The sequence below is a fragment of the Gymnoscopelus microlampas genome (genome assembly GCF_963454915.1).
Source record: "Gymnoscopelus microlampas genome assembly, chromosome: 8".
NCBI classification, from domain to species: domain Eukaryota; kingdom Metazoa; phylum Chordata; class Actinopteri; order Myctophiformes; family Myctophidae; genus Gymnoscopelus; species Gymnoscopelus microlampas.
The window spans coordinates 23,557,865-23,702,043 of record NC_139945.1 but is presented as its reverse complement, the minus strand read 5'-3'; the positions used below and the strand labels follow the sequence as shown (position 1 = coordinate 23,702,043).

The following is a 144,179-nucleotide window of genomic DNA, read 5'->3' as shown; positions in this document are numbered from 1 at the left end:
AGCATTTTTTTCTATACTAGAATTCTTAAAATTAGAAACAAAGTCTAACCACTGAAAGAGCATACTGGTGCTTAAAACTAGACAAAAATGCCTACATCTAAAGCAAGTTCTGCTTAATACAAGCAATGAATACTTTGTTATTTAAGAAAGATATGCTTAAATGTGGTATTTTTGTTCTCTTTATTAAGCCGATTCTGAGGATTTTTTCCTTAAATCTGAGAATAATAATAAGCCCCAAAACTCTTACAATAAGAAGCAATTCCTTCAAATAATAGAATGAAAAGTCTTAAATTAAGACACCAGAAGAATTCTTATTTTCAGCATTTATTTTCTTTTATAAAGCAGCTCAGGCCCACATGCTATAAAATAGTGGTTCTCAAAGTGGGGACCCCCAGGAGTCCATGAAAGGATTTGAGGAGGTCCTGCTGAACATTTGTTGACATAGCCTCAATGTCAGTTTTACTACTTTAACCCATGATATAATTTTAACAACCCAAATTGTGTATGGGGAGGCCCAGCGGCACAGATTATTTTCAGATGGGGGTCCAAAGCCAAATATTAATTTGGGGATCCTGGACTGGAATAAGTTTGAGAACCACTGCAAAGTTGGGCAGGGGGAGGACTTCACACTTTACACAGCAGACACTCAAGTCTGGACACTCAACTGGAAACATTCAATTCTAAAAACATTTGAAACAAAATACAAATATTTGACAAAATGTCATGTATATAAGTGCACTTTGAATGATCCGTGTATGTCCATTTTCAATTAAGACCCCAAAAAAGAATCCATTTTAAACAAAAGACCTCAAACTGGAATCCAGCGTGACAATACAACGTATATATAAAGTGCTTTGAAGGAGAGGCATAACTGATCCTTACTTCACAGGGTCCATCAGTTGAAGAATAATTGTTACCAAGACGTCTTGGCGGTAATAAAGCAGTACCAAGCTCTGTTGGTGACTAACCTGAGTAATCAACTAACCGTATTACAGCAACATCAAGGAACTGAACTGGTGGCGTTTGGTCTTTTTCTATGAGTCATGTTCCACTTGGGGTATGTGAGGTGAACGGTGTAATCACTCGCCATGAGATACATCATGCTGGCATAGGTGTCCTCTTTTGGGGGGAGCACGGTGGCGCAGTTGGTAGTGCTGTCGCCTCACAGCTAGAAGGTCCTGGGTTCGATTCCCGCAGTTGATGCTGTGGGCGTGTCCTCTCCTCCGAGTCATCAGTGCCCACCCCCTAGGTGGGGTTGGCGAAGGGGCCTTTCTGTGTGGAGTTTGCATTTTCTCCCCGTGTCTCCTAGGGTAGGTACCCTCAAAAAACATGTAGTAATCCTGGTCACAATACTGCCTCCCCCTGGATAAAAAAGGTGTCCTCTTTTGGGAAGGTCAATACAGGCATGGCTCCAATGGCATGTGCAGATGGTTTCACAGACGGCAGGGCTGAGTGGAGTGGTCTTGCCTGAAGAAAGGTGTTGGGGTCTTCTGCAGACTGACACAAACACAAACAGAAAAAACAAAAAAATATCACAAAAAATGTATGCGTTGCATTCTGAATCTTATAGTCAAATATGAAAATTGCCATATATGCACATCTTACCTCAAGGATGTGAGCAGAGCATGTATGTCCTAACTTCATGTGGTGGAGACATGTCAGGCGGGCTGCAAAGTTAAAAACATTAATTTACAGCAGCCAGTTATTTAAACAAGCGTATACTTTCATGAGATACTCCGTCAGAAACAGTAATTACTGTACCTTTGTCCAGCTGCTTAAGGTCCCACAGCGGATCACTTTGGGTACAAAGTAGGAGTTCCGTCAATCGAGGATTCGTCAGAGTTCATCCTATGACACAGACAGATAAAGAGAGAGAGCAGGTCAGTTCACATTCCTCCAACAAGGATCTACCGGTGTTCATCCATAACTAGAGAGAGATCACAGAGAGACAACATTTTTGTGCCATCAGGATACAAAAAAATCACAAAAACATAACATAAATACAAAATACATACAAACTGGAAAAGGCCACCAGTCATGATTCAAGAGGCATCACATTACATTGTATGCACAGAACTGAGATGGGGCCTGTTTGTTCAGGAGTCCTATAGGGACAAATGATCTTGAAGCCCTAGCCTGCAACATTGGCACTGTGTACCGTCGTCCTGATGGTAAAAGGTGGTATTGACTGTATAACGGGTGCGTTCTATCCCAAGCAATAGCTCTCCCCTTCCTAAGCACCCGGGTCTCATACATTGCTGCTATACTCTCATGTCGTACCCCAGCTATCTTGCTGGATACATTGATGATTTTATGGAGTTTGTTCTTATTAACCAATGATAGTGAGCCATACCAGGAAACAAAACAGAAAGTCAGTGCACTCTCCACGAAGGATCGATGGAAGAGCACCATTACACTTTTTTGCACATTATACTGTCTCAGTCTGTGCATAAAATGCAGCCTCTGCTGACCTTTCTTATAGATGGCATCAGTGTAGGAATTCCATGTCAGCTTGGAATCAATCGTTGTACCCAAATACTTGTATTCGTCAACAGTCGCCACCCCATCCCCATCAATAACTATTTGCTGGTGTGCATCATGAGCACTAGTCCTACAATAAAATATACTTAGTGTTCTTAATATTCAACTGACTGAAGGAAGCACATGCAGGCCTACTTCAAAGGAATACATTTGCTTACATGTTCCAGTTCTCTGAAGCAGGGGTCAATGAGTCAATGAAGGCCCATCTGGGTTGTTATTCAAGGTCCAAGACCTGGGAAACATCCTTCTTGTTGGGTCTGGTCTTAGGCTCTCAGTTGACTCTGCCAGACTGCCAGAAAACATAACAAAAATAAACAATTACAATTTAAAAGTGTAACCTGGCATTACGTTTCTAATAGCAGAAACTGAAGTGTGTCAGATGTTTGTCATTTGTCTGCCAGGTATCAGTGGTGTGTTAACATGAGTAGTAGCTTACTCACTTAGCTCCACTGGCTGCATATCTGTCCTGCAACATTGTAGTGCTCTATGAGGTAAGGGATAAAAGGATAATATACATTAGAAACAATGTTTGGTAATGTCTAGACGCCAATTAGAAATAACTAAGTAATAGTAAAAAAAGGAATTAAACAAATAACCACTGGCAACCACTGGCATAAATGAGGCTAGACAAGACAGTAGCAAAGGGCCTTGCAGTCAAGACAAACAGCCAAATATACAAACAACATAAGCCACAATCTAATAATAATAATACAAATTACTACTACTACTACTAATAATAGTCTGTTTTCAACCTGGTGTCCCTATTTTGGACAACATTCTCAATAATGGCCAGCCTACACCCTCACAACGTGACACTGTCTAACCCTACCGCATTAATTGTTGGTACAATGATAATTCGGGACCCCCAGGGAGGTCCCCACATGATTTTTGTTTTGGGGGGGGTCCCCCCGATGACAGTGAAGTGACAATTTAAGGACTTTTAGACATTTTTATTGCCTCAAAAGGAAAGAAAAAGACCATTACTGAATCAAAGGTAAACAACAAACTACACTATAAAAACTGGTCAAACATTGGCCAAATTGTCAAATGATATAAGAAAGAGGCAACAATTGTGAAAATAGAGATCATCCAAATTTCCAATTTGAGACTCTTCCTCATGTTCCTCTTGGCCAAAATCTGTACGGTCATCGGCCTCATCTTGTTGCACATCTTGATCAGAATTTTGAGGTGCAATCACTGCAATGTGCATGGCAATTTCAGGCTTCAAATGCTTCTCACTGGGAAGGCTATGTTCTTTACATTTATGAGCATTAAATGATGAGTAGTTATTATACTCAACAGTGCAGTTTTGATATGGACACTTAACCGTTTCATGATTTCTAAGATGCTGGCGCAAATGGGAGAAAAAAATGTGCTCTGTGCAGGGTTCTTCAAAATTGCAATGAGGGCAATGGAATATCACACGGATTTCATCAGCTCCACTCATCTGTCTCTCTTCATGGTGATGTCTTGATAAATGTACTTTCAGGGCATTAAATGACTTAAATGTGCACAGACAATCTGTGTGAAGGCAGGGAATTGGCGTGGTTCTGGCATAGCTTCCATGTTTCAAGCGATAGTGCTTAAATAATTGAGCCCTCTTTTCTGAAGAAAAAAGCAGTACTTACACTTCCAGTGCATTTCTATGCTGTCTCAAAAGATCCACACCTAAAAAAGAAAGAAGACACGTTGATAGTTAGTGAAAACATAAATAACTCATAGTCAAGATGAATATGTAAAAGCTAAATATGTTTTAACTTGGTAACCTAGGCCATTGGTTCTCAAAGTGGGGTCCGGGGACCCCCAGGGCCAGGGGTCCTCGAGGGAGATCCAGGGGGTACCGAGCTAAATGATGGATAGTTAGGAACCAAATTGACCCTTATGGCTTATGGTTAAATTAACATAGATTTTACAATATAAATTGGGGTCCCGGAGATAGAAATGCCATTAAATCGGGGTCCGTAGCCTAATGCATGTCAAACTGGGGGTCCTTGAAATTAAAAGAATCACTGCTAGAGACGTAAAAATCTTCTCTTATGGGACTCCCTAGCTGGCATATCTTTTCAAATGGGGGTCCGCGGGCTTGTGAAAATAGCAGATCTACAAGCTCACAATCGCGAGGCGTTGTGATGTGAGCTTGTAGATCTTCTATTTTCACAATGTGCGCCTATTTCTTAGGTAATATTTGACAATGTGGCCAATGTTTGACCATGTTTTGTAGTATTGTTTGTTGTGTGTCCATTTATATTTTAGAGCAGTGGTTTTCAACCTTTTTCGCATCAAGGACCCCCAAATTGACAAATATTAGCCCTGGGACCCCCATTTGAAAATATATGCCAGGGACTCAACCATTTAGATTTTTTAGGGGGTCCCAATCTACACTGTATCACCATCATCAGTGTTCATTTAACTCTGAGAGTGTACAAATGGAACCAAATGGACCCTAACGGGTCCATTTGGTTCCATTTGTACACTCAGAGTTACAGACATATAAGGGTCAATTTGGTTGCTAACTATTCATTTGCCTGGGGACCCCCTGGAACCCCCTCAAGGACCACTGGTGGTCCCCGGACCACTGGTTGAAAGCCCCTGTTTTAGAGGCATTAAAAAGGTCTTATAAGTCCTTAAGTTGTCTCTTTATAAATGTGCAGATACCCTGTATAGTGTATGCACTTACACTGTATGTTGGTTTGTTTACTGTTGAGTGAGAAAAACATTAAGATAATCTTCTTGGGACCCCCCTGGGGGTCCCGACCCCCAGTTTGGTAACCACTGCCCTAGGCCAGTTTAGCTTTTCTAACCCACAGGGGTGCAACATTTAATTGAATACATTTATTATAAATAATATTCTTATAAAAGCGATTTTCTGAACATCTACAAGATCACAAAGCATGTTGTCAGCTTGTAGATGAACATTTTTTAAACATTTTTTAAACAACACAGTTGTATGACAAACATAAAATATGGCTAAAGTAAAGTAGTAAATAGATGCTTTAAACCAGAGGTCTTCAACGTTTTCCAAAGACCCCTAGCTGAGAGAGAGATGGAGCAGGGACCCCCTCTATATTGTATAAAATTGTATTTCAGATTAAACTTTTTTTTCAACTTGGTCTGCTCTTTTTACCCCTAGACCAAACCTTTTTGCAAAAAATAGCAGATCTACAAGCTCACTGTGAGCTTGTAGATCTGCTATTTTTCTAGATCTGCTATTTTTGGTTACCCTCAGAAAAGGGATGCTAGGGTTCAAGTGGTTAATGTAAAAAATAAATATATAACACACACACAGATTTGGCGGCCCCTGGGTAGTAACTCTGAGGACCCCCTGTTGAAGACCCCTGCTTTAAACATCACTTGGATACAATAATATTGTAATTGTGTGTAAATACGTTTGTACCGAACACTAGTTTCAACATATTTTGCTCATGCTGCCTGAAAATATGTTCTCCACAACCAGAGCTAATCTGCTGAAATCTACCCAGCAACATACTACTGTAGGTTGATTATTACGTGGATAAGGGATTATCACATCTAACATATGTGCTCAATTCATCTTTCAGGCTGCTTCTCCGTTTTAATAGTGCTTTAAAACATGGCCCTGAAACTCACTTTGTTGGCGGAGTCCAGCGGGCCGTGTCTCTGGGGTAAACAAAGAAGGACGAGAGTCCCTCGCTAACTTCGCTAAATAAATCGATGACATAAACTTAAGCAACAAAAGTATGAGGAATATGACAAAAGACAACGTTTGCTAAATATATAGTATATACAGTGAACGTTAACTTACCTTAGCATAACAACTCTGAATGAATGAACGGAGCAGACTAGAGCTGCAGAAAAACAACACCGTTCTTCTCTTCCTGTTTCTTACGCACGCTTCTCCAGTGATCAACTGCGCATGTGTAGTGCGGTCAGTGTTGCCAGATTCTGTGAGAGAAACAAGCAACCAGGTCTAGGAAAACCAGCCCAAAACCAGCCCAAAAGAAGCGACTATGGGCAACATGAGCACTTTAACACATACATCAGCTATTTTCAAATAAAATCTTGCAGGGAAATTATAATGAGCAGATCTGGCAACCCTGAGTGCGGTTCTAGGTTTGGGCGGATACGGAAACGGTGCATGGTATACGCCCCGTGTACCATTCAAAGCCCTTTGAATTGTATACAGGATACAGTCATAGAGTTAGGAGGATGCAGTAGACAGACCCTACATCTGACCCTACATCGACTGAACAGGAGCGAGGCTTTCCCCATTGATTATAATGAAAATTCAGACAATACAGCCTTACTTAGCAGGACCAAAAGCACACACACAAAACGTGATGTTAGAATACACTTGTGTAAAGTGATGTCCAAAAATAAATACACTTAAAAGGGATATTTCACTTTCAAAAAAACTTTCTGTCATTTTATCATCTACTCAGGCCTTTGTGAACCACCCAGACAGTTTTTAAGTTGCTTGATTCATTATTTAGATATTTGATATTCATTTTATCAGACACGCCCCTTTCCTATACAAACCCATTGTAACTTCAAACTCCATTTTAACCATGTTAGATTAATCAAAAACACTCGTCCTTGGTTCTGGTGACTCATCCTGCCCTCTTAATGCGTGAGGGGGCCGTGTTTTTCCGATTACTTTTTTCATTTATTTTATTTAAATGTTTTATTGTACTTTATTTTTTTAATTTTCAAAAAAAATATTAAAAATACATACCGTATGTCCCTGTGTGAGGAAAGTTATATGGGCGCGTCCGGGCTGAAGAGCTGATAAATAATCTGTTGTCCGATTGTGTCAGCGCCCCCTAGTGGCCAAAGTATTCAAGAAGCCCAATAACCCTAATTTTCAGAACCACATGTTTGTGTGTGAGGAAAGTTATATGGACGCGTCCGGGGTGAAGAGCTGATCAATAATACGTTGTCCGTTTGTTTCAGCGCCCCCTAGGGGCCGAGATAATAGTGAAAACCTGTTTGAAAGGAGTAAAAACAAAATTGGACACCTGTTTCTGGGTCAGTGCGTCGCCCCGAACGCGCCCATATAACTCTCCTCGGACACGGCCTTACCATTCTCCTTAATTGGCTAGGGTCAAATGTCAAGTTATTACGCGCAATAAAGCGATATATCTCGAAATCGATGCATTTTTAGAATTCACCTTTCGGATATGTTGTACAGCTCGCCAAGGCGCACGTGTGGATGTCTTGTTTGTCCCCGTACGACACTCCTAAGTTGACCTCCTACACTTTCAGAAGGCACATAGAGTCTTATATCTTAAGACCATATCAAAGGACAAAGTCAGAAATAGAAATGTGTCGTAACGGGACAAACAAGACATCCAAGTGTGCGTCTCAGCCAGCTCTACAACATATCCAAAAAGTGGACCCTAAGTCCTTATCGTATTCGAGATATTGAGCGAGATAGCGAAGCCGTAACCATAGCCAATTAAGGGATAATTAAATCATGATTTGATATTAGGGTTTGATTATTTCAAATTTTAGCATTATTTTACGTGTAGATTTGGAAAAAAAATATTTCGGAGAAATCACAGGCTTGGAACACCCTAAAACCAACCAGGAAGTGGCCTTTTAAGGCACTTCCTGTTGTCCGAGAAAAAAGAAACTTGCATATTTGGAATCAGCGCCATCACATTAGTCTAAAGCCAGAGTCTCGAAGAAAAATACAATTTCTAAAAATTTAACGAGGGTTGACCTTTGCAGTCTTTTCGCTGACCTTTGAGCTTTATCAGTGTCAGAAAAAATCAGGGCCGGTGCCAAAAAATCCGGCTTACTCTCAATATGGATTGAGAGAAGTTTCGGATTTTAAAAAAATATCTGGAGCGATTAGTTACAGATTTTGTGCTCAACAAAATCAGTTTTTTATACAAAAGTCAACGTCCAATCTTTTTGGTGACCGTTTGTATTTCCCAAGGTCCTAGAAAATCGAGACCTATCCCATTCAATTCAGCGTCTTTTTTTGAGTCTGAAAAGGTGTTTTTTAATTTAAAAATAAAATATTTTTAAAGAATGTGAAAAAAGCTAAACTTTGAACTATTTCAAAAATCTATAACTTCTTATTAAACAATTCTAGACTATTGATGTAACCTACCATTCGACTCAATATCATATAAATAAGAGGGTGGAAGGGTCAAAATAAAATAATAATATGTTTGTGAAAAAAGCTTCAAGTTTACTAAACTTTAACGCTTGTTTAAAACACTTTCTAAGGGTCATACAAAATCGAGACCTAGCCCATTCGATTCAGCGTCCTCTTCTGAGTCTGAAAACGTGTTTTTTAATTTAAAAAAAATATTTTTGAAAATTGTGAGAAAAGCTTAACTTTGAACTATTTCAAAAATCTATAACTTCTTATTGAAAAGTTGTAGACTATTGATGTAACCCACCATTCGACATAACCAGGGTTGACCTTTGCAGTCTTTTTGCTGACCTTTGAGCTTTATCAGTGTCACATGTACACATATACGTATATGTTATATTATGCATATAAATAGATAAATACAAACACCAAAATTATCCTCACTTATAATGTTAAGTAAGGATTACTGAAAAAACATTAGTTTAATACAAATCCTCCTCACTTATAATGTTTAGTAAGGATTACTGAAAAGACATACGTTTAATAAAACACTAAAAGTCATCCTCACTTATAATGTTAAGTAAAGATTACTGAAAAGACATTAGTTTACTTACAAATCCTCCTCACTTTATAATGTTAAGTAAGGGTTACTGAAAAGACGAAGTTTAATTACTTTCCTCACCAGAAAGTTGACTCTATTAGATTTCATCTAGTAGAGTCAACAAATGTAGCCGAAATGAGTAAAGAGTACTCTTTCTTTTAAGTAAGGTCTACCATTACATGAAATCAGATTTTACAGTGTGGGGTCATAGGATGTTTCGGGTCTCGCAACATACACCCTCGCCCAGGTGATCCAGCCAGGGTTGATGAAGCCCCGACTTACGTCCCAGGTAGCTACCCACGGTCAGTCCTAAATAGGGAAAGACAGGGCCACTTAATACACTTGTCCGAAACTACTCTGCCAGAGAGGAGATACTCTGGCACGTGGAGGGACTAGGCTCTGTGGATGGCCTCGTGGCCGGGCTCCTCCTCCGTCTCACGAGGTCCAGGACCTGTGCGTTGCACCAGACTACCCCGCTCCAAACATTTTGTAGTGTGTCAAGTTGAAGCCTACAGAGCGTGCTTGATATCACTTACATTTTTTTGTTTTATATTCTTTTTTCTTTTGTCCAATAAGTACCTATATAACATTATGCATAAAACTACACAGCGTTACTGCAGAGTTTAGACTGGTTTTATAGTTCCCAGATTGTAAAGTGTAGCGTGCACTTTTACCAATGTGCACTGTTTGTTAAATGGTTTGAACGATCTGAAACATGGTCTTTATCTGTGATGTCAGATTGTTGAATTAAATTAATGTACTGGGGGTGGGAATGAAACTGTAGTGTGCATGTGACCAGTTGAACCCTAACACCCAAACTTCTATTTTTTGTTTTATATCACTTTTTATTTTTATCTCATCTGAAAGTAACATGCATGCACAGCGTTGCCGAGTTTTGTTAAGATGTGATAATGAAATGTTTTATAGTTCCCAGATTTTAAAGTGTAGCTTGCACTTTTACCAAAGCCAATGTGCACTTTGTTAAATGGTTGGTTTGATCTGAAACATGTTTGTTTGATCTGAAACATGTTATTTCTATGTGATGAAGTCGCATTAGATTGACAGTTGAATTAAATAAAACAATTCTTAAATTGAGAAGCTGTTCCAACTGGTCTTACTCTTAAAATAAGGAAAAATAATCTTGTGCCTCCGCTGGGATATGATGCAAACCACTGTTGTAGCTTGTTACTGGTTAAGTATTGCTCAAAAATGGATTAAATTCCCTATTAAGAAAATGCAAGTTACATTTCCCTAAAATGAGAAAATAAAATCTTGTTTGAAACATGTTTGACAAGCAAAAATGTTCTTTGACAAGCACATTTTTTCTTTTTGGACAAAATATAAGACTAATATGCTAGGATCGAGGATTTTTTTACTTTCTTAAAATCCATTTTTTGCAGTGTGTGTGTGGGAAAGGCTGCTGCGGGTGCACGTTACGAGTGCGAGCATTGACGTGCACACCCTCCCTTCACAGGCAGTCAGGGTGCATGGATGCGCGTGCACATTACCAGCGTGGAATGTGATGTGCACACGCTTCCCCAACGAACCTGGCCATGCTGCTTTGTTGATTACTGCAGCCAGCTGAGGCAGAGAGAGAGAGAGCGATCGCTCGGATTCAACTTTAGGTTTGGGAGCCTGATCACTGCTTTAGATGATGTTTTGTGTGATCACATGTTCAGATGTTTTTATTTTATTACATTACGAGTGCGAGCATTGACGTGCACACCCTCCCTTCCCCCATAGAGCCAGCTGCTGATATTCAGTGATTACAGGCAGTCAGAGTGCATGGATGCGCGTGCACATTACCAGCGTGGAATGTGATGTGCACACGCTTCCACAACGAACCTGCCATGCGGCTTTGTTGATTACTGCAGCGCAGAGAGAGAGAGAGAGAGATCGCTGGGATTAAACTTTAGGTTTGGGAGCCTGATCACTGCTTTAGATGATGTTTTGTGTGATCACATGTTCAGATTTTTTTTTTTTTTACTTCTACGTAATTTTTATGTAAGAGATTAACCAACAAAGTGCCTGAGGGGTTAATCTAATGTAAACCATTAAAAAGACCTTGGCCCGTAGGACTACGGGCTTGGCACTTAACGGTTGGATTTAACGGCCCGTAGGACTACGGGCTTGGCAGTCAATGTGTTAAGAAGTCATCTGTCTTAATTCTATGGGCTAATGGAGGGCCAAGCTATTAAGGGAATGAAGCAAGAAGTGCCTGTTCTTATTAATGTCACAGCTTGTCCAAGTTATCTCAGCTAACACAGGAGGACATCTGTCCCTTCCTTCCCTATGACACCCTGGCCATCTCTCCAGGTGTCCTAAACTCTTCTCCCTCCTGGCTCCCAAGCTGTGGAATGACCTCTGACCTCCCCCTCAGTGAGGATTGCAGATTAAAGCCCAAACTCAGCACAAGCTCCTTCCGACGTCCGTACTTTTCTTCGTAAAGGGAGGTGATATAACTACAATTTGATATGTCATTCCGAACTTCTGATGGGCTGTCTCAGATCTTTTTCTCAGAGCGCGTGCACCTCGCCCATCATTTGTTTGGAAGTGTCCCTGAGCAAGACACTTAACACCTAACAGCTCCCCGCAAGTGCTCATCATGTCCCTCTGAGCAGCCATCAGCTTCTGTAACTGGAAACTGCCCCCCCCGCATGACCGATATTGGTCTAGCTTAATGAAGGCTAGCTAGGGTCTAGCCAGGACAATGAACTTGATCAGATAAGGATGGTAATTTAAGTGATGAAGCAGAGATTTGTTCGTAGATTATAGAGTAGCATCAGTCACTGTCACAGGGAACACTGATTAGTGAGAGAAGTGACAAGTGTCAGACAACTTCACTCAACAGAGGTGGAAACTGTTAACTGGTAACTAAGTACATTTACTTATGTTTGAGGTATTTTTTTACTTTACTGGAGTATTTCCAATTTTCAATACTTTATACAAATTGTGCTTTTAACTCCACGACAATTATTTGAAAACTTTAGTTACTAGTTACTTTGTAGATTTTGATTATTATTACAAAACATACATTAACCACTTTGGGCCCATATATACTTACGCTATTTGAAAATAGCTTATCTACAAGCTCAAGTTGTGAGTTAGTAGATCGGCTATTTTCAAAGATTTATATTAAGGTTTATACATTTGGAAAACATGTGAAATGGGACATTCCTGCGAAATGAGTACTTTTACTTTTGGTACTTTAAGTACATTTTGATGCCAATACTGTTGTACTTGTATTCAAGTAAATTGTGAAAAACGCACTTTTACTTGTAACTTGTAAAGTATTTCTGCATGTACATCTGCTTTTTACTTAAGTAAAACATATGAGTACTTTTTCCATCACTGGTCACATATCAGGTGCAATCAAGACCTAAGACAATACAGTATATATACCCCACCCCAGTTCCTTAATGCACAACACTACAGCACAACACAGCTACAGGCATAGAGAGCAGCAGACACTACTTTACAGAAACATCTCAATGTAGAATGCTCAAAAAAACACGTTTTATTCACCTTTCCCAATACAGCCCTTTTAATTCTACTTTTCCATCCTTTATATATTTTATTACAGTGTTGGCGGGGGTGATTTAGGAAAAATGGAAACCAACACTATACGTCAGGGGCATAGAGAATAATGATAATGATGCATTAATGTTTGTTGATGCTGTTTGAGTTGGTAAGCTGGTATAGCAGCAGGTAGCCAGAGATATCCAGAAATCAATATGATGAATATTCAACAGGCACATACATATTCCAGCAGTTGTTATGACACTGACTGTTCAATTTTTTCACAGGATTACTGGCTGCCTTTGTTGAAATTGCCCAGATGGTTGTTCGTGAGCATGAGCTGCCATCATATGCAGATTATTACAGTGGAGTCAAGAAGATGAATCTTTGAGTTGTGCTTAAATATGTTCTGAACTGAACTGCTGCCCTTAAATCAAGGCAAACAGCATATTAATGAGCTGCAGAGATTCAATCCAAACCATAACATGGTGGTGGTGGAAAGTGTATAATAATACAAAAAATACAGCTCCAGGTTGTGTGGCTTACCTTTGAGTGAAAGGTTTTCCACGTGTATTTTATTCCTGAGCTGCATTCATTTGTTGCCACTGTGAATGGACTTGTAAATTACATCTAAAATGTTTTGCAACTTCATTTGTTTTTAGCCCCACTAGCAGCGGGGCTCTAGGGTGGTGATGTTATTTGGTCTGTCTATAATTACGGGGCCAGGCTTCCAGCATGGACCCGTATTGTTATTGGCATTATTCCGTTTCTTCTTCTTCTGCCACTTTTGGCAGTTCTGGCTGAACCATGCAGTCGCTTTTTATGAAACTCGGCCATATGAAAGATGGTCATGAAAAACGATCAAGAAATAATTCTCACAATCTTTCGTCAAAAGGTGGCGCTATAGCACTCAATTGAAAAATGCCAACTTTGAACAGGTACAACTCATGCCCTGTTTGACCTACAGCCATGAAACTTCAATGCACACATGCGTCTCCTCATGCTGAACAACTTTCATACTCTGACTTTTGACCTCTGACCTTTAGATTTCCCACCATTTTGAATTATATGAAAAACAGTTAAAATCTATCTCCTCCTGGGATTTTTGAGTAATCTGCACGAAACTTTTTACACATGAACTTTGGACATATGCCAAAAAACGTTTGCAAAATATTTTCCATAAGTGAAAAAATGAAGCTTTAATGAGCCAATGAATATTGCAGTTTTATGACAATTATTCATCTGCCCCTAACACATACATGCAGACTTACCATTCTTTGAAACTTTGCAGAAATGTAAAGGGCCATTCCAAATATCACTGAAACCAATCTTACTCCAATTGGTCAAACGGGGGCGCTATAGCAATTTTTAGAAAATTGAAACTTTAAACAGGCATTACATTACATTACAGTCATTTAGCAGACGCTTTTATCCAAAGCGACTTACAATAAGTGTATTCAACATAGGTAGGGAACGAAAACTACTAATCACCAGAAGTCTTAAGTACATTTCCTGCAAAAACAAGCAACCAAGAGTATACCTAGCGCTAAGGTAAAAGTTAAAAAAATATATCAGCTACCTACTTTCTTAAACAGATGAGACAAAAATGGCAAAATCAAATGAGCACGAGCTAAAACAAATAAGTGTATCGACTAAACAAGATCCAATAAAACAATACAAAAATAAAACAAGAGTTCGTACAACTAGTTAACAACAAGTAGGCCAGGCAAAGAGGAAGGATAGTGTTTCCTGAAGAGGTGGGTTTTCAGCCTGCGGCGAAAGATGGGCAGTGACTCTGCTGTCCTGACATCAGTGGGAAGTTCATTCCACCACTGTGGGGCCAGAACAGAAAAAAGTCGTGACCGTGTCGATCGACCAGAGGGACCGTTGAGTGGCGAGGGAGTCAGTCGCCCCGAGGTGGCAGACCGGAGTGGTCGGGCAGGGGTGTGGGCATTGACCAAAACCCGGAGGTAAGAAGGAGCTGTTCCTTTCACTGCTCTATAGGCTAGCACCAGGGTTTTAAACTGAATGCGAGCTGCTACGGGGAGCCAGTGCAAAAGTCATGCCTCGTTTGGCCGACAGCCATTAGACCTGCTTACACATGTGCCTTTACTAATGAGGAACACATCTATCACGTTGACCAGTAAGCACCGCCCTTAGATTGTCCGCAATCTTGAGCAGTTTGAAAAACACTTAAACCCAGGATTTTTCAGCTATTTGCGTGAAACTGTATGATCAGTGTGATCTCTTTTTTCAGAGGTATGTCTGTTGGTCCAATAGCGTCCCGCTTAAGTGTATGTCTCACAACCTCAAGGTCACAGGTTCAAGCCTCACTTGGTGCAGACTTCATCTAAGTTGCATTTCACACAACATGACTATCAATGAATACATTTGCAATTGTTAAAGATAACATGAAATACTTAATTGAGTGTTTTTTACATACTTCATTGTGAAAATAGCTGATCTACAATCTCACAACTTTTCAGATAGCAATGAGAGTATGTTTTTTCAATGTATAACATACTTCATTGTGAAAATAGCCGATGTACAATCTGACAACTTTTAATGGTTTGTGAGCTTGTAGATCGGCTACTTTCACTAGTTTTGGTTCTGAGGAGATGTACAATTTCTTCATTGGTCAATGGTTTGTGAACGAATGATCTTTGTGTTAGTGAAACAGGGGCTTGGGTCATGACAGAAGGCAAGAGTTTGTGATCCTCAACAGACAATATCAGCCTGGACAAAGCTATAGCACTATAGGTAGTGTTGCAGCTACCTAAGAATGCCTCACGATCGCAAGGTTGCCGGTTCAAGCCTCACTTGATGCAGACTCATTTAAGTTGAATTGCAAAAAACATGACTCAATCTATTCCGTTTCCATGGCTCTCTCTCTCTCTTCAATCTATTCCGTTTCTATCTTCAATCTATTCCGTTTCCATGTCTCTGTCTCTTCAATCTATTCCGTTTCTATCTTCAATCTATTCCGTTTCCATGTCTCTCTCTCTGTCTCTTCAATCTATTCCGTCTCTCTCTCTCTCTCTCTCTCTCTCTCTCTCTCTCTCTCTCTCTCTTCAATCTATTCCGTTTCTATCTTCAATCTATTCCGTTTCCATGTCTCTCTCTCTGTCTCTTCAATCTATTCCGTTTCCATCTTCAATCTATTCCGTTTCAACTTTTAATGGTTTGTGAGCTTGTAGATCGGCTACTTTCACTAGTTTTGGTTCTGAGGAGATGTACAATTTCTTCATTGGTAAATGGTTTGTGAACGAGTGATCTTAGTGTTAGTGAAACAGGGGCTTGGGTCATGACAGAAGGCAAGAGTTTGTGATCCTCAACAGACAATATCAGCCTGGACAAAGCTATAGCACTATAGGTAGTGTTGCAGCTACCTAAGAGTGCCTCACGACCGCAAGGTTGCCGGTTCAAGCCTCACTTGATGCAGACTCATTTAAGTTGAATTGCAAAAAACATGACTCAATCTATTCCGTTTCCATGGCTCTCTCTCTCTCTCTCTTCAATCTATTCCGTTTCCATGTCTTTCTCTTCAATCTATTCCGTTTCCATGTCTCTCTGTCTCTTCAATCTATTCCGTTTCTATCTTCAATCTATTCCGTTTCTCTCTCTCTCTCTCTCTTAACTCTTAACCCCTAATTGCTCACAGGCCCTCATTGGAAACAAGACCGCAAGGACTTCCATGAACTGACCTGTTAAAGGAATTATCATTTCTCTTTCTCTCTCCTGGCCCCGTATTATCGCTGCTTGCAGCTATATTATTTATCTTGAAATCTACTTGCTGGATTGTCATGAAATGTTCTGTGCACCGCCATGCTCCCCAAAGATTGAACCCTACTAATTGTCTCCGCCAGGCCGAAAGGCATGGCGAGAGAGTATGTTTTCCACCCCGTCCGTCCGTCCGTCCGTCCGTGTGTGTGTGTGTGTGTGTGTGTGTCCGTCCGTCCTGTCTGTGTGTTACCAGCTAATCTCTGGCACCGTTGGCCCGTTCGCTCCCAAACTGTGCACACACACTCCCTGGATGCCAATTCAGAACCTCTGCCCCAATTTTTTCACATGGGCCTGTTATAGCGCCACCAGGAGGCCGATTTGTGCAAAACACATTTTTTTACATTACTCCTACAGATTTTATCCAAACGTCATGCAAATCGGTACACAGTATCTCTATAGTCATGTGATCAACACGGATCTGTCCGATTTCCCATATTCCATCCTCATTGCCTATGGTTGGCTTCCAAAGTTTGCAGGATTGGTCCGTTTTGAACAAAAAGCCTCAAACTATGCATGCAGCTTGTGATTTCCGTGGAATTTCACACGCACATTCCCACTAGGCCGAGGAAGAAATGCCACCCTTTTCACATTGGCCTGTTATAGCGCCACCAGCAGGTCTAATTTAGCAAAACACATTTTTGGAACAAAATGCCTCAAATCATGAATGCAGTGTCTGATTGCCGTGAAAGACCTAAGAATAAATGGCACCCTTTTCACATAAGCCTATTATAGCGCCACCAGAAGGCCAGAATAACGTACCTGACCTGGCGGAGACCTGTGCTCCGAGGAGCACTTTTTCTAGTTTTGTATTAAAATACCCCCCCCCCCCCCCAAACACACACACGCACGCACGCACGCACGCACGCACGCACGCACGCACGCACACACACACACACACACACACACACACACACACACACACACACACACACACACACACACACACACACACACACACACACACACACACACACACACACACACTAATTGAAAATATACGGCCCCTTCACGCATTAGAAGGACAATATCAGTCACCAGGAAAGTGTGTTTTCAATGAGTCGAACATGGTTAAATGGAGTTTGAAGTTCAATGGTTTTATATAGTAGGGCGATTTGACAATGAGACAGCCCTTAAGCCCTCATGTACTTCACATAAACGCTTGTCAGTGAGTCTCTAAGGGGGGACATTGGAACTGGGCCTTTACCGTCCTTGCCATCGTCTCTGAAGCAGCCCAGCAGGGGGCAGGATGAGGAGGAGATAAACAAAAAGCGGCGCAATTAGGCCGCAGAAGAGAAAGGGGGGAAATAACCTTGTAACCTTGCAGCGGCAAACAGAAGATTGTTTTAAAAGGCGATCTAAAAGAACTAGAGTGGCAGCCGGCCTGCAGTTTATATAATATAAATATAAATATAATTATTTATTTATTTATTTTGTTGCTTCATCGCCTTGATATAACCGCGCTAGTGTGTGTGTGTGTTCTCATAGCAAACATCCCTGTCAAACATTCGGTCACTCGCGAGTCGACGAATTAATGGAAACAGTGTTTGGATTCCAGGGGCGCGTCCTCTGACTAGTTTGCGATGGCATTTGAAATCACGCGGAGGAGACAGGATGAGGAGGAGACAGGATGATGAGGAGACAGGATGAAGGATGATGATGATGGAACAGGGCTGATAATTGTCAAGCTTTAGAAAAAAAAAGATGATGGAAAGAGTGTCCTTCTTTTGTTTCTTTCTGTCTCTCCATCCCATACTTTTGGTCTTCTAAATGCCCTTTGCCCCCATTAGTGTCATAGTGTGCTAAGGTAATCCCTCAGTATCAGTACTTCACTATTTTAATTTCTGTGACTGCAATTGTTTAGTTTGAATCCAAGTATTGATTTGAGGAATAGCGTTTTCAATCAGAGCGCCTGCTGCTTATTTCAAACTTCAGTCAAATCAATACAAAGGATCGATGCAATAAAGATGTGCCATTTGGGTATTAATTATATCGAGACAATGGCTGTTTAATGTGCATGCGTGCCGCGGGTCTGTGATTGTGTTTGCGTGCATGTACTATTTCTGTCTTTGTGAGTTAGATTTTACTAATTTTGAGGCAAAAGACATGATATGGTGTGAGAACACTGTATAATGCATAGAACTTTTAATACCTTCAAATACACATTCATTTACAGCATTTTTCTCCCTAGGCACACAAACACCAAAAAGGCTTAAAACATGCAGACTACTTGGCAACAACTCTTCCTCAGGCAGAATTGAATTAAATTGAAGCAATGAGTCATTGCTGCCTGAAGAAGAGTTTTGTGAATCGCATTGCCAAGTAGTCTGCATGTTTTAAGCCTTTGTCTGTTTGTGTGCTTAGACAAACTCTGTAAAGGATGTACATTTGAAGGTAGGCCTGCTAAAGGTTTGTTGCATTATGAAGTGGTCTCCAACATAATCATTTCTGATAGTGACATTGAGAGAGACAGAGAAAGTTGGACTTGATCACGGGTCATCTGTGGAAAGGACTAAAGCCTTATTTATGTGGTATATGCGCTCCTACCAGGGTGTCTTATGGTGACAGGTGTTTTTTTACCCACACCCACCAGGCCTGTTATGGTAACAATGTTACGGAGATGTCCTTATATGGGCATGTCCTTCAGAGGAATATATGAATGATGTATGATGCAGTCACGCCTGGGGGCTGCCCTATGGTGAATACTAAATTACCAATACTAGACCATACCCGTGGGGGGATATGTGCACATGATCTGGCAACCCGGGAGCCAGCGAACACAAAAACGCTAATAAACAGCTGAGATTTATTGTAATCGGAAAACGGGCTTCGCTGCTAGGTGCACATGGTAAGGGTCAATGTCTGTGTGCAAATTCAGATCAATTGCTCCAGCCACTGAGGAGAACCGGGCAGAACAATTTTGGCCTCACCACTACACCACGCACCCACGCACTACAGAGGTTTGTCAAATTATAGGAGGATAGATAGGCCAGTCGAACATGGTAGAGTTGTGTTCCGTAATAATCTGTGATAAACATTTATGTTGATAATTAAGATAGGACTGAGCACTTGGAATGCAGTGAATACACTGACAAATTGTTCTGTGTGCATGCGTCTCCCTGTTTGCGTGGGTTTCCTCCCACACCAAAAGACATTTATGCTAAGTATACTCCTGACACTGCCCTTGAGCAAAGTACTGGCATTACAACTGGAGTTGGTCCCCGGGCCTTGCACCGTGGCTGCTCTCTGCTCCTAAGTAGTTAGGATGGATCAAACACAGAGGACACATTCCCACAAGGGGCTAATAAAGTATATTGCACAACATAACAAGTGTGGAGGTACAAGTGTGTGTGTGTGTGTGTGTGTGTGTGTGTGTGTGTGTGTGTGTGTGTGTGTGTGTGTGTGTGTGTGTGTGTGTGTGTGTGTGTGTGTGTGTGTGTGTGTGTGTGTGTGTGTGTGTGTGTGTGTGTGTGTGTGTGTGTTCAGTATAATTAGTGTCTAATTAGACAGAGTAGTTAATTATGGGTGAATAGAGAACATCTCAGATTGAAGAGCTATCCTGAGGGGTAGAGACACAAGCCTACTTACTCACTGCTGTCTACACACTGGCCCAGAGAGAGACGCACAGCAAGCCCCCTATCTCTCTCTCTCTCTTTCTCTCTCTCTCTCTCTCTCTCTCACACACACACACACACACACACACACACACACACACACACACACACACACACACACACACACACACACACACACACACACACACACACACACACACACACACACACACACACACACACACACACACTCGCACACTCACACACACGCACAGTCACTCACAGTCACTCACACACACATTTAGATGACTCCAGTCTGTCCGTCCGTCAACCAGTCAACCAGCCAGCCAGTCAGTCAGTCAGGCAGCCAGCCAGCCAGTCAGTCAGTCAGTCAGTCAGTCAGTCTAAACAATGGAGTGGATCACCTACATCAACCACAGAGTTGAGTGGGAGATCTCATTGTTGAGTTAATGAGAATATTAATGGGGACACATTGATACCAAGAGCCATCAACAATTGGACCATCAACAGGGAGCTAATTGTCTTCCAAATTGGAGGTGTGAACATCAGAACTGTGGATATGCTAACTGGGTTCAAAGACTGTATCTTTTTAGCATCTATCCCTTGGTTATAAAATATAGTGTAAACACATCTTTAAATGGACGAATCGGCTGGTCGTCGCGGGCACTCGCGCCTGGAGGCGCTCGGGCGTGACTCCTCAGCCTCAAGGTCTGCTGAGTCGGCGCGCCTCCGTCATGGTCCAAAACTATACTTTATCGGCTTTATAATTATAAATTATAGTGTAAACACATCTTTAAATGGAATTAAGAAATAGTTTTAATCCGAGGGTATGCGGTTACCTTAACTCAGAGATTAGACGCCTCTGCCCTGCACAGTCTGAGAGAAATCACAAAACCTTAATAACAGAAATAGTCTAGATAAGCGTAATTAATTGCAAAACATGACACCCCTTATTCAAAACAGATGGCGAATGCATTCTTCTCTTTATAGGACCTACACAGGTAATAAAATGACCTGTGAGACCTTTATGAATTGAACCTCACAGTCAGCAGTCAGTCAGTCAGTCAGTCAGTAGAGTGGATCAGATTCAAGCAGAGTGATGAGAATAACAAGTAGCAGGATGACTGTGTGAAATCCTTGACTGTATCACCTCACCAGCTCCTTTACACACATGCACTTAACATGGAGTGTGTGTGTGTGTGTGTGTGTGTGTGTGTGTGTGTGTGTGTGTGTGTGTGTGTGTGTGTGTGTGTGTGTGTGTGTGTGTGTGTGTGTGTGTGTGTGTGTGTGTGTTTTTGTGTGCGTGCGTGTGTTTTTGTGTGCGTGCGTGCGTGCGTGCGTGCGCGCGCGTGTGTGTGTGTGAAGAGGAGACTGAGACAGACAGAGAGCTGACATTTATAGGCAATATGCTGGCTCATAAAACATCTGAATATGAATGGTGTCGTTCTGCTTTGGTTTCCTCTTTCTTCCATTCATTTGCCTTTTCCGTCCCCTCAACTCACCTCTGATTTTATAAATGATGGTTAACCCCTATAAAACCTATAATAAAAATCACTTCAACTCAACAGCACTCAGCACAGCCTCCTGTAATTATATGCTTCTGAATGTCCTTCCTACGTAATTTGTGAAACATATGATCCCCATTTCATTGTCCTGAAGCAGACCTGGTATCCTGATGTTTTACTCTGTGTAGCGTATAGTTATTATCTGCATAAACAGACACAAACTCTTCATATCCACATGGTTGCCAGCCAACATTAATGGTTTTCATGAAACGTGTTAACCTCTACTCTAATCCCTTTATGTCCACACCATGCACTCACTAACTGAAAATCTATTCTGTCAAAATACTCAAATTTTGACTTTTTAGTTTCCATAATCAACACTGTAATAGTTAGTGACATTAGAGCTTGATAAATGACACAGTGTTCTATCTAATACTTCATTTAAACAAATATTCTTCCCAATTTGGACATTATGCCCGTCACTGCCAACCCTGTTGGTTCTGGGGATGGTGTAGAGTAGAGAAGCACATGTCTCCTACGATAAACATGCAGCCACCAGCTGCTTCCTTTCAACTGACAGTGAGGAGTTTTACCTGGAGAACATAATGCACGAGGAGGAAGACAATGGGCGCTATTCCCCGCCAGCTCCTCCAGCCTAAACCCTACCCTAAACCTGTTAAATACGGATAATGGAGCTGCCCTGTCCCATAATGTTATTGTAGCACCTGCTCTACCCGTCACCCATTATGCCGACGCCGTTATTTGCGTGTGGAGGCGTGCCCGTGGGCGTGTTGTTGCTATATCCCCCACATTGCCATTCTGCACACACACATGGGTACGGCTTTGGGAGGGGGGACAGTGGGTTCTAAAAGCACCCGCCAAGTGCACACAGACACTGCAATGGCTTTGTGGAGACGACGCAAAGTGCGCACCTCTCTCTACTAGGCTATTATTGTCAACAAATCTCTGTGATTCTAACCGACCCAAAGCCCGACACATTTGGACCCGGCCCAGCCGGTGCCGACGGGCCGGGTCGGGTCCCGTTGGGTTTGGGCTAAAATCTTAAGCACTTACATTTTTTATAAAATTGTTCAATAAAAAGCATTTTAATCCCATCGCCAGCCATTTTTTTTTGTAATGTATCAGAGTGCAATACACCTCCCAACCATTAGTGTAGCATGGTTGATTGGAGACAATTTGGAGAAAATGGCCGGCGATCGGATTAAAATGCTTTTTATTGAACAATACGGGAGATACGGGTACTTATCGCGGTCCGGATCGCCTTGTAACATCCGTGGCTTCGGGGTAAGCACTTTATATTTGAAATCTGAACGTTTATGTGAGAGTTTAGCCTGGTAAACCCTCCCTCCGGAAATCTCATTTCCATTTGATTTCAGGAGTGAGTCTGGCCTGAACCGCCTTTCTGCAATATTCGCTGTGGGCTGGAGTTGGGCGGGAGTAATACCGTTGACTGACAACCCCTTCAACCAATGATCGTTTTTCCCCTTCAGCCAATCAGCAGTTCATTTTGACGACCTCCAGACTATGTGACGCAACGGGACTTTTGGGACGGTCATGCCCAAAATAGGTTGCCTTATTGGGATACATGCGTGTCACTCCCCGCCCCTGCCGGTTCTCTAAATTTATATTTTTAAATAGGCTCTGTCATGATTAATTGACCAAATATATGAAGTTAAACAACTAAATTCTATCCAAACGATATCTTAATAGTAAATTCCGTGCCTCAAAAAAGAAGTTTGAGACGGCTGCCGTTCGTCTTTTGTCGGCCCCAGTCAGGCTGCACTCGGCTTCATTCGGGCTCACTCGAACTCGCCACCTGATTGGCCAACTGTCGCTGTCAATCACAGAACGATGTGCGACGACGCTGATAGGCTCGTCAGTTCGGCGTACAGAGCGAATATTGCAGAAAGGCGGGTCAGGCCAGACTCACTCCTGAAATCAAATGGAAATGAGATTTCCGGAGGGAGGGTTTACCAGGCTAGTGAGAGTTGGCAATGTACCAAAAATCGAACACTGCTATAAACCAGGGGGACTCGGCACCATGACGCTTGTATACAAGCGTCATGTGAACCATGGCTAACGGCTAACGCAGTCTTCTCTTAAAGGCAATGGCTTCTGGCACGGTGATTGGTTTTATCATTGTAACGCCCAAACCACACCTATGCATAATGTAAGGGGTAGCTCAGGTGTTTGGCGGGTGAGGGGGGTGCCACAGAATAGCTAAGTTTGCGGGGAAACGCCTCTTGCCTATAGTCCTAAATCATATTAGTGTGAATAGCCATTTGGGCCGTGAATGGGGCGGTACATCTCCCGCCCCAGTTCCACTCCCTGCAGAACAGGTGCCCCGACCCAACCTGTAGGAGTCACTATTGCAGCGACAGAGATCGTCCTCCCCTGCCAGCATCCCACCTGTGAACATGACCACTTGTGTTAGTAGTAGCACCCGGCAAAGCCAGAGGCTCTTGAACCCCAGTCTCCAACCGTGGTGGGGGCAACCTGGACCAGTCAACCGTGATGTGGTTGTTCAGCAAAGTAAAACATTCTGCTTCATCCTCCTGTCAGAGGTTGTCTACTGCAGGCTGGCTTCTTCCAAGTCCACAGACCTGTTTCTCCTCAAGCGTGTCTCCCTGCTGTACATGAATGGCAGCACACAGGGCTCAGAGAATGACAGTATACAGACCACGGCAGACAACCGTCAGACTAGCTCTCTCTCTCGCACGCACGCACGCACGCACGCACGCACGCACGCACACAAACACACACACACACACACACACACACTCAACTCGTACAGTATACTTTTAAAGTAAATCAGCCCCTTATCTCTGTACTCTCAGTTTATTGACTGAACAGAGTCATTGTCACCAAGCTTCTCCCAGCAGAACATTACTCTATTTGTTCCTGCTAAATCATATTGCTGATAAAATACTGCAGAGTGTTGGCTGGCCTGTTTCATCGCTTCTCTACCCTTTCCATTCAGTATCCTAAGAAAATATCAACATTATACGGAGGAGGGGGAGACCTCCATTATGCAATGTATGCTGGTGGTTTGTCCACAACAAACCACCAGCTTGTTTGTTTGTCCAGTCAGATATAATATCACACTGTAGGGATGGATTCTTATAAATTAATGCTACTCGCTCTGTTTCACTTTCAGCAGTTGCTCTCTCCAGACTAAACATGGGAGAATCCCGTCATTCAATCTCTCTCTTTATGCTGTAATTGCCAGATGCTTGATTTCCCCCTGAACAGCATGGAGGATGTGACACTTAATTAAAGAGATGGATCATGTGTAAGCCCCTGCGATGGATGAAGGTCTTGTCCAGGGTGAGAGCTTCTTCACACCACGGAAACAGGACATTCTCTCCAGCCCTCCACTAAAGGCTTAGACTCAGACGGCTTATACGCTAAGGCAGGACTTAATGGGGTTACATTTACATTTTAGGATGTGGAAAGAATTTCCCTGAGTGACAATTACATTATTTTTCCAGTTGATCTTTAAACAGGGCTGATTACATTATAGGTATAGATAAGCGCATGATACAGTATGTACAGTATGTACTTGTTGAGTTACAGAACAAAAATAATCTACGATTCAGAATGTTATGATTTCTGATGTAAATGAATGTCACTTACCTGTTCCATGCACAGGACAATTCTGCCCTATGCGATGTGAAGTGTTGTTGGCTTGTAGATCTGTTCTTTTTAACGAGAGACACCGTCATACTTTTTGAGTGTAATGCTTTCCTCCTGCACTTGCACACACAAACCAAGGCTGTACACACCCTTTCGTGAATCCTATGGCCATGTTAGCTCTGCACAAGCCTAACTGGAGATTCAATGATCATAAAAGATGATCCTCTAAAAATCATTTCACTCTCTTAATGCAAGTTTCAAGAGCTTCAGAAATGTATTGCTGCAGCATTTTGGTATGCAAATTATGCATGAATTTGGGCCTTATTCAGGTGAAAGCTGCAGTATTATGTTAAAATAGAAAAAGGAGTATGGCCCTCTCCTAAGCACATAGTCAGATAAATACGTACTGTGTAGACACACATCCACACACAGTTTGCACGTGGATGCGTCCACACTCACTCACAGAACACACACACTCACACACACACACACACACACACACACACACACACACACACACACACACACACACACACACACACACACACACACACACACACACACACACACACACACACACACACACACACACACACACACACTGTGTAAACATAACTGTACACAGTCAATCTTTCTGCTGCTTCGCTCTATTTCACCAGTTATTGGTTTCATTTAGAGGAACAGTTGTTGGTGCTGGATAAAGCCTCCATTCTGCCTTCTAGCTGCCAAACCTATTTTAGCCACATTAGCCCCACTGGTATCACCGGCTACTTATGCAAACCTATACAATACAGCCCATATACATGCTACTCACGCTACTATACATGCTACTCATTAACCTTCCAGGCTAGACCAAGCCTATTCATCTCTACCCGCTTTCATCCCCGGGCTGGGATACTCCATGCTACCATTCATAATTCAGCCATACAGTCCAGTAGGTCAAAGAAATGAATGTCTATTTAATAACTTAGCCGTGATGTTTAGTTTATGATTTGACCTTTCTGTGCGTGCAGTGGATGTAACCTTGCAGAGAATGACTTCTTCTGTGAACATGGAGCTAATTAATTAGTAATTTAATTAGTAATGAAACCTATTAGGACTTGTCCAACAAAAGGCCCTGTGGAGAGTTCCACCATCTAAGCAGGCCTTTATCTAACACCTTTATCAAAGATATCGCCATCAGCATGTATACTGTCCACAGAGAATACATGGAAGGGGAGAGACTGGGGAAGCGATCGAGCAAACATAAGAAAGAGTGTTGGGGAGGGGGATGCTTAGAATAGATGGAGGAATATAGAGGGGTCCATTCAGTTGATCTTTGGCTTTCCTATCCTGAAGATGTTCTCCTCCCAACAGTGGCTCACTAGCACCATAGTGACACCTGTTGGACAGTCAGGGACCTGAATGATCACAGCAAAACTATGATAGAATGATAATGAGGCGAAAACTAGAGTGCAGGGACTGCAAAATAAGTGTATAGAAACACAAGAGTGCATTAGATTTTCATCTGCCTCATTATACATGATTTAGATGATTGATGATTATTATACTTTATTGATCCCTTGGGGGAAATTCAAGCATTACAACTGTAAGACGATACAAAAGTGCACACTAAAACAGGATGATACAAAAGGTGTATGGGTGCACACTGAAAAAGGATAATATAAAATGTGAATTGGTGCATGCCAGAACAAGATATAATGATCTGGTTGTCACTCACAATGAATTGAAGTCTTATGAAACACCTGCTGACATCAAACTTGACACATCACACAGCTTGTGGCTCTGGCACTAATAAGATGTTCTCTGAGTCGTAAATTTGTCACATTTACTGCCAGGAGGAGTGGTCTGTGGGTTTGTTTATGCCCACTTACTGCACTGTTAAATCCCGAGGTGTCACATTTCAAGTCAAGTTAATTGTATTTGTGTAGCACATTTCATGGACATGTCAAAGAACTTCACCTTAAAATACAGCAGTGATAGCAAAATGCACCAAAGTAGCAAGAATATACAGTGAACACCCTAACCTCCCACTCACATATGTACAGAAAGCTTTTAAAACCACATTCATCCACATTCACATACAGCATTAATGACCCCCACCACCCCTTTGTTGATCATTTAAAGATCCCTCTCACCTTCTCTAATCACACTCATTCTATTTATTGCTGTTTGTGAGCAGTATGGAGCCTTCCCTATCTTTTCAGCCATGGCGAAATGACTAAATTACCTCACGGTAGCACATCACTGTCAATTCTGCCACATCCAGCTGCAATTGAACAGCCAATTAGCTTTCTTTCACTCATGGTGAAGTGCATGTTGATGTCAAGTACTAATCAGGGGCCCGTTCCACGAAACCTGGATTAGGGATAAGCCGGGTTTAACCCGGGTTTAATCGGCTATCCTGGCTTAAATTATCCAGGAAGCGGTTTCACGAAAGCTGAGTTAGCTTGGCAGATTAACTTAGCCAGTAAACCTGGATATGTTTATCCATGATCCAGTTTCACGAAAGAAAATTGAAGCAATCCTGCCTTAGTTACCATGGCAATTTAGCTGTGAAGTTAGCCTGGTCCGGACCAGGCTAACAGCCAAGCTTTATTAATCCAGTGCCTTGTTCTTCAGTTTTTTGTGAAATAGCTGTTAGTCCAATGACTCCAATTGTAAACCAATGAGTTTTTCCACACTTATTCAATTCTTATGCGAAAATCGAAGATCTACAAGCTCGGAAAAAAATTGTCTTATGGCGGCCGGGGGTCCACGGGGGTCCCCGTGGTGGCCCCGTGGACCCCCGGCCACCATGGGGCCCCCCGTGTACCCCTGGCCCCCCGTCGGGGGTCAACGGGGGTCCGGGAGTACACGGGGGGCCGGGTACTCCCGAACTCCCGTTGACCCCCGGCCCCGTGTACCCCTGGACCCCCGTTGACCCCCGTTGACCCCCGTTGACCGGGGACCCCCGGCCGCCAAAAGGGAAGCTTTTCACTTGTAGATCTTCGATTTTAGAAATTAAAAATTAGAAAATTATTCTAAGTGTTTATAATTATAATTCCAATATTTACATAAACTCCTCATGTTTAAGCCTAACTGAATTATATATTTATTGACGTGTATATAAATTAGTTGCATATTTTTGGACAACTTTTGCATTTAATTTGCTAATTCGCTTTCTCTGGATCTATATTTATTGCGGCCGTGTTTCCTTTCTTGCTTATTATACATTTTAATTCCTTGTATGATTCCATGAGCTGCTGCAGTGCTGCTGTTCAGCCACAGAGAAGAACGCCACTCTGGTTTTGGGCTCCATGATTGGTCAAGTTCAAGGACTCTGCTATCGACTTTCATGGTCTTTTATAGGTATAGGTGAACTCACATTCAGCCTGGTTTAACGATCCTGGCTTGACAAAGTCACTCCTTCTCAGCCAGGCTTGGCGTTCGTGGAACTGAATAAACCAGGCTGAACAGCGCAGGCTTGTCAAACCTGGATTTTCCTTTTAAACCAGGATAATTTAATTCCGCTTTCGTGGAATAGACCCCTGGTTGGCCCTGCTTAGTACGTTGTCTAGTACGTTGAAATTGTATGAATGTATTTATCATTGTTTATATTTTTCTGGATGTCTCTGCCAACACATGGCACTCGGTTTACACACACATGCACTCAAATAAGGACCACAATGGAAATAAGCTCTAAAGATTGTTTGTGTTTTATCCTTTTGACATACACAATACAGTATATGGCCATGTATTTTTGTCAATACAATAATCAATCAATCAAAAAGTTGACTTTGTGCTTATTTGGCTGTTAAATTCAGTTTTCTGCTATCTCAACTCATGACTCCCAATATACATTGTATAGGACTTCTATTATGACTGTGTGTAGTGTGGTTCATATTATCCTCAGATTGACTGTGGTATAATCCCGATCCCTGCCTGAAGGGGTGCTGTAACCTCCTCGTCAACCGGTATTCTCTCGTGTTAGTGTTGGCTGCACGGAAAAAACGATGCGATGCAATGGTGTGGACTGGCTAACACCAGCCCGGCACTCCTGAATCGCTGCCCTCCACACCCTCCAGTCTAGCATCAGAGTCTTAAGATCTGTCGCGCCACAGTGTCAGCGTTGGTGGTGTACATCAGTGGTTCCCAAACTTTGTCCTGTCAATGACCCCCAAATTGACTATTAGCCAGTGGTGGAAAAAGTACTCAAATTCTTTACTCAATTAAAAGTACCAATGCTGCAGTATAGAAATACTATGTTACAAGTAAAAGTCCAGAATTTAAAATGTACTTGAATAAAAGTACAAAAGTATTGGCATCAAAATGTACTTTAAGTACCAAAAGTAAAAGTAGTAAAATGTTTGAAAATAGCAGATCTACAAGCTCACGATCTTGTATCGGCTATTTTCAAATAGCCTATGTATAAATTAGGGCTAAAGTGGTTAATGTATGTTTCATAATATCATAATTTATATCTGAAAAGTAACTAGTAACTAAAGTTTTCAAATAATTGTAGTGGAGTAAAAGTACTATATTTTTCTCTGAGATGTAGTGCAGTACAAGTAAAAGTACTGAAAATGGGAAATACTCGAGTAAAGTGAAAATTCCTTAAAATTATACCTAAGTAAATGTACTTAGTTACTTTACACCACTGCTACTAGCCCTCGGACCCCCATTTGAAAAGATATGTCAGGGACTCCCCTCCCCCCTCCAAGAGAAGATTTTCTGGAACCCAGTTTTATATGCATACACGGACCCCCATTTGATACCATTTATCTCTGGGACCCACAACCTACAAATTATTAGTGTTGATTTAACTCTGAGAGTGTAACAAATGGAACCAAATGGACCCTGGAACTCCTTCAAGGATCCCTGGAGGTCCCCGGACCCCACTTTGTGAACCTCTGGTGTACATCTTCCCCTCCATGACTGTGCCTTGGGTTGTCTCCCACAGTGTCAGTTTGCTTGCCACCAGTTCCGGGTGCCTGACGCAGCAGTGCCAGTGTTGATTTCGTCGACTAAAACTATGGCGAAAAATGTTCGTTGACTACCTTTTTTCACTGACGAAAACAAAATAAAAAAACAAAATAAAACAAAGCTACGATGACTAAACCTAAGACTAAATATTGTAAATGAAATGAACATTAGTTCATAACAATGCATACAATGCAGCAATAGCACTCGAAGGGTTAAGCCTTTTTTCTTTTTCTTTTTACAAGCGCTGTACTGCATCCAACAGTTTCTGGTTGATAGTGGGCAGTATTGAACCTTTTTTGTGGAAATTATAAGAAAACATGCTCAAATCCTTTTTTAACATGGGCGTCAATGGGAAATTGTGACATCACCTATTTAAGCATTTTGACATTTTGTAGTGTGATATTGTGCGCCCATAATTTAATTGAGTTGTTTGATCAGTACTTGATCAGTTGTGTGATTATGTGATCATAATAAATTCTTGTCACTGATATTCTGTATCCTTGTTTTAGCAAAACAAGGATACAGAATATCAGTGACAAGAAGGAACAAATACAGCATAGTCAAATCTAGCAGAAAGGGCCAAAAAGCGTTTTTGGTATAGGGTCATACTTACAGGTCATTTTCAAAACTTTCCCTTCATACAATTCCTTGCGACTTTTTTTCTGTGATTCAGGACATATTGAGGATGCAAAATCAGCTGAGTTTGGTTTTGTTGCAATTAGTGGGAGGTTGACCCCCATTTTTGCTTAAAATGCCTGGACTAATTGCACGGAGTGCCATTCCGTGCATAGACAACTGGAAAACCCGAAAATCCGTACATAGCCGCCTCGCATCTCCCCCATTGACAAAACCATTTCAGAGGCGTGCAGTCTCAAGCGAACTGGAGCCACGTGAGGGGCCACCGAGTGAGCTAAAGCGAACGAGTTGCCGTCCCGAACGTTGCGACGTTCGCTTGAGCCTACTCAGCGCCGTGTGAGTTATGTAACGATAGGCACAGAATCGTACATTTTGTTGTGGGGACTGCTCTGCTTCCGGGTTGCAACCGGTTACGCCCACCGTGGGACTCGCCGTACATATGCACGGAATTTCGGGTTTTCTAGGCGACTATGGTACCTATGCACGGAATGACGTGCACTGGGTCCGTGGAATGTATACTAAATTGTGTGAGATCAGGCTGGTATTTCCACTCTCTCCTCGTCCCATGCATGTAGACCTCGACTACCTCATGCAACGTCCGGGTGGCAATGGTTTTGTCCTCTATTAAATGTCATTTCCCGCACTCCATTTTCACTCCCAATAGACAGTAGTAGTTCTCTTCCTTTCTCTGCCGTCAAAGACTAAGGCAATGTCATCTGCATAGTCGAGGTCGGTAATCCACAGAGAAACACTTAATGTCTCAGCATGCATCCAGCTTGCAGATAAACACATACATAATATTTGAGTGCATCAGCAAATGTAGGCACACGCTCACTGATATAGATACTCCCATACATTATTTGTGTTACGATTTATGCCATAATATTTATCAGTGGATGCATTTCATGTCCAGTGCTGTGTTGAAGTTTCATAGATATCAAGGGTGCTTTGGTCATGATTCATAGATATTCAGTTTTACAGGGGAGTGTGTGTGTGTGTGTGTGTGTGTGTGTGTGTGTGTGTGTGTGTGTGTGTGTGTGTGTGTGTGTGTGTGTGTGTGTGTGTGTGTGTGCGTGCGTGCGTGCGTGCGTGCGTGCGTGCGTGCGTGCGTGCGTGCGTGCGTGCGTGCGTGCGTGCGTGTATGTGTGTGTTTGCATTCTCTGCAGGGTTACCATTTACCCACAAAAGTACACCCATCCATTCATCCATCCATCCCTCCATCATCCTTCCATCCATGGATAATTTTATTGAACCTCCTACATTACAATGTCCTTTTGTCTCAGGTGCACATTCTTTGTTGTCTTTTACTTTGGTCATACATGACAAACTAGACAATGTGCCTTAATGCACTTTTTGCCTACCTGCCTATTTGAATGTTGATGAGCTGTGTACATTCATACTGTATACATCTATGTTGTGTCTGTCTTCCTCAGGTGGGCCTTCACATTAATCATCATCCACCATGACCTTCTTACAGGTCTCAAAGCACATCATATACATGTACATACATACTTACAGAAGATAGTCTCTCATGACAGACTGTTACCATTTTCAAATGCTTCTGCCTAACAGTCTGTATTTGAAGTGTTGAATAAATAAAAGTAAATAAAGAGAATGCCACCCCCAAATCTTGTTTCTTCTTTGCAGTTCTGTAGCTAAGCCCTACTCTAAATTAAATTAATCAAAGCCCATCCAGCTAGCTGCTTAGCAGAAATGGAAATTCAACTACATATTTTAAAGATAATTCAAAATGTTGTGTTTTTTTGTGAACACAGCGTCGTTACTAGTCGAATACACCTCTGGTCTCTGACATCTTCCTCTTGGTTACTTTTACAAGTCGTAGTTACAGATTCTCTGTAGCATTTGAAGATTGTGGAAGAGTTGTCTGGCTTGAGAGACTACAGATGACACACACACACACACACACACACACACACACACACACACACACACACACACACACACACACACACACACACACACACACACACACACACACACACACACACACACACACACACACACACACACACACACACACACACACACACACACTCACTACACAGGTTGACCTCAGAAGTGTCCTCAATCAATAGTCTGTCAGTGATGTTATCGTCCTTGTCACCTTCCCATCCTGCCTGCTGTCCTCCAGCAGTCACAAGTTTTATGGGTTTCCTGTCTGTTCCTCAGCACTGCTGTTCAATATCCTCCTTACCCTTTAGGCTGACAGGCCTCTGCCCCTGTCCGAACTCAGATTAACACACCTTCTTCCTCACTAGCGCCCCTAGATTTGACCTTTGTATATCAGAGAGAGACAGACAGAGTTCACCTGAGTGAGGGACAAAGACGATTTAAAGGAAAGGAGAAACAGACCCCGGGTGTTGTGGTAGACAGCAGAGGTAAAGCAATGAATGCGACTAGTTAGGTGAAGATTTTATTCTGGAGTCACACACAAACAAATCAAAGTGTGATGAAAAGATTTGCATTCAACTCCAGTGCAGCCATTAAACAGACTGACAATAAATCCATCAGTCACAAAGATGACAGAGAAAAACAAACAATGAAATTCAATCTCCTGAATATTGGAATAGAAGTCGCTCGAGGCGACAAACTGCTTTGTTTACTGTTTTGTGGCTGTGTTCCTGTGTAGCACTTTACAATATGTGTAGCACTGTATTACTGTCCCTATATAGTATGTATAGTACTAGACTGATCGTGCTTTGCAGAACTCCCGCTACCAGACCTACCGGCGCATATGGAACTTCATGAATTCCAAGCAGCTCAGCGTGATTGTGAAGAGCACACACATACCATAACTATGCATACCTGCTGGAGAGCACCATGAAGCACTATTTCACTTTATGAAGCAGCATGAAGTGCATACGTTGAAAAATGTGCAATTCAAGTGATTTCCATGTGAACAGTGACAGCCAAGCATGTTATCAGCGAACATGTTGTGGTTACCGCTGGTAATGCAATAGAGCAGGGGTTTTCGACTGATTTTGACCCAGGGACTACCATCCTGACTAAGAGCATCCTGGGGACCACCACTATTGTGTCGGGTGGGTCCATCATAGACCCACCCCACACAATAGTGGTGGGGGGTTCAAGCACCATTCCATGGGTTAAGATTAGGTTTTTTCTTACTTGTTACTCACTAATCACGCTATCACAGGCTACATTCAGGTGCTGGACAAAAAAATACTTTTCAAAGCATTTTATTTTCAGTAGCCTATAGAGCAGGGATATCATGTGGCAAGAACATTTTTGTTGGATGATGAGCTTTTTCCTGATAGACAGGGGTGCACTGGTCGTTTCACACGACACCACAGCGTGGGGGCATTATTATTTTCATGGGCACGCGCAGGTACGATACGGTACGGTGTGGTACGGATGTGCACACGTGTCCAAACTAAAGTATCATTTATAGTCGGACGTAGGGAGACGTAACGAGCGCCGACGCTCCTTAGGTTGTTTGTTTTGTCTCCCCCTCCGTTACCTGCGGCTCCAGTATTTCCTTCCATGCAATCAACATTCACCGTCAGGCCTACGTGTACGTTGCCTGTAGTACCATTGGCGCCCGTTGGCAGTATAAGGAAAAAAAAGTTTTCCTCAGGCCCGCTTTCTCCAAAAAAAGACCCACGTTGGTGGAAGTACTTGAGTAAATGTACTTAACTAGAAGTTCGGGCCGCTACGCGGCCCGAACGTCTAGCGTGACGCGTCGTTCACTTTGCAGTGCCACCTTACAGGCACCTCACAGTGTGAGAGAGAGTTTTGTGCTCTCCTAAATCCACGGCAGGCTTTGAAAGTACCCACTTCAGAAAGAGGTGACGTGCATCACCTCTCCAATGACCAAAACCCACTATGGAAGCCGTCGAACTGGTGCGATCTGACGGCATCCTAGAATTTATAGGTAGGATGTGATGTCATGTGATGTCATGCTGTCGTGAGATTACGTCACACTGGCGTTGTCATCGTGATGTCAGATTACGTCACACCGTCACACTGGCGTCGCATACGGACAACCGACATGGCGCAGGATTCAAATTGTATATATATATAGATTACTTAGACCAATACCCGACCCGTCGATCCATGGTCCGTGACAAAACGAACCCAGCCATTCCCTAAACACACACACACACACAAATAATGTCACCATTACTTACACCCCTGTTGATAGAAGATGGGAGCTTGCGGTGGATGTTTTGTTGTTCTCTACTCTACAATCGAAATTCTAAGCGGCTGCATTGCAGACAGTCTCTGGAGTGTTGGGAGGGAGATTGTGGTAGAGGCTTGAGAGGCTGAGGGGGTATTGAAAGGAGAGCTCTGGGATGTTTTGTTAACCTCACGCAAGAGATTTAGGTAGAAACTCCAAGGCAGTGTGAAGGAAGATACTACACTAGGATGCCAACCTGCTAGACAGGGGCATAAACATTCTTTTTGGTATTAAAAAGGGGGGCGTTAACAATATTTTCCACAGATTATTTTCTGATAGAAAATTGAGGAATTCAATATAATGAATGTACTGTACTTTTGAGTAGAAGGCACTTGTGAACACCCTATGTACCGTACCATCATGAATTTGACCTTTTTTATCTCTGTCACCAGCATGGTCAATGTATCATGATGAGTTTGATCTTTTTGACCTCTGTGACCTGCAGGGTCAGTGTATCATGATGAGTTTGATCCGGCCACTCAGCTTCAGGAGGACCATTTTTTTACAGTCTTCTAAGTGATATTCGTAACACCAAAGAAAAAAACTGTTTTAAAAGGAAACTTTGACTGTACACTCAAAACATACAGTACAGTAACATCTTGCTTACATACCAGATTGATGGTGCTACTTTTGAATCTGTTGGTATCTCTTTTTATGTGATACTTGACTTTTGTAAGATGTTTTTGTTTTGTAATTTATGTGTGGTACACTGTGATTGTAATATTTTCTATCGTTGCTAATTTATATTAATAGTTAACGTTAAGGCGTCAGATAATGGGGATCCATATAAATAAACAAAAAACAATAAACAACCGACTGGAGATCCTCCGTGAAGTGGCATGTATCCAAAGGAGGAGGACAATCGTGCCAAAAATGTGTTTTCACTTCACTTCTTATCTGTCAGACGTTAAACTCACATCTTGCCTACTCTGTTGACCACTTCACTGACAAGACCTTTTTAATCTTCTTAACCCCATGAAAGAAAGAAAAGATAAACAAGGACGTTCACGTGTTTCTCGAGGTCTTATCGCAGGAGAAAACAAATATGGCTGCTCGCTCTGCAGCGCTTGAATCCTCCCTCAACAGAAAGCTTACTTTATATTGAGTTTTTCAAAGTAACTGAAATACTTTACTTTTGTACAGAGGGCAGGCACATAATTACATTTTCAATATCTTGGAAACATTGAGAACAGACGTGTTCCACTTTGGGTCTGCATGACTTTAACTAGCGACATCTTTCAATTTCAAGTTCATGGTCACAGTTCACAATTCACAATTTTGGATTTTTAGGCATTCTGCCAATGTGATGTCTGTTCAGGTCCTGATAGAATGTTTTGTATTTCATCTATCCAGTTTTTTGTATAGCTTTCTTTTAGGTGAATTTCAAATGTTTTAATTGCTGATAGAGGAAGGTGTATGTTTATGCTGATAGTGTTGTTATCTTCAGTGAAGCTCGAAGCTAATTGCTCCTATAGGGATGGACCTCTGGGGCATGATGCTGTTTTTGTTGAGGAAAGCTGTATGTATATGAAAAGTTATTTATGCCTGATTTAAACATAGTCAAACTTTAACTGTTCTTTTTATAATTGAAATGTCGACAGGGTACAGAATATACCCAGCTCTGGACTGCAGGTGTTGCTCGGGGAATTATGATTCACTTCTAATATTGTGTTGCACATAACTAATAGTAATTATCCAGGAAAGGTTATATCTCAAATATTGTAACTCGGTATTGAAGCAGTGCCCCATATTTCACATATAGCATTATTTCATATAATGCCGCCGGGCACGGCCAAAGACCAGAGACTATGTTTTCCCCCTGTCCATCCATCCGTGTGTCTGTGTGTCTGTGTGTCTGTGTGTGTGTGTGTGTGTGTGTGTGTGTGTGTGTGTGTGTGTGTGTGTGTGTGTGTGTGTGTGTGTGTGTGTGTGTGTGTGTGTGTGCGTGTGTGTCTGCAAACAGCTAATCCCACACCGTTTTGTGTGGAGGCCAGAGCAGAACCTCTTCTCTAAGTTTTTCACATCGGCCTGTTATAGCACCTGCTTTTGCTACTACTTACCGATTTAGTAGAAACCTCACCCAAATTGGTACACCTTATCTCTGTAGTCATGTGATCTGTCAGATTACATTCTGATTGACTATGATTGGCTTGGAATGACATGCCACAAGCACCGCTAGACCGATTGCCTGGAATTGTCCTTGGCAAAATAAAATAATCCCACTGTATTTAATTTGCAGATTTCTTCAAAAGAAGCATTTAGGTATGTAGCCGTTTGGCTGAATGTTATAAAGGCACTCGTGAGGAATATTAAGGCACTCGCTGCACCCGATGCTAACTTATTAAAGACAAAACATTTGCAGTGGTGCTAAATCATGCAGAGTTGGAATAAGATTGCCAATTACACTGAAGCTAGAATCAGAACTTAAACAAATCCACTCCAACATGGCAGTCCCACCAGGGAAGTTGGCAGGGTATGGACACCATTTTTTCCATATGCTTTATTAGCCCCGTTTGGAACCTCACTCTCCACGATAGCTCTAAGTTGAGGTCCCACTTAGTAGTAGTCACGGCAGAGACACGGCAGTAAAGTCAGGTGCGCCGCCAGAAGTGAACTTACACCCGATGAGGCACGCCTGAGCAAGGCACTAGCTGAGCGAATGCCCGTGACGAGTGGTAGTACGACCTGGGTGTGAGAATGCATTGATCAGGCTGGTACTCGGTGCTCCTTTGTGCCTCCTAGGGTTTGTTGATTGAACACCATCTAACACCTCATTCCAGTGTCTGGTTTATGGTTCTGCCAGCGGCTGTCTCTGCACTCTCCATCCACTGCAGCATTGGAGTTGACAGGTTTTACAGCACCACACCGCCTGTATGTCACTGTGCACACGCAAACTATCCACGTGTCTATGTAACACCACACACACGCACACACACGCATACACACACTCACACACACACTCACATTCATCACTATGTCAGTGTTACCGTATGTCCGGTTCATTTCATCATTCTGCCTCTGGTCCTCCTAGTCCATAAATAAAACTCGCTATCTGCTGCAGCCCAGCAGCTGTTGGATTTATGGAACCCATGATGAGTGCTGAGTGTCTGCAGAGCTGCGTGAAAATATATTTCCTTGCTCAAGTGCAGCCAATTGGAGCCTAACAGCTCCAGCAATGTGCCGCAAGTTATGGTGATTCTGCTGCAACGGTATTAGAATGTGTGCTGGGTCGTATGTGCATGTCATGCTCCAGGCTCACATGCATGCAGTCATGATCAACTATAAGGTTTTGTTCAGACTGCAGTAAAAAACAATTTGTTTCTCAAATATGATCTTTGTATGACTGTCTACACTGTCCAAATGCCATCAAAATCAGTAGTTCTCACACTTTCAAGATTTTTCAAAACATTTTGAAAATAGCAGATGTACAAGCTCGCAGCGTTTGCGAGCTTGTATCTGCTATTTTTGAATAGTCAACGCTAAAATCTAAAATGACACAGATGCTTACCCGGTTCTGATTTTATTTTATTTTAATTTTATTTTATTAAAGAGGTGGTGCCACGGTTTTGCACTTTTCTGTTTTTCATGTGTCTATGAGGTTGATAGAACTTCATTAACTTAATTATGTTTTTATGGTGTTTTATGTCTTCTCTGATCATTTTGAGTTTCTTCCTGGAGGCTGAAACCTTGAGGGTCAAACGTGCCAATAGAAAAACAGCACTTTAAAATTAAAGTGCTGTTTTTTCACAGTAAAATTATACCCTCCCCCTCATTATCATAACACAACAGGTGGGCATGAGGAGGAGGAGGGACTAGGACAGGTGGGTGGTGCTAAGGTGGTGGAGGAGGCGCTAAGGTGAGAACCAGGTATACTTAATGAACTGGAGGCATGTCCACATAAAAACATAATTTTAACACTTTCTGTACACTTTTTTGAAAAAAAATCTTCCTCCTAGTATAACCATAATACCTGATGATTATGTTTTAGGGGGGGGGGGGGGGGGATCACTGAAAATCACGGCACCCCGTCTTTAAGGATCCCCATTAGCTGGTGCCATAGCAACCAGCTAGTCTTCCTGGGGTCCACATAAAAAACATACAAACAAATGAATACAGTTGCAAATACAAAATTATTAAACGTCAGTACTCAACACACAATGACACTAACACATAAGATAGCTGAAATGACATGTGAGAAAAGAAACAAAATTAAAAAACAAACAAAAAATACTTTACAGTGTTAAATAAAATGTAAGATTATTTTTAAAAAGTTAATTTACTGTCAATGCAGAGGTTTCAAGGCAGGTTATCAAAGAGACAATGATCTATAAATAAAATATCAACTTAAAGCATTGGTTTTTGGACAAGCTTTTTCAAGGTTTTAATGGGATATAGGCCTACACTGTCGAACAGCCATCGCTGTGCAACGTGTTTTGAGCTTGTAGATACTCCCCTATAGAAATAAATGAGAAAGCAGAGAAAATGTTCCCTTACACATGCTACAGTGTCAATGCCTTAAATCCCCAAAGTAATGAAAAAGTATTGGCTCGCCGCCAGTCAGATTTTTAAATACAGAACAGGGGTTTTCACTAATAACAATTAATTAATTTGATTTTCATTACATTTGCACTGTCATGTCACACGTGTATGATATATGACAGATTGATGCAGATTTTTTTAAGCCACTCATTGCATCTGCCATTAACCTCTGTATGGTTTCAGAGGTTTTATAATTGCAATTATTCAACCAATTCATTCCACAAAGTTGCCACCGTTGCCTTTCTTTGTGCAGTACAGGACAGTCATCAGTTTGCTCAAGGTTAAAGGTTTGTATGAATAATTCAACCCCATAACATCCATTAATAAGGAATTGGCTTCATGGATGGGACATAGCATCCAATAATTACAAATTATTCTAAATTCTAAAGACTGAGATTTTCTATTGATTTCCTGGTGAATTCATGCAAATGTCCTATTGTTGTGTGCTTGAAGAGAAGGTATTGAAAGTGCTGTAATTGCCAGCAAGGTAAGATGCTGTCAAGGCCTGTCTGCGACCTTTTGTTCCCAGACAGTTGAACATAATGACCAAAATGCCTTCACATTGTTTGTCTTTCAGAGAAATAAAATAGAGCTTCATTTACTCTGTTTCGTTCCCTTGCTATTCATTCCTACCTTGATCGATGGCCCTCAGATTGCTTCCCTTGTCTGTCTGCATGAGTGTGTGTGTGTGTGTGTGTGTGTGTGTGTGTGTGTGTGTGTGTGTGTGCGTGTGCGTGCGTGCGTGCGTGCGTGCGTGCGTGCGTGCGTGCGTGCGTGCGTGCGAGCGTGCGAGCGTGGGAGAGAGAGAAATACAGAGATAGAGATAAATACAGAGAGAAAGAGTGATGACACCGAGGGCATGTGTCACAACACACGATACGCACATTAGACACACACACACACACACACACACACACACACACACACACACACACACACACACACACACACACACACACACACACACACACACACACACACACACACACACACACACACACACACACACACACACACACACACACACACACGCGGGCCACATACTGTATGCCTCCATGGTAAAACAGCACGGGCATTTTGATTGATTATCTGGAGGTTGTTTCATGGCATCGTTAACACCTCAGGTCAGGTGGATTTCAGGACCAGAACACAGTGTTCAGGAGAGAGATGAGATAACACTCAGCTTTTGTGAGAACTGATACATCATCCTCAGACAAAAGCTGGTCTAGTTTTCTCTACATCGACCAGGTTAATCAGAATTTCTTAACAAAATATATATTTTACTAGTCACACTAGTATATTATCTCATGGTATCACAACACCACCAAGGCCTTAAAAACAAGGCTCCCAAACATCCCAAAACAAACTAGTAAGGCTACTTCTTGGCCTCAATCACAAAACCCATCTAACGCCTGCTCATTTTGCTAGGATTGGATGGCTCAGGGTTGAGGACAGAGTACAGCAACTTGCAATGGGCCTGGTCTTTAAGATACACCACAACATTGGCATCCCCCTGTATTTGTCAAAATACTCCAAAACGTTAACGAAGTCCACGATCATAACACCAGAGGCAGCTCCACGAATCATGTTCAACCCAGATCTCAACAAAGGGAATGAAGTCGTTCTCATGCTATTCAACAAAAATGTGGAATGCCCTACCAAAAGGAGTAAAGGAGTGTAAAACCCTACTCACTTTCAAATCTGCCCTAAAGAATACACCTTCAGGAGGCTGCAATTCGAAAATGGCCCGTCTAAGTCTTAACCTACCCCCCCAACCCCCCCTCCCCATTTTTTTCTTCTCTTGTACATATTTTTCACTCTTCATACCAGTAACCTGTAAGCTGATTGTATGACGTTATGTATAGTAGTGTGCATATCTGTCTGTCTCTTATATGTCATCATGATTTGTGTGCATGGGGATCTCATCTTAAACAAGCTCAGTGCTTAATGAGTCTTCCAGTTTAGTAGACCTTGTATTGTGAATTTGTACTTCATGTACTGTTGTTCTCATGTCTTACTAAATAGTTCATCAATCAATCAATCAATCACACAAATCCAAATGATTTCAAAGGAAGTCTCATTCTATTTTCAAATTAACCCTCGAAAATAAGATGTTACAACTCAAGAGGCTATCCTTTCAATTAAATCTGAAATCTGAAAAATTGCCTCGTGGGTGGACGGTGGGTGGACAGTGGACGTCACAAACTTAACATGCCCATACAGTATATGGAGACCATTTTAAACTAAATTTGAAGGCAGCCTGAAAATCTAGTAATAACAAAACAACAGAAAGATGTTCTATTGGCTTTTTTTTAAACAACAAAATCACCACTTCTATCCTATAAGAAAATACATAACGCATTATTAGAGACCTGGATATAAATGCTGCTACTCAAAGTAGCACCAGTTCATTCTTATTTACTATTTACACCATCAATGTCCTTTGATGGTTTCCCTGTGTGACACTAAAAACTAAAGTTAAACAGAACCCATTGGTTTTAATTGTATTTCTAATTGCTTCATTAGAAGAAAAGTGTCCAACTGAACCACCCTGATCACCATTAAATTATAATTCAACAGACACGTCTCCATTCAAAAGGGCAGAAACTCCTCAACCCATTCTGCGTTACTGTGTTAGTTGCAGGTGATTAAAGCACAGAATTGTCTTAATCCTCAAGTAAACGACTCATTACCTCAGAGATGAGAGGCTATAAAAAATATATCACTAAAGTCCATGAAAAAGACCCACATACGAGAGGCTTGGAAGCTCAACCTGTTTATCTGTCCTCCCATGGGGGACATTAGGTTTAATGTATGCTGGTCATATTTCCTGGACTGTTGGTGATACTGCGCCTCATAATGAGAGACATTAATATGTTTTGGCACTTTTTAGGATATCTTGTTCAATTATTCATTCATCACAGTAGTGGTGGTGAATGACTGCTTCAGGCCAACAATGTTCCATTATAACTATGGACTATTTCTTGATGATGGAGCTATTTTCACCTTTTTCCACCTTGCTGGTGGTCATATTTGACTTCAGTCTACTCAGCATGTGCAGTACAATATATTGTATATGCAGTTCAGGAGAGGTAGATATAGTAGGCTGTCATTTTGAACTGCTTTTACTGTTGTGTCATGATTGACAGTCTTATGCACATTGCTCACTGGCCTAAATGTTAATTTACACCCCATAACTGCAATATTAACATGTATTTGATACACTAGAAATCTGAAATTGAGGAGCAAATTATCAACTGTTTAAAATAACTTATGTATGGTACTGTATGTAAAACCACTTATCATTAAGATTAAATAACGTCCAGTCTTTCGCATTACCAAGAATACTCATTTACTACATCTACTGGACAATACACAACATTACAGGCCACATGCATTGCATATACATCAGATGACTGAATTCCTTGTGCATTTGGATAGACAGGTAAATTGATGATATATTCCTCTGTTGGCTATAAGGAATTTCGAGTTGTGTATTGACACAGTCAGCAGCAGACCATATTTCAAATGAAACACGGTGGTACAGTCGCACAATCATAAGAGCTGTATACACAGATGTCTAGTCTAGTGTGTTCCTACACTGATAAGGTAAGGTGTGCTATCGTTTAGATCAGTGGTTCCCAAACTTTTCAGCTAAAGACCCAAAAGAGAGATTTCCCTGGGACCCAGACTTACAAAACTACATTATGAATTAACAACTTATTAAGCCCTATTTCAGAAAATAGAGGAAATATCAGATCTACAAGCTCACAACACGTCACATGTGACGTGTTGATTTCCAGACCAAGAAATGGGTCCCACAACTGGCCCACTGTTTGGGAAACACTGGTTTAGATGTCTAGTGTGTTGAGGGTGAATTCCGCAAGCAGGTCCTTGTATTGTTGGTGGATGGACGTTCCCTGGTCCTCCCATCCCTGACCAATAACAGACAGCTGAGACGTCAGACTGTCCAGGGTGTCCTGAAGAAAACATCAATAGAGACAAAACCTCTGTTAGATTCTGAGGAGAACTTTTTAAAGGAAAACTTTGATAAAGTTAACCCTTATTTCCATGTATTAGTCATAGCATGTCTATAATGTCCATAACAGCATTATTACCAATGTTCTCTGTAGCAGCGTAGTGCACTATTGCCACCCAGTGCGTGGTAGAAGAACCACAGGTAGAGTTTCAACTGTATGTGGCTGTAGAGCAATTTGGATTCCTTCGGTTTCCTTCAACTTGCTTCGCATTTGTTCTGCGTTCTGCAGCTACAGTACGTACTGTATGTCTTTGACTGTGAATATCATCGCAGTCGGGCAGAAACCTTGTATGTCCAAAATCTTTACTTTTCAGGGATTAGAAAAAAGAACCTGCTGTCTTCTATTGGATCCATTGAAGTTATTATTTAGTCACAAAGTCTTGGTAATAGCTTTCACTGGTTAAATATGTATAAAAAGAAAACACAAACAACCTCAACCTCTTTCAACCTGGGCATTATTGGGCATGACATTTTGGCACACATTTTCATTTTTTATTTTAAAGAAGATGAGGACCTACCTCATGGCCATTCTGGTATATCAAAGCACTGTTGGTAAAGGTATCTCTGATTGACCATCAGTGTTGTTGCTTCAATGATTCTACACTACACTGACCATGATGCACATCCACAAAAACTGACTAAGTTATCCTTTAACCACTTCAACCCTATATACTTAGTTGAGTCTCCCAGGGCTCCGCTCCTTTTTCTCTCTAATCTCTTGTAGCTGAGCTGAGCTTGTAGATCTGCTATTTTCCCTGAATGTTCTCCCCCGGAATAAGGACGCTATAAGGTTCATGTGGTTTAAGGCAGTGGTTCCCAAACTGGGGGTCGGGGTCCCCAGATGATTAGCTTAATGTGTAATATTGTTTTCTCACTCAACAGTAAACAAACTAACATACAGTATAAGTGTATACAAGGATCTGCACATTTCAAAATTAATTTAATGACCTTTTCAATACCAAATTGGCCACATATTACGTAAGAAAGAAAGAACAATGTATCTGTGGAACCGAGTCAAACAAAATGTAATGCCTACAATTCTAAGTGCTTGTCAGGGTGTGGGGTCCCCAGTTCACTTCAAATATGATTATTTTGGGGGGTCGCCTGAAATGTTTGGGAACCCTTGGTGTAAGGAAGACTCTTGTCAACCACATCTCCATATGTGTCCTCACTAATGCTCACTCTCAGTACTTGGACTTTCATTCCTCTTCTCTCCGGTGCATACCTCCACCTTTCCAGACTCAGGACCTATTCCCTCCTCTCACTACATATTACAATGTCACCTGGTGAACACCATAGTCCACGTAGTTCTACCACCTCAACACTGTCACACTACCCTCATATATATCCTCTCACCACTCTGACATATTCCTTGCCTCTGCCACTCCTGACTTCCTCATATAATCCATTCAAACCAGGAATGCATATGTGTAACCACTTTAACCATTAATTCTATACTTTGGCTATTCAAAAATAGCATATCTACAAGCTCATAGCGCATCACTTCGTGCTGCACTACGAGCTTGTAGATCTGGTATTTTTGAAAAATCTTGAAAATGTGTACAAATCTTTGAATATATATAGGCCTATATATTTTTAAGCAAGCATTTTTAACTCACATTTGCTTCTAGGGGTCCCTGGAACAAAATATTTTAAGATGAGGGTCAGCGGCCAAATACATATAATTTTGGGGGTCCTTTGAGAACCACTGATATCATAGCAACCAGAGTTTTTCAGAAAACTGTTAGGATTTAGAAGACATTTGTAGAATCCCCAGAAGCAAAGATTTGAGTTATAAAACTTTTCGCTTAAAAAAATATACATATATTCAAAGATTTGCACACATTTTCAAAAAAAGAATGCAGATCTACAAGCTCATAGCGCGGCACTGCGTGCCGGAAATCTAAAATGACACAGATACGTTCCCGGATGGCTTAATATCACACCTCCTCTCTCGGCTATTATGGTTTCTATAGGTCCACAAAGACACAATGTTACTCTTTCTGAACATCTCTAAATTGTCATCAACACTCTCAGGTCTACACGAACACAATTGGCCGTGTTCGGGGGAGAGAAGCCAGGTGGGGAGCTAGGGCAATCTTTTTTTGCGGTACCTGTCTGCGGGGGGTGTTGAACAGGAGGAGTAGGACACAGGTGCTACACCCTCCCGATGGCGGCTTCTCACTGGCAGGTGAGCCAGTATATTCCATGGGCCAGATCGGATAACGGTACCATTTGAGTGGGCAAAACCTTACCTATATTAAATTGCTTATACGGTCAATACAAGTAAATGAATAGCCTACCCACAGGAGTAGCTTTTCATATTTATTGGACATTTTGTTATTTCCCCCTATTTGCGTATTCATAATGTTTCCAGAAAAGCACACAAACTGTCAATATCATATCTAATCTTGAACCTAAGGCAACTAAAACATTTATAAAGGTAATAAAAGCAACGTGTTTGAATCTTCTTACACATTGTGTTGTTTTTAAGTAAATAAAACATTAAAGACAGTCATCTGCGTGTTTAACCAGGCATTACGTCACAGAAATAGGATGACAAAAACACTGTCATTGGGATTTGAAATGATTCAAAGATGCAGGGTTGACCTGAGGTTTTCACCTGAGAAAATTGTAAAGAATTATGAAAGGGAGCTAAGCCATTAGCCATGGAACTGTCTTTAAAGATCTATAAAGATCTGTCTATAAAGATCTATAAAGGTCCATTTGGTTACCGAGTCTCCGTCATTTAGCTGGGGACCATCTGGAACCCCCCCAAGGACCACTGGTGGAGAACTTCTGGTATATACAGTAGAGGGAATTTAACACTAGTTTTGTTTTTGTATTGTCACTTACATGCAGGATTTTCTCATAGTCAGTCTCCATGTGTTCAAGTTTGTGTTTGAGGCCACTGATTATGTCATCTTTCTCTTGTTCCGACTGCTCACGTTCTGCTTTCTCTTTCTTCAGTTCTTCCTGACACAGGGCTGAGCACACACATGCACGCACACAAAGGTTATTGTATAACTAAAACTAAACTTAAAACTGAAGCTGTGAGAAAAAAAAGTTAATCGATATGAAAAATAAAAACTTTTAGAAGGGAAAAAAATGTAACTAACTGAAAGGATATTGTGTAGCTACTAAATAAAATAGAAATATACAGACTAGTTTTAGTCTTTGTCAGTGTGGTCAAATGTGTCAACATGCAACGTGCATAATGTATTAAAAAGAAGAGAAAAGTTCTATGATCATTTTGCGACGCGGTTGAGCTTGTAGATTGGATATTTTCACTACTTTTGCACGACACTATTAAATATAAAATAGGGCTTTCATATATATATATTTAAAAAAAAAACATTACAAGGTTTCTGCCTGACAACGATGACTTCTCCAACCTGATGAGGACCTCATGGCCATGGGCAATGCATTTTGGTATATCAAAGCACTGTTGGTAAAGGTATCTCTGATTCACCATCAGTATAGTGTTATTGCTTCAATGCTTCTACACTACACTGACCATGATGCACATCCACAAAAACTGACTAAGTTATCCTTTAACCACTTAAGCCCTACAACTAAACTAAAACTAAACGTTCTATTACAATAGCATTTACACTGCAACAAGCAAACCCACCTAGGAAGCTAACTGAAGCTAAACTGAATTGAACTAAAATTACAAACTACAAAAATGCAAAACTATAATAACTCTGACACACACATACAGTAGATGTTTAACTCTATACACACAGTACTGTACAAGTTGCATTGCCTAAAATGTGTAACTGTATGTGTAACTAGAGACTTTAGGAGCCGGATTGTCGTACAATGTAACAGGATATTCATACCTAGCTGCTGCCGTAGCTGATTGACCTCCTGGTCCAGTCTGTTGACCTTGATAGTCAGCTCTGTCTGCATGGTCTTGTACTGGCGGCCCAGATCTGTACAGTGACATTTAGTGGCTTGTTTATAGACATGCACCAAACTACAGTACACATTTAGTCCTTGAATTAATGATTAATGACTCCTGCTCACTCTTCTTGGCACTTTTGCTCATGGACTACTGGGATGTACACTGGTGTCATAATCAGAGGCCTGCTTAGACCCAATCCATACTTTGTTGTACGGCAGAGCTGTACAACACCCCCGCAACCTTCCAAAGACTAATGCAGCAATGCTTGAGTCAGGTGACAGAATCTTTATTAGTGTACCTTGATGACATTATCGTATATTCACCTGACTTCTCCTCCCATCTGCAGCACCTTGACCAGGTCTTCCAGCGGTTGTGGAGGCACGGATTGAAGTTGCGTTTGGACAAATGCAAGCTCCTTCAACAGGTTCTTAGGCCACGTAGTAGACAAACAGGGAGTGTGACCGGACCCTGAAAAGGTGGCTGCGGTGCGGGACTGGGCACCACCCTCGACTGTCCGGGAGGTCCGCGCTTTTCTGGGTTTGGCCGGTTATTATCGTCGCTTCGTGTCCTCATTTGCCGCCATAGCGAGGCCACTAAATAGTTTGTTAATCGGAATCCCAAATGAAGTCCCACCAGTGTAAAATAGTATGGTCTCCTGAGTGCCAAACCTTGTTCGATGCTTTAAAAACTGCCCTTACGCAGGCTCCGGTACTGGCCTATGCAGATTTTGAACAGCCGTTCGTGGTCTATACTGATGCGAGTGGCCGTGGGCTGGGAGCGGTCCTAGCCCAGGTCCAGGATGGCCAAGAACGGGTGATTGCTATGCAAGCCGCAGTCTACACCCGACTGAACAAAACGATGCAAATTATAGTTCATTCAAGTTAGAGCTCTTGGCTCTTAAATGGGCCGTGACAGAAGAATGTAAAGATTATTTAACCGGTGCCCAGTTTACCATATACACAGACAATAACCCTGTCGCGCATCTTCAGACAGATCGATTGGGCGCTGTGAAACAGCGTTGGGCGGCCCAGTTAGCATCATTCACTTATGAAATCAAATATCGACCCGGGAAAAATAATGCCAATGCAGATGCCCTGTCCAGATTCCCAGTTCAGCCTGCAGTCGAGACGGCGGTGGAGTTGACGTCGGCGGCTAGGGAGGACGGGTGGGCAGGGGATAAGTGGCGAGAGGCACAGGATCGGGACCCCGACATCGAGGTGGTGAGGAGTTGCGTGGTGAGGGGGAGGCCTCCTAACATGACGGAGAGGCGAGGTTGATATCAGCAAGTCAAATGTGATACACTGGCCCTGGTCACACTTCCACCACTGACTGAGTACCACTTGTCAACCAGTAATGGTCCTACCAGACCATGATTTAAATTTCTCAATAGAAGAGCAGGGAGACCAAATATAGCCACCGCAGTTGTGTACAGTATGTCACATTATATTAACAAACAGATTGGTCAAAATAAAATTTGATTGAGTTTTACACAATCATATACAGTAGGATGTATGTTTGTCTTGATCACCCTGTCTCCCTTTTCTCATTAATTTTAGAGTTGATGTTGGTGTTTTTGTTACGATATGCCACAATAAAAAGACTTATTCCTAAAAGCCACTGTGGCTTTTCATGGCAACTTCAAGCGAGCATACACTGGGTCGGTACAATGTATAGACCCATAAGTTATGAACAGAGACATGCTGTACCTGTAGATAATAAGGTTTATCTTATCTTAATACCCAAGCTAACATCCTTGTGTTGTTGTCTCTCATGCTGAAGTTTCTGGTCCAGGTCTCTCATGTGACTCCTCAGGTCAGCGCTGGCTGCTTGAGCTTTCCCTGCATCACCGCAATGTATTGCTAACACACACACACGCACGCACGCACGCACGCACGCACGCACGCACGCACGCACGCACGCACGCACGCACGCACACACACACACACACACACACACACACACACACACACACACACACACACACACGTGTATATGTATATATGATTCTAACAAGTTTAACATTTACATAGAGCAATGAATCTCACATTTTTGATAAACAAGAGACACGACTGTCCTCTTGAGCTGTCCCGGTTTCTCATGCATGTAGTTTTTTTGTCACACAAAATGAACAACTTCAACCCAAACAAACATGCTCACCCAGATGATCCTTCAGAATGGCCACATCCAGAACACTGCACTGATACTTTGTTTCCAGTTCACTTTCACCTGCTGTGTACAACAACAGAATGATATAATTAACTGTAACCAGTGGTGGAAAAAGTACTATATTTTTTTTACCTAAGTAAAAGTCAATACTGCAAGTCCGGAATTCAAAATGTACTTTTAAAAAAAGTACAAAAGTATTGGTATCAACATGTACTTAAAGTCCCAAATTCAGAAAGTACTCATTATGCAGAATGTCCTATTTCAGACATTTTAAAAATCTTTTGAAAATAGCAGATCTACAAGCTCACAAGCGTGGCATTGCGATGCATTGTGAGCTTGTAGATCGGCTATTTTCAAATGGCTGAAATATATGTAGGGCTGAAGTGGCTAATGTATGTTTTGTAATAATAATCCAAATCTACAAGTAATAACTAGTAACTACAGTTTTCAAATAATTATAGTGGAGTAAAAGCATAATATTTGTCTAAAAGTATTGAACATTGCACATTGGAAATACTCCAGTAAAGTAAAAAATACATCAAAATTGTACTTCAGTACAGTATTTAGTAAATACAAGTTACTTTACACCACTGACTGTAACAAAATATATTAATCAAAAAAATGCACACAAAATCACTGGTAAAACATAATTACTCTTTTCTGCGTCTTTCTTTATAGGCCTAATGGTCTTCTTTAAATTCTTCCCCTTTTTCTTTGGAGGCATAATGTTTTGCAGGTCAGTCAGTTACACACTAGCTGAAAAACACCACGAAAATGAGCACAGTACACAACATACACATACACCGGCCTACAGGTGGTGGTGGTGTGTTGTTATTTTGGTTGCTAAGGGCTGCCTATCCCACGCTGATCAATACTTGACTGACACCTTTAACAACCAATCACAACTTTACTGGCGCACGTTTTTTTTTAATTCACACTGACAGATACGCAAAAACGGTCCTTGTTGTCATGGCGACCAAAATACACGAGCCCACCACCACACCACCATCAATGAATCAATCCATTCCATCCATCCATCTTGGCTTTCATTCATTAATATCCGACCCTTCCGGGACGTTTTATGAATGCTGCTGCAAAAAAACGTGCACGTTCATGCGCAGACACGGACATACGCGTACCTCATCGTCCGTCCGCGCGCGCGCACCGATGTGGCGCAGAAGCAGTATTATTGTATTTTATTTACTCCACTGCGCCCTCTACAGATCTGGTCAATGGTAATTTATGTTGACCAGATCTGTAGAGGGCGCAGTGAAATAAATTAAATAATTTTCGTCTGGTAGACATATTTTATTTTTTGCCCAAAAAGTGTATTATACAGAGAAGGTGGGGTGCTGAGAGGCTTCCCACCCTGGAGAATAGACTTTCAACAACACAAAACTGCATTTGTTTCGGTGAGTAGCGAAATAGTTTTGTTTAGTTTTACTAAAGTTGGAGACCTCGCACGGTAGTGGAATGTCTGGTCTATGATCAGAGCAGTGCGGCTGGCAGAGCGTTAAAGTGAACTCACTATTCTAACCTAACGCACTGGACCATGGCTAGTGGAGGAGGAGGAGGGTCTCTGGAGGAGGGCGAGGCAAACGGAAGGGGACGTCACTCTCACACAGGAAAAGCAAAGAAAGAAGGGGCCGCCGCGCCGCGCGTACACGTCACGGCAGAGAGAGAGGGACAGGCCAGCAAGCACGTTCAATGTTCAATTTATACAACTATTATTTATTATTCGTCCCCCAAGACAGCGAACAGCAGCAGGAGGCGTCCGCTGATCATTCATCTGTCCTCCGCATGCAAGACGCCGAGCGCCTCTGGACTCTCCGCACAGACAGCAGCAGCAGCAGCAGCAGCAGCAGCAGCAGTAGGACCACTGACCAGAGGCTCGGTTCGGCTGTGTGTGTGTGTGTGTGTGTGTGTGTGTGTGTGTGTGTGTGTGTGTGTGTGTGTGTGTGTGTGTGTGTGTGTGTGTGTGTGTGTGAGGCTGTGAGGCTGACAGAACCGAAACAGAACCAGTCAGACACCAGACCAGTCTCCAACAACAACCCGTCAAAGATTGTGAACCCAGGCGAGAAGAGAAGAGCCAGCCAGCATCTGATCTGAGACAGACAAGAAAGGGGAACGACATTGTTGAAGGGTTGGAGGGGGTGCTTACTGCTTATTATCAGTCCACTGAGGAGGAGGAGGAGGAGGACGACGACGACGACACAGTGCAGGAGGTCTCTTCTCTGCAAGCAGAGACATGGTGTCATTGTCCTCGAACTGAGTGAGGAGGACAAGAGACACTATAGGTCTGCCAGCCTCGGTCCCTGTGAGGCTGCAGGCTGCACCACAGCGACCCGGAGCCGGGAGGAGCGTGCAGGGTGTGAGACCAGGGCATACCGGGTGACAGCCTCACTGCTGATGGGATCACCGCTCCGGTAGATCTCCGGTCCCTCAGGAGGAGAGGAGGGTTTAGGACTTTCACCCCACGGATCATCAGACACTCGGGACAGGGGGAGGGGGGCTGGATTGGGTCGTGGGGGTGAGGGTCCCTCCTTGTGGCCCCTGTAGCAGCAGCACCCCTGCTGCTGCCCCAGTCGGGCCCTATAGTCCGGTGGTCCCCGGCCCGGTGGCACCCTGCCTGACCCAGACATCATGGCAGGGAACCTGAAGAAAGGTGGGGGTCTGATCGGGATGATGAAGGACGCGTTCCAGCCCCATCACCACCACCTCCACGCTCACCACCAGCCTGGGGCCGTGGACAAGAAGACGGTGGAGAAGTGCTGGAAGCTGATGGACAAGGTTGGTGTGGGATGATGGATGTATGTGCTAACGTGATGCTAGCAGTGGTGGAAAGTAACTAGTACATTTACTCAAGTACTGTACTTAAGTACAATTTTTAGTTGTTTTTTTTACTTTACTGGAGACTGGAGTATTGCCAAGTTTCAATACTTTTACTTCTACTATTGCCCCCCCCACGCGCGCGTGGGGGGGGGGGGGGGGGGGGGGGGGGGGCATCATTACAGATTCTGATATGCCCAGTCAATAGGGGTGTGCCGATACACTAATTTCACGAAACGATACGATACGATATTTGGCTCACAACTTCGATACGATTTCGATACGATACGATACGCACTTTTTTTATTATGAAAATAAATAGGGGAGAAAAAAAGGAAATGCAAACAAATAATTCTGTTTTTGCATTATTCAGACATGCAAACTTGTAGCTTTTCAGCCGTTTTGAATCCAAATAGGGCAATAGTGTGACACCTGACCCGAAAAAAAACAACATGTTGTCACCCTTTTCACCTCGGGGCTGTTTACATGCTTGATTATTTTGATTGGTAAAAAAAAAAAAAAAAAAAAAATTTTTTTTTTTTTTTTTCAAAACGATATTTTTTCCCCCCAAAACGATACATATCGTCGCGAAAACGTATCGCGATATATCGCGGGACGATATATCGGCACACCCCTACCAGTCAACATTATCAAGCAGGCATCATGTTTTCATGCACTGTACTATTCTCAAAGGCAAATATTGTACTTTTACTCCACTATAATTATTTGAAAACTTCAGTTAGTTACTTTGTAGATTTTGATTAATATTACAAAACCAATTCAGGCCCATATACTGTATATTTTGCCTATTTGCTTGTGATGCATTGTGAGTTTGTAGATCTGCTATTTTTTATACATTTGAAAACTTGTGAAATTCTGCATAATGAGTACTTTCTACTTTTGGTACTTTAATTACATTTTGATACCAATACCTTTGTTCTTTTACTCAAGTACAGTAATATTTTGAATACCGAACTTGTACTTGTAACGGAGTGTTTCTACAATAGGGTATTGATACTTTTACTTAAGTAAAACATGAGTACTTCTTCCATCACTGAATGCTAGCAGCTCGTATGCTGGGGCAGTGGGCGCTATGCTAACAGCCAAGCTAACTAGCAGCTAGTTAGCTTGGCTGTTAGCATACATAAAGCTGCAATCTGGCTGCCTGGGTGTCGCTTGCCGAAAAGGACTAGATCTACAAGCTGACAACGTTATCAGCTTGTAGAGCTGTCCTTTTCGGCAAGCGTCGCCATGGCACGACGGATTATAATAATAAGCTTGACTGACTGGCTCATGTGTTTCATGTCATTGTTGTCATTATGTTTTGTGCAAAAATATATTGTCGCCTTTTCCATTTAAAGGCCAAATCAGTGATGCAAAAAAAAATGTAAACAAACTTTGACCAGACAAAGAATAGCAATGGTGAAGATGTTGTATTCCTTTTAGTCACTGGTTTTCAAAGTGGGTTCCATGGGGTCCCCAGCCAAAACCAGGAACAGTTTAATTTCACTATCACGTTTGATTGAATACTTTAGTTTATTAACAGTTTGCAAAAACAAGGGATGGTGGCACAGATTTATACAAAGGAATGCTAAAAGCATAACCCAGATAAGCCCTCAGGGCTTGTTTCCATTAAGGTCCTGTGTATTCAATTTCATCAGATAGATATTAGAAGTGTGTGAGAGAAGGGTGACATCATATGTTTCACACTCTAAACTTTTATCTCTCCACCTACAGTTTAGACTGGACAGTTGTAGAATTCCGGACTAAATCAAATCTAACAACTGAAATCTTATGTTATATTGGGGGGTCCCAGGAAAAAGATATTTTCAAATGAGGGTCTGTGGCCTAATGCAGTGCGTATCAATTTAGGGGTCCTTGACATGAAAACGTTTTAGAAACTACTGCCCTAGGAGGTGATGACTGAGCTCTTGATAATAGGAGGCCTTCTATCAGCTATTGACAACGGATAAATAATACTTGAGCTGTACTTGCTGTATTTTGGGGGGCTTTTAATAATAGGTTAGGTTCCATTGGTAATGTTTGTAAACGTGGGAGTAAAACAGACGTATATTTTGATTCATAAAGGGGTACGACAGTTCCAAATATATTTTTCCATCTGCAAATCACACTCTTTAAGAATGTATGTATGTGACTATAAACCTATTTTATATGTACAATCAAAACAATCCCAGATTGTTTCCTTTCTTTAACAAATAATGTCAAGATTAAGTGGAGCGGGTGTGACCAACATGCCGTAAATCTAGTGCTCGGGTGGTGCAGTGGTAAAGTAGGTGCCTGCCCACCACCGTGGAGGTTGTGGGTTTGAATCCACCGTGGTGCATCTAGCTTTGTCGAGCATCAATCTATACAAACACAATTGGCCCGTGCTCGGGGGAGGAAAGCCGTGCGGGGAGGGTGATATTCGTCATTGCGCATATACCTACGTGCTGGGGCGGCACCTGTCAGCAGGGATTGTTGGGCGGGAGGAGTAGGACGAAGGCTCTACGTCCTCCCGGTGGGGGCTCCTCAATGGCAGATGAGTCGGTAGGATATAACTGCAGAGGTATTAGCTGAAGTACTGCATTATTGAAATAACCATCAGAAATTAGACTTCCGTTGAAAACTACAGTAGAGCATTGTCAAAAAGAAGGCGGAAATGTGATCATTTAACAAGGCCTATTTGGGCCTTGTCGACACAGGAGGCTCATTACACTGCCTCACTTCTCGGAAAAAAAACGCTGTGGCTGCTTGACCTCCAGCTTCCTGTGAGATTCACACAGCGTTATCGAAGTGACTGCGAGGACAACACGCTCTATTGTGTGTGTGTGTGTCTTCTGTTCCTCATTGAGGCACCACAGAGCTTAAGAGACCACGTCTCTCTTCTTTACAACGCTATCATTCGTTAGAATCCACATTCCATGTGTATTTTTTGCACCATTAGCATCTGCGGTAGGTTGGTCAAGGCTTTCGTCACATCTGCAGTATGACATGTCATGCAAACTAAGTAAATGCAAGAACAGAGAAGTTACACTGCATGATCAGTTCTCTTTTTGACAGGGTGAACTTCAATATCCAACGCTTGTGTAAGGTGTCGGGTCACAGGGGAGATGTGTGTGTGTGTGTGTGTGTGTGTGTGTGTGCGTGCATATTAAAGAGCAATACTGGATGATATACCCCCCCTCCAAAAACAAACAAACATTTTAATTGTCATATAGCCTGAAAATTCTGATATAGCGAACATGCACAATGCATTTTGAGCTTGTAGATAGGATATTTTCTGTATTTGTTGTACAACGAACGAAGTACACAGTGCTTATGTGGTTAAAGACTTACAAGGGCAAGATGCTCAGGGCCAAAGTTCCCACATTTCCTGTTGCTACTAAAGGGGTTTTAAAAAGGGTTAGTGTTTATCGTAAGTCGTAACATATTCCTAAACTTTTTAACCTTATTTCTAATGCATCTTAGATTATTTTTTCATTTCATTATAGTCCTGTATTATTCTTATTATTATCTTGTGCATTTTGTATAGCTGTTGTTGCACAGTCTTGCAGACCATGTCACGGCAACATTTCGCTGCTTGTACCTGTATGAGTGAGTGACAAATAAATCCCTCTTGATTCAAAGTAGACTATTGTTTCTCAGACATTTTAAAATGGAAGTGAAAGTTACGCCCAGAGTTGAAAGGAAAACCACAGCGCAGCATAGGTCACTACCTGTAGTAATGGATCTAAACATCGCCCACGCAAGTTAAACGTTCGGTCTCGGTAGATTACAGAACAAGGGCCTCACTAATTCCCCTCTCAAAAGAAACCTACTGCCCCTAATTTGGCAATGGTTTGGTACGCCTACATCTGTGTTCGGTTACTTCAGTAAAATTTAAAATAGAACTGGTGGTGTTGAGTTAGTTTACAACCACATACGTGATGCTCTTACTCAAGCTTCGTTAACAATTCCACTGCCTAAGGCTGCTTGAAGTTTAAACATTAGTTTAAAAGTATTATGTCGCCATGGATGGACCCCAAGCATGAGGCTGGTTTGTAATGCAGCAATCAAAGCCCTGTTCCCATAATGCCACAGTGACATCACACAGTATGTTTATACCCCATTTGTATTGAATTCTGATCAAACAAAGATTATTATTAGCAAGTCGGTTTCTGGTTTTCCCTTCACTGATTAATCGTTATAAGCAGTCAGAGTAATCCTGACTTAAAAGTGGCCTTATGTTTCAAGTCAGAACACAGTACCGTAGTAGCATATACAGAAATAGGCTATATTTGCTATTCGTCGTAAGTATCTAGTGCTTATGAAAACACATTTTTACTGTCAAAAGTTGTATGTTTGGCTGCAATCTACCTTTTGACGCCATGTTATTATTAGGGCTGGGACTCAATTAAAAACAAAATCTAATTCATTAGAGGCTTTGTAATTAATTAATCGCAATTACTCGCATTTTAATCGCATATCAATATTTGACCTGAGAACAGTGAAAAGCATTTTTTTCAAATGGATTTTGGCATACGTCTTTAAGTACATGTACTCAAGAACTGTACTTAAGTACAATTTTGAGTATTTCCAATTTCTAATACTTTTACTTCTACTCCAGTAACTCCACTATATCTCAGTGGCAAATATTGTACTTTTTACTCCACTACAATTATTTGAAAACTTTAGTTACTAGTTACTTTGTAGATTTCGATTATTATTATAAAACATACCATGCAACCATGTGAAAATAGTAGATCTACAAGCGCAAGGCAATGTGAGCTTGTAGATCTGCTATTTTCCACCACTGGAGGCTGGTAGAGTGTGTTGTTGTTACTGATGTTTTATAGTAGTTTAATTAATTATTAATAAAAATCGCATGCATGTGACCCGCATTGCACCCCCCCCCCCCCCCCCCCCCCCAGTGCACCGCTGCCCCCTCCCTCTAAAGGGGACAAACGCGCGCGTGGGGGGGGCATCATTACAGATTCTGATTTGCCCAGTCAACATTATCAAGCAGGCATCATGTTTTCATGCACTGTGCTGGCTGCAGTTAACTTTGTTGTTGCCATAGAGGTATAATATAACTAGAGGGCGGATAGCCCCGCCCCCAGCTATCATTTCAATGAATGTGCTCAGTGGCGTTTTGAAGCACCCGGAAGCCTGCCGGAAGTAGAATTATTGACTCGTTTTTGGACACACCATAGAGTTATGAGCATGCGCACTAGTGTCCTTTTTGCGTCCTACGGCAGCCCGGTTGCCAAGGAATGAACGCGAGGTATTTATTAAATACACTCGAGATGCATATTTATATGTAAATGCATATGTATTTATGTATAATATGTTTACATATTTATATATATAGATATCTCTCAGTATGTTTTGCTCGTGCATGTATTTCTCCCCGCCTGCAGTTCCAGCTTTGGCCACTGGGGTGGCGGCTTCAATGTTTCTCAGCAACTCTGGGGGCTTGGTTGTTGCGCACCAACGTCGGTTGGTGCGCTGGTATGATCGGTCCGTCTGAAACTCGTCCACGTTCCGAGGTGCAAAAATATGTGCGATTAAAATGCGTAAAAAAAAAATGTAATGCGATAATTTTTCTGTGATTGATCGAAATTAACGCGATAAAGTCCCGACCCTAGTTATTATGCAATAATGTTATTAACGTACGGCATACAAATATTTAGTCTAGGTTTGTGTGCTCATTTTCCCCATTTTGATTGTGCAGAGAGCTGATTAAAACTGAAGTCAGAAACGAGGAAGCACAACACTCTAATTGGCCGTTTGGAACCAATGAGCCGGTGGTTAACATGTTTTGCAACAAAAAACTATCTGTCATCATTTCACTAGCTGAGTTTTCTTCGGTTGCTGGGCTCCATAGATTATGAATAGAAGCTTCCGACAGCAATATTTCTTGTGAGCCCATGCACACAGTTAGGGTTTTTATTTCAGCATCAGTGGAATGGAGTTGGTTGAGGTTGAATGTGACTCTGTAGTATGTTTCTGTTAAGCCCTTAGGTTAGAGAAAGAGAAGGTTAGGGAGAGAAAAGCAATGGAATGCAGCTTAGCTTGGAGGCCATCGTCATTTTACCCTTAGACAAGCTGTCGCAGCCTTGATTGACCTGTGCATGCATGTTTGTCAGAGAAATTAACATGATTGCAGATACCGAAGTTTCAAATAAGTGAAATAATGGCCGATATAACGGTTTGGCCATCTCTCTGAAAGACGGTTAGAGGAAGGTGTATAATGTTTGTGTAAGTGTGAGAGTTTGAGAGAGCAGTTGTTGCAACTGAGGTGATGTACAAAGCTTGCTTCCTGATCCTTCTAGTGGTATAGCCCTTGGCAACTTGTTATCTAGTCTCTAACAACGCTGGTAGACCTGGGCTTTGGAGGTCTGGGAAAGGAGTGGGGGATGATGATGATGGAGTAGTCATGTGATACTGTATGGTTGCTGTATTGTTGTAGGTAGGTTGAAGTGTAGTCCTATCTGTGACCTCGCCCTTCACTGTAGCTCCGGGACTCGGTCACATAGCATTGTTCATCCAGCATTGTGGGGATCAGGCTGAATGGTAACATTTTGGTTCCATGGTTCAATGTTAAAGAGAAATAAACTTTATTAGGTAAAAAATAAAGGGAATCTTGTCTATGTGTAAAAACAGTGAAGACGAGTAGTGGGTTAGCTGAGGAATGCAATTCTGAAGAGTTGGGTGGTTTATTTTTAAGGCGGTTTTGAAGTATGGGAGGGTGGGGCCCTCTTTGATGTGGTTCCGTTTACATTTTTGAAAAAGACAACACCACAGTAACAAAGTCAACACTTATGCATTGTTAGTAAAATGTACGGTATAAGGCTATATAATTGTGAAACATGCAACTTATGTCAAACATTTTGTTTGGTCATTCTGTTGCACCTTGACTTAGACTTCTCACATCACACAACTTTGTACATCCCATCACCACATCCATCAGACTCACAGACTTGACACACAATGATATCATAGAGGCCGTTATTACATTGCATTTGACATGACACCACAATGAGCAATAAAGGCATTAGACATGCGATGCAATCATCTTTTTAACAAAAAGATCATCAATAATTGTAATTTATAATCGTGATTAAAATATTCCATAAGAGAGGCGAGGTTGAGATGGTTTGGACATGTGCGGAGGGGTGATGATGTCTATTTTGGGAAGAAGGATGCTGAAGATGGAGCTGCCAGGCAAGAGGAAAAAGAGGAAGGTCAAATAGGAGGTTTACGGATGCGGTGAAAGAGGACATACAGGTGGCTGGTGTGACCGAGGAAGATGCGGAGGACAGGAACAGATGGAAACAAGATGACCCGTTGTGTTGACCCGTAACAGGAATTAGCCTGGGAAAAAAGAAGAACATTACAATATTGAAATTGGCATGCACGTAAATCTACTATATCATCTCTTTCTTATGCGTCACACTATAGTATAGGATTACGATGAACTTGCCTGGTAGAAGAATTAACCAGCATGCTTTTCCTCACGTTTTCAGTCCAACACACCCATACAACAGGTTGTCTTCGTTGCCGTGTCAGAAGTCAGTCGCCTGGATTCCACTGGGTGTGGTAGCACTGAATTCCAGCCATGACGCTGCAGCTGATAGCGGTCCGGCCACCTGAGACAATGCTTGTGATCCACCAGACATGTTTCATATTGTTGCTGTCGGCCACAAACCTCTTATCTCCATATTTTAACGTTTCGTGTTTTTTTTGTAAATTAACGCCCTACTTGATCACACTATAGCGGCACTCAAAAGTAGCAGATCTGCAAGCTTGAAGCGCGGCCGCCGGCCTGAAGCAGCGCTTTTCTAGCTGGTCGATCTTCTACTTTTGCTGTTTTTGAATTTATAGTTTTCCACCCGACAGAGACGATATGCATCACAAAAGTGGTTCTCCTCTTCACACTTCATTCTTGTAGACTTGTCTCTCGGCTATTGTGGTTGAGCCTCCAAGATAGCACGTGACCATCCAAGATAAATATCTAAACATGTTTGATAATTATCGGGCTGTCTCTGAGCAGATCGGGACGTTTAAAGGTTGGGCAACAAATAAGGGACAACTTCAGATATTTACATAATTGTCCATATCTAAACAACAATATCAGTTTAGTTTTTCATATAATTCTATGGAAATTACTGTAAAAGGTGACTCTACATGTAGCAAAATGGAATTGTACAGTGATTACATCATGAGTGGAGGAAGATACCAGTTGTACTGTACATACTGTTTAATTATACAGTATGTCTACAAGACAAAACCAGATATATTTGCAATGCTCTGGAAGCCTGTCTACTGTAAAAGGCATTCACCTTCTCTCTAGTATTTCATGGAAGGGACACATTCCCTGATTAATTTCGCCTCTTCATTGTGTCATACCTTTTATTGGCATTAGCATGCATCACATGTTATTTTTGGTGAGTCACCAAACATAGAAAAGGGAAAGGGCAACTTAGAGCGGCGCATAGTTGAGCCACGTGACTCATCGCTGACCCTCAAATTACAGCAGTTCGATATTGAGTTGGAGAACTCATGGATTAAAGTTCTCAGTCGCCAGTCCTCACGACTGATTTCAGTCATTTGGATTCCATAGAAGTCAGCATGTCTTCTATGGAAGCATGTTGCACAGCGAAAACAGCCAATCGCAGACGCATGGAGAGCTTGTAGATAGGCTGTTTTCGGTTATTATTTTCAGCATTTGTCGTGGTCAAGCTAGCAATATGTTCAGAAGTATTGTCTGTAAAATCTTAATAGTCTCGGATATTTCATACTTTTGTATAAAAGCAAAGGTTAAAGCCTCATTCTGTGACTTCTTCACCTGGTTTGCAGCAGTGTTGTAGAACAGCAGGAACAACTGTTACTAAAACATCATCATGTTACATATTGTGTTAATTGTTTAGGAATCCACGCTAGTGTGTGTGTGTGTGTGGGGGGCTCCTTTTCATACAGTTTCACAATGCACATTGCACATTGTCCGACTTGTTCATACTAACATTTTTAGTTGTGAGATTTAATTTTGCTTTAACCCATGAGATCTACTGAAGTTTCATGGTGTTGTGATGACGCAGTGACATGACATTAAGAGGTCTTAACCATCAGCCAGTATTAGACATTAGGATATGACAAAAGGTTTGTTGGCATTTCACATCAGATAATGTTGCATTGATTTACCAAGCGTATCGATGGTTTCCAAAAAAGGAGAGGCAAGGAACTATAACCACTTTTAACCTAGCATCCCTGTTTTGAGCATTATAGACAAAACGTATTTAAAAAATGTGCACATGAGATGAGGACACAAACCTAGACTAAATGTTTGTATATCCTACACAGTTAATAACATTATAGCATAATAACATGGCATTCAAAGGTTGATTGCAGCCAAATAAACTTTCTACAGTGCAGAATTTCCACTCAAGCACTACATACTAGATACTTCAAAGTACAGCGAATAGCTAAAAGCTTTTCTACAAGCTCACAGCATGTCGCGATGTAATGCGTTCTGTGAGTTTGTAGATTGGCTATTTTTTGGGGTAAAAGTGTAAAGTATAAAATGGGCTTAAGTGGTGGTTATGTCCTGTCCTATATTCTCCTAATGTCCTTCCTGTTATATTAAACTCTGGCACACAATTGGACTGTAGTTGACTTGGCCTAAAAGAATGTGACATGTTTGTTCGCTTGAAAGACTTTCTAAGTACCGGGGAGTTTTAGAGAAACACTTATTCAAGAGAGGACATGGGAGTCAGATTAGGTAGCTGAATTGAATTTGAGTTTTATGTCATTGTTACTGCATTGCTCCCGATTTGGCTGTAAGTCAATCATGTGTGTTCTGGGCTGTGTTCTGGTATCATTTTTAATGGTCAACTGGTCAGCTCAGGCAAAAGAAGTGGCAGTTAAGGCCAGATGGGTCAGGAGGAGTAGTACTGGTTGGTCATTACTGAAGATGGGCCAGAAATATTACACACACACACACACACACACACACACACACACACACACACACACACACACACACACACACACACACACACACACACACACACACACACACACTCTGAACAATTACACATAAAGTAGATCTCTGTCTCTGTTGGCTTTAATTCAAGCACGTAGTTGGTTTATAGAAAACACCCAATTTCCCAGACCCAGGCAGTATCACAGCATTGGTATTGGCTGCTCTGACTTTGCATGTGTTAATCTGATGAAATGTCAGTATGTTCATTCATTACAGTGGTGTTGATCATTGACACAAGTCAGGCTAGTTTTATGCTCTGTGAGTTTAAGAGGTCATGGAGTCTGTTGTCTGTTTTGTATAGCTAAGCACACTTTTTTTTCTCTATTTCTGTTCAGTGCATTTGAACCAGGTGCGTAAGCACTTAAGCCCTATATACATTATCGTTAGGGGTGTGCCGATATATCGTCCCGCGATATATCGCGATACGTTTTCGCGACGATATGTATCGTTTTGGGGGAAAAAAATATCGTTTTGAAAAAAAAAAAAAAAAATTTTTTTTTTTTTTTTTTTTTTACCAATCAAAATAATCAAGCATGTAAACAGCCCCGAGGTGAAAAGGGTGACAACATGTTGTTTTTTTTCGGGTCAGGTGTCACACTATTGCCCTATTTGGATTCAAAACGGCTGAAAAGCTACAAGTTTGCATGTCTGAATAATGCAAAAACAGAATTATTTGTTTGCATTTCCTTTTTTTCTCCCCTATTTATTTTCATAATAAAAAAAGTGCGTATCGTATCGTATCGAAATCGTATCGAAGTTGTGAGCCAAATATCGTATCGTATCGTTTCGTGAAATTAGTGTATCGGCACACCCCTAATTATCGTATGACAAATATAAACTATAGCAACAGCAGTGGGAGGAATTAATTGGCATAACGACTACATTGGGGAGAAATAAGGGGTATTTGGCTAAACAATTTGCCGATCTACAGCGTAATGCAAGGTCACAAAGCGCCACTTTGCGACACGTTGAGAGCTTAAAGATATATTGCCTTAATTTGGCTATTTTGGATATTTTCAAAAATGAAAAAGATATTCACTTATAATGACATGCCCAAATTTATATTTAAAGGTGCCTACAGACAGTTTCACAGTCAGATTTGACGTACACCCTTCAGTAAAAAGGGTCTCTGTTTAAGACAGAAGCAGTGGTTTTGAGCTCTTTCCAGGAGATTTAAATAAGGAAGTTGAAACATTCTATATAAACACACTCCACAAAACAAAATGTGACCTAATAAATAAGGAAACGATTCCTGCTGTCAACATTCTTGTGTGCAGTTATGAACAGATACAATGGATACAATAAGTGAATTAAGACAAAGACAAGAGATGACTGACAGCCTGGAAATGAATAGAACTGTAGAGGGGATGCAGTTATTCCTCTGTGTTCATCCCCCTTTCAGCTTGTGTTTATGTCAGGGAATTGTGTGTGTGTGGGGGCGGTGAGGCAGTCCATAAGAAAACCATCGCTAGGTCTTTTGAACAGATGTGAACCCAATGTATTTAGTCACTGTTAAGTGTTCTGGCCAGAACCAGAAAAGGCCACAAGCCACTGTCTTAAAAGTGGCTATAAGGTCAGCATAATTGTATTTCTTTTTGCCGTAGCATGGAACACATCTAGTGTCGGTCGGTCTGTCAGTCTGTCCACAATTTTGCAAACTAAGAGGTGGTTGCATCTTATCACGGGTTACGTGCAAGTTTTTACGAACACCGAAACCTCAATTTCGGGAAGACACTTTAGGGACTTTCATAAACCACTTCATAAAAGTTGTTTGAGGAATCAATGTAATACCCGTGTTCCAGCAATACAATGCTACACCCATGTTCAGGAATAAATGCAAAGGTTCAGTTCTTCTTAGCAATGAAATACATTGACCAAAGCAACAGTGTGGCTCTGTGACTTAACATTCTTGGACAACTATACCATCCTATGGTATGATTTCAAGATATGTACTATACCAGGTGTTGGCTTGACGGACTACTTGTTAGTAGGAACTAGGAAGATTGTAGGGTTTGGTCTTTTCATTGGCTATGTTGAGTTGTTGACAAAAATAAAATGTTACCGTATCCTTTTATCTAGTGATGCACAATATTATCGGACCGGTAGCATATCGATATCGGTATCAAAACAATGTAAAAAAAAAAACAGCAATGACCTCAATATAAATATAATATATCGGTCGGTATCTGTATCGTTATCGGCTGATTTGACCCTGCATATATTATTGAATATCGGATATTGGCCAAAATTTAAATATCTAAACCTATAGACTTAAGACCTGAGGCCGATTCTACAAATGCCTTCTAAATCAGTAGTTCTCACACTTTCAAAATTTTCCGAAAATGTTCGCGGCACGAAGCGACGCACTGAGAGCTTGTAGATCTGCTAAAATGACATGGATGCTTTCCTGGTTTTAATGTTAATTGACTGGAGTCCTCCAAGGGTCTAATGCTAGGCCCACTCCACTCCACTTCCCTTTAGTCTACACCAAATCTCTTAGCAGAATTAGCCAATATCTACAAGCTCACAATGCGTCACATTGTAATGGGTATTGAGCTTGTAGATCTGCTATTTTCACCAAATGTTCCCCCAGAAAAGGTATGCTAGGTTTAATGTGTTTTTTAAGAGCCTTGTCCAAGCCTTTCCTTCATGCAGGTCCTCTCTCTATAGCTCTATTGACTACATTGAGCACTAAAGATAAGTGCTGTGGTATAGAAAAAAGCTGTGTTTCACCAGACACTCCACTCCGCCTGACATAAATTATGCCTCGACTGATGCCCCAGACAGAAATGTATAGTGACAAACCAGTGGGTCCTTTCTCTTTCCATACTCTCCCACTTTAACAAACCACCCCCTCCACGCACCCACAGATATATATATACACACACTCTTTAGTGTCTAGTGTCTTTATTAGAGGTGTGTCCGTAGTGGAGTGGGTAGAGAGGGCGTCTGGGAATCGGAAGATAGCCAGATCGACCCCGGGCTCGCCCATTATGTGTCAAAGGGTCCCTGAGCAAGGCACTAAACCCCCCCCCTCCCACGTGCGCTCATCACAGCCATCTAAGCAGTCATCACTCTGGGTAAAGCTGTAAATGCAATTTCCCCTCCAACGGGGACCAGAAAATACTCCCCTTTCCACTTTCCCTTTATCGCTCTCTTCCAGATGCTTTTGATTTCCTCTTACCTCCACCTCTCTCTAATCTAATCCTAATGTTCTCGCTCTGCTGCAGGTGGTGCGTCTATGCCAGAACCCCAAACTGGCGTTGAAGAACAGTCCCCCGTACATCCTGGACCTGCTGCCGGACACCTACCAGCACCTCCGCACCATCCTGTCCCGCTACGAGGGCAAGATGGAGACGCTGGGTGACAACGAGTACTTCCGGGTCTTCATGGAGAACCTGACCAAGAAGACTAAACAGACCATCAGCCTGTTCAAGGAGGGCAAGGAACGCATGTATGAAGAGAACTCACAGCCCAGGTGCGTAGTTAGTTAGTAGAGATCAAATGTGTATTAAAGAAATATGACTCTGTCCACTGACGTCGACACTCTGGATGTATACCGTGACAGTAGTACGTTGAATTTGTATGCAGACTATGAAGTAAACCAATTGAATGTAGATGCGCAAGACATGGTATGCTCTTGATACCATTTTTATGAAGAGAAAAAAAATACACAATGACAACCTTAGAAAAAAGTGTGATTTAGGAAATATTATGCTACTGTATGATGGTATTATTTAGGATGGTTAACAGCATGTATTTCCATCTAACAGAATCGTCTGTAGCTAAACAATACTGGTTAGGTGGCAAGCTAACAGCCATGTGGTCATTTAAATTATTTTCGGAATCAGATTTTGATAACAGGGCTAGAGATCTGAGGTTAGTGGTTCTACCCTTAAACTAACTAGAATCAGTTACGACCATAAAAGTTGATGCGGTTGTGAATGGGACGATAAGATATAGAAACATTTCTGTTTAGTTTCTCTAGAGATTTAAAGATACCCTACCCCCACACGTCTCCCCATTTCTTCTGTAGTGACAATAACCGCAGATATTAAATGTATTATCTACTGCTTTTCTTCTCTTTATCAGTACTCAGTGTGTGAACTGTGGTTCACATCATCCCTCCTTGCTTTTGTAAAGGAGCTCGAGTGCAAGCTGTGATGTGACATTCGTGTCTAAATAAGTGTGACACGTTACACAAACGGCCCCCATCCCCCCCGCACGCTGGGAACAGCAGGGGGGGTTCAGACATATCAGGCTGAGCAGCAAGGTGGTGTTGTGGTTTGGAACATGTGAGAGAGCGTCTGTGGTCTGCATGGAGCTTCAAACTGACAACTGCCTGCCTGGCTGTCACCTCCTTTCTGCATGCCTCTCGTTATCTCCTAACCCATCTACCCTCGTTGTGACATCTCTGTCTTTGTCTCGCGGTCGCTCTTTAACACCTTGTCGTAGATCTCTTCTCTCTTTTGTTCCTTCGCCGGCTTTTTGTCTCTATCTTAGGACCCCTCGCTTCACTATCCCTCTTCTTGTTTTTCTCTACCTCCTTGTCTATCTAGTTCTCTAGACAGAGGCGCGTGTCTAGACGACAGCCGTAAATAATCGTGCATCTGTGTTTTTTGGTCTTGATGTGCCAAAAGCTCCCAGGGGGGAACATGAGGAATGAAGAAGTTTTGCTCTTGTTTTCCATATTTGTGTGAGGAATTCTTGATGTTACTCATGTTCTTTAATCTTTATTGCTCAAACATATGTGACAAATGTGAGGTACAACACAGCTAATAATTACACCAAGCCTTCAGTCTTGCCTGCTAAATGCTTGATCAGGGGTGTTCAGCTACATTACGCAGGGGACCACAATTGTACAAAATGCCTTGTTATTGTTTGGATTGCGTGGATTTTGGACCGGCGGCTGCCAGTTGAATATCACTGTGCTAGATGAAGTGTTTCCTTACCCAGTGCTGTTAGTCATGTTGTTTTCGTGTGACTCACCACCAGATAACCGTGGGAGGTGAGTGTGGTTTAGAAGGATGGGTAGAAATTATTGTTGTCATGCTGATCAGGTGTCGGGGGGGATAAATAGCAGGAAGTCGCCAAAAATGTACTTTCACGCCAATTCATGTGAGGGGGGGAAAAAGTAATGTGTAATTTGAATAGGGACAGATGGGAGTGAAATATCATCATCGCCAATTACACCCACTAGACAAAGCTATTAGAAACACTTAACTCTTCCGCTCTGTGAAAAGTTGCTGCAGGGTTCAGGTGTTGGAGAAGCAGGCTTGAGAATGAGAACGGCCTCAAGGTCAGATCAGTTTTTAATGCCTTGATCATCTGAGAAAATCTGGGCAAGGTACATGACAGAATAATGCTCCACTTAAAGGCTCATGAAATTTGTAGTATGTTTTCCAGTTCAGGTTAAAAACTACAGTACTGCACGGTAAAAAAAATAACATGATACTTATACAACAGCAGCAGCTAATGAAATTGATAGTGTCAATATACATTAACAATACTGTTGATTACTTTCTATGCTTGCACATTGCCAAACCCATGGCTCTGCTGGCCACAGCTTACTCTATCACACCCATTATTAATTTGATTAGCTGCAGCTGCGTTGCTTACTATCCAGTAGCCTGACATTTGATCTGCTGTAGTTTTTAACCTGAACAAGAAAAAAAAAAAAAAAACCAGCCTAGGGATTCATGTCCCTTTAAGCCCCCATATGCGGTGTGCCGTGTTGTGGCCTAGCCTTGCATAGTATCTGCAATTTTTTGAAAATTGACATTTGTTGTTTTGCCTATAGACCAATTATTTGTTTACTAACATTGAGACTGGATGCACAGGTGATTGTTTCATGCAATCAATTCTCAACCTGTTGTTTTAACCCCTCTTGTGTGTTGGCTAGTGAGGTGTTTGCTAGTGAGGTGTTGGCTAGTGAGGCGCATCCTAGCGAGACCTGACAGAATGGGTTTCATTTGGAGCCAGCATGACGTTTGGAGCCAGTGTGACGTCTGTTAAGGGGTCTATTATGACATGCCTAAAATAGAGATGCCAGCAGGTTGAAAGTGGTTAACTACCAGGGAGGTGCCCTTGATCAAGGATAAAACCCCCCAGTGGGGTTGCTCTTATTGGCCCTCTAGTAGAACGCTAGTAGAACCTGACAGCTTCCAGGTGTTGGACTATCAACATGATGGAGTGCAGAGCTGCAAGAGAACATCCACACTCAGCAAATCTAGCCCAGATAAATGAAGGTAGAGAACTACTGACTGAATGAAGAGGAAACTTGGAACATGTATTCAGTAACAGTACATGCACAACATGTGGCACTGAGCGAACACACACACATTTGCACTCAAAGGAGGACCACAATGTTAATAACCTCGAGGCTTTTGGTGTTTTATCCTTTTGACAGATAATGTACAAATATAAGTCCCTACGCATATGTGTCAATAAAAATGTCAAATGTAAAAAATAAAACCTGATTGGGACCTAAAAAGGTTTAAGTGTAAATTATTTATGTGCAGGTTACGTAGGTTTTGGTTTCAATTTCATATTCTACTCCAACGTTTAAGAACTTGTGTGCTAACAGCAAAGTAATAGCATAGTAAACAGTTGCTATTTGTAATTTTGTATTCAGAATGACGAAGAGTGGTTTGCTCTAGCCTGGTTCCAGACGAATCTGCCTTTGCAAAATTGCATGCACTTTAGCCCTCGGCAGATTAGGTCTGGCCCCCCTCCATAGAGATTTCAATTCTCTCCCTCCGCAGTTGTGCGGAACCAACCAGGGCCCAGTATCCAAATGTGGGCGGGCTTATCACCTTAATTGGAGCAATGACGTACAAGGAAGCACTGCTCTGATTGGTTCGTTCAAGGAAGCACTGCTCTGATTGGTTTAGGTCTAACCAATAGAGTCCGTTTGGATCTTTTTGTAACCGCCCCTTGGAAGAAAATCTACCGTTGATAGGGACCAGACTAATATCCACGCAGTGTGTCGTGTGATATTGTCTGGCTACGCGAGGCTAGGTTTGCTCTTGAATCGATTGGCTATTCTGTTGTTAAGCTGTTTTTGTAAAACTTTTCTCCAGCAAAGAGAAGGAAGAGACTCAATCATAGGGTTAATTCTAGTAACCTCTGTAGTGGTGAGTACGTGAGTGAGTACGTGAGTGAAGATACCCGGTTCTCCTCACTGGCTGGACCAATTGCTCTGATTTTGCACACAGCCATTGACCATTACCATCTGAACGCAACTGTGAAGCCCGTTTTTCAATTTCATCAAATCTCAGCTTCTTATTAGCGTTTTTGTGTCAAACACTGTCGCCATGGTTACGGGGCTGCCCAGCTATGGGACGAACTGCCTCCCGGGTTGCCAGATCATGTGCGCATATCCCCCCACGGATGCGCTGCGCCGACTGGGTATGGTCTAGTAGGGTTAATTAATTCAGCCTCTGTCGATATCCCAGGTTGTCACGTTAGTGTGTCTGTGTGTCTACACTGCTGTATGTTGTTCTTGGGTTGATGATCCACCATGACAAGGTGGTAGGAGGTGAACGTCAAGCTGATGACGGGCCTCACTGAGAATGGACAACGTTAACATGGCTGGCTCGACAGTACCGACTACAGAGGTCTGCTCTGACTTGCTTTAACCACATGAACCCTAGCGCCACTATGCTGAGGTGAACATTCTCTGAAAAAAGCCTATCCAACAGTCCAAGCTGTTGCGACGCATTTTGGAGCTTGTAGATCAACAGTTTTCAGCCAAGAGATTTGGTGTAGAGGTATAGAGCCCTGGCGGACCCTGTTCAACTAAGTAAATAGGGTTTATGTGCAACCTTTGTGGACCTGGAAATGAATGAATCCATTGTGCAATACACATGGACAAAGCTTGTACCTTACTATTCTTGACAAACCATATTTGTCTGAATTGCTATTTCCCATACTTTCATAAAAAAAAATTGCTTTACATATTTAAGTATTGTCAGTGGATACATTATATTTCCCCAACCCTGAACGAACGTACTGGTGGTAGAGGTGTTTTTTTTAAATACATCCTCATATCATAGCTCAGTTCCTCAGAGAGGCTGCTGTTCTCTGTCATCTGCTGTGGCAATAATGCGAGCCAAGAGGAAGCCAGCGTCCTTCCTCCTAGTTTAATTATCATGAGTCGGAGGAGCCATTTGAGCCGTCTTAACCCGTTCTCTGTGAAATTAATTTCTGCCATCACTTCATTACAACCGTGGGGGCTGTGGCGGAAGAAATTCCTGGTTAGTGTAGTAGAGGAAGCACACACACACACACACACACACACACACACACACACACACACACACACACACACACACACACACACACACACACGGAGCAGCCAAGCGTCACACACAAAGACGACTATTGTGTGTCTCTGGAGAAGGCAGTGGCACTAACCAATGAGTATCAGCCCACCGTTGAACGCTAGTAGAGCCACCGGCAGAGTGGTTAGAGTGAAACGACAGAGACCGTTTGACTATCTATAAAGATGCACATGTCATGTTACTGGTCTATATACTGTACATGATGACAGTGGCTTTACATCACACTGGCCCCAGAAATGAATTCATGTTCACTCTTCTGTCCAGTCAGTGTCAGGCCATTTATAAGTCACTCCTTCATTGACTCACTTTCAACCTGGCGTACCTATTTTGAGCATGTCATTACAGGAGGAAATTATCCAATTAAAAAAGCAAAACATTTACAAGCTAATTATTTTCGCCACGCTACACTGATGGAAAGATGGAATATAAAATATCGCTGAAGTGCTTTTTAAAAAATGTATCCCACGATTTTGCAACCCTTTTTCACCCGGTGCCAATTGTCTAAGTGATCCTGGGCGCTACATTCCCCCGCCAGCCTAGGGAGCCCAGAGCCGATCTCATGCCTCCTTCAATGCATGAGACTCCCCTTTAAAGCCTGGGTCCAATAATGGCGTGACTTCACATATTTGGGCAAGATTTCAGACCACCTTTAATTTCCTTATGATGACTTGGCTCTGAAAAGGTTTAGCCGATGACGCCAAATTTGGGCAATGCAAGCCCCACTGACTTCCATTATAAAATGCGAAGAAAGGGCATAAAAGTTAAATAATTCATAAAGTATAGAACATAATTTGAATAGACATGGAGGGATTCTACCTTAGGCCTGGTGGCAGTGTACACTCCAGACAGGCAGACAGACCCTCTGTGTCGGGCGTCTGTGTCTTTTTAGAGCCCATGCTGTAAGAAGTAGTTTTACGCAGCAGCATTAGTGCAGCAAGTTGAGTGATATTTGATAGGTATTGACAAAGTGGTGATGAATGGGACTCCACCACGTCTGCTGCATGCATAGCTGCTGCTCTCAGGACACGCTGAAGGCTCCCAGTGTGTCTACTCTGCACAGAGCGCAGTGTGGGCGGATATGCTGTGTCCTGATGCCCTCCAGATTTCCTCCACAATGGAGTCCCCAGAGATCCACAGCCTCTATTTATCTAAAAAACATCACCCCCTCACTGTAGAGCAGCACACATTCCTCCAGTGACACCGCGACACATTAGCTTCTGACGAGATCAAATGAAAACAGGACAGGTTTGGTTGTTAGTTCAGTGCACTGAATGACATGATCTTGACTGCGGTTAAATTAATCATTTGTTTTTTGTATAACATTTTTGGGCCTTTTCTGCCTTTATTCAGATAGTACAGTAGAGTGTGACAGGAAACGGGGAGAGAGAGACGAGGAGTGACACGCAGCAAAGGCGGTCGGGTGCGGGAATCAAACCCACGACACGCTATAAGAGAGCCTATATGTGGCACAGTATGTTCCTTAACCGCTAGGCCATCAACGCCCCACATTAATTCTATCTTTAACCGCTTAAAATCCCATAAATGTAGTTGACCGGGTTCCTTCAGTTTTCTATTTTGGTCCACTCCTTTTTTCCCCGCTTTACACCTGACCAAATCTATTCACCGGAAATAGCCGATCTACAAGCTCACTTCACCAGAAATAGACGATCTACAAGCCCACTACAGCTGTGACTCTTGTAGATTGGCTATTTTTGCCGAATGTTCACCCCCTCCAGAAGAGGGAGTCACGCTAGCGTTCATGATGTGGTTTTATGTGTTTATGGGAGCACAGACGAAGTGAGAGACTGAGAGATGATTCTCACGAGACCTGTGGGTTGAGAACCCCAGAGGGGTCCCCACATGATTAGTAAATCATGTGGGGACCCCCACATGATTTACTAGTAAAATTGATTTACTAGTAAAGTGACAATTGAAGGACTTTTAAGACCTTTTTAATACCTTTTAAAAAAATCTAAAGTAATCAGCAAACTATTCTATTAAAAATGGCCAAACATTGGCTAAATTGACAAATAATATAAGAAAGAGGCAAAAAAAAAAAGAATAGACTATCTGCAACGCCTCGCAACTGTGGAACCGAGTCAGACTAAATGTAATGCCTCAACTCCTACTATTCCCAAAGGCTTGTCAGGGTGGGAGGTCCCCAGTTCAAATATGATTATTTTGGGGGGTCGCGGCCTGAAAAGGTTGAGAACCACTGCTGAAGATGAAAAAGTGAGAGAGAGTGAGAATGACAGGGGTGAGGTAGAGCGGGGATGAAAGAGTGAGAGAGAGTGGGGATGAAAGGGTAAGGGAGAGTGGGGAATCCGGGGATGGAAGAGTGAGTGAGAACAGCGATGAAAGGGTGAGAGAGAGTGTGGATGAAGGAGTGAGGCTTGCAGAGACGAGACTCAAAGAGGCTTTATGATTAACAGTCCGTCACAATGAAAAGAACACGACAAACCGAGCAACTTCCTGCTTGCCAGCTCCACTCACTTCCTCTTCTTGTTTCACACTGCACAACAGAGACATTTACTACTTCCCTTTGAAAGAAAGAGAGAGAGAGAGAGAGGGAGAGAGAGAGAGAGAGAAACTGTGTGAGAAATGACGTGTCAATTCCCAGCTACAGTATAATATTGCAGCTGTACATTTCGGGTACATTTATGAATTTAAATTTGGCCAAAACAATGGCTCCTGGGTAGAGCCATTTTTACCTGGCTTTCAGCCAAATTATGTCTGGTTAGCTTGTGTATTTGACCACCATATGGGCAGACAAGCATTCTGCAGAGTCTCTACCTTGTACAAAAAGTGGCTAGTGAGATGTGGTCTGTATAAGTACACTGACTGTGGCCTGCGGATAACGGTGTTGGCTGTGTTTTCTGTAGTATTTTGAGCCTAAATCCTGTTGTTCTGATGTCAGATCATGTGTTGTGGGGAGAAAATACCCTGTCGGGTTTATTTTTCTGAAATGTAGAAGTGTGTATGCCCGATGATGTCAAACTTATCATTTCGTGCCATTGGGCGTACATTCTGTAAATTGGCGGTTTTAGGATTAAAGGGATTAAGCAATTTTCTTAAAATAAGTGTTAAATAGCTCTATATTGTGATGGTACTCATTGCTATAGAGTGTTTGTTCAATAATAAGAGTCTCCATGTCTCTCCAGCGCTTGCCTTTATTAAACAAAAAATTCATTTTCAAATCGGGATACCAATTTTATCCAATCAGGATGGAGAACTCAGTCACGATACAGATAATATTAAACAAATTAAATTGGAAGTGATGACACAAATAAATGAGCAGACAAAATTGTAACTGGAACACTATAAAAATAAAGCTGATAAATGGGTACTCTCTTCTGATTGGCTGACATTTTGTCACCTAACTGAAAATGTGTTTTCTGTTTATTAAAGAGCTGGAGAGACATGAAGACCCCTGTGACTGAACAAACAATAGCAATGCTTACTATCAGAATATAGAGCTTTAACTTTTTAATAAAAACATTTTTGTTTTAACGAAAAATATCACTTACAGTACCATACCTTTAATATTCCATTGAGGTAGATAGGAAATGCAGACGAAGCCGGATTTATACTTCCGAAATTAGATTAGATCTACAAGCTCAGATCTCAAGCTTGCGAGCTTGTAGATCTGCTATTTTCAGTGGGTGACACCGCTTGCAGCCCAAGTATAAATCGGGACATACTGTAACCGTCCTCCACTGTAGGGCCGACCAGTGTATTCACACACAGGGGCCTCCAAGCCCCTCCCCTGTATCTGTCCGGATATTGCTTTGACCTTTCGCTGCGAGGGTCCGTTTGATCTTTGTTCCTGGGATAAGCTGCTGCTGCATCCTGAGAGCTGTCGATATATCCTGCTGCTCACAGGAAGAGCTGGGCTGAAGGGTGATCCATCTGATCCATCTGAACCACATGGGGGTCAATCACTCTCTGTTCAGTCAAAGCTCAGTTCAAAAAGGAAAATATGCTTGCCTGTAGGTCAGCAATTCCCCAGCCTGTGGGCCCCCAAACAATTGGCAAAACGCTAAGATTTGAATGAACGATAATATAACGTTAAAATTAAATATTTAAAAAACGTTGTCTTTAACCCATTCGATCGGGGAATGCATCTGCGTCATTTTAGATTCCTGGCAGATTAGCCTCACTCACTCACTCACTCACTCATGCTTGTATTATTCTAATTGGACGCGTGTAATGAGAAGTAAAAGCAATGGTGGTTTTCACTGTCTGGCACCGGGTGATAATGCCAGCCTTGGAAAATGGCTAAAGTGAATCATCTGCCTGAAAAGGTTGCCCACCCCTGGGCTGGCTTAAGTGGTCAGTCGGCAGTAAAATGTCAAGATGAGTGTGGTAAACAGTGGTGTAAAGTAAATAAGTACATTTACTCAAGTACTGTACTTAAGTACAATTTTGAGGTGTTTTTACTTCACTGGTGTATTTCAAATTTTCTGTACTTTTACTTCTACTCCACTACATCTCAGAGGCAAATATTCTACTTTTACTCCACTACAATTATTTAAAAACTTTAGTTACTAGTTACTTTGTAGATTTTGATTATTATTAACCACTTCAACCCTATATACATTTCGGCCATTTGAAAATAGCCGACAAAAGATTTGTATACATTTTGGACATTCTGCATAACGAGTACTTTCTACTTTTGGTACTTTAAGTACATTTTGATACAAATACTTTTGTAAATGTTTTAATTCTGGACTTTTACTTGTAACCCGAGTATTTCTACATTGCAGTATTGATACTTTTACTTGAGTAAAAGAATGGAGTACTTTTTCCACCACTGGTGGTAAATGAAGGACTCACGTCATGTCCAGGCAGTAGTATCATGCAGTAAGCTGTATTTTCAATAGAGGTGTGTACAGTCTCACTCCAGTAGAGCCATTTGGCTTGAATCTTCTCTTTCCACATATCATTTGTTGGCAATGGGAGGTATTGGTGCTGTTGGCTCTATTTGATAGTCCATAGTAATTGTAATTGTTCTCTGCAGACCTCGCTCCCTGTCTCACACCCATCCACAACCGCCCTCACTGTCGGCTCATAGGCCCCATTCATCCTTTTATACAATACAAAAAGGCATTCCAGCCATGCTTCAGTCATATTATTATAGTCATGATCTGTAGGAGCACCGTTTTCAGCCTTCATTCATTGTCTGCTCTCTACAGCTGCAGATGAAGTGCAGACATTTGAGCTCGACTGATATATCAGTCTGGCCGATATATCGGCCATTACTTGACTGTTTTGCAAATTGATTAGAAAACTTTGCACTTTCTGACAAAATATTGGTCAAAAACATTGGTAATCAGTGGGCTAGGCCTCTCAGGTAGAAACCTGTTGGTCGTTTTTCCTAACTGCTGTTGCGGAACATTAAAGACTCTTCAAATTATTTTCAGTGAATGCGAGCCAAATGATTGGTTATAGACACTGATCTGCAAGTTTAGTGTAGACATTGCTCTGCAAGCTAGATGACTCAGTGTCTCTGTTGATCTGCAAGCTTGACCAATGTCCTGGGCTTCCTCTCTGTGTCTCCTGCCTGCAGCCGGTGTCATAAAGAGTGCTGCTTACTCCACAAGAGTGCTCTTGTCTCATTCTGACTTCATCACATCTCCAGCTGTTCTATTACTACTGTATGGTTGTCAGATAAGAGAAGAATGTTCTATAGTTAATGTCAGATAAGTATGTTTGTGACTGAATTGGGAGCTTGGTGCATCAAAACAAAGGTCATAAAATTGGGTCTGCATTTTATGTGTTGTTTTTTTTGGGGGGGGGGGTCGTGAAGATTCCAATAATATTACAGAAATGCTTATACATTTTCAACAAGGCAAACAAAGAACAGAGTAATTTCCAGTGAGTCGTAAGATAGACGGCATCTTTTATTAGGTTTGTTTTCCAGCTGAGACTTGCACTTCTTTCGGCTTAATAAATTGTACAGTTTGTCTCTGCAGTGGTTGTAAAATCTGCATGTTTTCCATGAACCCATCTTCTTAGTAGGTAGTCATTGGTATCTCTGCTGCTGTTACCCAGTAACAGCTAGTGCCTCTGGCTGTTTACAGCACCTGGCTAAATGGATATCAGTCTGTGCTAGAGTTTGGTTAATTAATTCACATAAGCAATGCCTTGTGCCTTGTATTGAAATGCAGGCTCGAATGTATGGTGTGTTTATTTGTATAACACATCTCATACACAATTCAAAGTGCTTCACGTCAGGCATAAAAGAAGATTAACAGCTTGAAAAAAAAAACACATTTTATACTTTAGCTTGTACAGTAGGATGGCTATTTTCAGTGACGAGGTTTGGTGTAGAGGGGGAAAAAGAGGGGACCAAGTATAGACCCCTGGGGGACGCTGGTCAACTAAATAAAGTTAAATAGTGTTCAAGTGGTTTAACCCCATGGACTCAAGTCTAACCCCCTGGTCAAGAGTACGACTCTGTCGTTCAGTATATAGGTACCATTTTTGTGAAAATATGAAAGGTGTGTACAGAAACTGTGCAGTGCAGAAAACATTCATCATCGTATGGACAAAAGGGCGCTGCAGCGCATATGGCATCTGCGACCATTGTTTTATTTGGTCGTCCTGTTAAGTCAACACAATCCAGGCGATAGACATCAGCGATCACAGCATGCTACTGTCCGAAGCTGTTTACAACTCCTTCCACCTCGCTACCTGTTTTTGATTGATGTGCGCACAGGGCTATACCGTGCATGTCCACATCACAATGTGTCATTGTACAGGACAAGCACCCTCAACCTATTTGCAAATGTCACTCGTGCCCCGCTTAGCTATTTTGGTTTGCCGAGAGAGCCCTTTAGTGTGTCCTAAAGCGTGATGACTTCCTATTTTCTATAAACGTAACACGACATCCGTGTGAAACAAAGGTTGGCCTCTGAGAGACTCAAACCCCTGCTTTGACTATCTGGACTCCTGCATCTTATCAATGGTGCTATTGTATAACGCCGCATGAGATGTCTGCAGTTCTAGTCCTGCACATTACCGGACCATAAGAAAATGTATAGCAGCCGCGTGTAACAATGATGTCACAGCAGACCTACTAGGACGCTCTTTAACCAATTTCACCCTGGTGGCATCCCTATTTTGGACATGTCCTTGTAGGTGAAAATGCTCCAAATTAAACTAGGCCCTTTTGCTTAATTTATACACAGCGTAAGCCGGTGTAGCGCAGCGAATATAGACAATCTATGAGCTCACAAATTGTCGCATCATGACACGTAGAGAGCATGTAGATCGGCTATTGTCGGTATGTGACAGTGTCACGCTTAAACGGTTAAGTAGGGACAGTTTGCATAAGGCTCGTCAAGTCCAGCTTTATCGGTAACCGCTGAGCTATGTTTAGCTCCCTGCTACTCCCACTCACCTTTTTATGATTGTTATGATAAGTGAAATCAATGAAGTATGATAATTCTCTGTGACGTTAAAGGAGGGGGCGGGTGGCTCGTCGGCGAGTTTACAATGTTTCACCAATCTCATTAAACTGTAGCTCAGTGCTGCAACTAGTTTGGAAAACAACCGAAATGCTTCATGCTCTACTTGTATTCACTGTGACAAAAAAGACGAGAAGTAATTCACTCCAGACTGTCCAGAGTTATTAAAGTTTTAAAATATTCATTATAGTTTCAAAATATTCATTATAGTTTCAAAATATTCATTAGTTTTATTTTTCATTTAGTTTTTCAGTTTGGTGTTAACCTTTCAGTTTAGTTTGAGTTCGTTTTACGAGTGCATAAGCAGTTTCAGTTGGAATAATTGACTACTTTTGACTACGTTTTTATTTAGTTTGTTTTTCAGATATTATGAGGAACGCCTTGATTTATAGATGCTGACAAATGTAGGACGGATGAAAAAATGCATGACATCAGATATGATGGGTTTTGATTTAGTCTTAGTATTAACTGTAATAACCCTGAGTCCCACTCGTCTGTTCATGCACAGTAGTATGTGAACATTAAACATGTTGCTCTCAAACTTTTGACTTTATCATGTGAACATTAAACATGTTGCTCTCAAACTTTATCATACTATAAAACCACACCCTGTGGCATGAATTCTGGTCATAATTTATTTTAATTAGATTAGATTTACCTCATGATGGCCTCATGATACACTGATAGACCTTTTGAATTAAGGCTATGTTTACTTATTATAAGGGCCACGGTGTAGTAGACTGAATGTGTGGTGATCTATTCTACATCACCTGGAACCCATTCATGTCGAGCTTTCAGATTAAGGAGAACTTCGTTTCACTGCTTATATAAACTGTTTTCCCCTAGGATGAAGTTGTAGCCGTTGCACCCCTCTCGTGCGTGCAAGAGGGATGCAAACTGTACCTACTTAACCGTTTAAGCGTGACACTGTCACACGCCTCAGAATATTAAGTCAGGTGTCTGAGATTGACAGTGTCACTGTGGCTATTTACAACCACAAACAGCAGCTCAAGTCCTTGTTCTTTATGTCTATCGGTTTCAGTGACGCAACACCACCGACCGCTTTCTTTTTCTCCCAAATTAAGTCAGTGTGGGTCGGATTCTGCAGCTAGTGTTAGTTGCCGCCCACTCCCGAATCATCGCTCCTCATTGTAGGCATGATGGTAGCAGGTGATTCGGACGGAGATAGTACAGCGTGGAATTAACTGCGCACGTAGCGTGGATATATCTTAAACAAATGCCTGCTGCTTCAATGCGAAGTGGGCTAATTAACGAGGCTTATTGAACAGCTGAGAAACCTGCACATTTAACCACATAGAAAAGTAGCGCAAATGAACTACAAATGTTTATGCTGAAGTCTGTGTCATGTGTCCTCTAAGGTTTTCTGTAGCTCAAGAGCTCAGCTGTCAGATGCGTTCCAGCAACAGGCATTTGGGTTGAAAATAGTGATGTCAATGAGAGAAGGCGGGGAGCGAGGGGGCTTTTGTACTGGAACTACTAGAACTGGAAAAGCATGGACTTGGCGTGGATAGCGCGACTGCACGAGCTCTTGACAAAACGAATACATCTGTTGAAACTTGATTTAATATACTGAGATGATGCCCAGGCAATTGCAAGGTTATTGATTTGACCCGGAACATGAATTCATACGCCATTCTGCAAATACAAGCTTCAACTTAACTCATTGGCTGCCATTGACGCAGATCTGCGTTCTTTTGCGCAAAAGCCCGCACGCTGCCATTGACGCAGATCTGCGTTCTTTCAAAAAAACATTTTTTTCAAAATAAAAGTTTTTTTTTTTTTTTAACTAGACCCAAAGACCAAGGAGATATGATTTTCCGAAGATTTAGACTCCCAGACACTTCCTTGTAACTTAAAACTTAAAAATTCTGTATCTCGGCTCCTAAGTACTTTTTTTTTCTCATTGAAAAAGTCTGGCAGTCTACTGTAGGAAAAAAAAAAAAAAAGATGGCAGCCAATGAGTCAACTTAAGTTACTCACCGTTGATGCGTCCATGGCATGCATCTTAATGAACAACAACGACGTTTGCGTTGAATCATCTTAGAAAAGCTATACAAACATAGCTGTAAAAACAAAAGAAAACACGTTACTGAAACCTTTGTGACCCATAGAAAGCTGTTACCCTAGGGGGAGCCGTTTCACAGGAGACCCATAGACCCAGGAGAGCATGAGAACACGGCCCAATTCATACTTCGTCGCATGGCGGTGTCGCGTACCTACAAGCTCACAACGCTTTGCATATAAACATCAAGCTGTGGCGTTCAAAAACAAGGCGTGCCGCCACTGTTAAATGCATATAGGGGAAACACTGTATGTCTTCACCCATGATTTGCAACCAGTTGCAACATGCAACCAGTTGTAGTGGTCAGAATTGACCCGTTGCAGGTCGGGGCAGTTTGGAGATTCTGTTGCAACTGGTTGCATTGCAAATAGTTGCTGTGGACTACTATGGTATTTTTGGTGCTCGGGTGGTGCAGTGGTAAAGTAGCTGCCCACCACCACGGAGTCTGGGGGTTTGAATCCATCGCGGTGCATCCAGCTTTGTGGATCGTCTACACAAACATAATTGGCTCATGTTTGGGGGAGGGGAGCCGGGTGGGAAGGTTGATATTTGTCACTACATGTACTCCTACGGGCTGGGCGGCACTTGTCAGCAGGGACTGTTGGTCGGGAGTAGTACGATGGAGGCTCTACGTCCTCCCGGTGGGGGCTCCTCACTGGCAGATCAGTAGGATACAACAGCAGTGACAACACACAGAAATATGTGTGGGAAATAATTGACATAACGACTAAATTGGGGAGACTATGGTATTTTAGTTTTCCACTTTATACACAGTGATTCAGTGAAGTGGGGTCCAGGGACCTCAGGGGTCCTTGAAGGGGGTTCCAGATGGGGTCCAAGCAGCTAGATGACTGTTAATTAGGAACCAACCAACACAGGTCTGTAACTCTGAGAGTCAGCCACACATTTTGTACACTCTCTAAGAGTCGGTCTACACATTTTGTACACTCATTTAAACTAACGGAAGAATTTACCACTGAAATGGGGGTCCGGGGGACTAATGCATATCAAACTGGGGGTCCTTGAATTGCATTGGTTAGTGTTAGCATTGCATTGCGGTTATCAGTATTGGGGGCTTAACTCTGGGTATGGAAAACCCAGTTCACACTTCAGAGGAAACTGGTGTTTCAACTTGGATTGTGTGTGTGTGTGTGTGTGTGTGTGTGTGTGTGTGTGTGTGTGTGTGTGTGTGTGTGTGTGTGTGTGTGTGTGTGTGTGTGTGTGTGTGTGTGTGTGTGTGTGTGTGTGTGTGTGTGTGTGTGTGTGTGTGTGTGTGTGTGTGTGTGTGTGTGTGTGTGTGTGCGCGTGCGTGCGTGTGCCTGCACTTCTGCAACCCCCCCAGTACTCTATACACACACACACACAGTGAGAGCATGATGGTAATTTAGGTCCCTGCAGTATCAGACAACTCATGAAGCCCTCATACTTATAGATTATGGTTATTATCGTGACACAATCCACAGCCTCCTCTGCGCCCTCAGGCTTCGGCAATTAAGGGGGATGACTTATACTTAGCTGCGTGCCGGTATCGTATGCCGGAAATAGCCGATCTACAAGCTCACAGCGCGTCACAATAGCAACGCGTTGTGAGCTTGTAGATCTGCTATTTTTGGGTATAAATCAGCCTTTAAATCACAGCCACATGCTGTTTTCTCACAACAGGAGGACTAAGCTCACATATTACTTATCTAGTGAGAGTATGCGGCTGAAGTGTTTTCACTCATTTACGCCGCGTGTATAGAATACTCTCCGAAAATGATGCACACGCCACATTGGATGCCTCATGTCTGGTTTTGAAATGAAGTGTGTGTGTGTGTGTGTGTGTGTGTGTGTGTGTGTGTGTGTGTGTGTGTGTGTGTGTGTGTGTGTGTGTGTGCACGGTACATATTTTTCCTTTTCTGTTCACGTGTGAATAAGAAAAGAGGTTGAGAATGATTGCTTTGTAATGATATGTAATGTAATTTGTGTGCTGTCACGGCTGTTTCCTGACGGAGATCCGGACGGACTGAAAGCCAGCTCCCTTCCGGAGAGTTAATTTATAAAGTGACGACTGCGATGAAAGAGGAACATAGAATTTCCATGTTGCGCTGCCTGTGTGCAACGCTGCATTTGAACAGACAGTGCTCCGTTTGTTGTTCGCTGCAGCACTTTATAATAAGGCCGTCTCTACAGGTTATTGGAGAGTTTGGTAACACCCAGTAATGTAATGACATTATAGTCCATGAGCCAGAGCCCCAAAATTGAGGAATGATTATCGAAAGAATGGGCAAAACCATACCTATATTAAATTGTTTATAGGGTCAATATAAGTAAATAAATATATGATAACCTTTGCACAGGAGCAGCTTTTTCATATTTATCACACATTTTGTTATTTTCCCCATACGTACATGACAGGTGAAAAAAATGACAAAATTTCAAAAATAGTTATCATAATGAAACTTCCCCAGTTGATTATACATGAAGACAATGATTTATCGTATTACAAGTTTTCTGAAATTGTATATTTAAATATGCAAATTAGGCATTTAGTCCATGAGCCAGAGCCCCACATTGAGCCAGATATTGAATATTCCCTCGTTAAAAACCTTTGACTCCAACATCTTAACAAAATGAAATAAGAATGTTGACTCTGGCTTTGTCCAATGTTCCAATGTTGATTCTGGAAAGTTATGCAAATGTGGGCATATTTTCCTAATGCATAATTTGCATATTTAAATATACAATTTCAGAAAACTTGTAATACGATAAATCATTGTCTTCATGTAAGTAATCAACTGGGGAAGTTTCATTATGATAACTATTTTTTAAAATGTAATTTTTTCACCTCATGTACGTATGGGGAAAATAACAAAATGTTTGATAAATATGAAAAAGCTGCTCCTGTGGAAAGGTTATCATACATTTATTTACTTATATTGACCCTATAAACAATTTAATATAGGTATGGTTTTACCCACTTTTTTGATAATGAAATCTTGTCTGTCTCATGGACTATTACTGGAGGCAGCACTTTACAATATGGCTGTCTCTACAGCAGTAGCCTCGGAAACCCATGCCTTTTTAACTACAGCAGTGGTTCTCAAACTTTTTCATGCCAAGTGCCCACAAATTGATATATATTTGGCCGCGGACCCCCCATCTGAAAATGTTTTTTTGCCAGGGACCCTAGTAGAGAAGATTATGTTTTTAAAAAAATCTCAATTATTCAAACTTTTCCAAACATTTTCAATATTTTCGTACAGCATGTACAAACTCGTAGCGTGGTACGAAGTGACATGCTGTGAGCTTATAGCTGTTTTTGAATAGCCAACATATAAATGGATAAAATGGTTAAAATTATTATGATGCTATGTTGTAGTTCATTTGCGCTACTCTTCTATGATGCTACGTTGCAAACCAATGCTCTACAGGTTATTGGAGAGTTTGGTAACACCCAGTAATGTAATGGCATTGCTGAAGCTGTGGGCAGAAATGGTTTGTGTGTTGCATAGATTTATTTATTATTTATTTGGCATTTATACTTTATTTTGATGGTTTTGAGGTCAATGTAGAGAGAGAGACAGGAAATGTTGGAGAGAGAGTAGGTGGATGACATGCAGCAAATGGTCCGCCCGGCCCCGGAATCGAACCGGGTCTCACTGTCAGGCATTAAAGACGCACTGAAGTGACATTTTCGGTCATTTTATTTTGAAGGTTCAGCCTGAAACGTCTGCTCAACGACTCTAATCCAATCAGAAGGTCCCATCCCTTCAGGCTATGGGACGTTGGATCTCAATCACTTCAGCCGTGGGCAACACGGCTAGTGTTTGTTTACAAGTGAGAGAGAGACGGCCAGTGAAGCGCGTTTGCTACTACCTGGCTTATTTCTAACCTATAATGTTTTCAGATACATATTTTAGTGTGCAGATGAAGTTTAAAATGAGTAATACACTCATCTTCAATGAGATTCAAAACGGAGTATCTCTGTAATTAAAATCAGCTGTGTTTGAAGAACGTGCAGCTATGGGAATCAAACAGGTGCATGTAATCAAGATTCATTTATATTCACGAAGGTCGAGTTATGTCATCACGCAGCACGTTTTCGTTTACAGGAAGTAATTAAGATTGGCTTTTTAGGGACTTTAGATGTAAAAATACACAAAAATGTTTTTTTTTCATTTTTTTTGGCATCTATTGTTAGGTATGCCCATATGATGACCACGGATATGCTCTAAAAGTGTGAAAAACATATTTTTCATTTCACTACACCTTTAAAGCCTATGTGGTACAGTATGTGCCCTAACATTTAGTTATGGGGTTGCCCCCATGTGTTGCGTAGATTGAATGTTTTTTTTCTCACTTACTTAAACCCCCCCATTGACCACTTCACACTATAATTGCATTATAATGCATTGCATTGCCCAGAATAGGGACGCTAGGTTTCATGTTGTTAATGGCTTTTCATCATCTGGGTCTCCAACATGTCAGTGACAATCGTCAGCATAAGCACTGCACAGTAATGTGACACCACAGCCAATGATGACATGGCTTCTAATGCTCAACTCAGCCTATCCAGACCAACAGACAGACAGACAGACAGACAGACTCTCGCTCTCCAGTAACTGCTGACCCTGGCTGTGCTGTGGTTAGTGGTGGAAAGTAACTAAGTACATTTACTTGTACTGTATGTAAGTACTGTTTTTAGGTACATTTACTTTACTTGATTATTTGCATTTTTCTACACTTTATGCTTCTCAGGGGCAAATCCTGTGCTTTTTACTCCACTGCAATTATTTGAAAACTTAAATTACAAGTTACTTTTGGTCAATGTGATGCCAATACTTGTTTACTTTTATTTTGTCAAATTGTGATTCAGGACTTTTACTTTTAACATTGCTACTTTGAATTAACTAAAACAAATCAGAGTACTTCTTCCTCCAGTGGTTATGGTGCGTTAGCACAGAGCAGAACTTTATCGCAGCCGGCAGGAAACGGGAAGGGAGCAGCCAGCTGCAGGGTTAAAGGTCAAACTATGGTATAAGGGAATGTCCAGAATGCTTGGTCAGTCTTGGTGACGATGATGATTGCTACTGAGTGGCTAGTGAGGGATGGAGAACATAGTAGGGCTGCAGCTATCAACTTATTTTCTTAGTCATTCTATTGATTATGTTTCTGATTAATCGAGAAGCGTGTCTTTTTATACAGTGTGTATTTTTTAGATTTTTGTCTATGAATCAATCATATCAATGTGATTGAAATTCATATAATCAACTACATTGATTTGACCAATTAATAGTTGCAACCCTATCAGACATTTATGTGACTGCTACTGTATTGACGAGCAACTGGAAAGTTTCTCCAGAAGAACTTTAACATGGGATGGAAAGAATCCATGTTTATATGTTGAGCTTGCAAGTCATAGCAGTAAAGGTAATGCACACCAAAGGTTATGGTGAGGTGCTGATCCCTTGGTATAAACTACATATTCAGATTTATACAAATTTGCACAAATGTTCACGATTTATTTTAATTTTTATTGCAGATCTACAAGCTCGTAGCGTGGCACTCTGAGCTTGTAGATCTGCTTTTTGAATAGCCCAAATTATAAAATAATGGTTATAGCTAAAAATCTAAAATGACACGGTATGCATTCCCAGATTGAATGGCTTAAAAGAGGGGGAAAAGGGTTCCACACTCTGGATCCATGTGCACTAACTTTTAATGGTTGACGTTTCGGCCCACAAGCCTTCCTCCATACCAGGAAGGCCTGTGAGCCGAAACATCAACCATTAAAAGTTACTGCATATGGAACCAAAGAGTGGAACACTTATTTCCTCTTAAGCTTACAGTTCATGTCATGCACCATGTAACTTTAACCAGCAACAATTATTTTATTAACCACTTGAACCCTATATACCCCTCAGGGACCGAATGTTCACCGGTTAAGACATTCCCAGAATAGGGACACTTGGTTTCAAGTGGTTAAAATTGTTTCTTTATAGTCGATTAGATCTGCGATTCCCAATCTGTGGGCTGGGGCCTATTGGTGAGCCGTCAGGATATTGCAAGTGGACCCGCAAATGATTGACAAAACATTACAATTGTTTTTGATAGTATGACATTAATTAATATAAAAAAATAATGTAAAAGAAATGTCTTGGTATTTCTGCCTTAACCCATTGAGACCTGAAGCCGATTCTACATGTCTCCTAAATCTCAACAGTATTCTGAAAAACATATGTTTCTATATCAGTGGTGCTCAATCTTTTTCATGTCAAGGACCCCCAAAATTATATGTATTTGGCCGCGGACCCCCATCAAAATATTTTGTTCCAGGGACCCCCCAGAAGCAAAGATTTGAGTTAAAAATGTTCGCTTTAAAAATATATATATTCAGAAGATTTGCACAAATTTTCACGATTTTTCAAAAGTAGCAGATCTACAAGCTCTACAAGCTCAAAAATAGCAGATATACAAGCTCATAGCGCGGCACCAAAGTGTAAAATCATGCTTTTTAGCTCAAATCAAAAAATGACACAGTTCCAGGTCTAATGGGTTAAAAGTATTTTTGTTGTACACTACATTCCATTGATCCAAGCCAGAACAAAAATGATTGATTGATCATTAAAAATAAGCATGCTCTGAAGATGCACGCGGCACAACCATCTGACCACTTAACACGGCAGCCAAACACTTTTTCAAGATTTTCAAGTGGCCCACTGATCCAGAAAAGGTTGTGAACCACTGGATTAGAACGACTGGTTAGAAGAACAGAGATTATTATTATTACAGGCCCCAGATGATTCAGTCATTGTGGGACAGAAAGCAGCATAATTCTGCGTAGGGCCGCAGACCCACTGAGCCATGTCTGTCTGCCATGGCAGCGCAGCTGAAACAGCAGTAGCAGTTGTAGGGGTTAGGCTACTCCAGCACTGGCCACTGCCCAGTACACACACACACACACACACACACACACACACACACACACACACACACACACACACACACACACACACACACACACACACACACACACACACACACACAACAGAGCTGGCATTGTACTATTAGCCAGTACAGCCCTTAGACGCTGTAAGGAAGAGACACAGACACAGTTGTGCTTAGAGAGAGAGTAGGGAGAGAGCGAGAGAGAGAGAGAAAGAGGAGAGAGAGAGAGAATGGAAGATCCGCTCCAACAGAGATGAGCCTACTCCACTACTTCATAGGATTGCAGTGGTTCTCAGTTTAATATCGAACTGTACGGTTCGCCATCCAAGGTTCCACACGCACTTGTGAATTGCGGCATTTTCGGTTTTGCAATGAAATTTTGCAATACTACTTTACACAAATATCTTAATGTCCAAAGTATGGCACCAGGTTGAAAGCGGTTTTAACAGTGAGACTGTGATGGAGAAGCAACTACACTTGTCTGTGTGGTCGGCTCACAGCGTGAGTTTTATGTATCCACGGTTCACTTCTGTTTCTAAGAACTGACATTGGATCTGTTCTCGTCGGCAAGCGTCACCATTGTGTCATGGAGTATAATTAACCCATTAAGACCCGAGGCCAACTCTACAAATGCCTTCTAAATCAGTAGTTCTCACACGTTCAAGATTCTTCAAAAATGTTCAAAAATAGCAGATGTACGAGCTCACAGTGCGGCACGAAGTTACTGCTATTTTTTAATAGCCAGCGCTAAAATCTAAAATGGCACAGATGGTTAAACTGACATTCACACCAATGCCCCCCCCCCCACAAATTCTTCTCTCTCTCTCTCTCTCTCTCTCTCTCTCTCTCTCTCTCTCTCTCTCTCTCGTCCATAGCCACTTTTAATATGCTGACCTGAATTGATTACCCCGGCAATGAGATATAGACCTGTGTATTATTCAGTTCAGTCCAACCGTAGCCGCTAACATGCACTTTCACAATGCTTTCTTTTGTTTTGTATTTTACACGCGTTAAAAGGCATTCATCCAGGTTATTAATCTGCAGCCGTGTTATTAGTCTTAACCGATGAATTAGAAATGCAATTACTGTGTGGGGGGGAAACGGGGGCGAGGGGGAAATTAATCTTAATCTTAAACTCCGATGATTTAAGACCCTGCCTGCTTGACATTTCCAAGTGGGTGGAGGCGAGGGTAGTAGAGTAGAGTCTCAAGACTGAAAACTAGCCTAAATGTGGAAATGAAAGCTTGGAGGGATGATTAGGATGCCACACACCAGCAAGAGAGAGAGATAGAGGATAAGTGTCTTCATAAGAGAGAGAGATGGAGAGAGAGAGGATAAGTGTCTTCATAAGAGAGAGAGATGGAGAGAGAGAGAGAGGATAAGTGTCTTCATAAGAGAGCGAGAGATAGAGAGAGAGGAAAAGTGTCTTCATCAGAAAACAGTGTAGATGAAAGCAGAGCATAAGGTGGTGTAGTTTACATCAGTGATTACCAAGCTATGGGCTGGGTAATGAGGATATTGCAAGTGGGCCCACAAATAATTGACAAAACAACAATTTTAAATGAAATAAAAAGTAATGCAAAACAAAAGTCAGGGTATTTTTTTTTTACCCTTCAAATTTTTGTTTTCATTGTGATACCGATATATACTGTACTGTAGGAATCTTAAAGTACACTACGTTTCGTTTCATTGATCCAAGCCGAGAACACAATCGATTCATCATTAAAACAAATGTGCTCCGAAAATGCATGCGACCCACCCATCTGACCTAACATAAACCCACCCATCTGACCTAACATAAACCCACCCATCTGACCTAACATTAACCCACCTATCTGACCTAACATTAATCAGATGGTTGGGTCGTGAACGCTTTGGAGATGTTAAAGTGGTACCTGATATCCAGAAAAGGTTGAGAACTACTGGTTTAGATAAAAGCAGAGACTAGAAAGGGGGGGGGGTGACAGGAGAATGGATGAGAGCTCTATGAGGCTCCAGTGGGCCGGTGGGGCCATGAGGACCCCCTGCCGAGATGAGGAGAAAGCCCCCTCAACAGTTCAAACATCGCCCAGAGGATGCAAAGGTCGATCTTAAAGGGATCTTAGGTCAACAGCACAGTATATATCACCCAGTCCTAAGGTTGGAATACTACAGGCGTTATTGTTTAACCCATTCAATCCAGGAACGCATCTGTGTCACTTTAGATTGATTTGGCTATTTTTTAAAAAGAATATTGCATTTTTTTAGCAAATCTTTTATATTCAGCAAATCTGAATATAATATACTAGAGGTCCGGCCGCCCGGCCCCGCATACGGGGTACCAAAATCGTGGGATAAAAATTTCCAAAAGTAAAAAAAAGATATATATATTTTTATTTTCATGGGGGTCCGTGGACCCCCTGGGAGTGGTGTTGGGACCCCCGCGGACCCCTGTGGAACATGGCGGACCACTTCGGCTGTTTTTTTTTTTCATGAAGGTGGTTGCTTGTTTCTGCCGCAAATGTGGCAACACTGATATTTTCTTGTCTTTTGTGCTTATCTTCTGGCAACGTGGCAACGCAGATGGCTCAGTTGTTGTTGTGGGAAGTGGGGAGATGACAAAGTTGGCTGCGTGTTTTTTTTTGTGTTTGGGACGTGAATGACGGACATATTGTGATACAGACATGACTGAAGTGAAAGCAACGGCCTGGGTCATCAAAAAGGTAAGCTAGAGGGGGGGGGTTGAAGCGAAGGACGCGCTTCTGTTGTTCTGGCGATGCAATGGCCGCCGCTTCGTGTTGTTTCGGCTGTTCGGTGGTACGCACGGTAAACGGTGCGAAGCTGTTTCCCCTTCCGTTATGGTTGAAATGTGGTGAGTGGAATTAATTATGTTGCGAGGTGGAAAATATGTAGTGAGCAATGATAGGTGCCCTACGCCACCCGTAAATTCAGCGTGCACGTTGTGGCTGGTTTTGTGTAGAGATGTCCGATGTAGTTGTTGTGTTTAGTCGAAATCAATGCTGTGGGTATGGCGTCAGCGGCGGGGCGGAAGTCAATCCTTGATTATATAAGTAGATACATTTTTGACACAAGTCGTTGCTTCTGGGGATCCCTGCAACAAAATATTTTGAGATGGGGGGGGCGGGGGTCCACGGACAAATATATATCATTTTGGGGGTCCTTGACATGAAAAAAGTATGAGAACCACTGATATCATAGCATAACATAAGTTATTTAAAAAAGAAAAAACCTGTTAGGACTTAGAAGACATAGAATCCCCAGAAGCAAAGATTTGAGTTAAAAATGTTTGCTTAAAAAAATATTTATAAATTCAAAGATTTGCACAAAATTAGATCTTGTAGATCTGCTATTTTTGCCCAAAGTATAAAATAATGGCTAAAAATCTAAAATGGCACAGTACGCGTTCCCGGATTGAATGGGTTAAAAATGTCTGTCGACACATACTAAGAAAATACCGGCTTCGACTTTGTCCCCCATCCACCTGTAGCCTCACCAAAGCACCCATCTGTGTCCTTTGTCAAATGAACATAGTGGTCTTTTTTTAAAACATTTCTCCTGAATTAGTAAGAGACATTAGCTGCAACAAATAGCTTTTTTACATGTGTGGATTATACAGATTATCAGTTCCACATTGGCTTCACTATACATTTCCTGGTTGTTGAGATGCATTCACCTTGAGCGTGACATGATCATTTTAGTTGAGTGATGTAATTGAATTTTAATATTGATGTGATGGTCCTAATACAGTACAGTGCATATATGGTCCTAATACGTAAGGAGTCCAGTCCAGTCTGTTCCTATCTGCCTGTTTGACAGAGAAGCTTGCAGCTTACTATGATGAAATAAATATACACAGGGAAGACATCCTCACACACATGAGAAGTAACATTGATTCCTTTGACAAATGAAAAACAAAAAGCGGACACAATCATGGCACTGCATCTTGAAAGTTGTATTATTCTTTATTTGTTTGTTTGTTTGTTGGCGGTATCTCTGGTGATGGTCGCCTTGACTTCAAAGGCATGACATCACAGCGCCTGGCTCAGTCTTGGATAGATGTAGATGATAGTAAGCAGCAGGCAGGGCAGAGCTCAGTAGATTAAGCAGCCAGCTACAGCACTGCTCTGTTTGAGGATCAGCTTACTGCTGAGAGCCAGGAAACATAGAATCCTGTTTTAGTTCTTTCTCTCTCTCTCAATCTCTACCCTCTCTCCCTCTCAATCTCTCTCGTTCTCTCTCTCTCACTCAATCTCTCTCTCTGGTTCACTGCCCTCACTTTTTTCCATGTAAGCAAGGTGTGGTAATCCTTTTATTGTATCCATCCTCAGTGCCTGCCCCCCACCCCACCCACCCCCTCTAGTGGGGGCTGGCTGTGGGTGCAGCCACCCTCTCTCTCTCGTGCATGCTCTTGTGCATGTTAATTCCCTCCCCTCCCCAGGAGCGGGAGCACAATCCCTCTCTCTGTGCTGTGTCGTAAATCAAGCCTTTCTGTGCCTAACATCTCTGCAGGAGAGATGGACTCTGGAGCTGAGAGCTCCACTCCGCTGCTCCTTCTCCTCTCTCACATGCCCTTAATCTCTCCTCTCCTCTCCATAAGTCTTCCTCCTGCCTTCTCCTGTGTAGGATAGTCCTACATAGGAGAAAACAGTATTACAATGTCAAAGAATATCATAATAGTGTTGCTGTTACTTCGTTGTGCAAGTGTCTCACAAAAGTGGCAAAAATAGCTTATTACAAGCTGGGGGGTTTATACAATTTTAACCATTGAATGTATTAACTAGTTTGTGACAAAAAATATATATATATACATTGAATGCATTGGAACACAGGTTCTTTTTTTCCTTTTCCTGAAAGTTAACAGTTTGGGGCATACAAGGTGTCTACCCGCCAGAGGCATTATGCTTGGGTTGGGTTGTTCGTCCGTCTGTCTGTCCGAACCTTGAGGACACAATATCTCAGGAATGCTTCGAGGGAATTTCATGACATGAGCCAAAAAAAATGTCCACTTGGACTTGAGGATGAACTGATTAGAAGTACTGGTCAAAGAAGATCAAGGTCACTGTGACTTCACAAAACATGTTCATGAAATTCCTTCAAAGTCTTCATTACTTTAGGAGTCTAGACATTCATTCACTACATAATGAGTCTATACATTCATTCACTACATAATATGAGTCTATACATTCATTCACTACATAATGAGTCTGCGTTCTTTAAAAAAAAAAAAACTTTATTTATTTACGTCAGTAAATAATAGAGAAGCAGTTCTCATTGACAGGAAGGACCTGGACCACATGGTGAAAACATTCAACATTGCAGAACATTATGAAATAAATAACAATAAATACAAAAAGCTTGATTGAACTTGTGAAGCCTACATGGAACGAATTGGTAAAGGCCATTTATTTTCCCGCAAACATTGGAAAAGGGCACGTACTTACAGGCCCTGCCTTTTATCTTAAACCACTGTTGACTCAACATCGGGTCCGAGGACCACCAGGGGTCCAAATGGATCCTTACGGGTCTGTAACTCTTGAGAGTGTACGAATGGAACAGTTCCATTTGTACATTCTCAGAATAGTCATGTCAAGTCGCCTTTATTTGTATAGCACATTTAAAAACAACAGAAGTTGACCCGAAGTGCTTTCCATTCAAAATAACATCATATTGACCCATAAAATAAAATATAGTTAAAAGCGAACACAAGATGTAATTACATTCAGTGGTCAAAACAGACAAAAAGTTAGTTGCCCTCAGACTGAGCTAAAAGAAATAGAGAAAGAGGTGAGTTTTTAGGTTGGATTTAACATTTACAATGTTGGCGCTGGACACTTGTGTAAAGGTCACTTTTAGCTTAGTTTTAAGGTGTGTTGGGGGAACCGCAAGGACCTTTTGGGAGGATGACCTAAGTAACCTTGGGGGCAGGAGGTGCATAAACAGATCAGAAATGTACTGGGGAGCTATAGGCCATTTAAGTCTTTAAAAAAACAAAGAGTAACATTTTTAAAACAATACAATATTTCACTGCTAGCCAGTGCAGTTGGGCCAGAACCGGGGTAATGTGCTCTCCTTTTTTAGTTTGTTTCCTAGTTCCGGATAAACACTGAGGAGTTTACAGTGTGCATTGGAGTCCCAGAGATGAACAAAATGGTATCAAATGGGGGTCTGTGGCCTAATGCATATCAAAGTCGGGGTCCGTGAAATGAAAAAGGTTGAGAATCCCTTTTACACATCTCTGTTCCTTCTCCAGACACCCCCCCCCCCCCACACACACACACACACACACATCTTCACTTTCCCTCCCCCTCCGCTCTTCTAGGTGTCTTCTGACTCACAGTCACACCACGCTCTCCCTTTTCTCTGACACTACATGTCCAGCCAAATGAAACTACAACGAACAAGTCTTGAAAATGTCAATGTTGGATATAAACACTAACCACTTAAGCCCGAGACACGTTGTGTGAAAATAGACGATATACAAGGTCACAAGGCATCGCTGAGCGGAACAGTTTTCAAATGTTTTACACCGTAGCTCTGCAGGAGACCAGCCGTTTAAAAGAGGGTCTGTCTATGTGTGTGTCTGCGTGTTTCCCGGAGTTAATTTCACAAACCGCTGGACGGATCAGTGCCAAATGTCTTCTGCACACAGCCTAGTAGGCCACAGAAGTACCTCCACAAAATGTTAAACTTTTACATTTAATACTTTTAGATGACTGATGTCATCATTATAGATGAGTGACATCACAGGCTGGCCACATGGAGTCCCAAGATCCACACTGAGCCATGCCGTTCCAATGAGATTTCCTTCTGCCTATAAGGTCATGCTCAAAATATGGACGCCCGGTTGAAAGTGGTTAATAACATCTCGAAAATCTCCCCATCTCTCTTCCTTCTGCAGACGGAACCTGACAAAGCTGTCGCTGATCTTCAGTCACATGCTGGCCGAGCTCAAGGCCATCTTCCCCAACGGTCTGTTCCAGGGTGACAACTTCCGCATAACCAAAGCGGACGCAGCTGAATTCTGGAGAAGAGCCTTTGGGGACAAGTGAGTCCTGTTTCACATCGTTTGTTCATTGTAACACTGGTATAATAGGTTTAGCCATTTATTTTTAGTCTTTTGGATATTATATATTATATAAAAGATTCCCAAACTAATATCGTCTCTGTCGGGTGGAAACCTCATAATGTGACAATATACTGCAGCCAACGGTTTCTTTGCCAAGTTGGCATGACACAGTGCATTATGGGTAAGTCAGACCGCTGTGATTTCTTTCACACAACCTTCTAATGCTTAATTTATGATCTGATGTATGACGGTTTCGAAGGCCGAAAATAGCAGATCTTCTAGCTCACATCCGCGGTGCGTTGTGAGCTTGTAGATCGGCTATTTTCGGCGCACAACACCGCAACGAAGTATAAATCGGGGCTTAAAGCGGTGACGTCTCGCTGCAAATTTTTGGTCTGAACTGGGCTTTATGCAGCAGCAGTATTTCAACAAGCAGTACAGCTAAGCTGGAATAGAACATGGAATTAACACATTATTGGTTGAACACAAATTTGTCTGGACAAGAAGTGTTACTGAAAGTGTCTAAAGCTGAAGTAGAGGAAGTACCGCCTAAGGAAGTTCCGTTGATGCTCTGCAGATTTGTTTACATTCCCAGGGTATGAAAACCATGTCATAATTGGTCAAAAAAGACATAATCGAGGCATAAGTTTGAAATAATCGTGTTATTAATTTGAAGTCATATCACCAAGCCCTATCCCTAAGTGTGCATACCATAAGATGCTGTAGCATGCATGCATGCATGCATTTCACATATTCCATTCACCGTAGTGTAAGAATCACATGAATGTTCTCACGTTGCTGCCTGTTCCAGGACCATAGTTCCATGGAAGGTGTTTCGCCAGTCCCTCCACGAGTTCCACCCCATCAGCTCCGGCCTGGAGGCCATGGCGCTCAAGTCCACCATAGACCTCACCTGCAACGACTACATCTCTGTGTTCGAGTTTGACATCTTCACCAGACTCTTCCAGGTACAGGAGGCGTCCATTACACTGACTGCTTGTACACACGCACCGCACTCAACATTTGCTGTTACTGGAAGAGTTAGAATAGAAGACAGAGTAGAGAAGAAAAGGAACACAGTCAAACAACAAGTCAAAATATAGCTGCAAGCAGCGATAATACGGGGCCAGGTAACAAAGAGAGAAAAAAGAAAGAAGCAATGATAAGTAATATGCACAATAAGCCATTGAAACATACTGAACTTGAGAGAAAGAAGACCATGCAATTAACATGAAGATTTTAAACCCTCACTAACATTAACCTCAGTAAAACAACGCCTAAGCCTATCCTCAAGACACACTATGTGTTATCCGAATAATGCCAAATCATAATCACCTCAATACATTATCGTGGACAGGGATCGAACCAGCAACCTACGGACTCCAAGACTGCCTTTCTTCTCATTGAGCTAGATATATGGCCTCCCTGATAGTGTCTGTTGATATTTATTAGGGTTGTCCGATATTGGCTTTTTTACCGATAACCGATATACCGATATTGTCAAACTCTTAATTACCGATACCGATATCAACCGATACCGATATATGCGGGGATTATTGTGATTAGGGTAAGCTCAAATTTCATATCACACACACCATACAGTAAGAACTACTGTAAATTATTTAAAAAAATACTTTTTTTTTATTTTATTTTTTTAAACCGATACCGATATTTTCCGATATCGATTTTTATGCTAATATCGGCCGATAATATCGGGAGGCCGATAATATCGAACATCCCTAATATTTATAACTATTTCCGTTCATTTTGAACCAGGCCTCTTGTGTCCCGAACTACTCTAGATCACTGGTTCACAAACCATTTACCAATAAAGGCATTTTTGTGTCTCCTCAGAACGAAAACTAGTGAAAGTAGCCGATCTACAAGTTCACAAAACGTTGCTATCTGAAAAGTTGTGAGGTTGTAGATCGGCTATTTTCAAAATGAAGTATATCATACATTAAAAGAGAGACAAAACGATAAGTAATATGTACAATAAGCCATAGAAGACTGAGCTTAAGGTCATGTTTTTTGCAATGCCACCTCTCACCGAGAGAGAGAGAGAGAGGGGGGGGAATAGATTGAAGAGAGATGGAAGCAGATTGGATTGATTGGACATCTCAACCTATTGCCATTAACAGGAATCGAACCCTCAACCTTCGGATTGACAGGCTGCAACACTACCTATAGTGCTATAGCTTTGAGATTGTAGATCGGCTATTTTCAGAATGAAGTATGTCATACATTGCAAAAACATACCCTCTCAAAAATCCTAGGAGAAGATAGATTTTAAAAGCTTTTCATGTAATTCAAAATGGTGGGAGATCTAAAGGTCAGAGGTCAAAAGTCAGAGTGTGAAAGTTGTTCATCATGAGGAGACGCATGTGTGTATTGATGTTTTATGGCTGTAGGTCAAACAGGGCATGAGTTGTACCTGTTCAAAGTTGGCATTTTCAACTGAGTGCTATAGCGCCACCTTTTGACGAAAGATTGTGAGATTTATTTCTTGACAGTTTTTTATGACCATCTATCATATGGCCGAGTTTCATAAAAAGCGTATGCACGGTTCAGCCAGAACTGCGAAAAGTGGCAGAAGAAGAAACGGAATAATGCCAATAACAAAACGGGTCCATGCTGGAAGCCTGGCCCCGTAATAACGGGAAGACACAGTCAAATCAAACATACAAAGTCCAATATACAGTACATAAGGTGCGTGATTAAAAATAGCACTACGGAAGGCCGGAATTCTTCTTGTGCTGGTGGAAAACATATCCAGTGTATAAAAATAGCAGCAGGTATATAAAATCACAGTTGAACAGGCGTGGTTAAAGTAATAAAAAACATAGCAGCAGGTATAAAATTACATCAGCATACTGTAGGCATACAATCGTGGTTTCATGTGGTTCAAGTGGCATGGTTAAAGAAAAAAATGTAGTACGGTACGTAGAAAAATGTGCTTTGTCGGTTTAGCACAATAGACAGTAGACTGCTGTAAATCTAGGCGTAATCAATACATTTGAGGTGCCTGCTGGTTCAGCCAGTTAGTGCACACTGCACAGACCATGCTCTCCAGGACCCAAATCCGTCTCGTGCCTTGTCTCTTATGTCTCTCCTCTCTCTGCCCTTGGTTTCCTGTCTCTGTACACTGTGCTAAATAAAGTATAAACGAAAGCTTAAAAAAAAGAAAGAAATGCATGTGTGTAGTTATTTTCTCATTTCCTCGAGTTTTGAATATGTTAATTCCTCTCCTCCTTCCGGAGTCACCTAAACACACACACACACACACACACACACACACTCACACATACATGCAGAGTAGTTTAAATTGTTTTATTATTTATGCTAGTTGCTCCTCCATACTAGGACTTGAGTTGTATTCGTTTTAAATGATTGTGTTTAAAAATATTTCAAAGCACTTGAAACATTTGCTTGTGGCCTTTGCTGGCCTTTGCTGTTTAAGAAAATACTCATGTGTAAATTAACTGTGTGTGATTCTGTGGAATGAGACACGATCACACATAATATGATAACACATAATGTCTTCACTGTGATATGACCCGTACAGTGTGTTCCTTCTTCCTTTGAAGCATGTTAAACTTGCTGTAATGGATAAATGCCAGGGAGTTAGCTGTTTTAACGTCATCCATAATTCACTACATTTCTCCATTACCCTGCTGACGCTGTCTTTGCATTGTCCACTGAACTGTTCACACACACACTCCATGACTCACTTGTGTGTGTGTGTGTGTGTGTGTGTGTGTGTGTGTGTGTGTGTGTGTGTGTGTGTGTGTGTGTGTGTGTTCGCAGCCGTGGTCATCGCTGCTGCGGAACTGGAACAGCTTAGCGGTGACTCACCCCGGGTACATGGCTTTCCTTACCTACGATGAGGTCAAAGCAAGGCTGCAAAAGTTCATCCACAAGCCTGGCAGGTGAGACACGTGTGCGCACACAGACATATTGTGTACACAGCAAGCTAGCTCAGTCTATTGTCAAAACAAATTGGTTGTGAGATTCAGTGACATTTGCTCCATGGTTTCAGTTCATTGTAGCTGTGACTCCACACATTTGTCAACACCAGTGGTTCTTGACCTTTTTTAATGTCATTTTGATATGTAATAGGCCATGGACCCCCCATTTTGATGTATGTATTTTTATTATCTCTGGGACTCCAATCAAATTCCTCAGAGTTACCATAACCGTAAGGGTCAATTTGGTTCCGAACTGTCAATCACGTTTAGAACACACACACAAAAAGAGTTATTTCCAGGGGTGGTCAATGTTGTAGCGCCCTGCTTCTAAATTCCGCCGTTTTCCGCAGTTTTTTTTTTCTTCACGCCGTTTGGTGCCCCTTAAGGTTGGTGCCTTGTACTGCGCTGATTTTATCCGCCAGATTGGGACGTTCACGGCATATTTTGCACCATCACGGTGCGTTCATCATCGGTGACGAGTGCATGTAACACAGCCAGCAGCGTGCTGCGTGCGAGTCGCGCGACTGACTGTGTCAGGATTCGAGGCCACACTCACACAATCACGTGCAGCATGCGTCCCCTCCCCCTCCGTCTAATGGCTGTGTATGGGGCCGGCTATTGCTTTAGCGTGATTGTGTGAGTGTGGCTTCAGGAAGTAAATTCCTGTCCCAGCGGTCCCAGCTGTTGGTGCGCAAAAGCGCTTCCCTTTGTCTGATGTGCCGCGCAGCATGCATGCGTAGGTGCGCATGCATGCGTAGGTGCGCATGCATGCGTAGGTGCACATAACTGGTGCGCACCTGCGCACCAGTTATGTGCACCCCTGGTTATTTCCCCACACTAATCGCACAAGCCACACTATCTCTTTACAATCAGTGTAGGTTATGTTTATTTATTTGACATGGACATCACAATTAGATTAAAATGCATATAGCACGAGTGCTAATTTTCAACATCTGTCCACAGGAGTCTTTTCTGCTTTTTTTTTTGGTAAAACCATCTCAAAATGAAACTTTAATCAAATCAAAGTTTTCCAACTCGATTTCAAGATTTCACACTTTTGGACAAAATATCGGTCAAAAACATCGGTAATCTGTCATCGAGGACTCTCAGGAAATCAGGACCGGCATCGGACCGGTCCGGCTTTCTGGCGTGAATGCATGCGTGCGAGCAAGTGTGCGTGTTTTCTTGCTTGCGTGTGCACTGTGCACTCGCACGCTTCCTCGCAACGGCCCCGGGGCGGTGTGGTGGTGCTGGTACCTAACTGGCATCAATGGCCTGATTGTACCCAGAGAGCTGATGTCACCTCTCCTCCTGCTCAGGCCATGTGGAAACGCAATACTACTTAGTCTCAATGACATGCACAGTCATCCATGCTCACATCCCAGGTGGCTATTTTTAGTGCACTCTTTTAATATAAGCACGTAACATGTTTCATACTGCTGTAACACCCCAAATTCCCCTCGGGGGTTATTAATGCGGTTTATCTCATCTCATCATTACATATGTGTTAAAGCCAAATTAAGTTATATTCTCTGATAACAACGTTGGATGAAATGTCCGCCTGTAATGTTAATGCATTGAGTAAGGGTGCAACAATTGAACTAATGGATTTAATCAATTATTTATTTATTTTAAATGATACTTGATCATTTAATAAAATAATCGATTAATAATCAATCTCGTAATTATAGGCAAATGTTTTTAAAAAAAATATTCAAGAACTTGAACAATAGCAGATCAACATACTCACGACACGTTGTGAGCTTGTACATCTGCTATTTTCACTGTCTTTGCAGGAGTCACACCATTGTGCGACAAAGTATGAAATAGGGCTCAAGTGAATAATAGATTTACATATTTTTGAAATATGTGAAACTACTCGATTAATCGAAAAAGGAATCAATAGAATAATTGCTAATAAAATAATGCATAGTTGCAGCCCTAGTATTAAGCAGCACTGAGACAGTGTACTGCTGCATGCAGGAGACTGTCATCCCAGCTCTAGTGTGAACTTACAGCATATTGTATTATGTTATGTTATTTGTTAGTTCTGCTGAGTACTGTGTTGTAGACTGAAGGGACACTCTCAAAATAATAAACACAGCTTTACATATTATGTAAAACGTATTATCTATTAGGTCAAGTTTGTTAATTTGTCCCAAACTGGGTAATATACTGTATGCTACAGCAGATAGTAAGACGTCTAAAACATAGTAAACATACATAAACAAGAACATAGACATAGACATTTTTTTTTCATAAATGAATTCAATATTTAAAAACGTGTCATATGAAAGCGTCTCACCAAAGTAGCGGAAATAACCAATGAGCAATTGTTCTGTGGGTTTTATAAATATTTAACCAATGAAAACATCTATTCATTCCCAGTTACATCTTTCGACTGAGCTGTACGCGGCTGGGTCAGTGGGCTATCGGCTATGTGACGGCGGACGGCAACATCCTCCAGACGATACCCCACAACAAGCCCCTCTTCCAGGCACTCATCGACGGCTTCAGGGAAGGATTGTAAGTTCAACTCACGCCTCGCTTACCGTCACCACAATCTCTCCAGAGCTCTTTGTTCGTTGCAGAGGCCCCTATCCAGACCTCTGCAAAGTTCCCCCTTTTCCCCCGACTACGACATTTTGCTTAGAAAACTGCAAGAGAAAACCATAGTTGGCATATAATGTTATAAATAAGTCATAACCCGCCTTTTGAAGAATATAACATGACAAATTATAAACACGAATAAAAGAGTTACTATTTGCGCTTCCTGAGCAGATCTATTTTAACCCATTGAGACCTGAAGCCGATTCTACATGTGTCCTAAATCTCAACAGTATTCTGAAAAACGTATGTTTCTATATCAGTGGTTCTCAATCTTTTTCATGTCAAGGACCCCCAAAAGTATATGTATTTGGCCGCGGACCCCCATCAAAATATTTTGTTCCAGGGACCCCCAGAAGCAAAGATTTGAGTTAAAAATGTTCGGTTTAAAATATATATATATTCAAAGATTTGCACACATTTTCACGATTTAAAAAAAATAGCAGATCTACAAGCTCATAGCCGCGCTATGAGCTTGTATATCTGCTATTTTTGAATAGCCCAAAGTGTAAAATAATGCTTTTTAGCCCAAATCTAAAAATGACACAGTTCCAGGTCTTAATGGGTTAAACTGTGGCCGCAACATTTCAGTTTGATAAGTTTTGATATCAGTATGTTCAAAATAAAAGAGTATAACGGCAAATAAGAATTGCTATGTATCTATTCCATAACAGTTGCGCTACTCAATTGCTAGATATCATTTGCTTTAATACTTTGCAGATCAGAAGGTTCACACAAAGATTTTCAGTGTTTATTATTAAACATAGCACTTTCTCTCACATACCCCTAGGGCTACACGTACCCCCATTTGAGCAACACTGCTCTATTCCACTCATATCCTCAGTTTTTGTACCTGCCCCAGTTCCAGTAAACCATTCCATCTGGCCTTTATTTGAAGCCGTTTTTCCTCAACCAGATCTTCTATTGCAGCCACCAGAACCAGTGTTGGTTGCCAAATCCGCTTATTATAAGTGACTTTGGGCTTGTTTTTCCTGTAAAATTGCTTGTAAATGTTGGTAGTTTGCTTATTTGTCCTTGCTTCCTAATGTTGTTTTTACCAGTGGTTCTCAAACATTTTTATGTCAAGGACCCCCAAATTATTATTTGTCCGTAGACCTCCATCTAAAAAATACTTTTTTGGACCCCCATACAAGATTAGTGTTGTAAAAATGTTTCAAAAAATATTCTAAATATTTAAAAAAGAAAAGAATTGCTGATGTAAACGGTGCACATTTATCAAGTGATAAAACTAATCCTGGTCCCTTCTTTTGGGTTTGTTTTCATAGACCTGGTCCGCTTGTTTCTCTTGCAAAATCTGGCAACATTGACCATAACTTCTCCATGGATCTCCTGTTGTAAGCCATGCAGTAGTGTTTATCTTTATGTAAACTGTGTGGCTTGTGTTTGGCATCCCATGATGCTGCCTGCCTGTCAGCCCTGCACCACAGCAGCACTATCATGTTTCTGCTTCCCATCAGTCCACTGTTATCATAAGGAGAAAACACATATGGGTTAGTACAGTGGTTATCCTAAGGAGAATGGGTTAGTACCAGTGGTTTTCAAAGTAGGGGCCACAGCCTTCAGGGGGGACGTGACGCCAAAGGGGCAATTGGAAAGGAGAGAAAGATGAATAAAATAATCAGAAAAACATATACTGTATACTGTGCAAAGATAACAACATTCCATTCAAAATGTGTGCATGTCATTTTTGTCAATATTTTTCCAAAATGTAAAACATATTTAAAAAAATAAAGTATGTTCTTGTACAAATATATATATATATATATATATATATATATATATATATATATATATATAAATTGTATTTTATTGTATTTGCAGTAATGACCGATCTACAAGCCCATGATTGGCTATTCACAATTTTCATGCTGTTGGGTTTTATTTCCATTTTGCAATAGGGGGCCGCTGTTTGGGGGTCCTTGGCATGCAACGTCTGTGAACCCCTCCTGGGTTAGTAATATGCTGCCCAGTCAGTGGGTTTAGCTGGAGCCCTTTTCATTCCAGCGTTGATTCAATGAAAGCTCTGGCTGGCCCGTCCAAACCTGTAATCAAAAGCCAATTTAGATGGTGAAAGCTTCATAGCACATTGCCTCAATCTCCAAAACATTTATCAAATTGCAATTACAGCGTCTAGCCCATTTAGCAAATCACTCATGTCGTGTGCGTCATCTTGCTGGCGATGTAAGAACTCGGTCCTCTGAATGAATAGGCTGAACAGATGCACTCATCACCTCTCAGGGCAACAGATCATTTTAAATGCTGGAAATTCAAATAATGTGAAAGCCAGTACTTGTGTTATAGTTTGGCATTCTCATAAACATAGATGTCATGTAAATATTTTGGGGAAATCGGTGTTTGAACTGCTAAAGTCGCCCTGCCCCACTTTCAGGAAACATAACGGTAACTGCAATTACTTACTAGTAACTGCAATACTAGAGCAGTGCAAGTATAGCTGGATTTGAATGCTAGACATGTACAATGTGTATTAATGGGACCGTATTCTACCAAGTACAATCAATACACACACATGTACAACTAGCAACTTCCTACCTTGTCATGAGTCTTCACAACCGGACAGCTGCTTTTTCAATAGTTACTGAGAACCTGTAAGTCATTACCATATCATTTTTATAAAAGCATCTGATAATGTTGTCTAGATATGAACTGTTATGTAAATATCTGAAGTTGTCCCTTATCCGTGGCCTTGCCTTTAACCACTTTAAACCCCATACGTACTTAGTTGACCGTGGTCCCCCAGGCTCTGCACTTGGTCCGCTCTTTTGTTCCCTCTACAACTAATCATTTTGCCGAAAAATGCCAGTCTGCAAGCTCAACGCGCCGCAACTCGACTGCTATTTTCGGCGAATGTTCAGTCACCCACGAATAGGGACGATAGGGTTTATGTGGTTTGGCCAGCTGTAACAAATCAGTGTTTCATAATGGTGGAGGATATTTTGAGAAGTGAATGTACAGTAGATGACTAACCCTTTGCCTCTACAATCTACAGCTACCTGTTTCCTGACGGGCGGACCCAGAACCCTGACCTGACAGGACTGTGTGAACCTTCACCTCAGGACCACATCAAAGTCACACAGGTCAGAGCGCACTGTCAAAAAATGGATATTCAAAAATAGCAGATATATAAGCTCGAGCTTGTACATCTGCTATTATTGAACATTTTTGAAAAATCTTGAAAGTGTGAGAACTACTGATCTTAGAAGGCATTTGTAGAATCGGCCTCAGGTCTCAATGGGTTAAGGTCATTGCAACATTATGAGTCGAGATGTAACAATGTGTGTTGTTTGTTCCCCTTCAGGAACAGATTGAACACTGTGTGTTTGTCCCCTTCAGGAACAATATGAGCCGTATATGATGAGATGTAACACTGTGTGTCGTTTGTTCCCCTTCAGGAACAATATGAGCTGTACTGTGAGATGGGATCCACCTTCCAGCTGTGTAAGATCTGTGCCGAGAACGACAAGGACGTCAAGATAGAACCCTGCGGTCATCTCATGTGTACTTCCTGTCTCACCGCCTGGCAGGTACAGTATGTGCGCGTATTCATGCAACAATGGAGTTGCACCCTTAACCCGGCGAACCCTTTGTGAAACCTCATGCACAGCTGCTGGAGAAGAATGCATGGGAAAACACGGAGGCATTGACATTGTATGCATGTTTGTGGTGTTGATTTTGACAGTAAATCTTTATTTAGTTTTAGTCATAGTCTTTTGAATAAAATTCCCTTTTAGTCAGATTTTAGTCGAGTAAATCTACAGTTGACTTAGTCGATTAAAATGTATTTTGGCGGTGCCTTGATGGAGTCGTAATGGCTGATATTACGCTTGGTTGCATGCTGAAAATAGCCGATCTACAAGCTCACAACGCGTTGCAGCTGTAGATCTGCTATTTTCAGAGTGCAACACCCGAGCGCAACCAAACATAAAATTACTTGTCTTTAGTTCTACTGGATCTCTTCTCCACTAGTCCCTCCCTAACATTTTAGTCTATTTTTTATTTGTTGACGAAATTGTCACTATATTTAGTCTTAGTTTTAGTCATCATAGCTTAGTTTTTATTTAGTTTTCGTCAGTGAAAAAAGGTATTCGACAAACATTTTTCGTCATAGTTTTAGTTGACGAAATCAACACTGTTTGTGGCGACGTGTAGGCAGAAAGAAGCGAGTGCATTTACCGGCAGCAGCATCTGCCACGGCCTGTAAATGCACTCACTGTCCCTCTGTCTCACGGGTCAATTTGTACACTCTTGAGTTGAATTAACACTGAGGAGTTTACAGTGTCGATTGGGGGCCCAGAGATAAAAAATGATATGTACCCTCGCTTGGGGTGATGTACTGAGCTATAATTTGTTCATCACATACCCACAGCCCTAATAATGGTTTAATTTAATATTACTGTCTGTCAATGAGGAACTGCCTCGGCAAACAAAACGATTCTCCCGCTTGACTTTCCCAATGATCTACATTACGTGCTCCACACTCTGACAACGCGTCGCAAGCTTGTAGATCTGCTATTTTAGCTGTAAGTATAAAATAATGCTTAAGTGGTTAATCTGTTCGTTGAAAAAAAACTGCACAATTTTTATTATTTGATTCATCGAAAAAGTAATCGTCAAATAATTGCCCAGAAAATGATCGATAGTTGCAGCCCTAATTGTGAATTGCAATCCATCCCACATGTTGATTTGTCCTCCTATTCAATCTGTCCACTAGGAGTCTGAGGGTCAGGGCTGCCCGTTCTGCCGCTGTGAGATCAAAGGCACGGAGCCTATCGTGGTGGATCCCTTCGACCCTAAGGACAACAGCGGGGGCTCCTACGGCGGCTGCAGGGGCATGTTCGGGGCCGAAGGTGCTCCCTCGCCCAGTTACGATGACGATGACGACATGGAAGACCCTCACCTCATGATGAGCAAGCTAGCCTGTACTAAGGTATGGACTGCTTAAACAACTTAAGCCTTTATATACTACGTCATTATGATAAATAGCACTGCGACGCATTGAGAGCTTGTAGATAGGCTATTTTTGGTTATTTTAAGATTATGAGCATTTGGAGTAGTCAAACCAGCAATGTGTTCAGATTAAGCATCTTCCATAAAACCCTAATGGCCTTGGATATTTCATAGGTTAATTTATTCACCTGGTTGGTAGTATGAACAGCAGGAATAATATTACTAAAACGTCATCATTTTACATTATTGTGTTGGGGATACATTCTAGTGTGGGGGATCTCCTTTCACACAGTTTGACAAATCGCACATTAGGACTTGGCCATACAAAATGTTTCAGTTTTTATTTATTTATTTTTCTTTAATCCATGAGAACTATACCAGTGGTTTGGTTTGACATGTTTAGCCCATTGACCACAACTCCCGTTCTATATGGCGTTAATGCCGAACATTTTACAAAACATGCCGTGCTTTGTCTTGCAAATAGTTTTGTTGATATACAATATTATAAGGCCAAAGCTGTGGCATGTGTTGATGACGATACGGTATGAGATTAGGGATAAGATCAACTCGGCTTGTTATTGTCACATCACAGGTGTGGTGGTTGAAATTCTTTGTCGTACAAGCTTCATCATTGCAGTTTCAAGAAAGATGGAAAGAGCTAGACAAAGAAACAGAAAAACAGGTCAGATATCAATAGGAGCACAGTGTGAAATATATACAGTACATAAGGTGCATGATTTATGGTGTGTGGTTATTTATACAAATAGGAGTGGGATGAGGGAGTTAAATGGCAGCAGATGTAAGATGCTTTGTGGGGGCTCGGCAGGCATGCTGTTCAGCCCATGCCCCCCCCCCCCCCCCCCCCCCACACACACACACACACACACACACACACACACACCCCAGTAGCTGTAGGATTTGCCATTTTCGGAAGGCCAATGCAGACCATTTCCTGGACTTCCAGGATAAATTAAATCAAACTAGCGACTCCCGTGGTCGCTAGTTTGAGTCGTCTAAACACTTTCTGTTTCTTTTTCCTCGGTAGCTTTCACTGTTTTAAAATACTTGCTTAAATCTGTACACTTTGCAGCTTTTGCACAGATAGCTCTTGTATCCTCTCATTATGTTTTTGAGCTCCTGATTATTTTATTTCCCCAAATTCGACTTGTAAACAAGCCAGTAAATGGGTGTGATGGAATGCAAGAACGCCTCGTCCCGGGTATATCCGACGGGCTTGGTCGGCGAAAAAATTGGGGGGGAGTGTGCTTTGGGGCTGCGTTTCTCGTCAATGCGAGGGTGTTTTAGGACGACGGTTCAACCGTTTCTTCCACCGCACGGCGTGACTCTTTTTTTGTTTACTCTGTGTGGGGGAGCGGGGGGGAGGAGCAGGCAACTCTGGCTCTAGTTTGCACTGTTGAGCGCAGATCCATTGACACTAGCAGGGTAGGTTAGTAGGTTGAGCACAGAGCGCATCGTCTGAAGTCATCTGGGGAAAACTAGAACCAGGAGATCTGGTACTGCCAGACCCCTAATGGTTGAAATCTGAATGGCCGGACTTCGCATGACGTGTGTGCAGAGGAAAAGAGGGACAGAAAAGAGGATAGAGGGACAGACAAGAGGAAAAGAGGGACAAAAGAGGGACAGACAAAGCCTCATGTAGGCCGACCCCCTGGGTCTGGCAAAAAGTATATTATATCGTAGCGCGTACCGAACCGAGACCCTCGTATTGAACGGTTCAATACAAATACATGTATCGTTGCAGGCTATATATATATATATATCAGTCTGTCCTGAATATAGAGGGATGGTGGTTCTGAATTCACAAAATGTGGAAAGATATTCACACACACACACACACACACACACACACACACACACACACACACACACACACACACACACACACACACACACACACACACACACACACACACACACACACACACACACACACACACACAATCGCAATATGTGAAACAAGTTTGAAAATTGGCACTGATCAGTCCAGTGATTTGCAAGATTAGCACATAGATTGCGAGACACACACACACACACACACACACACACACACACACACACACACACACGCACACACACACACACACACACACACACACAGACAGACACACCCACATAAACCCTGTAGATGGCTAGGAGGCATAAACATTAGTAAAGGTTAGCGTTAGGTGGCGTCAACGGCAGGTAAATGTTTGATCTATCGACAGCCTCCGCGACGCAGTGCATATAGACAGAAAGGGCACCGTCATGTAATAAGCATTATGGAGGACCCATATATGGAGATAAGTAAAAAAAAAAAAGTGGTGCCTTTTAGTGTGGATAACTAAGCTTTAGGCACCAAGTGGATCCCACTATTCAAGACTGTTGCAATTGCCAAATAGAAAATGCGAGTTGAACCTTGTGGGTTTTCTGCTCGATCTGACAGACCGTCTTGTTCTGTAACTTGTCACTTCCAGGTGGAGCGGCCCCCCTCGCCCATGTCCATGTCCCCCCAGTCCACTCTGCCCCCTGTACCTCCCAGACTAGACCTGCTCCAGCACAGACCACCCAACCCCCCTGGTGCCTCCAGTCCAGGGGTCACCACCAAGGTAAGACCCTAGATACACTCAGCATGTTTAACCACAATAACGCAGGCCTCCCTATTCTGGGCACATTTTTCTAAATTTGCAACAATAGCAGCTCACAGCATGTCGTGAGCTTGTCGATCAGCTATTTTTGCTATTTGTTGTACGGTATATATATATAACAAAAATATATATATGTATATATATTTTTGTTGCCAGACCCAGAGGGTCGGCCTACATGAGGCTTTGTCTGTCCCTCTTTCGTCCCTCTTTTGTCCCTCTTTTCTCCATATATGGCATAAATGGGAAGACAGATACACAGACAGACAGACGGATCCCTCTTTTGTCCCTCTTTTCCTCTTTTGTCCCTCTTTTCTCCATATATGGCATAAATGGGAAGACAGATACACAGACAGATACACACGTCATGCGAAGTCCGGCCATTCAGATTTCAACCACTAGGGGTCTGGCAGTACCAGGTCTCCTGGTTCTAGTTTTTAAAGATTTATTTTGAGCTTTTATTATTTATTAGTCGGCTTACAGGAAATGGGGAGAAAGATGGGGAGTGACACGCAGCAAAGGCCGTCAGGATCGGACTAGCGGTCCAGGCCAATATAACAAACATTTTAACAAAATGGGCAACAGATACCAGACAGCCAACGATTACTAACGAGGGGAATGTTCAACCCCCTGTAATGATAGGAGGTTTGACCCATTTATTGTAGCATCAGAGCCTGACTGATTGGGTCAGTCGTCCTGCTTCATCTCTGCAGTGTGTCTTTGTTTAACTTGACAGAAGTGTTCGCACATGGCCGCCAGCGCCCGGTAGCGGTGAGAGATGGAGTTCTTCACATCTTTAGGCAGCTCAGCATAGGTCTTGTCATATCCGTCGGGTTGGAAACAGGCGTCCCATCCAAAATCTCTCGGACCTCTGGGATCCACGATAGACCCCTCTGTCGTCCCTCTGAAGAGCTGTACCGGCTCATCTTTGCCAGCAGAGAAGGCGACTGTGCAGAGAGCCCAGGCCGATTTGTCTTCAAACCCGGCGAGGAGCTTATACAGCCCTTCTGGTGTCAGTTTAGCAAGGAACCATTTTATGTAAGGGCCAGGCAGACCCCCCAGGGCCCTGAAACACAGGCAGGTGTCCTCGACTATCACCGGCCCATCAATCCGACGTGCTGCCTCTTTACACTTCTGTATGCAGATCTCATCTGGCTCTGCCTGGTATTCAGGCAAGTCGACCTCCTTGGAGATGAGTTTGTAAGGAAACCTGTCTCCCAGGATCTGAATAACCTCTTCAAGTTTCTTTGTGTTTCCCGTCACGAAAACCACAGACCTACCGGCAGGCACAGCCATGCTCGCAACCAGTCTAATTCTGACTTCTAAGCCATTAGCATAGATCGCTCCTTTCTGCTGCGTTGATGACTGCCTTTGCTTAACACGGGCGATCTGTGCTGACGACAGTCGTTGCTTACCAACACCAATTTACGCTGACGTTGGTCATGTCCATCTTTGGAAATATGTGCGCGCGCACACACACACACACACACACACACACCAAGGCCCTCATTGGAAACAAGTCCGCAAGGACTTTTATGAACGGACCTGTTAGACAAAGTATTTTAAATGTAACTGTGCTGTTTTACATTTTTTGCCTAATAAAATATTCAATCAATTAAAACACACGCACAGACCCCCCCAACTTAAATGATGGACAACAGTTTGGGGGAAATGGTGTAGATTTATGTCTGTTGACAATGCCAATGGAATAACACCACTATGGTCTTTTAAAACACTGGCTCAAGCTCAGGTCTTTGACAACAATGAGATTGGACTTAAAGGCAGTGTGTGGATATTTTACCCCTCTTTGATTTCTGCCTTTTTATCCAGAACCTGGCCTACATATACAGGTACAAGATGTGCAAACAATTTCTCATTGAATTATAGGTTAAAATGCTGTGAAAATAGAGAAAATATATGATCTATAAGCTATTTAAAAATGTCAATGTTTTGAAAATAGCTGATTGCGAACGCGGAAGGAGGCGCGCCAAAGGCGCGCCTCCGCCCAAGTGGAGCTTACTATGAAAGTCTGCTCGGCTTGTGTGTGTCTGTGTGCAGTGCACTGCCTGGGTGCGGCCAACAGAGTGCGCCAGAGTGCAGCTACAGTCAAAACACAAACACACACACACACACAAAGTCTGTAAATATACAATATTTTCGAGCTGCGTTCGCTTCCAGCGTTCGCGCGTCTTACTTGTATACAGGTATGTTGCAACTTTGATGATTATCTATTTTCGCTATGTTTGAACGACACTGTTGTGGGACAAGGTTTTTTTTTTTTTATAAGTATTTATCTCTTATCAGATTTGGTAAGAAAACCACAGGCAGCGCTTTTGATAGTATTACTTTTGATAATATTTGAGAATAATTATAATATAAAATATTTAGTTTTCATACTATGGCTTCACCGTCTTCCTTCCCCCTTTCCATCCACCTCACATCGTTGTTGTTCTGCCCTACCGTCTGCAGGTGGCGTCGCACCACAAAGACAAGCCTCTTCCCCTGCCCCCGGCCCTGAGGGATCTCCCGCCTCCCCCTCCCCCAGACCGGCCCCACTCCGCCGGGGCGGGCCCCGACGGGCGGCTCCAGAGGCGGCCGCTGCCCTGCACCCCCGGCGAGCCCCCCAACAGGGACAAGCTGCCCCCGGCGCCCCCCAATAGGCCCCTGGCCGCAGACTGGAACTCCAGGCCTGTGCCCAAGGCCCCCGCCTCCGCTTCTTCCGCATCGTCATCTTCTTCCACCGCCCCCTCCTCCTCCTCCTCCTCCTCCTCCACTTCATCGTCGTCGTCCACCCAGGGGTCCGGCGGCCCACCGGGAGGCGACGTTCGCAACGGCGTCCGAGAGCTGTCCAACAGACACTCCCTCCCCCTGGCGCTGCCCTCGGCCCTGGACGCTCGAATGGACCCGCAGAGGAACAGCCTGGACCATCAGCTGGTAAGAGGAACACTGTTACTGTAGTGGGGTTCGGGTTTGACCAGTGATTCTCAACCTTTTCAATTTCAAGGACCCCCGGTTTGATATCCATTAGGCTACGGACACCCATTCAACACTTATTTAACCCATTAAGGCCTGAGGCTGATTCTTCAAAATGTCCTACATTTCCTACAAAACAGTTTTTTGAAAAAAAACTATGTTGCTTTATCAGTGGTGCTCAAACCTTTTAATGTCAAGGACCCCCAAAATGATATGTATTTGGCCGCGGACCCACATCTCAAAATGTTTTGTTCCAGGGACCGCCCAGAAGCACAGATTTGAGTTACAAATGTTAGCTTTAAAAAAATATATATTCAAAGATTTGCAAAAATGTTCATGATTTAAAAAAAATAGCAGATCTACATGTGCATAGCTCATACCGCGGCACTTGGTGCCGCGCTATGAGCTTGTAGATCTGCTATTTTTCAATAGCCAAAGAAATCTAAAATGACACAGATTAAGGCTGCAACAACTAATCGATTAATCGATTATTAATCGATTATCAAATTAGTTGCCAACTATTTTGATAATCGATTAATCGATAATCGATTAATCGATAATGGAATATCATTAATATAATAATTAATTCAATGTAAAATTGGCTATTTTATCCAAAATGTAAAAATAAATAAATGATAAAATGTAAAGTAAAGTATACATGATTAGAATATGCTTAAACATTCGACAATTAAGGTCTAATATTACAAAACTACAAATTGATACAAAACCTACAGTATATATCCAGTCGTTTTGGGGCATAAACAAAAAGTTGAAGGATAACATTAAGTCTGATAATGATGTACCATGCATGTTCACATCAAGTATACTTTACATTACTTAAGACCGTTAAGTGCCCACCTATCCTGTATCCCCTTTTTTTTAATGAAACATTTGCATTTGTATAGTACTCCTGCATGCAAAAGTGTCACTTTTCGGCGAAATTCGCCGTTTTGAATCCAAATAGGTCATTTGTGTGAATCGTGCAGATCCGTTGAGAAAATGTGTGGGGGGGTGGGGGGTGTCGTGTCGATTGTAAAGGCTGTGCCAGTCACATATATAGACTGGCAAAGGTTGGATATAGGAAGGAGGTTTTTGTGGACGAACGCCAAAATAAAGCTTCAGTTGACCAATCATGATACATGATACTAATCAGCGGTAGTTTTATTTTGAAAACCCGCTTCAGGAAGTTGTAGCTGCAGCCTGCGTTAGCTGACGAAACATCTGCATTAGCTCAGCTGGCCTAGGGGCCATTGTTATGGTTCGTTGCGGTGTTGTGGAAGATGTTTGAATCGATAAAAAGTTTATGAGTCACTCCGCTAAACGTTTTAACAACGTGAAAACCATGCACTGTGGACTAATACCGTTCTTTAGACCATCCGTTGCAGTGGTGAGTGTGTTGTTATTTTACGTCGTGTCTGTGTGTGCAGCTACAAACGTGTGTGTGTGTGTGTGTGTGTGTGTGTGTGTGTGTGTGCGTGCGTGCTCGCGCGTGTGTGCTCATACGTGTCGTACACGCGCGCTCAGCGAGGCTTTGCCAAACCTTTACTGTATTCTTTGATTTTGAAACGGTGTAGATTTAATGTTGTTATTTAACAGCCCCCTCAGCTAGGGGAGAATGGGATAAGTTGAGCCACTTTTCACTTAACCTTATTTCAGGATGTCTTCTATCAATCGAAATTATGAGTAAGCATCCATGACAAAAACAATATTAAAAAAATACAACTTCTAAAAAGTTTTTAAAAGTTTAAACTTGAACAACTTGAACAAATAATGTTTTCACTTATCAAAAATAATTGAATAACACATTTCCCTTGCAAATAGTCTTATTTATTATCTTAACGTTTTTTTTTAAACAATACAATGCTACTTACATAAAGTTTTGTTATTCTGAACCTTTTAATATTTGCAATTATTATAATAATATTGCAAACTTATCTTAAATGAGATATTCATCCAAATTAAATGTCATCCATTATAATTTGAGTAGCAAAGAAATAATATAAAATATGAATAGTGATTAATATTAGGATATTCAGCTCAATTACCCTGGGGCATTTGGTTCATTTTACCCCACAGCCACCATTTTAGACACATTGGCTAGAATAATTCTTCAGACAATGTCTTTGCTAAATTATTCACATGGTTTTATCCATTGGCAAATCACCAACATGTATGATATACATTTTTAGATCTGGGTAAATTAGCTTTGATACAGTCATTCTACCTGACGTGTAGATCTTACTTTGACCGGCAAAAAACAGTTTGTTGTGTAAATGAATGTTTTATAGTTTCCCTAGGTGCTTCCCAATTTCACAGCTAGGTGTAAATGATGGATGTTTACTATATTTAAGGTCAATCATCGTTTTATTTGATGGCCTTCTTTTTGATTGGCCTTTTACAGGCCCTACCAGCCTGTAGGGGAGGTAGAGAGTAACATATTATAATACCAGCCTGTAGGGGAGGTAGAGAGTAACATATTATAATACCAGCCTGTAGGGGGAGGTGGAGAGTAACATTATAATACCAGCCTGTAGGGGAGGTAGAGAGTAACATTATAATACCAGCCTGTAAGGGGAGGTAGAGAGTCACATTATAATACCAGCCTGTAGGGGAGGTAGAGAGTCACATTATAATACCAGCCTGTAGGGGAGGTAGAGAGTAACATTATAATACCAGCCTGTAGGGGAGGTAGAGAGTCACATTATAATACCAGCCTGTAGGGGGAGGTAGAGAGTAACATTATAATACCATCCTGTAGGGGGCAAGCCCCCAGAGCCGCTGAGAAATCTTGAAGCTGCCACCCCAGTGGCCAAAGCTGGAACTGCAGGCGGGGAGAAATACATGCGCGAGCAAAACATACGGATATATATTTATATATAGAGATATAAATATGTAAACATATTATACATAAATACATATGCATTTACATATACATAGGCATCTCCAGTGAATTTCATAAATATCTCGCGTTCAATCCTTGACACACGGGCTGCCGTAGAACGCAAAAATGACACTAGTGCGCATGCTCATAACTTTACGCCAACCCAAAACCGTCTCAATAATTCTACTTCCGGCAGGCTTCCGGGTGCTTCAAAACGCCAGTGAGCACATTCATTGAAATGATAGCTGGGGGCGGGGCAATCCTCCCTCTAGTTATATTATACCTCTATGGTAGGGGGAGGTAGAGAGTAACATTATAATACCATCCTGTAGGGGGAGGTAGAGAGTAACATTATAATACTAGCCTGTAGGGGAGGTAGAGAGTAACATTATAATACCAGCCTGTAGGGGGAGGTAGAGAGTAACATTATAATACCAGCCTGTAGGGGGAGGTAGAGAGTAACATTATAATACCAGCCTGTAGGGGGAGGTAGAGAGTAACATTATAATACCAGCCTGTAGGGGGAGGTAGAGAGTAACATTATAATACCAGCCTGTAGGGGGAGGTAGAGAGTAACATTATAATACCAGCCTGTAGGGGGAGGTAGAGAGTCACATTATAATACCAGCCTGTAGGGGGAGGTAAAGAGTCACATTATAATACCCCCCGTTGACAAAGCGGTGGCGGGGGGCACCAAACCGGGTTCAAGCACCGGGCACCACGAGGGGTTTTGTACCCCTAAAAACGTGTTTGGTACCCCTAAAAAACTTGTCACCTTTTTCACCATTGGCCTGTTTGCATGCCTGTACTTTTACCTGTACTGTTACCCTTTAGCCTAAAAGATGTTGTTTTTTAATCAAATCAAGCAGTCAGAAGAAGAGAAAAGCTACCATAAGGTGGCTTTTATTTATTTTGATATGTATTTATATATTTTATAGGTAGTAGCCTAATCAGCAGCTGAGCAAAATTGTATAACATGTACTTTTAAATTAATTATTCATCTGTATTGTCTTTATTGTTAGATAAAACATGCCTAAAACAACCTAAAATGATAAGGTAATTGCTTAATAAGTGCGATAATCCGATTAATCGATTAATCGTTAAGATAATCGACCGATTCATCGATTATGAAATTAATCGTTAGTTGCAGCCTTAACACAGATGCGTTCCCGGTCTTAACTGGTTCAATCTCTGGGGACCCCAATCTGAGACTGTACAAATGGAACCCCCGTAAAGGGTCCATTTGGTTCCATTTGTAGAGTCTCTGAGCTACACACCCGCAACTCGTCAAAGGCCCCTGGGGGTCCCTGAACCCCATGTTGAGAACCACTGTGTTAGATGACAAAAAAAATGAGGTTTGGCCCGTTTGCTTCCATTCCAGAACTTTACAGCATCCGCTTGTCCAGACTACGACTGCCCCAAAGTGAAGCCCTCAGCTTCAGCCAACGCCATCTATTCCATGGCGTCACGGTACTGTACCATCCATCTTCTCTGCATCTCTTTGGTTGTTTAATTATTGTGTAGATGTAGGAAAAAATGGCAATTTGGGGGCGTGGGGACACATTGACACCAGACAGCGATTGCAAATTCCTTAGCAGGAATTGAGGGCTTTCCTAGTAGGGAATATGGGAAGAATCAACATTCCACATGACCAAATGTGTTTTTGATCACTAATTTTAATGTAATTGATCCATCATCAATCCATCATATCAGAGTTCTTGACATGTGGATCATTTGTCACTCTTGCTTTGATAAGATTTAATTCTTCCAAAACCTTTTTTTTGTTTCGTTATTGATTTATATCAGTTTATTTGTGATTGTTTCATTGAAGTGTCATACCTCTCAAAACATGTTTCTTTCTGATGTGGTTGTTCTCAAGTACATTTACTGTAGTAACTTAGGTCCATTGTGCTTTAAACTACTCTCCCCCCAGTCCCATGCCCATGCAACTGTGGTACGTTTTGTGTGATTTTTGCGTACAAACTACGCAATTCTAGGTCTCGGTACGCAGGTACAAAATGCCCAATCACAACTACGCAATTTCGAAATGTTTTGAACACAAGTTATTATAACATTTATGGTGTTACATTTCTATAACATAACTTTAAAGGGTCCCCCACAAAAAGGCGTGCAGGACCCCCAACCTCATGATGATCTGGAAAGTCACAGTGCTGTGAGCTTAGATTGTCTCTATTCACCACGAGACACAGTCGTATGATGTATAAAACAGAGGGCTTAAAAGTGCAGTGCTTGGAAAGTATACTAAAAGTTTTGACTTAAGTAAAAGTATCAATACTGCAATGTAGAAGCACTCTGTTACAAGTAAAAGTTCGGTAATCAAAATTCACTTGACTAAATGTACAAAAGTATTGGCATCAAGATATACTTAAAGTACCAAAAGTGAAAGTACTCATTATGCAAAATGTCCTGTTTCACAAGTTATATGTCTAAAATGTATTGAAATATTTAGAAAATAGCAGATCTACAAGCTCACAACGCGTTGTGAGCTTGTAGATCTGCTATTTTCAAATAGCCAAAGTTTAAATGGGGCTGAAGTGTTTAATGTATGTTTTGTCATTATCAAAATCTACAAAGTAGCTAGTAACTAAAGTTTTTGAATAACTGTAGTGGATTCAAAGTACAATATTGTCTCTGAGATGTAGTGGAGTAAAAGTAAAATTATTGAACATTTGAAATACTAAATACTCCAGTAAAGTAAAAGTACCTCAAAATTGTACTTGAGTAAATGTACTTAGTTACTCTCTCCACCACTACTTAAGTGGTTAACCCTTCCATGGCCTTGCCTGTGCTCTCAGTCTGCCTCCAACCCTGAGGCCCGTGACAGGAGAGGAGGACGGCGAGACTGACGAGGAGTCGGAGTACATGATCCCCTCCTCCCGACCCGTCCTGCCGCCCATGATGGCCCCCACCCCCTTGATGGCCCCCAGCCCAGTGGGAGAGACCTCCCCGGTCCCCAGACAGCCTCAGACCCAGTCTCCGGCCCCCCTCCAGTCCCACACCCAGACCCCAGCTCAGCCCTGCCCGCTCAGCTCAAGGTACAGAACAGTAACCACTCATTTGTGAATGATTTAGTTCTCTAAGTCCTCTAGTTCAGTGGTTCTCAAACTTTCTCATGTCAAGGACCCCCAAATTGACACTTATTAACCCACGGACCCCCATTTGAAAAGATATGCCAAGGACCCCCATAAGAGAAGATTTTTATGGCTCTAGCACGCAGTCATTCTCAACCATTTTAATTTCAAGGACACCCATTTGACATGCATTAGGCTACAGACCCCCATGTAAATGCATTTCTATCTCTGGGACCCCAATTTATATTGTAAAATCTATGTTAATTTAACTCTGAGAGTGTACAAATGGAACCAAATGGACCTGTTGGTACACTCTCTGAGTTACAGACCCATAAGGCTCCATTTGGCTCCTAACTATCATTTACCTGGGGACCCCCTGAACTCCCTCCCGGACCCCACTTTGAGAACCACTGCTCTAGTTGACGTTGAGATCATACTTGGGTCCTTTTCAAAGCTACAGTTTTAATGAATGAAACGTTATTTTTACCAATCTGTACAGTAGAACACGTTGATACGATATAACTAGCTCATATGCAGCGGTTAGAGGTGGTCTCCCTATACTCTTACATTGAGACCCTGATGTCAGGAAGGACACCTACTGGTTGACAATGTCAATAAAGTTATTTGAAGAAGATGGGGACACTAGTCTTTTGTTGTGGTTCTGTCATTGCTGTAATAACCTAAGAGACATGAAACGTACGTCATTGCCATTATTGCAATGTGTTGCAAACTTTTTCCAGTCAAGGACCCCCACATTGATATGTATTTGGCTGCGGACCCCCTCATCTGAAAAGGTTTTTTGCCAGGGACCCCCAGAAGAGAAGATTTATGTAAAACTAAATTATTCAGGATGTTCCAAAACATTTAAAAAATATATCAGATGTACAAGCTTGCAGCGTGGCAACGCTCTGTGAGCTTGTAGATCTGCTATTCTTTGAATAGCCAACACATAGATGGATAAAGTGGTTGAGATGATTGTGATGCTATGTTAACTACTTTATAAGGAAGGACCCCCTGGAGGTCCCTGGACCCCACTTTGAGAACCACTGCTTTGAGGTGCCTGATTATAGACACCTTAACAGTGTGTTCACACTGTCTGCCTGTTATGAAGAAGAAAAGGTGCTGCCTAGAGCACTTTTTTCCTGCTGAAAATAAAAGAGGTGACATTACATCCTCCACCCCCGACAGCGGTACGGGGCAGATCACCACCTCATCCAGGTGTTCCATCTGGATGAAGCTCATTTTAAAGCTAGCTTCAGGCTAAACAAGGGCTAATGTGAAGACCTGGCGCGAAGGGTTGAGCCAGCAATCTTGAGACACATTTTATCAGCGACTGACAAAAATGTGCATTTCTCAAAAAAGTTGAACTGTTTTAAACTTTTTAAAGTGCTCCCCTCTGCAAAAAAAAAAGGCTACACTGTCCAGTGCCTTTTAAAGGCGGCTTATTATCATCTGGGATGACACTAAGATGGCCGGTATCATACAGTGTGTGGTCCCCATTAAACGAGGCAAATTGTTTGGGTTGTTTTATTGTGCAGATTTAATGTGTTTTTTTTCTGCTGTGCTTTAGGCTAACACTGGCTGACCTGGAGAATGAACCTCAGATGTATGAAGCCATGTACAACATCCAGGCTCAGGCCCTCACCGCGTCCGTGCTGCACCAGGCCACTGATTCAGGTACTTTGACAAAGTCCTGCACCTTCGTCACAGGGGCGGCAATTTACTGTATTAGCCAAACGGACATCCAACGTGTAGGGCAGTTGCAGGACAAAAGAAATGTAATTGTAGTATGTGGACTTTATTTCCCCATTCCAAAGTAACGGCCCCTAACGCGTCCTGCTCCCAAAGACTACTTTGGGTGCAAACTAGACCAGTTTAGGAGCCAATGTTACTTTCCAGTTTTAGTGTAATAGGACACTGACTGCAGTTAGTCACAGGACACAATATGAATAGACTTTGAACTTGGACGATGTGATCGTCTAAACCTTCAGGTATTCTTCATACAGTATCACCCCCATGACTAACGTTACCCACCTTTCTTCCCTCTCCACCAACCAGCTGACAGAGAGATTTACTTCCAGTTTAAGACCCATTGTGTGATATACGGTTACACCGATAAACAAGCCTTTTGAGTCAGGCTGGATTTTGAACAGATGTGTGAATAAAACCATATTGGTTGTTAGTGTGACGTCTCAGTGATGCGTTGTATACACAGCATCTTACTTTCAGGCGTTATACCACACAATACAAGTCAAAGTATGTTGTTAAAGCTCTCCAGCTCTTTAATAAACAGAACATACATTTTCAGGTAGGTGACAAAATTTCAGCCAATCAGGAGAGAGTACCCATTTATCATCTTCATTTTTATATTGTTACAGTTCCAATTTTGTCTGCTCATTTCTTGTGTCATCACTTGCAATTTCACTTGTTTAATCTGTATCTTGTCGGAGTTCTCTATCCTGATTGGATAAAATCGGTATTCTGACCTGAAAATGCATTTATGTTTAATAAAGAGCTGGAGAGACATAGACTCTTATTATTGAACAAACACTCTATAGAAATGAGTACTATCAGAATATAGAACTATTTAACACTTACTTTAACCAAAGACAATCACTTAACCTACCTTTAAAGTAAACTTCCCTTTAAGATTTGACAATAGTAGAGTGACACTTACTTTAAATAAATACCATTTGCCATTTTCTTTTTTTTAAGGACCAATCATTGGGTTTTGCACGGAATGTTATTTGACACCAACCACAAGTCTCTGTCATGCGTCCTCTTCAGATTACTCTGAGCTGCCTCCGCTGGCGCTTCCTCTGTTGCTGACCAACGGTCCCCAGGAGCCCCCCACCACCACGGCAGAGGACGGGGACGAGGAGGAGAACAGCTACGACATCCCCAAGCCTTTAGCCCCGGCCCGACGGACCCTGTCTGACCTGGGGGGGTCCTCCTGCTCCTCATCCTCTTCATCATCATGCTCCTCCTCCACGGCCGCCTTCAGCCGCCTGTCAATGGATTCGGATGTTGGAGCCGTGGCGTGTAAGTCTTAGTAACGTACCGTCGCTGTCGGATGGAAACCTTGTATGTCCAAAACTGTTACTTTTCAGGAAATGAGGGAAGAAACAAAATCTAGTATGTGTTCCAATGTAGTTATTATTTATTCACAAGCTCTTTTTAATACTTTTCATTGGTTAAGTATTTATTTAAAAAAAAGACTTAATGCTGGGAACCCACCAAAAACAACTATTAAACATAATAAACTATTATGCGAGCAGGTTTGTGTGCGACTGTTCTCTCCAAACCTGGCCACAGCAGGACATCTGGTCAATGCATTTCAATGAGAAAAACCTTTTTTGCCCGTCCCGAACAGCACGAGTGGAGCATCCATGCGCGCTGCATTCTTTAACATGGAGTGGGAAAAGAATCTGCGTCCGTGCACTTGTGCGGCTGGTGGGTTTCAAGCGTTAACCACTTTCAACCTGTCTTCCCTATTTTGGGCATGCCATTATAGGTGAAATGCAATGTTCAAAATCTTTATTAATCCTTGAGAGTGGTTCCGTGTGTGCTTCTGTTTATCTCAATAGAATACAATTTTGGAAAAGGAAAAAAAGGAAGGATCAATAAATAAACAACTCGCCCCTTTCTCTCCCCAGCGTTCTCAGAATCGTGCGAAGCCCCGGAGAGACCCCCCAAGCCCCTGCCCAGACGGTTCAACTCGGAGCGTCGGCCTAGTCCCGTCCCGCCTGCCATGCTCGGACCGCCCGGTGGTGGTGCGGCCGGAGGAGGAGGAGGAGGGGCCAACCCACAGATCAGCAGTGAGATCGAGCTGCTGATGAGCCAGGGCTACTCGCACCAGGACATCCAGAAAGCCTTGATGATTGCACAGAACAATATTGAAATGGCCAAGAATATCCTACGCGAGTTTGTCTCCATTCCCTCCACAGCCCATATTCTTACATAGCACACTCCTCCTCTGGCTTTCTCTCTCTCTCTCTCTCTCTCTCTCTCTCTCTCTCAATCTCTCTCTCTCTCTTGTTTGCGCTCTAGGGTCAGGTTCAACCCCGCCCTGAAAGCCCCCTACATCACATGGCCTGCAGCGCTGCCTCCAGGGCTGGCTGATGCCCAATGGCTTTTAACACTTTAACCCTACTGTCCTTATTGTGGGCATGTCGTAATAATTTAGATCAGCGTTCGGAGGAAAACGGATGAACATTTGGCAAAAATAGCAGATCTACAAGTTGTATGACGAAGTAGGGCATTCATTTACGGAGGGGGGGGGGGGGGGGGACTAAAAACAGTTGAAATTATGGAGATTTCTAAGCAGGTTTCTAAGCAACGGCAACGGTATGCGTTTTTAGATTGCACAATTGACGATAGCCTTCGCCACAAACAGTATTAAAGCTGCACTTTGCAACTTTCCTCTTCTACCCCGGATTAGAACCCGGCTTCCTGCTGAAGTTTTTACCATTGAGCTAATAGAGCCTGCCTGCTTGCTCAGGGGATTCATTTTATCTTGACCATCAGGTCAAAATTCGTGTCACATCCTGTGTCTTGGTGAGACATGACCTTTGACACGATCTAAATGTCTTAACACATTGAGTGCCACTCGCGTATATCTACGCGATCCTACTTAATTGCGCAGCGTGCCAGTCGCGTAGATATACGCCAACTGGTCTTTTTTTTTTTTTCACTCACAGGTTCACATTGCATTGTAGGCCTCGTTCGCCACGACACATTTCATTGTAGCACCACCGGAAACGGAATTATCCGGGATCCGGAAATTCCGATCCCATCCGCTTCCGATCTAAAACGAAACCTAAAAGTCGATTATCTCGGTTGTTGTTTTTCTCCTCGCTGATCGCTGTTTAGCATTCACTAATATGCTGTAGCTTCAAGATGGCGGATCGCAAATCGAAGCAGTCTTCACTGCTCGTCTCACACAACTCTCATTAACTCTTATGGATATGAAGCATCAACTGACGGTGAGAAAACGCTAATGTTACTTCCGCCGAATTAGTTAAATTTTCCCCAGAAACAGACTGTATCAAATATACGTATACGTGACTGACTATCATAAACGATACAGAGCCTCCTCCCTGACAATATCGCCAGGATAGTTTGTTTATTTTTGGACCACAATTCTTATATGAGACTATTCTAAGATGACCCAATGTTATTCTCCATAGAGAATTTACTTTACGAACCAGGGGATGAACGAGTGACGTCAGGACTTCTGTACTCTATAGAAGAGCAGTGAGACACAATACAACCACCCTAATTGTATAAGTCATATTGTATTAACATACTCTTTCATACAGATTGGACAAAATTTAAATTTAAAAGTTACATACTGTAGTGCTGCTTCAAGTAAATGGCTTTTATGAGTCCTCGTACAGGACTACGGCAGTGATGTGGTTCTTACTTTAAGTCACGCTGCAACGCTTTGTGAGCCTGTAAATCGGCTATTTTCGCCAAATGTTCGCTCCCAGTATAGGGACGCTAGGGTTCATGTGGTTTTAATCTGTTGACAGGCTGGCTGCCGGTTAAGTCCCCTGCACTCCATGCGCTTTTGACTGTCTGGCCTCTAAACTATGCTACAGCGCACCCCCCACCCCCACAGAACACCTCGGTCGGACCAGGTGAGAGCGTGTGTTTGTGTGTGTGTGTGTGTGTGTGTGTGTGTGTGTGTGTGTGTGGAACAATGATGACTGGATTAACCCCAGAGACGTTTTCTACATAATCTCAGAAGACGATTCGACGATGTTCCACCGTTTGGAAGCCTCTTGCGGGGGAAAAAAAACATATATATATATATAACCAACACCTCACACACGAAATGAAACAAACAAAACAAAAAAGTCTGTGTCTATACTGTATGAAAATTTAATATATGAGTAAATATATATTAAATGTGTATAATATATATATACGTACATATACAGTATGTGAAAATGAGTTCAGCTTTGAGGTCCCTGTAAGGAAAAGAAGGGTCATACGATCATCATGGGTGCGATTTGTTTTTTTTAAGCAGAAGCGTGGAGGTTTTTTCAGTCTGTGAACACCTTGGATTTCAAATGTTACCTTGGTACTTTTTTCTTTCTTTTTTTAAGGAGAGCATACATGCGGTTCTGATGTCATTTTTGTTCTTTGTTTTTTTCACAGTAGCATGACATCAGTTCCAAATCAGAACCATGGGGGGGCAATGTGTGTGTGTGTGTGTGTGTGTGTGTGTGTGTGTGTGTGTGTGTGTGTGTGTGTGTGTGTGTGTGTGTGTGTGTGTGTGTGTGTGTGTGTGTGTGTGTGTGTGTGTGTGTGTGTGTGTGTGTGTGTGTGTGTGTGTGTGTGTGTGTCTCCAAGGCCTGCTCTCCAACTAAAGCCAAACTTATGCTCTGTCGCACAACAGTGTCGCACGCCCCCCAAAATAGCAGACCTCCAAGCTCACAACACGGTGCATCCGCACCGCGTTGTGAGCTTGTAGGTCGACTCTTTTCGTGTCGTGCGTCGACGTACGAATCGGGCTTAACCCCCCTCTTCTCGTGCAACATGAATGTGCAGTCGTACACACGGACTCTAAACCTCTCCGACTCGCTCTCGGTCACGTGACGGGACTGGCGTCAAGCGATGGAGCGCGTAAAGTCACGTGACATGGGACTACTGTATAGAGGACGCACCAATCTCACCCAGACGGCGCTCTGTGACCTTTGACCTTTAGCAGGTGAAATGTTTCTCATTCTGTGCTCCTCTGTGGACGCAGCAACTGGTTTTGGGGTGTCTTGGGTTCTCTCCTGCCCAGTCTAGTTGTTGTGAAAACAACTGGAGGGAAAGGAAGAAAAAAAAATGTTATTGATTTACTTTGATAATATATTATTGTAATATGATCATAATTATTGTTATTATAATTCATTCAGAAGTGCTTCACTGCTGCTACTATTGTTAGTGCTAAACAATTAAGCCTTAAATGTACATTTGTGAATATTTGTGTTTTAACCGTCTTTCAGTTTTTTGTTCTATGTTCTTTTTTGGGTTGATGCTTTTTTTTTTTTTTTAAAGTGACAGTATCACTGGTATTCCTTCAGTCAGTAATGTAGCATACTTGAAATTTACACAAGCAGCTCGTGAACCTGCGGCTTTTAAAATAAAAACCTTTTTTTATATACAGTAAAGTTTCAACATTGTGGATGTTGCCTAGTAACATTACATTTACTTGGCAGAGCGAAGAACGTGCATGGAATATGGAATATGCCCACTCACATATGTCGTTTAAAAGGTGCAGTAACTGATATTTGTTTGTTCAAATTTGTGTTAAATAGCTCTATATTCTGACAGTAATCATTTTTGTTTGTTCAGTAATAGGGGTCTGTCTCCCTGTCTCTCTCTAATAAACATAAAATGCATTTCCAGGTCAGGATATAATTTTTATCCAATCATGAGAGAGAACTCATTCTGGACACAGAAAGTGATGAAACAAAGAAATAAGCAGACAAAATTGGAACTGGAACAATATGAAATTGAAGCCGATAAATGGGTACTCCTCTTGAAGAATCGTTAACCCACATAAAAATGTATGTTCTGTTTATTAAAGTGCTGGAAAGACGGGGAGACTCCTGTTACTGAACATACACTATGGCAGGGGCCTTCAAAGTTTTTCAGGCCAAGAACCCCTTATCTGAGAGAGAGCTGAAGCAGGGACCCCCACTACATACTGTATAAAATTGTGTTGCAGATTAAACTCATATATCAGATTGCATAGATAGCTTCATAGACTTGTTTGACAGCACTATCATCAGTGTTGTGTAAATTTATGTTTTCTGTTTATTTCAGACATTTAACCACTTAAACCCTCAATACTTGGCAAACCTGACCTCTGTACTTGGTCTGCTCCTCAGAATAGGGATGCTAGGGTTCAAGTGGTTCATGTAAAAAGAATGTCTTAAACGCAAAGATTTGATGGCCCCCCTGTAGTAACTCTGAGGACCCCCTAGGGATCCTGAACCCCCTGTTGAAGACCCCTGCTCTGTAGCAACGATTACTATCAGAATACAGAGCTTTAACTTTTTAACAAAAAACGTTTTTGTTTCAACCCAAAAATATCACTTACACTACCTTAAGATCCATCTCTATAGTGTGACTCAATGAAAGGGAGACTCTAGCATGGTCACTATGGATCCTTCTTTACTTCTATTTTAATGTTGGCTCATGAGTTTGCTACCCTTTTTTTTATTTTTTATTTTTAATCAGTATTTGGAACAATTGTAAAGCCTATTTTATACTCCATGGTACATGCTGTTGGCTCGAAGATGAGTTATGGTCGGCAAGTGACAGCTTTTTGCCATGCACTATAAATTATGCATTAAGAAGTAACTCAGGAATAATATGTACAGTACCCAGACGTGGCTTTCACCCTGGCTGTCCCAGCTAGAGTTAGACCCCTCATCCGAGAGTTAGACCCCTCTAGAGTTAGACCCCTCATCCGAGAGTTAGACCCCTCATCCGAGAGTTAGACCCCTCATCAGAGAGTTACACCCCTCTAGAGCTAGACCCCTCATCCGAGAGTTAGACCCCTCATCAGAGAGTTAGACCCCTCATCAGAGAGTTAGACCCCTCATCAGAGAGTTAGACCCCTCATCAGAGAGTTGGACCCCTCATCAGGTAGTTGACCAGCAAATTGTATCGGCTCTCATTGGTGCTATGTTCGTACTGGCAGCCCAAATCTGATGTTTGCCCTGTCCTGAGTGGAATCGGCTTGTTTTTAATAATAAGGGATAAACATTTGGAAACTGATTTTTGTGAATCAGATTGGAACCACAATCCCAGTTGGTTTCAAATGCGAGTCACATTTCTAAAAATGTGTCTCCGTCTGGACACTCACTCGGACACTGAAGCCTCATTTATACTGTGTGTTGCTCGGCGAAAACAGCAGATCTCCAAGGGTACACCGCGTCACATCACATCATGCGCGTTGTGAGCTTTTACATCAGCGGTTTTAGGCAAGCGACACCAGCGTACAACATAAATATTATAATTAAGCATTACTCATGCCCGTGTGTTTATGTCGTTGCCACCGCAACTAATGCAGATATGTGGACAATATCTGAAGACACAAATCCCATCAGATCACTTAGCTAGAGAACTGTTTGGACAGTCAATACGGTCCTAAAGATCACACTGAACACAGCCTGGGATCAGTTCTCAAACCTACACACAGTCATCCATGCCAGTGGTTCCCAAAGTGGGCTCCGGGGACCCTCAGGGGTTCCCAGCAAAATTGGTTAACATAGCATCAAAATAAGTTTAACCACTTTAACCCTTTTTACAGTGGCTATTCGAAAATCTTGGAGGAAAATTGGGAATATTTTTTTAACTTTTTAACAACATGAATGTAGTATATGGGTCTCTGGCACAAAATATTGTCCGATGGGGTTCCGCAGACTAATACATATTAACCTGGAGGTCCTTGACGAGACAATATTTGAGAACCACTGATCCATGCAACACAATGTAGCCAAAACAAGAAATCCACTCATTGAAGTCACACAACAGTAGCTTGTCGTTTTGTCACGTTGTAACTTGCACATGTTTTTACTTCCATTACTATTTCCAGTGTTCACACAGGACTTGGAGACTAACAGGATGACTTATTCAGGTACTATGAGTGAACACAGGGGGGCGTTATTGTTCACCTCTCCCAGCATGTGAAGAATGTTACTGAGAGGTTCCATAAAGTCAACGGCTTATCAGCCCTATAGAGCTTATAACTGTACAATGCTGTCGTGTCTCTCTATGCTGTCAGGACGTGCTCTATAGTTTAGTTTTTCTTCCTAGTTGCCTTGAGAAAAAAAACATTGTGAGAAAGTGTTTGAATGCGTGGTTTGCAAATGGACATTGGATGGATGGGGACGTTTGTTTTTTGAGCACTCCCTCAGATCATGAATACTGTACCGGTGTTTTTTGTCCATGTCCTGAGAAGACATGTGCATGTCATTGTTTTGTATTATTATTATTATTATTATTATTATTATTATTATTACCTTGTTTTTTTCGCACAGTATATACCAATTTGTGCTTTGATACTGTCACTTTAAAGGAAAGAGGAAAAAAACTGTATAAAGTTACTGATATAAAATAAACAGCTATGTTTTATTTCATTTTTGCATTCCTGTACAATACATGTCAGACTTTAATTTGTTTTTGTTCCAAAGTTTTTTTTTGTTTTGTTTACCTATGTGAATAATTATGTGAGCAGTGCCATATGTTTAGAGTTTTTTGCGAAGCTCTTCACTGTGTGTAGAATAAGGCCTTGTTTTTGAACAGAGTATACATAGGTATAGCCCTGGGCTGGTCCAGAGCGTTAGTGAGTTCTCCCTAACGCTCTGCCAGCCGCGCTGCTCTGCTCATAGACCGAAAGTTCCACTGACGTGCAAGGTCTCCATCTTTAGTCAAAATAAACAAAACCATTTCGCTACTCACCGAAACAAATATTGTTTTGTGTTGTTGAACAAATATTGTTTTGTGTTGGTGAGTAGCGAAGTGGTTTTGTACTAAAACTATTGTTTTGTGTTGGTGAGTAGCGAAGTGGTTTTGTACTAAAACTATTGTTTTGTGTTGGTGAGTAGAGAAGTGGCTTTGTACTAAGACCTCACACGGCAGTGGGATGTTCGGTCTGTGAGTAGAGCAGCGCGCCTGGCAGAGCGTTGAGAGAGCTCACTAACGCTCTGGACCAGGGCTAACATAGGTATTGCTCAGTACCTCTTGAATTTCTGAATGCGAGACAGTTTCAGTATTGCTTCTGTTCATTTTCTTCTCTTGCCTTTTTGTCACAGTAGCATCTGGGAGCTCTGAGAGTAACGGGTTGACGGTCGAGGAACATGCCTCAGGTTTGAAAGGAAAAAAAGAAAACTGATCCTAGACCAGATCCCTCGTCCTCAGAGATAACCCGATGCATTACCAGCTCTATTACCAGTTAATAGAACTCCTCTGGGGCCCACAGTGGGCTGTAGTTCAGCTTTCTACCAGAAGAGGGAGATGCTGTTCTATATGTTGCCATGTTGCGTTTCATTAACTTTTTTGATGGTTTTTAAAAAGCTCATATCACTTTGGAAGTATGCACAGTGCTGTTAATAAAAATGATAAGCAAAAGCCAGACTTTGTGTAGTGATTAGTGAATAATAAAGTAATAATAATCACTGATTTAATACATTACAGGCAAGCAAGACCATGGAAGACCAGCTCTCTGTGTGTGTGTGTGTGTGTGTGTGTGTGTGTGTGTGTGTGTGTGTGTGTGAGAGAGTGTGAGAGTGAGAGTGAGAGAGAGATATGGGCATGCTGGTATGCCCATATATGGAGATCTATGTATCTGTCAGTCCTTGTACTGTACCTTTAATGCCCATATATGGAGATCCCTGATGTCATCAGTGTATGCCCCCTTTTGTGCCCATTTATGGAGCTGACTGATTTGTTTGCTGGTGCTATGACAAACATTAAGATTAGACAACACTCTATTTGGGCTTAGCTGCATTGGGAACTCCTTATTATAGTTATGGCTGAGTCATGGTGATGTCAGCGTGATGTCAGCATGATGTCAGAGGTCCGTCCGTCTGCCAGCCGGCTGGCCAGTCCTCCCTGTCCCTTAAGGGCAGGTACACACTGCAGGATATTTAGTCCGATTATGCTGTCGGGGACCTTTTTTGGCGCTCGCCGACAAAACCCCCGATCTGACGCAGATCGGGCTGTGATCCGCGAGGTTTTGGTCGCTGTGTGTGAAAGGCTCTGCGAGAGGATGTGGCCACGATAATTACGCTTGGTGATGGCCTTCCCGACCGTTTCAAATATCTAGCAGGTTAGATATTCGGCTATGTCGCCGACTAGACATGAGACAGTATCATACAGTATGAAAGTGGCTGAGATGAGTCTGCGCGGAGATGTACGCTACGGCCAATGAGAGCACATTACAGCCACCGTGGCTGTCGCTGGACCTAACCACAACAAACAGTACCTACCGCAATATTACCGTCCAGTCCTGTATTAAGTTAAACATTATGAAACAAAACGAGAGTGAGCGAGCATGCTCGAGGGGGGCTGTTTCTTTTAGAGGAATTGCACAGAGAGAGAGAGAGAGAGAGAGACTGAGACTGAGAGAGCGAGCGTCTGTGTGTGCAGCGTGTATCAGACAGAGTTGCCAGATTTTGCGAGAAATAAGCACTTTAAACCTATATACAAATACATTGGATATTTTAAAAATAGGCGATCTACAAGCTCACGTTGTAGATCGGCTATCAAAGAAAAATCTTTAAAAAATTAGAAAATTATGGAATATTTTCCAAATCCACACAAATCTTGTATGGGGCTCTAGGCACAACATATTTTCAGAAGGGGAAGGTCTGCGGGCAAATATTAATTTGGGGGTGTAAGATTGCTCGAGCGGCCAAGGCAGCAAATCAGTGGAGACCAGTCCAGTAGCAACCTTTAATCAAAGTCTTTATTTTTTTATCCTTTTTTTTCAATTTCATTGACAAGTATGGGGCACAACCTGTCAGCTCATCTCACATATCACAGACTGACTGCCTTTTATAGGTGTGTCCCTATTACCTGGCTAGCTCCTACCATTCCCCAGGTACCTCCAAAATATTCCCACACCTATGAACATACAATACAATTTTCCTTAAAACACTAGACTACTGTATATGCACCCCCAATACATATTTACAATTCCCACTGAGCCTTCCAAATATAGCCACCCCATAAACATGGTTCAATTAATTACAGTGGATGCCGATCTCCCCTCTCTCCACTTCCCACTTGGTATCACCCTCCCGGAACTAATAAATAGGGTGTGTGTTGCCGGAGGGAAAATTTCAAAGTATGCTACTACAGTGGAGTCCTGCTAATGTGGCCTTTCTGTTCTTTCATAGGTGTATGATGACATCAGTACCTCCGCACCTTCAGAGTGAAACTCACTGCCCCCACCCCCCATAACTTCAATAAATGCATTTGTTACAATCTGTGTCTTTCTTTACATATACAATACCTATGCAGAGCTGTGTTTGAATATGAATTAGTTATAGTAACGGCGACCCGTCGTTACATCCCCCCCCCCACCCCCCCTCCCAAGAGTACAGTACCTCAGTTCTCATGTACCCGGGAGAGAAAGTCGGACACCAGGTTGGCTTTCCCTGGTCGATACCGAACAGTGAAGTCATAGGGTTGCAAGGCAAGGTACCACCCAGCAAGACGTGTGTTTGAGTCCGTCATCTTGTTCAGCCACTGTAGAGCCCGATGATCTGTCTCAAGGAAGAAGTGCCGTCCCAGCAAATAGTACCTAAGTGACTCAATGGCCCACTTTTGAGATCCCTGAACGCTCGGTCACACTCATCATTCCATCTCACTTTGTTTGGGGCTGAGTCTTTGGTGAGGTCAGTGAGAATAGCTGCCCTCTCAGAACAATGGGGTATGAATTTTCTATACCATCCTACCAAACCCAGAAATCCCCGAACCTTCCTCTTGGTGGTGGGGATGGGGTATGAATGGATGGCATCCACCTTCCCCACTCGAGGTTTAACCATCCCCTGTCCTACGACATGGCCCAGGTACTCCACCTGTTTCTGGGCAAATGCACACTTGCATGGATTGATGGTAAGCCCCGCCTTCTTAATGAGGTGGAGGACCCTTCGAAGGTGAGCCACATGTTCCTTCCACGTCTGGCTAAAGATGACAACATCGTCCAAGTACGCTGCTGCAAACTGTGGCACGTCCCTCAGTACTTGGTCCATGAGATGTTGAAATGTTGCTGGTGCACCCTGGAGACCAAACGGCATCACCTTGAACTGAAACATACCCTCTTGTGTTGTAAACACAGTCAGCTCCTTAGTCTCAGGTGCCAGGGCCAGTTGCCAGTACCCCTTGCTTAAGTCCAGCGTGGAGATAAACGTGGAGTGCCCCACTCTCTCCAGCAACTCATCGATACGGGGCATGGGGTATGATTCCATCTTTGACTGAATTGAGGTACCTGAAATCAATACAGAACCTCAGTGAGCCATCTTTCTTAGGCACCAACACAATAGGGCTGCACCACTCACTGTTTGATGTTTCAATTATTCCCATTTGCAGCATCAGCTCAATCTCCTCCTTGAGCTTTGGCACCACACGTTCAGGGATCCTGTAGTACTTCCGGCGGGGAGTAGCATCCGTCTTCAGGTAGACCTTGTGCCGTGCCAGTGTTGTAAAGCCAGGCTCTTCTCGGAACAGCTCGGGATTCAGCATTGCTCTTATCTCCTCCCGCTGGCCAGGCTGGAGATGAGACAGATCCACTGCACTGGGCTTGGTGACCTTGGTGGGGAACGACTGCTCTCTGTCCTCCTCCCCATCAAGAGCACAGATCAACTAGACGCGTCGCAATTCAGGGAAATTGCAAAGTGTGGTTGCGCCGACGCGAGTCGCGGGTCGCGGCCATCGGGACTCGAGGAATACACCGGGAGGAATGCCATCAGAGGCTAAGCCAATTACATTGTCACGTCACTCCTGAGATCACTTGCGTTTCATTTTGAGTGGATTGATCCCCCCAAAATAAGGTTTTTGCATCAAACGGTTACATTTTGAGCATTTTTGGCGCCCCCTATGGATCAAAGTGGAAATGCTTTTGGGGACATGTGATTTAAATTTGGGATTGACTGGACGTTTCGTTCGTGATTTTTGGCATTCTTTGTATAACGGGCCCCTTCCACTAACTTTGGAAGCCAATTAGGGACGAACGATAAGGACTATCAAAATGCCGTTTGGATATATTTATCGCATGGGTCCATAGATCATGTGTACCGATTTGTGTGAGATTTGGACAAAATTTGAAGGAAAAGGAGCAAAAAGTCTGTTTTGAAGAAAATTCAAAATGGCGGAAAATCTACCCTGACGCAAATGGGCGTGGCCTATATGGGGAGTTGTATCATGACCCAAGGAATCTAAGGAAAAAAAGATTTTTATTCTATAGCCTTATTAAGGCTCAGCCCTATTGGCATGACTGGTAACACGTCGGACTGGCAAGTGGGAGCTTCGGGTTCAATCCCAGCTCACTGCGTTCCACTACACATTTGCATTTTGCACGCATGTTCGTGTCATGTACTTCGCTGTACCGTAAAATTATAAACCGGTTTCTGCACATACTGGCCCTCATTTATCGACGCAGCGTATAAACCGGCGTATATTTTTCCATATATTCGGCCGTACACCAACGTCGAAGTCACATTTATCAACACATCCTACACAGCTGATCCGAGCCTACACTTGGTCCCAGCGTTGATAAATGTCACGGATGAAACGAGCGTCATTTAAATAACACGCCCTTAAATATTCTCAAAACGCCCCGATTTTACGACATGAAGACGAACCAGAATACGACCAAAGACATGAAAAGCCAATAAGAAATAGTTTTGCCTCGCCGCACACGCAAACGCCCCTCTCTCTCTCTCGCTCTCTCTCGCTCTCACACACACACACATGCGCCCGCCCAACTCCGTCTTTCCGTAGCGTAGCGGTACATGTGGAATCGACAAGTAGCTCAACGTCTCCATGACAACAAAGATTTCCCTAGTTTTATGGATTTTTCTGCTTTCGTTGCCATGGAGGCAGAGATCGCATGTAACCCTATTACTTCCTTTCACGCTCTTAGATCCTCAGAGTCCAGCATGGAGAAAAGACAGTCTCGAGAAACCAAAGGAAACAACGCTAGTGTTTTCAACACTCAAGCAGCCACGGATGGTGATTACCAATACCAAAGGAGGTCAAAACCTCCATGTTTGCTTTGCCAAGACAGTAAACATCAGCTTCAGGGCTGCTCAAGTTTCACAATGATGTCTTTGGAGGAGCGACGTAATTACGTGAGGGAGAAAAGACTATGTTATGGATGCCTGAAACCCGGCCACAACTTTAAACATTGTCGCTATCGCCTGGTGTGCGAGGTCTGCAAGGCAAACCATCCTACCTGCCTCCATAACTTTAGTTACGGTATGGAGACACTTCCATCTCTTACCGCTCCAGCACAAGACAATGTTAATCAGCAACATCACTTAGTGTGGCCGGGGGAGGATCCCTCAACACCTCTATGGTTGTACCAGTATGGGTGTCAACTAAGTATGAACCAAGTACAGAGAAACTCGTTTATGCCCTGCTGGACACTCAGAGTGATACAACATTCATTGAAAAGGGGTTGAGTCAGGCCTTGAGGACAGAAATGTATCCAGTAAAATTGAAACTGACCACCATGAGTGGAAGCAACACACTTGTTAACAGCGAAAGGATCTCGGGGCTCCGAGTCAGGGGATACAATTCAGCTATCTACGTGGACCTTCCACTAGCTTATACGAAGGACTGGATACCTGCAAATCGGTCTCACATTCCCACCTGTGAAACGGCAAGACAGTGGAGTCATCTCTCAGAGATAGCAGACGAGATGCCATCACTCAGAGATTGTGAAGTGGGCCTTTTAATAGGCTATAATTGTTCTGCAGCGATGGCTCCTAAGCAAGTCATTCTGGGAGAACCAAATGAACCCTACGCTGTTAAAACCGATCTGGGCTGGACTATTGTAGGATGCTCCTTGCCACGTCTTGACTTTTCAAACCCCACAAGTTTGTGCCACAGAGTCCTCGTCAAGGAGCTACCCCCAATCACCCCCGCTGATGCCATTCGCATATTGGAGTATGACTTCAAGGATGGCGATACAGACAGCAAAACGGTATCCCAAGATGATATTGCTTTCCTGGAGATAATGAATGAAGGTATACACGAAACCAATCATGGCCATTATGAAATGCCTCTCCCCTTTAAAGAAAGACCCAGTCTACCTGACAATAAACAGCTGGCTACTGTGAGACTGAACCATCTCAAAAGGAAACTGCTTAAGGATAGTAGCTATAAGAAGCATTACACCACTTTCATGGAGGAAATAATAGAAAGGGGCGATGCCGAGGAAATTAAAGACCATGGAACTGAAGGCGAAAGATGGTATATCCCCCATCATGGAGTATATCATGCCAAGAAACCAGACAAACTTTGTGTGGTGTTCGACTGTTCTGCTAAATACCGAGGAACTAGTTTGAACGACCACCTGCTTTCAGGACCAGATCTGACAAATAACTTGACTGGCGTTCTTTTAAGATTTCGACGTCATCCAGTGGCATTGATGTGCGACATCGAAAAGATTCCATCAGTTCTATGTAAATAAAGATGACCGAAACTACCTGCGCTTTCTTTGGTGGAAGGGAGGAATTCCATATGAACGTGCATTTGTTTGGTGCCGTTTCTTCTCCCGGATGTGCAAACTATGGGCTAAAGCACCTAGCAAAGGAAAACGGTGACCTTTACCCTCTGGGCTCACAGTTTGTTATAAGGGATTTTTACGTTGACGACGGAGTCACAAGTGTGAACAGCACTGAAAATGCCATTCAGCTCGCTAGAGAAGCCCAAGAACTCTGTAACAACGGTGGTCTCAGACTGTACAAGTTCATATCCAATGACCGAGCTGTCTTGGAGAGTATAAAGCCATCTGAACGTGCAACAGACCTGAAGAACTTTGATCTCTCCTTTGATGAGCTGCCAGTGGAGAGAGCATTGGGAATTCAATGGAATGTGGAATCTGATTGTTTCAGACTTGCAGTCAATCTCAAAATCCAGCCTGAGACTCGTCGTGGAATTTTGTCTACAGTTGCTTCCGTGTACGACCCTCTTGGTTTTGTGGCCCCATTCTTACTGAAAGGGAAGGGGATCCTTCAAGAGATGTGCAGACGTGGCATAGGCTGGGATGACCCTTTGGCAGATGAGCTTCAGCCACAATGGGGAAGATGGAGAAGTGACCTGGCAAATCTGGACAAAATCACAATACCACGCTGTTATGCACCTACAGATTTCGGGAAAATAATCAAGACTGAGCTACATCATTTCTCTGATGCCAGTACAATTGGGTATGGCCAGTGTACCTACTTGAGACTTCAAAATGAGGAAGGAAATGTTCACTGTGCCCTGATCATAGGGAAATCTAGAGTCTCACCTACAAAGATCACCACCATTCCCAGATTGGAATTGACAGCTGCAGTGGTCTCTGTTAAGATGAGCAACATGCTCAAGGAGGAGCTGGGATACCCGGAGTCAGAGGAGGTTTCTCTGGACTGATTCCAAGTTAGTGTTGGGATATATTAACAATGAGGCACGACGATTTCATACCTTTGTAGCCAATCGGTTGCAGAAGATACATCTTAGTACGTCTCCTCAGCAATGGAAATACGTTCCCACTGATGAGAATCCCGCCGACCTCGCCTCTAGGGGATTAACTGCCAGTGAACTGTCATCTTCCAGTTGGTTTACAGGGCCACAGTTCCTGTGGAAAAGAGAAATCAAGGCATCGGACGATTACATTCCTGAACTGGTAATAGGAGATCCAGAAGTTAGGAGCTCTCATGTTCTAAACACAGAAACAACCGAGCAAGGAAGCATCATCGACCGTTTGTGCAAGTTATCAACCTGGTCACGAGCTATTAGAGCCATTGCTCGCATTCTTAGATGCATCAGCAAGAGCAAATTAAACGGCCTCACCACAGTGGCGGAAAGAGAGAAGGCAGAAGGTACCATTATTCGAGCCTGGCAGGAACAAGTATACGAAGAGGAGTTGGAGTTGATACGAAAGGGAGCTTCATTGCCATTTCGCAACAAATTGTATCGCCTCAATGCCTTTCTTGACGAAGATGGTATACTCAAGGTGGGAGGAAGATTGCGCAACTCATCAATCTCTGACTCACGCAAATATCCTGTGATTATTCCAAAGAATCATCACATGTCCAAGATGATAATTGCGCATTGCCATGAAAAAGTCAAGCATCAAGGAAAGGGTCTTACCATAAACGAAATGAGGTCAAGGGGCTATTGGATGCAAGGGATTAATCGAGCCGTAGCCACCTACATTCAACGGTGTGTGTCCTGCAGACGACACAGAAGACCTATGGAAGAACAAAGAATATGGCTGACCTGCCTCCTGAACGGGTGGACCCGTCGCCACCATTTACCTATTGTTGGATGGATTGTTTCGGTCCATTTCTTGTAAAGCAAGGACGGAAAGTAAATAAAAGGTATGGCCTTCTCTTCACTTGCTTTTCTTCTCGAGCCATCCACATAGAAATGCTTGATGATATGACAACAGATGCCTTTATCTGTGGCCTTCGCTGCTTTATTGCCATACGTGGTACAGTTCGGCAGATCAGGTCTGATCAAGGAAGCAATTTTATTGGTGCAAAAAATTAATTGAAGGAAGCGCTCAAGGAAGTCGATGCAGAACGGTTGACCACATTTCTTTCTGAGAAACAGTGCGACTTCTGCATGAATGCACCTCACTCGAGTCATGCTGGCGGAGTTTGGGAACGCCAGATACGCACAGTGAGAAGCGTCCTTCAGGCGATTATCGAGCTTTCTTCGGGCAGATTGGATGACGCATCTTTACGTGCCTTTTTGTATGAAGCCATGGCCATAGTAAATAATCGTCCGCTTACCATTGATAATCTCCATGATCCGAACAGCCTTGAACCACTCACTCCCAACCATCTTCTGACTATGAAGTCGGTCAAAGCCTTGCCCCCCCCAGGTGCCTTTGTACGAGAGGACATGTACGCCCGTAAGAGATGGCGACATGTTCAATACTTGGCTGAACAGTTTTGGAGTAGATGGCGTAAAGAATATCTGGCCAACATTGCAATTAGACAGCGGTGGCACGTCGCACGAAGGAATCTCCAAGTAGGAGACGTAGTGATGGTGCAAGAGGACGATTTACCCAGAAACGAATGGCGGTTGGGTCGAGTTACAGACTCTACTGCAGGCAGTGATGGACTAGTAAGGAGAGTGCAAGTCTGTCTTGGCGATCGTAAGCTTGGCAGGAAGGGTGAGCGTCTCTACAAACCATCAGTTCTCGAGCGCCCAGTACAGAAGCTGGTCCTTTTGCTAGAGACTGGCGAACCTGCTTCCTAATTATTCATGACCTCTCCCCCTCTAAGAGTTTCATGTGTCTATATGGATTGTTTTATACAGTATGTGCACTGAAACCTTTATTTTGAACAGGAAAATCATTTGTTGCTCAAAGATTTTGGTGGGAGTGTAACGGACCCAGGACAGAGAACCTTTATTTTGAAGGGAAACAGCGGAGGCGCACCCGCACACTGAGAGCGGTGTACTTATCAAGGCGAGTCTAACGTGAGCTCGGGAGGGGAGCAGCACGGAGAAAAATGTTTGTTTGGCACGGAGCCACAAGATTAAAGGAATTGTTTGGGAAACTGGATGGACCAAACGGAGGAAAAGTGAGTGCTACCAACTAAGGAAATGGAAATGGAAATGTGATATGGATTTTAACTTTGATACATTTGTTTTTAGTGATATTCCTAGTGAACTGTTATTGATGGATGGACATGCCACTGGAGAAGTACCCGGTTTAATTAGCACCTAGCTGGAGAGGGAAAAAGGTGAATGTCTCTTATTGTTGTGTGTTTTATTGTTGTTGGTATTGTTATGCTGTATTTGTGGTTTTTGATATGCACCTTTTATTGGCTATATGGGACATGTGTTTTGTGTTTTGAGTCATGACAGTTTATTGATTATATGTTTATGCTTTCTTTTGTCCCTCCCCCCTCTGTTTCAGTTTTCACGTTGATTTAATAAAGTAAACCACTTACAAATCATCAGTTGAGCTTCAACCTCCTTTATGCCCAGCTGGGACGCTACAATGAGACTCGGGCGGAATGCAGTGGCCCTCATTTATCAACGCAGCGTATAAACCGCCATATATTTTTCCATATATTCGGCCGTACACCAACGTCGAAGTCACATTTATCAACACATCCTACACAGCTGATCCGAGCGTACACTTGGTCCCAGCGTTGATAAATGTGACGGCTGAAACCGAGCGTCATTTCAATAACACGCCCTTAAATATTCTCAAAACGCCCCGATTTTACGACATGAAGACGAACCAGAATACGACCAAAGACATGGAAAGCCAATAAGAAACGGTTTGCCCTGCTCGCCTCGCCTCGCCTCGCACACACGCACACGCACACGCCTCTCTCTCGCTCGCTCGCTCTCTCTCGCTCTCTCTCGCTCTCTCTCTCTCTCACACACACACACACACACACACACACACACACGCGCCCGCCCAACTTCGTCTTTCCGTAGCGTAGCGGTACATGAGACTCGGGCGGAATGCAGTGATTCCGTGCCGCCACGTTAATATTGGAGCGTCGGGTTTATATCCTTAACCCAGCCAGGTTGTGTAGCCTACATAACTCTCTATGACATAACTCCATAACATAGGACAAGCTACTGTAAGTTTGTAGACCTCACTGTCCATGAAAAGGTGCCGTCCCGACCGCGGGACTCCCGGCGCAAAAGAGCTTGTATATTTTTGAAAATAGCAGATCTACAAGCTCACAACGCGTCGCGATGCAACGCTGGCTTGTGAGCTTGTAGATCTGTTATTTTCAATACAGACATATCTACAATCTTATCTGAATGACTGTTAAAGCAGTTTGTTTAAATTACTTTATAAAATGATATATTTTCACAGCGATTATTTATTAGTGTAAATATACACATTTAGGAGTGGATTATGTGTCTAGATGCCTGTCAGACAGTCAGACAATGGTGCTCCGCAGGTCTAGAATGGAATAAAGGGGTGCAGCCAACGTCAACAACTGGTCTCGACCAGACGTGAGATTTCAGCCTACGGTAGGATGAAGCCCACGTCAGGATATATTGATAAATGCCGAAAGGTGCGGTGATTACGCCGTACGCTCATTATTCGGGCTGCACCGCGTTGATGAATGAGGGCCACTGTACCTAGGGATGTATGCAGCACTCCTTAAATCATCTGGAATGCATCCTTCTAACAATACAGGTAGAGTTATTTGCATATTGAAACGGATTTGAAATGTCAAACCTCTGACGTTTTTACATAGTTCATCATGCAACACGTGTGTGTTCCGCCCTCAGATTCATCTTATGGAGGCCATCACCCCTGCCCGCACACACGCATTAAAGTCTATTTAAGTTCATGTAAATATATAATAGAGTACAGAAGTCCTGACGTCACTCGTTCATCCCCAGGTTCGTAAAGTAATTTCGCTATGGAGAATAACATTGGGTCATCATAGAATCGTCTCATATAAGAATTGTGGTCCAAAAATAAACAAACTGTCTCGGTGATATTGTCAGGGAGGAGGTTCTGTATCGTTTATGATAGTCAGTCACTTATATTTGATACAGTCTGTCAGTCACCATAGATAGGCCAGTCAATCTAAGCCAAAAAAAGGCCCAACCCAAAATAAATTGCAATAGTAATGTGATACAGGGATGCCGACTTTTGTGCGTGGCCGTGGGGGCTGAACTTGATCACCACTCGCCCCCCCAGAGCATTGAGAGCTTGTAGATCTGCTATTTTCAAATGGGCTGAAGTGGTTACTGTTTGTTTTGTAATAATAATCAAAATCTACAAAGTAACTAGCAAGTTTTCAAATAATTGTAGTGGAGTAAAACAATATTTGCCTCAGAGTCTCTCATTTTAGTTATAGAGGGCCATTATAATGTATAAGGAAGGTAAAATAAACTTTACAGTAAAAGCAATAAAAAAAAAAAAACACCTTAAAGGGTTAGTTCAGATTTTTTGAGTATTTTCTGTAGGAAATACTTACCATTAATGTAGTGGTTGCAAAGGTATTAATTGATTGCCCGAGTCCCGTGGTCAGAGTTATGGTCCGTTTCTGATAAATATGAAGTAGTTCCGGTAGATTAGTAGATTTGGTGGGGGCCGCTCATTAAAAATAAATTAATTAAAAAAACTACCGTCATTTGTATTGTTGACACATTTCTACCATATAGAGCAGGTTTCGTTCATTTTCGACCCCTCTGTCACATGGTACTAATGTTTGTGTCCAGAATCACTGCGCTGCGGCAGCCTACTCACGCACAAAATATATGACGCAAAAAATAGTACCATGTGACAGAGGGGTCGAAATTGAACGAAACTTGCTCTATATGGTAGAAATGGGTCAACAATACAAATAACGTTAGTTTTTTAAATGTATTTATTTTTAATGAGCGGCCCCCACCAAATCTACTAATCTACCGGAACTACATTCATATTTATCAGAAACGGACCATAACTCTGACCACGGGACTCGGGCAATCAATTAATACCTTTGCAACCACTACATTAATGGTAAGTATTTCCTACAGAAAATACTCAAAAAATCTGAACTAACCCTTTAAACAGTTTAACTATTTTAGAGATTTGAGCTGCATTCATGTTATGAAAGGTGCTATTTTCGTTTAATTTTAGTCATACAGTAAAATCAATCAAACTAAAAGAATTTGAAGAAACAAGAAACAAGAAGAATCAGGTTTATTGTCACATTAGGACGGTTTACACATCTATACAGGGCAGGTTTACAAGGGCTGATGGCTGGGTGGGGGTGTTACATTCCTGCCTATTGTTCTATAGGTGTTAACGGCCGGCTCGTTGAATGCGTCTCTCTCGCAGCCGTCGCGGGCACCATTTGAACGTTCAGAGAGCTGCTTTGCGCTATAGTCATGGAAATTAGATTGGGCCCCGATCTGAGGGTCTCATCAGTTGAGCGTGGGGGCTGTGGACCCGGCGCCCCCACGTGATCGGCGCCCTTGATGTGATATAGTTTTTATTGGTCCTAATACCCTCCTACATCCTATATTAAAAGTTGCGCTTTATGGATATAGTGGAAAATACATACATACGTGTGTGTGTGTGTGTGTGTGTGTGTGTGTGTGTGTGTGTGTGTGTGTGTGTGTGTGTGTGTGTGTGTGTGTGTGTGTGTGTGTGTGTGTGTGTGTGTGTGTGTGTGTGTGTGTGTGTGTGTGTGTGTGTGTGTGTGTGTGTGGTGTGTGTGTGTGTGTGTGTGTGTGTGTATATATGTGTAGAGTCCGTCCTGTCTGTGTAAGTGTCCTATCCGTCCTGTCTGTGTAAGTGTCCTATCCGTCCTGTCTGTGTAAGTGTCCTATCCGTCTGTCGGAAAGGCGACATGTAACCACTAAATGTTAGCTTGGCTGATGGCACTGATGTCACTTCGGAACGCGCACCACAGCGCTCCGAAGTGACACATCTATTTATAGGCCGCTATACGTCATGCGTCATGCTGTACCGTAAAATTATAAACCAGTTTCTGCACATACTGTACCTAGGGATGTATGCAGCACTCCTTAAATTATCTGGAATGCATCCTTCTAACAATACAGGTAGAGTTATTTGCATATTGAAACGGATTTGAAATGTCAAACCTCTGACGTTTTTACATAGTTCATCATGCAACACGTGTGTGTTCCGCCCTCAGATTCATCTTATGGAGGCCATCACCCCTGCCCGCACACACGCATTAAAGTCTATTTAAGTTCATGTAAATATATAATAGAGTACAGAAGTCCTGACGTCACTCGTTCATCCCCAGGTTCGTAAAGTAATTTCGCTATGGAGAATAACATTGGGTCATCATAGAATCGTCTCATATAAGAATTGTGGTCCAAAAATAAACAAACTGTCTCGGTGATATTGTCAGGGAGGAGGTTCTGTATCGTTTTTGATAGTCAGTCACTTATATTTGATACAGTCTGTTTCTGGCGAAAATGTAACTAATTTGGCGGAAGTAACATTAGCGTTTTCTCACCGTCAGTTGATGCTTCATATCCATAAGAGTAAAACCGCTGGGGTCATTTGTTTATTTTTGGAACACAGTTCTTATTTGACGCGATATTAAATACGTCTATGGGGATTCAGAATGGGGGTGGAAAACCGCGAACCAGGTAGACAAACCTGGGATGTGTAAATTACAAATTGTCAGACTTCGGTGCTCTATAAGTTCTAAATAAAAACGGGTTTCACTCCCACTTTGTGTTGCATCTCTTTTTCCCCTAGACGGGGACGTAACAATATAATATCCATTCCAAGTTTTATTAGACTTTGGTCCTGAGGTTAAACTGTAAACAAACTTCTTATTCTCTTCATTACACGTGAGAGTCGGCTATTTACTTTATAAACGTTTAATCGTGTGAGGGAGCTTGTAGATCTGTCCCACTCCAAGAGTGGTGATGTATTCCGTCCGGTTGCCTTTCATGGTCTTAAATGGGACATGGAGCAATGCAAATGATTCTCCACGTGAACGCGCCTCTGACTGTCAGACAAAAATGAGGAAGACCGGCGATACATACACACATATAAGAGATTTATACGCAACCCTTTAGTCACTTTATTTAGGCACTATTTGCGAACAACTTAGTGAATCAGGCCCAAATATGTATATTTTTCTATAATAAAAAAAAATTTAATCTTGGTTTGGTGGGCGCCTGCAGCCTAATGGCGCCCTAGGCAATTGCCTACTCTGCCTATTGGCTGGGCCGGCTTTATCCTCATGTCAGAGGGTGTAACATTAGTAAAATAACCAGCGCTAGTTAACAGCTTGCAGGGAAAAATAATTAACACCAGCTGTGAACGCTTCTGTTTGTTTGATTGAATGTTTGAGTGTGTGTGCGTGTGCGTGTGCGTGTGTGTGTTTGTGTGTCTTTCTGAAATTAAACTGAAAGTGAATTCTCCAAAAGGAAGGAATGGCAGGCCTAATACTATTAATGCATTTTGGCTATGTGCAATAATGCAACTGCAAACATTATAATGCCTTTTGCTAGGCTATTATTTTTTTTATTTTTTTATTTAATTCATATTTATTTAATTTCCAATAATTCAACTGTATGGCAGGATAATGTTTTGAGGCATATTGTATTTTATTACTACACAATAGTAAATAAATAATTCTACATAAGGTTGTTGGTTCACCTGGGGTGACAGGGCCTTCTCTGCGGCTGCCCCCAAACTGTGGAACTCACTCCCAGCTCACATCAGAGCTGCTCCCACCCTCACCATGTTAAAAACCACACCCAAAACCCACCTTTTCAGAATCGCATTCCCTACATAAAACCCCAACCCCTCCTTTTATTGTACTTTTCTTTTATAGTTTTAATCCTTTTTAACTAGTCGATTCTAATAAAGTTGTTATTTTTCTGCTCTGTAAAGCGACTTTGAGTATTTAGAAAAGCGCTATATAAATTGTATGTATTATTATTATTACAGGGACAGAGCTCTCAGCTCTGTACCTGTTTTGATATTGGCAGTATTCTGTCACTTCTTCTTCTTCTTCTTCTTCTGCCACTTTTCGCAGTTCTGGCTGAACCGTGCTGTCGCTTTTTATGAAACTCGGCCATATGGTAGATGGTCATGAAAAACGATCAAAAAATAATTCTCACAATCTTTCGTCCAAAGGTGGCGCTATAGCACTCAATTGAAAATGCCAACTTTGAACAGGTACAACTCATGCCCTGTTTGACCTACAGCCATGAAACTTGGATACACATATGCGTCTCCTCATGTTGAACAACTTTCACCCTCTGACTTTTGACCTCTGACCTTTAGATCTCCCACCATTTTGAATTATATGAAAAACAGTCATTGGCTCC

General features: G+C 42.2%; 2 protein-coding genes and 2 long non-coding RNA genes across 4 annotated transcripts; 1 reads left to right on the top strand and 3 right to left on the bottom strand.

The window, feature by feature from the left end:
- Positions 1 to 1,360: 1,360 nt before the first annotated feature.
- Positions 1,361 to 6,380, bottom strand: LOC311050315. Its single transcript, XR_014601283.1, has 6 exons — positions 6,323 to 6,380; positions 2,982 to 3,025; positions 2,700 to 2,830; positions 1,762 to 1,848; positions 1,606 to 1,667; positions 1,361 to 1,497 (listed from the first exon to the last, which is right to left on the bottom strand). It is a non-coding gene; the product is annotated as an uncharacterized lncRNA (long non-coding RNA).
- A 45,002-nt stretch (positions 6,381 to 51,382) lies between these two features.
- On the top strand, positions 51,383 to 121,870 carry cbl (Cbl proto-oncogene, E3 ubiquitin protein ligase). Its single transcript, XM_084064125.1, has 16 exons — positions 51,383 to 52,527; positions 65,821 to 66,068; positions 94,319 to 94,465; positions 95,298 to 95,454; positions 98,294 to 98,415; positions 100,843 to 100,980; positions 104,090 to 104,177; positions 104,493 to 104,624; positions 105,812 to 106,027; positions 108,522 to 108,653; positions 111,159 to 111,623; positions 115,925 to 116,013; positions 117,360 to 117,599; positions 119,206 to 119,312; positions 120,423 to 120,677; positions 121,292 to 121,870. The coding sequence occupies exons 1-16, from the start codon at positions 52,381 to 52,383 to the stop codon at positions 121,597 to 121,599; spliced, it is 2,991 nt and encodes a 996-aa protein (XP_083920251.1). The 5' UTR covers positions 51,383 to 52,380; the 3' UTR covers positions 121,600 to 121,870.
- LOC311050039 (inosine triphosphate pyrophosphatase-like) lies at positions 109,377 to 109,985 on the bottom strand (the record flags this gene model as incomplete). Its single annotated transcript, XM_084064006.1, has 1 exon — positions 109,377 to 109,985. The coding sequence occupies one exon, from the start codon at positions 109,983 to 109,985 to the stop codon at positions 109,377 to 109,379; it is 609 nt and encodes a 202-aa protein (XP_083920132.1).
- Positions 121,871 to 124,650: 2,780 nt separating the features above from the next.
- LOC311050908 lies at positions 124,651 to 128,749 on the bottom strand. The gene is made up of 2 exons (XR_014601335.1): positions 126,612 to 128,749; positions 124,651 to 126,259 (listed from the first exon to the last, which is right to left on the bottom strand). It is a non-coding gene; the product is annotated as an uncharacterized lncRNA (long non-coding RNA).
- Between the last annotated feature and the right edge of the window lie 15,430 nt (positions 128,750 to 144,179).

Coding starts and splice junctions, on each gene's coding strand:
- cbl (XM_084064125.1), top strand. CDS start 52,381: ATGGCAGGGAACCTGAAGAAAGGTGGGGGTCTGATCGGGATGATGAAG. Junction 98,416..100,842: donor TTCATCCACAAGCCTGGCAG/GTGAGACACGTG, acceptor ATTCATTCCCAG/TTACATCTTTCGACTGAGCT. Junction 116,014..117,359: donor ATCTATTCCATGGCGTCACG/GTACTGTACCAT, acceptor CTGTGCTCTCAG/TCTGCCTCCAACCCTGAGGC.